At 37.8% G+C, this 144,179-nt stretch overlaps 1 long non-coding RNA gene across 1 annotated transcript; it reads right to left on the bottom strand.

Moving 5' to 3' along the window:
- Nucleotides 1-41,702: 41,702 nt before the first annotated feature.
- LOC116658304 lies at nucleotides 41,703-108,120 on the bottom strand. Its single transcript, XR_004313634.1, has 2 exons — nucleotides 107,734-108,120; nucleotides 41,703-42,241 (listed from the first exon to the last, which is right to left on the bottom strand). It is a non-coding gene; the product is annotated as an uncharacterized LOC116658304 (long non-coding RNA).
- Between the last annotated feature and the right edge of the window lie 36,059 nt (nucleotides 108,121-144,179).

Genomic DNA, 144,179 nt, shown 5'->3' with positions numbered 1-144,179 from the left:
TAGATTCTACTTTTTCATGCAAAATGTAGCAAAGAATTTATAGCCATCTATGACCTACCAGAGCTGTGATATTAGATCTTGAATTTAAATCAATGTTTTTAATGGATTTTAAACAGAGCTGTGAAGTTTCGCTTCACTGCATTGAAACCTCTTATCTTAAAAGGTAAGAAACTAAATCCCAGTATACATGCCAGTCTTAGGAGGGAAGATGGCTGCAGATTAAATAAAATACACAATTTTGAAAATAGATGGGATTTCAGCCAAGATTTACCATACTTAGAACCACGGTAACTTAGGAATGGAATTTGTTAGGTTCATACCTTGAGGAAATTAATAATCATATAGTGAGTAGCCCTTTTTGACAAGATTCATTATATGAAAACAATGAATCTAACTAAAATATTTGCAAAGCTTTCCATAAAGAATTTTGTAAAATCTAGAACCAAGCATAGGCTTATGTTTTAACTATAGACATTATTGAGTATATGCTTGAAGGTGTCTTTTTTTAAAGTATGTTTTGCTGAATTAGCAGTACTGGAATCTTTCTGTTCCTATAATTTCCCAGGTCTCTGTTCACAAAGCCAATCTCTGTAGGAGCAGCGTCCTCGCAGGTTGACTTTGGGGTTGACCCTATTTGCAGCTTTTAGAGGAAGTCACAGCCTGTCCTCTGCTGCCCCTGTATCATACAGGAGTGTCCTCAAAATCTGTGTGCTTACTTGGATGGCAATGAATTCCAGAGGCTTGTGTGTTTGCTGCAGCACTCCCCAAAGCACAATTTGAACAGAGATAACTGCCCCAGAGTCAGCAGATGGAGTAGGAAATGACTGCGCTGGTAGCCTGGGGACACTTCTACCCATTACCGATTTTCTCTGACTGTTGAATTAACACAAGAGCAGCTCTCCCTTCATAGGTCCCAAGGTGGAGGTCTAGATTTTCCTATTCACTCCCATGCTCTAGTCTCAGAAGGCCAGCAATGAAACCACCAGCCAAATGGTAAATGAGACGTACTGAGCTCTGAGCTCAAGGTCAAGGTTTTATCTCAAAACCAATTTGATTATAGACCCTCCTGCATGTTCCCATTCAGTGCTTTTCTCCCCTATTTTAGAGCCTCCCTTCACCCTCGGTATCTGTCCTGTTCCAGCCTCATTTACCAGCTAGTGTTCTCACACACCAGTCTGACACATCACGAGAATGTTCTGAAGTTTCTCTTGCCTCTAAACAGTCCCCTCACCAATCTAATTAAAATCACTACTGTATTAATAATTCTAAAGGAAGATTAAAGTTTTAAAGAGAGGGAAACACTCCAGCCTGGTACTTTGGGTCCTAATTCATAAAGTCACGCTCCACGTCTCAGGTCACTCCACCATCATCACTTCGCCCTTCCTGTTTCCACTTTCTGGCCGGCTCCCCTTCCGCTAACGTGAAGACTCATCTAAAAAGCCATCTTCAGGAGGCCATCCCTCATTCCCCACCTAAGGTGATGACTTCTGCCTTCTCTGGAAGCCCATCATGAATTATTTATACATTCCTTATATCAATTTTTTTTAATTTTAATAATTTTTTATTTAATCTGGTATATACAAAACAGTATAATTTTAATTTCAATATGCAAACGATTGAGACATTTTACATTCACTGTTTTTTCATTCTAAATCTTTGAAATCCAGTGTGTGTTTTATACACGTAGGTGTGCATCAATTTGGACTCATGCCCAATCGCCACATATGGCCAGTAACTACCATATTGGACAATGCAGCTTTACACTGAGATACTGCGACTCATGTAAACACGTCAGCTTAAAGAACTTCTTTTTCTTTTGCCTTTGAGGTGAAATTCTGAAAGTCCTTTCTCCAGTCAGAAAATTTAATGTTGTATAGCGAGTATTTTTGTTTGTCTTGTAGTACACATATTTTTGAGTTACTCTCTCCTTTTTCACTGCTGCATGCACTGCTGCATGCTCTTTGAACAGTTTGTTTTAAAGTGACATTTTCTCTTGCTAGATAGTTTTATTTGAAAAGTAAAGTAACCAGTGTGCTCAGCGAAGCGTACAAATAGAACAAAATGATATAAAGTGAAATTTAAATGCCACTCTGGCACCTCCACAGAAGTCACAACAGTCAAGTTTCTTGTTTATACATCCAAGAAATTGTACTATAGACACAAATGTATGTTTTCATCTTTACGTGCATATCCTTTTTAAAAACATACTTGTAAGAATAGGTACTCTTCTATGCCATGGGGTTGTTCTTTTCTAATTAACAATTTATAATTTATAAAATTTGTTTTCACACCAGCACATATTGATTCATTTAATTATATTCAACAGATGTATATGCCATTGTATAAATGTACTATAAATTATTTAAATACTACCTGTTAACTGCATTTTAGTTGTTTCCTGTCTTCAGTCATTAGTTATAACAAAACAATGAAAGTAGTTTTACACATATTTATGTGCATATGTGAGTACACTTGTAATGAAATTCCCCAGAAGGGGTATTCGTAGACAAACACATGTTGTCAGATTGCCCGCCAAAGAAAGTGAGTCAATTTAAAGATCCATAATTCCTTATCCATACATTAAAAATACAAAGAGTTTGGCCCAAAACCATTTGAAGGAAAAGCCTGACCAACACAAATAAGCTATTTATGTTCTTTATGTTGTCCTCTTATTCTTGCTACACATTTGTTTAACACTGTTGGATAACTAGACCAGGAAAAGTTTCTAATCCAGGAAAACAGTTTGTGGTTAACTTGTTACACAGCCAGCGGAAACTCATACAGCCTAAGGAATAAGCAAAGGTAAGGTAATTCAGTGGTTATGAGCACAGGCTATAAAATGAGAGCTAAGATCCATCCCTAGCATTCCTAGCTTAGCATTTGTATGACCTCAGATAACAACTTTTATCCTCAGTTTCTTCATCTGTAAATAGGCATACAATACTTACAGTCAGTGATTGTTATGAGAATAAGTATATATTTATAAGAATGTGTATTATATATTTAACACAATGCTTGACATGTTATAAGTATTCAAGTAATTGCTTCAGTGGATATAATACAGAGAAGAGCCTTTGGGGATTTTGTTTTTTGAATCTTGAATATTCAGTCATCTAGGTTAAACCATTTCTACAAGATGAGTGGGCAGATCTAAGAGTGATTATGCATTTGCAGAAATTATTTTTCTTCTGAAATTTGGAGATTTCCTCCAACATTCTATTAACATTCTATTTTCCTTGTTTATTATATCTCCCAAATTTAAAGTACTCCAAAATTGAGATCTGGTGAATACCACTAAGTGAATGATCAGAAGTTGCACCACGAAAGTCTTGATAAAAATGGCTTTATGATGAATTGGGACATTATTCACCCCCAAAGACATGTGTCGTGTCTAAGAAAATGGATATTTCGGCACTCAAATTTTATTTCTTTACTCTGGGCCTGGTTTATCTGATGACAGAGTGAACTGAAGTCTGGTTCATATGTGAGAGGTTAGTGGTCAGTGTCAAGGACTTGGATGGTCTTGAATGCCATGCTAAAGAAGTTAGCCTTTACCTTGGAAATGATTCTAAGTAATTAAAGAATTTTAAGAGGAAGATGATAGAATAGCACATGTGGTAGACTGCAAAAATGGGCACAGAACTTAAATGCTTCTCCTACGGCTGTGTAACATATCTTTCTTTCTGCTCCAACTCTGAGGCTGTCTATGTAACTTTTGGGGGCAATGGAACGTTGGAAATACTGACATAAGCAAAGTCCTGAAAAAAGTTTGCACACTGAAGCTCTGCATGTTTTGCTGTTCCTCAAAACCATTACCCCACATCAAAAAGCCCACACCAGACAAGAGGATGATGAAAAACCACATGGAAAAGAAACTAGCTTTCCCAGCTGAGGCCCTTCTAAACCAACCGCACCCCAGCCAACATTACACACAATTTAAGTGTGAGCCCAGCAAAGTCCAGCCTGTATTACCAAGACACAGACAATCTCTCTCCTTAAGCAACTACATAAGGGTCTTTTATTTAAAATGTATATATTACCTTATAGATGTATTGACTTCTCTAGAATATTTTTCTCAACCCAAATTATTTTGAGGGGTAAGAAGGATTTTTTTTTAAACATCTATATTGAACCATATAATATCTTCTGTAGCTAAAGGGAAAATATCCAAGTATATTTATCTTCTCATGTGTAAGTTTCGGCACTCACAAGTTTTGAAATACCGCTGTGTGATTAATGCTTTCTTATTTCTCTCTCTCTCTTTTTTAACTGAAGTGCCTGCAGTTACAATGCATAGATTTCTGGTGGACAGCACAATGTCCCTGTCATGCACATACATACATATATTTGTTTTCATATTTTCCTTTTTATTAAATGTTATTACAAGATACTGAATATAGTTCCCTGTGCTATACAGAAGAAATTTGTTTTTTTAAATCTATTTTTATATGTAGTGGCTAACATTTGCAAATCTCAAACTCCCAAATTTATCCCTTCCCACCCTCTTTCCCTGGTAACCATAAGATTGTTTACTATGTCTGCAAGTCTGTTTCTGTTTTCTAGATGAGTTCATTAGGGTCCTCTTTTTTTCTTCTTTTTTAAGATTCCCGTATGAGCGATATCATATGGCATTTTTCTTTCTCTTTCTGGCTTACTCCACTTAGAATGACCATCTCTAGGTCCATGCATGTTGCTGCAAATAGCATTATTTTATTCTTTTTTATGGCTGAGTAGTATTCCATTGCATACCACAGCTTTTTATTACATCTGCAGTTACTTCCTTCACTGAAGTCTTGAACCCCTCAAAGTCATCCACGATGGTTGGAATCAACTTCTTCCAAACTCCTGTTAATGTTGATATTTTGACCTCCTCCCATGAATCACAGATATTCCTAATGACATCTAGAATGGTGAATCCTTTCCAGAAGTTTTTCAATTTACTATACCCAGATCCACAAGAAGAATCACTATCTGTGGCAGCTATAGCCTTACAAAATTTATTTCTTCAATCATAAGACTTGAAAGTCAAAATTACCTGCACTCCAGTGTTCATAGCAGCACTATTTACAATAGCCAAGACATGGAAACAGCCTAAATGTCCATCAACAGATGACTGGATAAACGAGATGTGGTATATTTATACAATGGAATACTATTCAGCCATAAAAGGAGAACATAACGCCATTTGCAGCAACATAGATGCCCCTGGGGAATGTCATTCTAGGTGAAGTAAGCCAGAAAAAGAAAGAAAAATACCATATGAGATTGCTCATATGTGGAATCTAAAAAAAAGAGAAAGAAAGAAGAAAGAAAGAAAGAAAGAAAGAAAGAAAGAAGAGAAAGAAAGAAAGAGAAAGAAAGAAAGAAAGAGAAAGAAAGAAAGAAAGAGAAAGAAAGAAAGAAAAATACAAAACAGAAACAGACTCATAGACATAGAATACAAACTAGTGGTTGCCAGGGGGGAGGGGGGGGTGGAAGGGACAGACTGGGAGTTTGAAATTTGTAGATACTGACAGGCATATGTAGAATAGATAAACAAGATTATACTGTACAGCAGAGGGAAATATATACAAGATCTTGTAGCTCACGGTGAAAAAGAATGTGACAATGACTATATGTATGTTCATGTATAACTGAAAAATTGTACTCTACACTGGAAATTGACATAACATTGTACCCTGACTATAACTCAAAAAAAAAAAAAAAGTCAAAATTACTTCTTGATCCCTGGGCTGCAGAAAGAATGTCATGTTAACAGACATGAAAATGACATTAATCTCATTGTCCATCTCCATTAGGGCTCTTGGCTGACCAAGTACATTGTCAATGAGCAATAATATCTCAATAATGGACTTAAAATTTTCAGTAAACCATGTTGTCAACAGATGTGCTTTCATCCAGGCTTTATTGCTCCATTTATGGAACACAGGCAGAGTAGATTTAGCCTAATTCTTAAGGGCCCTAGGGTTTGGGGAATGTTAAATGAGCATTGGTTTCAACTTGAAGTCACCTGCTGCATTAGCCCCTCAGAAGAGAGTCAGCTTGTGCTTTGAATATTTGGAGACAGGCATTTACTTCTCTCTAGCTATGAAAGTTCTAGATGGCATCTCCTTCCATTATAAGGCTGTTCCGTTTACATTAAAAACCTGCTATTTACCGTACCTACCTTTATCAATTATCTCTAGATCTTCTGAGTAACTTGCTGCAGCTTCTCCATCAGCACTGGCTGCTTCACCTCGCACTTTGATGTTATGGAGATGGCTTCTTTCCTTAAACCTCATGACTCAACCTCTGCTGGCTTCACACTTTTCTTCTGCAGTGCCCTCACCTCTCTCAGCCTTTATAGATTTGAAGAGAGTTAGGTCCTGGCTCTGGACTAGACTTTCATTTAAGGAAATGTTGTGGCTGGTTTCGTCTCCTATACAGACCACTCGAACTTTCTCCATATCAGCAATAAAGCTGTTTCAATTTCTCATCATTCATGTGTTCACTGGAGTAGCATTTAATTTCCTCCCAGAAATCTTCCTTTGCATTCACGATCTAGCTAACTGTTTGGCACAAGAACCCTAGATCTTGGCCTATCTCAGCTTCTGACATGCCTTCCTCACTAGGCTTAATCATTTCTAGCTTTTAATTTAAAGTGAGAGACATTCAACTCTTCCTTTCAGTAGAACACTTAGAAGCCATTGCAGGGTTATTAATTGGCCTAATTTCAATAGTGTTGTGTCTCAGAGAATAGGGAGGTCTGAGGAGAGGATAGAGAGACAGGGAAATGGCTGTTCTGTAGAGCAGTCAGAACACACAGAACATTTATCAGTTAAGTTCCTTGCCTTCTATGGGCATGGTTTGTGACACCCCAAAACAGCTACAATAGTAACATCAAAGATCACTGATAACAGATCACCATCACAAAGATAATAACAAAAAAGTTTGAAATATTGTAAGAATTGCCAAAACGTGACACAGAGACACAAAAGGAGCAAACACTGCTGGAAAAATGGCCCTGGTAGATTTGCTTAACCCAGAATTGTCACAGACCTCCAATTTGTAAAGGAAAAAAAAAAAATGCAGTATCTGGGAAGCATAATTACGTGAAGTGCAATAAAATGAGGTCTGCCTGCACCTTATGCTGTTTTACTTTTCTCAGTCTTGGTTAATGCTCTCCCAGGTGCCTAAATTTCTCTGCCCTCCTTCCTATTAAACTGCCATCATGAGGCTTAGATAACACCCCCCGCCTTTTTTTTTTTTTTGGCTTCCATAGCAGTAAGTTCTCCAGTCTTCCTTTCAGTGCCTCTACTTTGGAACTCTTCACATTGGATTGTATTATTTCCTTCTTTCTTGTTGTAGATTTACCTACCCATGGAACTAAGAAATAAAGACTAATTTTGATGACTGTTAAATAACTTAGTGTTTTCACAAAGAAAACAAAAAATTAACATCACTGTTTCTCAACATTTTCCAAAGAACCGTGGGAGACATAAAAGTTAAGTGAAGCAGTAATTTTAAAGACGTATGTAAATTATTCACCTAAAATATATCAAGCAGAATCAGGAAGACACCTAGTCTCTATTTGAATCAAACTCTCAGAGTTCATCCAAGCAAAACCAGGTTCTCCAAAATAGCTCTGAACCAACACTAAGCCAAAAATAGGAACCTTTTTATTTAAGTAGCCTGAAACTTATCGAGGGCTGAAAGTACTTAACCACGTAAAGAATTCAATGTGGTGCCATCTTGGATGATCTGTCCCAATATGCTGGCAAGAGGACTCTTAGAAATTCATTTTGTAGCTACTTAATGCTCTGACATTTTCTATTTTGCTTTTGAAAAACACTGAGGTTGTTTTTTCTTTTTCCTCTTCAGAACTAAAGAAGTGTGAAATGCAAGTTTGGAGAATTGCTGAGAACAGCCCGATAGCCCTGCCAAATGAACATCTTGGGGAATATAACTTCTGTTCATTAGAGCAAGGCTTGCTGTGAGGGAGTCTGCTCACCTGCGGAAGTGGGGGAGGGTGTTAGGCAGACAGATGTTAGTGCTTCTTAAAGTGGCAAACTCAACAGCCAAGTTTAAGGGCTGGAGCATTAGCTAAAGAATGGCCTTGAAGGGCGATGAACTTGTTGACCTATTTTCGAGTTTTTTTGATGCTCCTAAGGTATTAGCCTTTTTTTGGTGAGATGAAATGGGAAAAAAATTGGTCATGTCTAGTATTTTTCCATAAATGTAAGACAGCAAACGTGGTTGTTCAATTACTTTTCTCCTTGTCTTTTATGTTTACAACTTTATCTCTTTTGAAACTACGTTAGCGTATTTAGTAGAGGGGTCTTCCTTGGAACTTCACCCTCATGGGGACTGGAAGGTTTAGCGTTGTCGAGCATTTGAGAATGACCTTCAATGACAAAGTTAGAGGTACGAGTCCCTGTGTTTTAGGGGTGATCTTGCCTGAGGAAAAGAAAATATTTCAAGTCACTGTACTTCAAGTTTTCTTGTAATAGTCTCCCATCAATAACTTTCAAAAATCCAGAGTCCCACTATGATGTTTATTCATTCATTCCAACAATGTTGGTTTTTTTTTTTTAATTTTTATTGAATCTACCCTAAAAATAGGCAATGTTCTAAGCACTGAGAATACATTTACTGGGTAAAGAGGGGAAGAGGCTAGAGAGAAAAAGAAACATAAAATATAACGTTATTATACAGTTCAACAGGAGGTGATAAATATGAAACGAAAAAATAAGGGAATTTGGAAAAGCTATGGGAGAGGTTGCAGTTGTAAACAGGATGGGTGGCCCGGGTAGGACTTATGAGAAGGTGATCTGTGAGAAAAGATGTGAAGAAGAAAGGTGGTAAGTCCTGTGGGCTTCTGGAGGAAAGGCATTCCAAGCGGAGAACAGAAGTGCCAAGCTCCGAGCTTGGAGTGATTCTAACAAGCACAAGAAGCAGAGACTAGAGCAGAGTGAGCAATTCAAGAACTGCAGTACATTACGTCAAGGTATAGCACCATTGCTGGGATTTCGCATTTACCCTGAAAGAAATGGGGTGCCATTATAGGTGTTTGAGGAGGGGCATGATGTAATCTGACACACATCTTAATCGGAAGCCTGGAAAATAAACTCGATGGAGACAAGGGTGGGATTGGGAAGACCACATGAGAATCTGTCACAATAATTGATGTCAGAGATCATGGTGCTTGGAACCAGGGTAGGAGTGATGGAGGTGGTGATTAGTCAGTGGCTCTGGATGTATTTTGAAGGTAGAGTTAATGGCTAATGAAGAGAGTTTAACATGTGGGCAAAAGACAGGAAGGCTTTTGGCTTGAGCTACTGGAGGATGGAGTTGCTAGTAACTCATATAGAAAGTTGTAAGTAAAGCAAGAACAAGGAATAAGATTACAAGGTTTTGTTTTAAACACAGTAGGTTTGAGATGTCTAGATGTCTCCAGACTTTCTATTAGAAACCGGTGGAGATGTCATCAAGCAGGCAGTTGCATAAAGAAGCACGGATTCACAAGAAAAGTCAAGGCTGGTGAAATAAAGTTGTAACTCATCAGCAAGAGCAGAAATTTACAGAGATTAAATGAGTCCCTGAAGGCTTTGTAACTGCAAACAGAAGAGAAGTGGTCTGAGGACTGAATCCTCAGGTCTTCCAATCTTAACAGAGCCTGAGGACATGTATCAGCAAGATAGGAAGAAAATGAAGAGAATGTGGCCATTTGGAACCCACGTAACAAATAAATTTCTTGATGGAAGGAATAACCAAATGTGTCAAATGCTGCTTTTAAGCCAAAAAAATGAGGGCTGAAAATTGACTCAGATTTAGCAGTGGGAAACTCACTGGTGATCTGGAATAACAAAAAAACTCACATTACTGTGCAAGTTATTTATATGTTTACAGGTGTTCTTTCATGTTAAGTACAAAAATACACAGTAGTACTTTGGGGAAGATATTTTATTGCTATGACTAATTACTGAATAATCTTGCATTTCAATCAGGCTATTGATGTATCCTGTGTTGGAGAGGATAAAAATAGTATGGACTTGGCACAATTAAAGAAAGATACAGGCTTGAATCTTCACTCTTGAATTTATTAGTTCAGTTAAAGAATCAAATTATTTAACCACCTAGAGACCCAGTTCTAAGTATGAATGAAAATAGTAATACCCAGTTTCTGGGGAGGGGGCTGTATTAGATGTATATACCATTTGAAGATCTAGCATTAAGATTATTTTGAGCAGCTTATCATCCAAAATGGAAGACTGAACATACACATTTATCATCTATTCCTCCTGGGAATTCGTTACAATGACAGTAAAAGAATAAAAAGGGGTACATGGTCAACAACAACAGCAGAAAAGAACAGGAGCTACAAAGTAGCAGGTGAGAGGTTTCAGCATCTTTTTGGAAGGACTGAAAGCAGGTGGAGGAGCAGAGACTGATGCAGCAGGGCAGAAGGAGCCGCAGCCTAGAAGTGTGCGGTGAGGGTCCCTGTGCCAGGGAATTAAAGTGCTTTACCTCATTAATCCTAAACACAGTCACACAAATAGTACTAGAACCCCCATTACACTGATAAGGAAACTGAGGTTAAGGCAAGGTAAGATATATTACAATGATCCACACCACTTATTGGGTCAAGATTTGATTTCTTTCCTCCCTTAATTTCACCCGTTGATAATGTCCAAAGTCCCAGTAAATATGACACACCCACAAACACTATGTGTCTATTAGGCTATGAGACTTTTAACTGTTCATCTATTTTTTAATACAATTTTGTCATCCTACGAAGTCTTAAATCTTTGAATGTCCTACCCGTCTGAATCTCTTTCCAATCTCTACCTGAGTGAAAATTCAAATAGGGTCAACCACTTTCTTTCAAATTCATTTTTTTTAGATCTATGTATGGATAAACAGAGACAGGTGGATAGGGATTTAGAGATATAGACAGGTGATATAAATATATCTAGAAAAATGCAGATTATGCTACCAAAAGATCCCTTTGACCTGCTACAGTATAAATAGAAAGAGTTGAACAAAAACATATAAAACTAGAGAAGGGTAAATGACAAGTTAGAGCATCACCAAGAGCAATGAAGGAATTGAGAAATGTCCGAGGAATGTTAAATAAGGGATACGGTGTTTAGGGATCAAGATGCAACTGAGTGAGGCAAATTAGTCTTGAATAATAATGTGAGTGATGATCAGTTTAACGTCCTAGAGGAAAACAGTGTAGGCATAAGACTGGCTGCTCGTGAAAAGCAACTCCTGGATCACATAAGGCACAAATTTCTCTTGACTGCAAGATTCTAGAAATTTCCAGCATCTTGAAACACATCAACTCCCTGTGTCCAAGCATCTATTTTTATTGAATGTCTGCTCTCATGGTAGTAACCCTAAGGCTATTAAGTATTCTCTGACAGTTAAAGAAGAGTATCAAATCACTAATTTTACAGTGAAACTCTAAACCAATTATTCCATTTAAATAAAAAGTGTGTACACTTTCTATGCTGACATTTATTTATGAAGAAAAGAGCAGAGGGAAAGAGAAAACAGTTATTGTAGTTCAAATCTTATGGATAACTAGAGTATGTTAGAAAGACTATAATAAAGGATTTAAAAATTCAACTTTCCAGCATATTCAGACATAACGAGTTTTGGGACACAGATGTATAGATTCAGATACCAGAAAGATGTTTAATTAAAATGAACTGGGTATATGTTTAATCACCCCTTATTTCTTTCAAAAACGGCTCTCCCTTCCTTTTCTTTTCTTTTCTTTTTCTTTCAATTGTCAAGTTGTAATTTCCTAGATCCACTCTTTACTATGGGGAGCTTTCAGAAAACCTGAGAGCTGAATGTTCTAAGGCATATGCTGTTCATCAAATTATGCAAGTTGCTGAGTGCCCCTTCTGTCCACCAAGGCTCTCAGACTCCATTACACGTTGGGAGCCACTGGTTTAGTGGTGGTAGAGATGGTGGTAGTGGTCATGGCAGACATACTAACACCCGTTCTCATTTGCTACAAGCCGAGCCGGACACTGTTCTAAACACTTAACGTTTCTTAATTCATTTAGCCCTTGCCAACAACCCTCTGATATGGGAGCTATATTATTATTTCTATCTGAAGCAGACAGATAAATTTGTCCAGGTTCACATCACTTGTTAGTGAAGGAACTGAGTTTCAAATCCTGGTTCTCAAGATCCTAATCTCTTCTGCTTTAAAGGAAAAAAAATATATATATATTTTACATTTGGAATATGAATTGTTATAAATTTATTTTGAAGATATATTTTAGACATCCAAGTGGGGCTGAATTCTACAAGTAATTATGCTTTGTAGGGGCATTCTCAATAGAAAAAATATTTGTAATGATCCACAAATTACTATTTATTTTTTTCTGACCATTGGCATATCTTTATAAGACAGCTGGTGTGATAAAGAGGGAAAGTCTTGAGTTTTATAACCTGGTAAGGCTCATGGGGGGTCACCTTGACTTTATTAATATAATCTGCAGACAATTCTTCAATTTGTATTTATGACAAATTATGCTAGCATTCTGGGGACTGAATAATTCCTTTTTTTCCTAGAACAAGTCTTAGATGTTAATAGAAAAAATATTTTTCACCACATTATTTGATTCTATTTGCTAAGATTTTATTTATTCTGCTTTTATAGTAATATTTTTTATTATGAACTTAGATGACCTTATCAGATTTTGGTATTAAATATATTCTGACTTTATAAATGATAGAAAACCTTTCTTTTTTTTTCTGTAATGAAAATATATGTTCTTTAAAATTAGATAGAACTCATGTATGATCATTCTGATTCTAGTGTTTCTTTTTTCTTTTATAATAGAGACCTTTAATCATCTTTATAGTCTCTAATAAGATAACTGAATTTTCAGGTTTGCTACTTGTTCTATGGTAATATCATGGAAATTCACATTTTTGCTAGAAAATCATTCTTTTTTTAGTGTTTCAAATTTGTTGCCACAGAGCTGCAAATTCTAATATAATAAAATTATAAATTCATGAGGATTCCCAAAATTATTTTATGTAATCCTTAATTTATCTACAACCAAATGGGTTATTTTTATTATTGTAAAATGATTTAAAGTTCATATAGAAAAATTGTCCAACAAAAGCCCAGGAAATGTGTAAAAATGAAGACTGTATGTGTGAACCTGATTACCTGCTACAAAAACAAACTTTAAAGCAGTAAGAATTAAACTGATACAGTATTAGCCTAGAAAAAGAGGGGGAAAATTCAGCAAAAGAGATTCGGGGAATAGATCACAATGTGTATGAGACAGCAATCTATGTTAAGGATGGCATTTTAATTTAGTCGGGAAAGGAACAATTATTATTATGACACAACTGGCTGTGTGGACCAAAGAAGACAGAGTCAGACTCTGTATCAGGTAGAAATGTGTTTGGACATGAGCAACAGGAACAGCTCGTGTAGGTGTTTTATCTGAATCACGTAGCAAAAAGTCTACAAGTCAGTGGTACAAGATGAAGTAGATGCTTTAGGATGGCATAAGAAACCAGTCTCCTTCTAGCTTTCTGTTCTTCCAGGTGTGCAAAGGAATTTCACATGAGTATATTCATGGTTGCAAAATGACTACTGCAACTCCAGCCACCCAGGCATGCTAAGAAGGAAAGGCACACACACAAAAAGGGCTTTCCCCTGGTTCGGTATTTCCATTTTTGTAAAGAAAGCTCTGCCTTCCTAGGAGATTGTGCCTTTACCTCTTTGGTCTGAACTTGATTTTTCTGGCTTCAAAGAATGCTTGCAGAAAGATGCTACATTGATCATTCCAGCCACTTTTATAAAAATAGTCCTCGAAGAAAAGTTGAGCAAGGAAGTTGAATAAAAAAACTTGTAGACTCTGAAATTACCACAAATTTATCTCAGGCATGAAATAATATATTCCAGATATATTAAATACTTAAATGCAAACTATAGAAAGCTACAGGAAATCCAAGGGACTGAATGAACCATCTAGATGTGAAGGAGACATCCTAAATCAAAATTTAAAACAAGAGGCTAAGAAAGAAAATAGAATCCCATCATATTCAACAATCTTTAAAATATTTTACTTGGTAAAAATATAACATTGAGTTGTTTAAAGTATATTTGAAAAAATTATAATGAAAATGAAGGTCAAGAATCTAACATTCATACACTCAAAAAGCACCCTAACCAACCAAAATAAATGAAGAAACCATTGAGAAGTGAGAAAGAAACACACATTCAAATCTTAAAAAAGTTTAAAATGTCTTCCCTTCACCACACTTAGTTACCAGCTTAATTTTCTTCCTGTCTCCTTCCTTCATCTCTTAATGAAGCTGTCTTGAATAAATTTGTGCATGCTGTTTACATTTGCTCCCTTCTGACTCTGAATTCCACTCACCCAATGTAGTTTCCAGACCACTTCACCAAGTAAACTGCTCTTTCAAAGATAACCAATGACCCACTAGAGGCTTAATCCAATGAACTATGTTAGTTATTCATTTTCTTCACTTTGTTGAACACTATTAATCATGCTCTTCTTCCCAACATTCTCTCCCCATCTTTTTAACTTTTTATTTGAGCTAATTATAGATTCACAGGAAGTTGCGGACACAGTACACAGAGTTCCTTGTGCACTTGACTCAGCGTCTCTGAATGGTAACATCTCACTTAACTGTGGCATGTCAAAATCAGGATATTGACCCTGGAATGATACTATTAAACAGTCGACAGACCTTACTCAGTTTTTATATGCTTCAAATGTGTGTGTACATATGTGTAGTTTTATGCAATTTTATGCAGTGTACCATCTCTAGGAGCCACAGCCACAAGGAAGATACAGAATTGTTCCACCACTACACAGAATTCCTCCATGCCAGCATCCCACCCGCATCCCTATCGTTTCACATTCCTATGGTTTCTATTATGACACCACATTTTCTTGGTTTTCTCCTCCCTTGTGGCTTATCATCCTTAAACATTCATGTTTCTCATAGGTGTCCCCTAAGCTCTCTTCCCTTATACTCCACATCAGGACTTCTTAGGCAGGAATGGCCTCCTCTTGGGGTCAGGCTTCTAAAACAAATTCACAGCATCTATACATGGCATTCTCTCTGCCTGAAACACTCTTAGGATTCACCTCCTTTTCCTGACCACTCACCACTTTATTTCTCAGGAGACTTTTTCACCTTCTGCCCATAATCTCATTAGACCTTGCACTTGTTATAGTAAGACTCATAATAGGCTATTTTAATTACTTAACTGTGCAACTTCCCTGGTAACAGATTTAGCTCGTAAGGGCAGGGGACATTTCCATCATATTTTCTGTTGCATTCTCAGCATTTAGCTGTACTTGGCTCATATTAGTCACTCAATAATGTCTGTTAAATGAAGTCTCATAATTTAATGAACTCACGAACTGATCTGACCTGGTTGCTGGTCTGACCTCAAGTGGCAAGGCTTTTGCCTTCAGGACCTCTGTCCTAGTTTCCACAACCTATTCTAGGGCCTCAAATCTTGGCTTATCACGCAGCAGACTGATGGAAAAAGAACAAGGTGTGATTTTAAAAGGACTGCTTGTACTGTAGGAAAACTTTAACCAGAAAAATAGTGGGAAATTTCTGATGGATCGGGTTTCCACTGAGAGCATGAAAATTCCCCCTACTCAACCAATTCTGTCTGAATATGGCTAATTTTAGTTAGGAAAGAAATCTTTATCAAAGTGGAGGGCATGAGGATATATTCTACTATAAATGAGCAAAGACGGGTTAATGTACTACTTCCTGATAAATCTTTTGTCTGTTTTCTGGAGATTATCTCTGACTTAAGGCCAAGTTAACTATTCAGGAGAAGCTAAATTTTGCAACATGCAAGGGAGGCTTTCTAGCTTAGATTCTATTTTCAAAGTTTGGCAAGAAGTAATTTATGTGCTGTTTTGTTAAGCTTATCAAAAGGATTTCAAATTCTCAAATGTATTTCCACTTGTTTTTCCCAAATCCCAATAAACCTTTCCATGACTGTCATTTTTCTTCCTATTTACATAGCCTCTCTGTTCCTCCCCTATCCAATTGCAATGGTCATTCCTTCATTTCCCAAATTGCACTTCTGTCTACAGTCCTACGGGTACCCAGGTCTTCACTTTCTCATTACTCCTGTCCATCTATAATCCTGCCTGCTCTGTGTACACCTGCCATACATTTCTCTCTCGTATTCCTTTCCTGTTAACCATCTGAGATTTTCTTTCCAGTACTGTGAGCCAATCTGACAACAAGGAATCAGAGAAATATAGATGGGGGAAAGGACATAAAATACATCGTATTTAGTGTAACATTTCTATATACCTCACTCCCATCCTTAATTGCTTTGCGATGCTCATAATAATTTCAAGTGGAATGAAAAGTTTTGTTATTGTTTGTGGTTCTTTTATTTTTTCCTTTTTCTTTTTTTTAAATTTTATTCTGTTTTAACTTTAAAAAGTACCAATACTTCTGAAAGAGTTAAGTATATGACTTCTCTTCCCCCAGCACATTTCAAGAAGGCATTCATGCTACAAACTGTGGTCTTACAACATCACTTTACAGTTGACCAAAATGTTTATGGCCTGTTAACAAAAGACATAAGGAGTGGAGATTTAAAGAACAGAGATATTGACATGTAGTGGTCTTTAATACTTAACCATTTACTGGGTTAACTCTATGCCCCTTACACAGCAGTATTTTTTCAAATATATAGTGTTAATCTGAGAAAATATTGCTACTTAGAAAACAAAGACTATCAGGGAAGGTATTGCAAATATAATAACTTTAGAATAATTCTATGGATCATAGGATGACATTATATAAAAAGAAGATACTAAGATGATTTTTAATCCATTTTTCAAAGCCAAATGTTTTAAAATCTGAACATATTTAAACAATTTTTCTCAAAAAATTCATTTTGTAAATCCATTAAACACAAATGAAAGTTACAATGAGAGGTTTTTGAGAAGCAGGATGTGTCAGGTCCATGGTCTAGTTGGAGATTCTCCTTTAAATGAACTAAATGAAAAGAAATGGAAGAGTGACATTTTATTTATTTTTATTGCACAAATCTTTATAACAAACTTGAAGTCTATGAGGAATAATAAAAACTGAAACATGGAAAATATACTTATGATGAAAGGTGCAACATTGCTAAAGGAAATGATTTTCTTGGCTTCCTACACTGTAAGCAACAGTTTTTCCATCATAGACCCATATTTTTAATATTCCCAAATTCTCTTGCCTTTGTACGTTTGACCCACATCCCCCCGTTTCCTCCAACTCCCTGCCCTGGGTAAACACTGCTCTGCTCTGTGCATCAATGTATTTGACTCTTTTTTGATTCTGCATGTCAGTGAGATCATGTGGTTCTTTCTCTTTCTGTGTCTGGCTTATTTCCTGTAACATAATGTCCTCTATCACCTTCTGTAGTATCATTATCAATACCCAACACTTATTTTCTAGTTTATCAAATAAAAAGACAAATAAAATACAAATGGAGAAATTAAGTCAGCCAGCTTAGCTCCCTTGATCTACTGAGTTTGGCAGGTGATGGGGGTATTGGGAGGACCACTCTAGTCAGATCAGTCAACTGACTCCATTGATCGTGTCTGGTTCTTCCTGAATGTTCTTTATCTGGGCAAATAGCTGTTATACATACAAAGATGTTCCTGATGTTATGTTACAATTCTGTTGGGTTTCACTCTTGATATAAGGCCAGTGAAAGTCACAAAAAAAGTCAAACAAGTACTGTGGTCCCTTAGATGTCCCCATCTCCACCAAATATAGAAGGATCCTTCACACCTGAAGGAGAAACAGATGGCTTCTCTTTGCCTCTCCAGGTGTGTAAGTGCACTCTCCTCTTGCAGGGAGAACAGAATTTAGACCAGTGGAGGAAAAGAGGAATGTGTTGTGAGCATCTCTCTATTCCTGCCAGTGTATTTCCTTTTATTTTGTAAGCACACTCTTGGATTCCTTCTCTCTCCACCTGCACTTTCTCCTCCAAACCAGATTCTTCACGAGGGGCCCTATCACAATCAAATGTTGCCTTGTTCTCACAGAGCTTCCTCTTCATTAGGGATGGGGCTTTTCCTTATTGAACCTGCTGAGTGTTCTGGACTATGCTTTGGGGGGAGGAACAAAGTTGAAGTACGGTAAATAGATGCTTTCAATATTTCTGTTCAAAAAACGGATTTGTTGGGACTTCCAAGAAATGTGGAAAAGGTTTTGAAAGTGAGAGATTAAAGAAACACAGAGGGAAAATTTCCTAGCAAACTCTGTTTCATTACATAATTTTTGCAAAGACACAGATACCTCACTTTTCCCCCCCTTTCTTCTCCCTCTTAATTTTACTGTTTTGACCAGCTACTTTCCTGCCATTTTCACAAAATAAAGAGATCACGAGAGCGTTCCTGGTGTGTGGATGATGATCTGTTTCTCAATCTGGTGCTCAGTTCAGTTTGTGAAGTCTTTGGGATCTGTGTATTTATATCTGCAATTTTTAATGTGAATATTATTCTCCACTAATTAAAGAAAATAATGTGTCCTCCATACTAGGAAGGCATATTTTATTATGTTCAAAAATAGAGATAAAGTTGGCTTATTGGAAAGTGTATGGATTATTGAGAATTCTTTATATGAAAGCAATACTCAAAGTCCTCTTGCATTTGTAAACCTGGACACACAGTTTTACCCAAGGAAGTGCTGGATGCTTCAGGAGTCGTGAAGAGGATTTTGAAAGCAGTAACTCAACAATGTCAGACTGTCAAAAAAAGAAACTCTCCTTGCACTGTTTGCTATGATTTTGACATAAATTGGTATCTGTTAAGACGGTCACATTTGATATTTGCAAATGTAGTGTAACAGCATTCAAAGGTGCTCATAAGTTTCAGCATTAGGGCTTCATTTACCCAGTAAAATGAAAGTGATTTTTAAATCAGTTTACAGCTTATACAAAGTGCTTTTATGGTATTATTCAGCAGTCCCAAAGTGTCCTTTCACGTCCACGGAGGAACCTAACGTAATTTGGGGACAATAATTATTATTCACCATCAGTTTTTACCTCTTCGCTTGCTTTGGTAATCTTAGAGACACTTGAGAACATTTGATATCTCAGTTGTACTTAAAAATCAATTTTTACTTACTTGCATGCAAATTGAAATCATTTCATTTAACTAGATCCAAATTTATTCTCTTTGGTAGTTATGCATCCACTTTTAGGAGAGATAATAACTATGTTTTTAGAGTACCATTATTTTTATTCAGACATAGCTGTGCAGTTGCATAACTGTTTCATTTCTTCCTCATCGAAATTTAGGGGTACCATGTTTTTTTCCCACACTTTATGTAAGTAAAGAACTACTGCTGGCAGTGTGTTTATAGACAATGATGAATACCAAAACAGCTTTCAGAAGTCTTAAAGTTACAAATTGATTTAAAATAAATATTAGGCTTAAAAAAGGAATAAACATTTCTTTCAGTTAAGATTTGGCTTCCAATCTCAAGTCTGTGCTTGAACATTGGATTTAGAACTCAAGAATCTACTATGGTTGGACTTAGTTCATCTTTGAAAACAGGTGGCAATAAGAGATAATGATGACAATAACTCACCTCTGTATAGCAGTTTATTGATTTGGAGGCTGAGTGTCAGAAAGCTAAGTAATTTATCCACAATCATAAATTTAGCATATAGCCACACTGGGGCTAAAGTACAAATTTCAGAATTGTTTGTTTAGTATTCTTTCCACTATACCCAGACTCCATTTTCAAGACAAATTGGCCAAAATATTTGTTCTAATTTAACTTGGATGAAAAAGAGAAAAGTGCAAGTCAGGGATAGTTTGCCTAAAGAGAAGTTGTACAACTAACAAGAAGTCAGTTTGCAGGATCTCTATGTAATAGCTAGCAATAAAAGAACTGTAGACTTTTTGATGGCCATTCTGACTGGTGTGAGGTGGTACCTCATTATAATTTTGATTTGCATTTCTCCAATAATTAGCAATGTTGAACATCTTTTCACATGCCTGTTGGCCATCTGTATGTCTTTGCAGGAATGTCTACTTAGGTCTTCTGCCTATTTTTTGATTGGGGTGTATGTCTGTTTGATATTGAGCTGTTTAAGCTATTTGTGTATTTTACAAATTAAGCCCTTGTCAGTTGCATCGGTTGCAAATATTTTCTCCCAATCCCTGGGTTGTCTTTTTGTTTTGGTTTTGGTTTTCTTTGCTGTGCAAAAGCTTTTGAGTTTAATTAGGTCCCATTTGTTTATTTTTGCATTTTTTTCTCATTACTCTAGGAGACAGATCCAAAAAATTATTGCTGCAATTTATGTCAAGGAGTATTCTGCTTAAGTTTTCCTCTAGGATTTTTATAGGACCTAATCTTATATTTTGATCTTTAATCTATTTTGATTTTATTTTTGTATATGGTGTTAGAGAATGTTCTAAGTCCATTCTTTTGCATGTAGTTGTCCAGTTTTCCCAGCACTGCTTATTGAAGAGACTGTCTTTTCTCCATTGTGTATTATTGCCTCCTTTGTCGTAGATTAATTGACCATAAGTGCGTGGGTTTATTTCTGAGGTTCCCATCCTATTCCATTGATCTATGTGTCTGTTTCTGTGCCAGTACTATGCTGTTTTGATTACTGTAGATTCGGAGTATACTCTGAAGAGAGTCTGTGGAGAAAAGAGAACCCTCCTGCACATTTGACGGGAATGTAAATTAGTGCAGCTACTATAGAGAACAGTATGGAGAATCCTTAAAAAACTAAAAACAGAGTTACCATATGATCCAGCAATCCCGCTCTTGGGCATGTATCCAGAAAAGATGAAAACTCTAAATTGAAAGGATACATGCACCCTAATGTTCATATCAGCACTATTTACAATAGCCAAGACATGGAAGCAACTGAAATGTCCACGGACAGATGACTGGATAAAGAAGATGTGAATATTATTCAGCCGTAAAAAGAGTAAAATAATGCCATTCATACAACATGAATGGACCTAGGGATTATCATACTAAGTGAAGTCAGACAAAGACAGACATCATATGATATCACTTCTATATGGAATCTAAAAATATGGTACAAATGAACTTATTTACAAACCAGAAATAGATTCACAGACACAGAAAACAAACTTATGGTTACCAAAGGGGAAAGGAGGTGGAGGGATAAATTTTGTTTGGATTTGGTTAGGTTTAGATCAGATGATTTTCTTATCTAATGTAGCCCTGGTTTAGCACTTAAAATCATTCAGGGTTTGTTTTTCTTTTTGGAGGGGGGCTTTAGGGGAGAGACAGTAATTTATATGCATTGCTGAGAATTCTCTTTCTCAGAAGAGCTCCTGTTTTCAGTTTCTGTAGCTCTAGTTCGCACAAACTTGTAGAAACCCTGAATCTACGATCTGATCAGGTTCAGAAGTGGCATGGGGGCTCTGGTTACTGGTTTTGTTCTCTAGGCACCAAGAAGTCTAAATTTGGCTTAAGTCACAGCCATCCTGGCTTCTGAAGGAGAGCACCCTCGAGGTTCAATAGACCCAAAGGTTTTCTGTTCATTTGACAACATTAGTCATCTATCCCCTTTGCTACAGACACAAATTATTTTACAGTAGAACTACTTCATGCCCATTCTTGGGTACAGAGTTTTTAAAAACAATCTAAAAATTCTTAATAGTGTACCCACTGAGATGGGAAGCCCCATGAAAATACCAGCAGGACCCACAGGCAGGGCCACTACTTTCCCACTGGCACCATCCGGTTCCCTGGTCTGGCAGTATTCTCTCACTTTCGTGCTTCTGTAAAACAGCTTGCTTCTAGGAAAGCGAAACTTACCCTTAAGATTCTATTGGTTCTCAAAACTTACTCCTGATTGGTCCATTTGTAACACCTCATTTGCATGTGGCGTGAACCTATCTCACCTATCTCACTTCTGATTGGTCCATTTGTTACATCGACCCTGCGTGTGATGTTGCAAAATGTTGCAAAGTCTTGACTGGTAGCCTATAAAAGCCTGTGTAAACCTACAAATGGGGTTCAGAGCTTGGAGTGTTAACTCCTCTGGGCCCGCCGGCATAATAAACCTGAGTTCTCCAACTCTCCGAGTGCTGCTTGGTCTCTCGCTAGGATCCAGGAAGCTGTAACATTCTGCTGTAACACTTTGCTGTAACACTACCTATACTTAATTTGCAAAGGCACAAAACTGACAGTGTTTACTCAGGAACTGGACATCAGCTTTAAATCCTTGAAACTTCCTTAATTTACCCAGTGTAGAATGACTGTCTCCTGTTTTCATAGAATACCCATCCTTCTGTTCAAAATAGAAGGCTATAGCAAGGGTGAGACTGAGGTTAGAGTAACAGGGGTCTGCTGAGTGTCCTTTGAGTGCTGTTTCAATTTATTAGACCCCCCCCTTTTAATAATAAATTAACAATTCATCTAACAATATGTTTCTATGTATATTATATATTCTACACAAAAGCCTAGTTTTAGGGATTTTTATGGGTTGCCCATAACTGAAAATGTAAATGAGACTGAAATGGTAGGATGTATTTAATCAATAAAGTTCAAAATTAATAAATTACTTCAGGGAGAACTGTTTTAAACTTAAGTCCAATGTTTTGAGTGAGCTGCTTAAAGAAATCTGCCAGCTTAATGCAAGGTATCTTCCAAATCAAAAGAAGAAAGCCATGACCTGTGTATGATTCATAACTGGTATTTGGTTTATTCATGGCCTCCAAGTGAAGAAACTCCATTACTGCAATTATTGATAAACAGATAATGAAGCTATGTAATACCATTTAGATTTCTCAAGGTAAGAATTCAAAATCCTTGGAATAAGTTTAATTATTTTTAATACAGGGGAATGGTGACGAACGTTTTTTAATAAAACTATATTTCACCATGAACCTTGAATTTAAGAGTCACTCTTCCATTTTTGAAGTTTTCTACTTACAAAATTGGTACTTCCCAGTTTTTCACTGCTATCATGGCTATGACTTCATGGATTTGAGTCTACATTATCACTCAGGTATATGTAAAAATTGAGGCCCTTCACTTAAATAAACTTCTGGCAAAATTCTATTTTCACTGTCCTGTGAATGCTAGTAAGCTAATAACATGTTTTAACAGTTTCATCACAAGGGAAGTAATTACACTTGGAAATTTTAATCACGCCAGATGGAATTGGCACTCTTAGCTATGTAACATTATAGAAGTTTTGGAATCAGTTGCTCTTGTTCATAAGAGTTTAATTATTCTGTATTACAGAATCTGTGTTAAGTGTTACACTTTTCCCAGTCTAAAACTCTGCCTCTCACATCTGTCCTCTATTTTATGGTAATTCGATTGAATCTCGAAATCGTGTGTCTTAGCAACCACCTCATAAAGGCGTTAACACCTGACATGAAGCAATTTGAAAACTTCCTTAGGCACACTTTCAAGCAAATAAGAGCAGCAACAGAGAATATAAATGGAGGGTAAAACAAGAGGTAAGACCCTGGAGACAAAGGATGATGTGGCTTAGGAATACAAGATGATGAAGAGGCCTTTGACGGAAAGATGGTAGGCAATGCTATTAAAGATCAAATTTTGATTATCTCCAAATTTTGCCTAAGATAACTTCTTTTGACATTATACAGCGCTTCTTGATTGATAGATTCAAACTGTATTACATGATTAGCAAGTTTTTAAAGTGCAGAATTGTCTTGATTCTCTAAGAATGTATTCCATGACAATATTCTAATTCACAGTACTAGTTTCAAGGGGCTGAAGTTGTTCCCATATTTCTGAACAATATTTACACAATTGCTGAGCTTCCCTTGTTAAAAAGTGGTGTACTTAGGAGATGGACTTTTTAAGTACCTCATGAATTTTAAGATAAAAAGTGACGTGACAAATTAAAACTGGTTTTGGTGTGGGCTATGGGCTATGGGCTATCATTACTTATCAATAAAAGGACCAGACACGTCACACTATAGGCAGGGATGTATATGTGCTTTGGAAACATAGAACGTTGTCTCCCTTAGAAAGGTAGGTATGAACTGGAGACCTCAATTCTTAGGAAAAAAAAAAGTAGGGAGAGTTGTATTCTTAAACTATGAGAATTGTGTTCTTCCATCTCTTGGATGAGATAATCACTGGGGAAGAAGGAGCTCTAGAAACTCGGACAGATGGGAAATGAAGCTGAGCAAGTTTCCTGGAAATGATTTTTTCTCATAGGAAGTGACTTCACCAGAAACCAGAGAGCTATAACCCCAGAACTCAAGAATCAAGGCAGGGTGTGAAAGTGTGGAGACCTGGATGTGCAGTCAGCATGGAGGGCGTGGGCATCCGTCCTCAGGACTGTGCAGAAGTGAACATGTCGGTAATAAACACAGCAAGAGTGAATTGATGGCACCCTGTTCTTTTATGTCTGGCTTCGGGAGAGTAATGTTTGGACAGGAATGTAAACCCCTGTTTATTGGGTTTCTTGGAAAATATATAACGTGTATAAGAAGGGGGTGTTGGTATTTGAATATCACTATCTCTGTTAAGTATCTCCCACCCTCCTCTCTTAACCTGTTGATTCACATCATCTCTTCAAAATTCTCCCTCACCTTACGGATTTCATGTCTTTCATTTTAGGTCCCTGAACCATCTTTTCTTTATAACAGAGATAGATAAATAAACCAGTGAATTTTTATGTTTATTGGAGATTTCAGATAACTAAGAAGCAAAAATATTTATAAATCCTTCTGTTACTACAAATACATTAAAAACCACCAATCCAAAAACTAACAAGGTAGTATTTGATTCTGTTTTTAAAGAGACATAATGTCAAATATTTTCTTCTATTTATCCTCTTTCTAATTTGACTAACCATTGTCCTCTACTTGGATATCTTTTCAGGCTAGCCTCATTCAGTAGACATCACCTCTAGATAAGAGTAGTTTACAGAGGATGTCGTGAAGACTCTCATGATATGACACTAAGAACTTGATACTATTCCTACGTAGACCCGGTAAAACCCCACTACATTGGGCATGCCATCTCTGGAGTGGCATTTCATAATCTTTCCACCATCTGATCCTGAGAAATGGCTTCCTACATTTTATCACAAACTGCTGCAGCCTCAACTCTGTTAAGGGATGCAATTAAAGCATACCACTATGATTCAGAGTTCTTCGGCAAGCTAACAAGAAACAAAGTTCTTGACACTGTCAGGAGGTAATGTCAAGGCAAGAGATGGATGGTTCCAGGACCCCTGGACCACACCCACTTAAAAAGAGAGATTACTTTTTAATCTTACAAAATTGTGGTCTGATTATGTGGAAATGAAGAATCTAAGAGACCATTCTGCAGATGTATAACAATTCACATGCATTGTGTTTAAGGAGCCTGAGCATGGACTACGAAAAGGACTTTAGACTTTGTTTTCCCATCTGAGGTCTCTGTACGATTATGTGTATTATTCCGTATCCTGTAAGGAGAACCGGATGGCTAAGTTTGATAGAGACGGCAAAAGCCAAGTAACAAAGGAAGGGGTTATTCCATTATCAGCAGCTGTGTAGCTCTGGGATTAGGGGCTGAACCTCTCAATTTAGAGAGCGCTAATCTGGCATCACCAGTTTACATATTACTAAAGTGCGTGTTTTGATCCATGCCAAGCTGAGAACAGAAGTGGTTTTACGCCCTGAGAAAGCACGTCTTCTTTCCTTTTCTTACTAGCCTTTGGTCGCAAATTGCCCTGACTTAGGTGTCTACTCCAGATCCTATTGGAACCTGGTTGTGAAACTTATCTTCCACCAGAGTGAGTCTTCAGAAAAACAAAACAAAACAAAACAAAACAAACCCCAAAACACTTAATAAGACATCATCTCTCATTATAAACAAAATATTCAAAATCATTTTTCTGGTTTGAATATGAGTTTTTTCTTTTTTAACCAGTATATTCTTAAATCTTATTTTAACTAATTCCACTAAGTATTTGCAAGTTGGAAAACTGAGGGTTTTTTTAATGCCATAATGATGAATTATTAAGTTTTCATATTCTCCGGAAACCCAGTTTTAACTGCTTTATCTGGTCTTGAACTTTTATTATGTTGTACCTTAAAAAGTTTGAAGGAGTCCAGCAAGTTGCTGGTCCCAGTCTTGGCAACGGTTATTGCTGCACTGATCTCAATGTCCTTCAGCCTCTACGGCCAAAGAATTATGCAATCAATTTGATACCATCCTTTGGCCCTAACGGCATGCAAGGAGATGCTCTGAGTATACTGCTCCTTAGCACTTAAGGTTGGTCAAGTTAATAACCGCTCTCATGCCCGGTTCTGCGTGACCTGACTTAGTGTCACTAGCAGTGCCAATCAGTGAAGAGAAAACTGGAATCTAGAATCACGTTATTGAAGTCTGGCAATGCTATGAGGAGTGTAGCTAGATCTTCTTACAATATGCACATTTCCCCCAACAGTTTTTGCTGTCTTAGGTGTCCATTTGCTAGTGACTTCTTTGTCTGCATAAAAAGCTGGGATATGGACAAAAAGTCATCACTCTTTAGACACACCTACAAATTTTTAGAGTGAACTTGACTGGTCCTTTTGAGGAAAGTGTTAAAACGTCTGCCAGATTTCTACACCTTATCCTGACTATACTGTAAATTAGTTCTACAGTCTGACCTCCTCTTCCAATTTTTTTCTTCTTTTTCTATTATCTTTAAATTAAGACCGTGTCTTAATACCTTCTCTGCCTCCAAAATCCTACAATTTTATGACTGGCTATAAAAAATCAACACTTCAGATGAGCTATTTTTGATAAAATAAGGCTGTTAAAAATATAGGCATATTCAACATATTTTAAATTTATCAACATAACTGTTCTAGTGTCAATCAACTTCAAGAATATCAGAGACCAAAACAGTGCCTTTTTATGCTTACTATCACGTAACTCCTCCTCTCTGTATTAAGGCAACTTTTGAATGTGTATTAGTCAAGGTTCTTCGGTTTCAAGTAGCAGAAATCTACTCTGTCTAGTTTAGGTCGCAGGGGGATTTAGGGCAGAGAAGCATCTCCAGGGCACAGTGGTAGGGGTTGCATGTGGCTCCTGGAAAGGAGCTGAACCAGGGCCTGGACAGACATCAGGGCATGTGTGGCAGTCCGTGTTCTGCCTACAGCTCTCAGCTCAAAGAGCTCTTTTTCAGAAGAGCTTTGCTTTTCCCAGCTTCCTCCAACCTAACTAGTTTCCTCCTGTTGCAATTCCTCATTTCAAGTGGATTCGCTTTCTTGGTACTTAAGAGAACGTCTTTTACATATTTACTAAATGGTTGTATGTACTTTTTTTTCTGTTGTGTCTGTCTCACTGTGAACTTAAGCTCTCGGGCATGGGCCATAACTATTAGGTTTATTGATGTTCCCCAAGCAGCTAGCACAATGCCATGTAAAGCAGGTTCTCAGTAAGTGGCCTTTAAATGACTAAAGCCATATGGTCCCTTTCGTCTTTTACTACCCTCTGCACTGTCTGCTTCATTCTTTTCTCCACATATAGGCCTGCTTCCCTGTTTCTCCATGCACATGGGTGTCATTCTGACCATTGGTCATTTACTTATGAATCCTAGTGCTATATACCACCCTTAAGGTCATCACTGTATAATAACAGGATGTAAGGGGTGGAAGTGCCCTATCTGGCGTCATATAACTAACAAATAACTAATTAAAATTAAAAAGGTCTCAGGGCACAGTAAGAGGAGATGCCAAGATTACAGTATAAGCTCCCCTCCCCCAGGTACAAGTGTAGTCTTCAAGCAGGGAGGACAGGATCGCCTGGTCTCTCCTGAGCATAAAGAACACTGACTCAGATCAAGCAAAAGACTTTGGTTCTGATGACACGCTGTCTCTTAAGGAATCCAGGCTGGGAAATCATGGGAAACTGGATCATCACTGAGTTACAGGGGCTCTTAGACGGGCTTGAGTTGATCTCTTTCTCCTAAGATAGGAATCTCCCATAATAGGAACAGATGCCTGAAATATTCTTGGTTAAAAAATAAGGTAATTTTATAAGAAAGTCACAGTATCGGAAGACATCCAATGAGGAGGACAAACTGATGTTCTAGAAAAAAATGTTACATCGTTGGAAGTTGGAAACCCTGAATCTTAACACTTGCTCTGCCGTTGATTAGCTGTGTGATGATGTGCACGGAGGGCGTCAGGGAGGAGGGAGCTTAGCTATGAGTCTTGCACACGGATGATGATGGCCCTCCTTTTTAACCTTACAATGTTGTTAGGAGGACCAAACATCATAATGTATATAAAATAATTCAGAAAACATTTATCCTTGAAGTGAGAATAAAAATAAGCCCAACCGTGTTGTAAAATGGCTACCATATTTTCCAGAAAGACGCTTAGAGAAGATATTTGGCACAACGATCTAAAAAATATGATTCACTTCTGAGTCGTGAAAGCTGCTATATCATTGACGGCAGAGACAAGGTTGTAACAATCATTGGCTTGAGATGCCCCCCTAACAACATTAGGACTGAGCCTAGAAACGCTTTCAACACGATGTATTTTTATTGCTTCCCATCTTTGTAGTGTTGCTGTTTTTTCAATAAATTAAAGGAATTTATGAAATCTTCAAAAAAAAATATAAGAAACCATAGTTGAGTACCATGCAGCCACCATCCAAATTATATTAATGTTTACATTTTCACACATTTGCTTAAACGCTTAGCATTTCTAAGGATATAAAAATACAGAAAAAGCCTCCCTCCTTTCTCATGGACAACTATGCCCTTGAAGTTGATGTGTACCTTTCCATTTCATGATGAGAGTTTTCCTAAAAAGGGATGTGCCCATGAAAATCATTTTATATTTTTTGTAGTATTTTGTGTGATTTTTCAAAAAATGTATGTGAAGATTTGCAAAGCAATTATCTGTTGGCAACTCAGATATTTTCAACCGGCTACACTCTCTCCTGTTCACAGCTGCTCAGGAACCTGGGAAACCTGCTTCTCAGAATTCTCACCAGCATTGTTGTGGGTTAGATGCTTTCTGTCAGAGGACTTACGAGATTGCATTACAGTAACAATTTTAATTCCTTACTAGATCAGAAAGATTAATGTGGAAATGTTAGGTATGGAGATAGGTATGATCAGGTTATAAAAGAGACCCTAGAGTTTTCAGATCATATAGGACTTTTGTGGTTTTTAAATATGGTCTAGCCTGTGTGGCAGATGGCAAATTGCAAGCACCTTTGTCTCAGGTCAGACTCTGTGAATGTTCCAGCTCTGTCATCTCCTGTGAATTCTAAACCTTCTTGTGTGTGTGTGTGTGTGTGTGTGTGTGTGTGTGTGTGTGTGTGTGTGTGTGTGTGGATACTTTGCTAATCACATACGTTCTACACAAACTGTATAGGAAGGGTCTGTGAAAGGGATGGAGACAGTTCGTGTAAGAAGTGTGCCCCATCTTTTTATCAAGTATCAATGTTTGAGTCCATTCCAACCCTTCCCATTATCCACTCTTGTAAGAACAGAAAGTCTAAGAACTTCTACGCAGTTATGGAGAGGCTTAGAGTCCCCAAAATCATGTGAACGTCACCCATCCCTGCTTCATTACAAAGGAGAAAAAAACTCAAATGAGCTTCATTAATGATCCTGAGTCTTTTGTCAAATTTAGATGCTGCAGTATTTTAGACATTTTCAGTTTGGGCCCATTAAGGTAAGGATGTAAATGTATCGAATTAAAAACAGTAACTCGAAGCAACTCTATAATTAAAGATGCTTCAAAGTATAATCAGAGAATCTCAAAATTAAATCTAGTAAGTTATTTGGGCTTTTATATAATTCCTTAATTTGTTCAATTTAACTTTGTTTTGGTAGGGTTAAATGTAAATGCTTTTCTGCTGCAAACATTGTAATTTCAATTTGCTATATGCTTCAAAGGCTTAATTTTTCTGACCCTCATTCGTCGAAAAGTTTGATTAAAGTTTCACAGCTGATTCTGAACAAAGTACAAAAATAGTGGACTCAGAAAATTTTGAATCTCAGTAGTACACCTAGGCTGATTTGCAAGTAGCACTTCGAAGGCTCACATATTTCTAGAATCTACTTGTTGATGGGCAGAAAAAGTAAAAACCTTATATAAATGTTGCTTTCAATATAAGCCTTCACAAAAATACTTTGTGGTTTAATTATTATGTTTACATCTAACATAATTTAAAATCTTGACAACTCTTTTTATTTCCATTGGTGGGGTAATATATTTTGTTTGAGTATAACTATGAATTATATCTGCATCGTAAACAAAGTACATTCCTGTTTCCTGGGTTTCTTGTTTTAGTTAGAACACTATTTTGACCACAAAATTATGCCACAGCAAAGTTTGTACTCATTACTGAAAAAATTTTTTCTTCCATGTTGAAAGTCTAGCGAATTTAAATATAAATTTATATATGATAGCTCTCATGATGACGCCAGCTATTTCAGTTTGGGTAATTCAATTAGCAATTACTAAAACATTTTGGGAATTAACTGACCGAGCATATGATGACTCTGATACAGAGTTGATAACATTTTCCTGTTTGTGAAACTATTATTTCTGTGAACGAACTTGTTAACAGCCATTGCTTCATTTTTCCTACATGTAGAACAATTTTATTCAAAAAGTAGCAAAATTTGGCTCGTTCATTTGATATGGTCTAAATGAGAAGAATTGCTCCAAGAGTGCGGTATAAATGCATCTTTCACTGTCCCACATCTAACATTGTCATCTCTGAACACAATGTTCTTACAAATCACGCCTAACTTTTGAAATAGATGCTAATTCTGTGTCAGTGGATTAGTGTCTTCTGGTTTTCATAAAGTCAGTAAAATGATGGTACTCACAGTGAAGAGGAAATGTTGACCGCCTTTTGTACAAGACATACACGGATCATCTATTTTCTTGAAAAGAAATTCAGTGCACAAGTTCTCTTGAAATATGCACTTCTATTTTTTAAACCTGGGAGTACTTTAGGGGTGGGGAATCACTTCTATTAATATCTTCAGAACCAAAACCACGCTAATGGGTGTTACCCTCTTTTCCTAGAAGGTTCCTCGCCCTACACTTCTCAGCGTAACTGTCATACATCCAGATGTCCTGCCTCTCGCTCACTTTCTAACAGAGACTGCCCTTGGTGAGCCAAAGATGATTTTCAGGTACTCAGGTACTCCTTGTGCTGGATGAGAAAGACAAAACCAAACAAGTCAATTTCTAACGAGGTACCTGGACAAAAAGCACAGATGTTACAACTGGAGCCTCAGAACGGAACTCAGTGTATAAAGCTATGTCTGCTTCCTGCTATTTCCTTATTCACTGCTTCTTAATAATTAATTCATGTTCATTCTAGCTCACGTAGATCTGCTTCTCCTGCCTCTTTGTTTACTGTACAAGTTCAACAAGAGCCCATCTTTAAAATATACACAGAGTGTGAAAGAAACATAACTTTGTGCTGATGCAGGCACACATTTGCCAAGAGTACCTTCTGCCTCTGGCACAGAAGGTCATTTTACTTTAAACAAATGAGTTTTTGTTTGACAAAAGAGAAGCAAATGATCATAAATCAAATCAGCGTGGGGAAAAAAAAATTATGCTTCGTCTGAACTATAACAAGCTCTGGGGCCAAATCTAAGCACCAGTAGGGCTTTCCAACACTCAGGGTGAGTCACTTAAAAAATGAGAGCTTTGGGCCCCAGCAAGAAGGAAAGTAACCTAACAAGTTGGAAAAGAATCTCAGAGGAGGGTGAAGAGGCAAAGCAGTCAAGGGCAGTCCTATTAGAGCGGTTTTTTAAAAAGATACACTAAGAGAATATAGACAGTACCGAGAGTGGGGCAAGGCTCTAATTGGGTCTCTGCACCAAATACTTACAATTACCCAAAGAAGAGGCAGACGCCCTCAATGACATGACAGCCTCTAGTGAGAGGACCCGGTCTACGGAAGTCTGAGAAGGAAGATAAGCCTACAAAGGGCACATAAGTAGTCACTAGAAAAAGCCAGAAAAAGGAGAGAGCGCTGTTTCACGGAAGGCGTAGGAAGGTAGTGTTTCAAGGAGATGGAAGTTGTCGGTAACGTTGAGTGCTGCTATGATGTAAAGGAAGATGAGGGCAAAAAAAAGAGTCCATTAGATCTAGCAAAATGGAGGTCAAAGTTATTTTGGTGAGACCCAAATAAAGCACATGACTTTGGGGGGGGTGGGGATAGAATAATTTGGATTCAAAACTCAGATTTTTCCCTTAGTCTCCCAAGTTTATTTACACAATGAAGGACTTAAGGAAAATAGCTAGCAAGTGTTGAGAAAATTCATTCTGTGATCATTACTTACTTTTTTTTTTTAATCCAAGGGTAATGATCTTTTGTTTCCTATTTCCATGATTTTGAATTGGCACCTTTCTCATCCATTGTTTTGACAGAAAAAAAAAAGACAAATTCAACAAAGTACCCTACTTTAAAAGCTTGTTTTTGCTTTGGATACTAGTGCCTTATAAGAGAAGCATCTCTACTTATAAATAGTTGAGGTTCTGCAAGGGCTAATTCTAGGTCCACTATTTAAGGTGACACTATACACAAATTTCCACCAAAAGCATCTGTGGGTGGTGGACAGAGATAATTATCTTTCGCTCTGTAAGCTTAGCTTTGTCTGTGTCTATTATATTTCATAAGCTGAAAGTTTATAAATAAAACATTTTTATATAACCAAAAATCATGTACTAAACATTTTTTTCCCTAATTAAGCAATTATTCTTTCCTATGATTTATTAAAAGCACACAAACAACAGCAACAACCACCCCCACATTCTTCCATCTTACTTCATATTATTGAAGAGGAGCTCGGCTCTCCACAGTGAGACTTCCAAGTTATGGCTCTTACATCATCACTTTCAAAGGGGTAACAGATGCTTTCCCTGGTTAGACTGTGGCTTAAGGAACTCAGCTCTGCCCCTCGGTTCTTTCATCTGTTCCTTCCCATCCAGACAGCATCTTTAAGGCATGACTTGATCAGATGCTCAAACAATGAGGTTTTTCTTTGATTCCTGGGTCTACTCCTTTCTACGTTGGCTTTATCTCAGACGGAGAAACCTGTTCTGTGCAAGATAACTACAGTACCTCCCAACCTTGTCTTTCCAGTTTCAAATTCTATGGGAAATCAATTCCAACAAAAGCTTGATTTCATCTCATCGGCTCTGATTGGTCTAAGTGCCAAGTCTAAGTCAACCACTGTAGCTAAAGAAAATATACAAATAGCCCTAGGCTTGGGTCATTTCATGCCAGATCCCTGGAATGGCAGTGGAAAACCCAACCAAAAACTCATGAATTGAACACAGGGGGTGGGAGAGGTGAATCTCCAAATTATTATTATTGGAAGTTGAATGAATGGATGGTCAACCAAAAACCAACAAAGGTCTTCCACATATCCTTTGAAGTTGCACAGATACTTCTTAATAGACACTTCTATTAAGTACTTTTTCATCAAAGGGGCAGACTGGATTCACGTGTAATAATCTGGGTCTCTGAATATAAATATTAGGACTACAATAAAAGCACCAACCACAGTTATCATTTATCAAGCAACTGCTATTTACCAGTTAATGTTCCAGTCCCTCTGCTTTCATTGTCCCATTTTGTCTCAAAGTATAAAATCATTCTCATACATGATGAGACTAAAATTCAGAGACCCTAAAGATCATGTCTGAGGTTTCATAACTTAATAGAAGATACACATTTTGCATGTAAACCTGTTTGACTACATTCTGGGTGTTTAGAATATATCATATACATTGGCTTTTAAGTGTTTATACTTGAAGAAAATGACCTTTGGAGGAAATATCAAAGACTAATTTACAGGGCAGGATGGTTCCTAGCATAAGAGATGATCTGCACTGTAAAAATCACATTTTTTTTCATTTCCTACTTTTTATAATGAAGATTTCTTTTTCCTTCTCAAAAGAAAAAAAGTCCAGATTATATGCTGAAAGTGGAAATGCTGTTTTAAAACAAAAATACCAAAATTCTAACAAGATTTTTAAATCTAGAGGAATGCTCTTTTTAAAACAAGAGTCTATGGATAAAGAAGCTGTGGTATATTTATACAGTGGAATAGCACTCAGTAATAAAAAGGAGTAAGATAATGCCATTTGCAGCAACATGGATGGACCTGGAAATCATCACTCTAAGTGAAATATGCCAGAAAGAGAAAGAAAAATACCATATGATATCACTCATATGTGGAATCTAAAAAAAAAAAAAAAAAGAAAAAAGAGAAAAGAAGACACTGATGAACTCATCTACAAAAAAGAAATAGACTTGCAGACATAGTAAATGATCTTACGGTTACTGGGGGAAAGGAGGTGGGAAGGGATAAATTTGGGAGTTTGAGATTTGTAAATGTTAACCACTATATGTAAAAATAAATAAAAACCAAATTACTTCTGTATAGCACAGGGAACTATATTTAACATCCTGTAATGACCCTTAATGAAAAAGAATATGAGAACAAACACATGTATGTGTACGTATGACTGGGACATTATGCTGTGCACCAGAAACTGACACATTATAACAGACTATACTTCAATTAAAAAAAGTTATTGGAGAAAGTAGAAAACAAACAAACAAACAAACAATAAAACAAGAAAGTCAATCATGTGTTTGACTCTCTGAATTTTTGCTAACAACGGAGTTGTATTTCCCTCTCTTAAGCATCCCAGGTGCTTCCTCTTGATTCACAACTTACTCACAGTCCACTGGTTTCAGCCTTCAGAATGTAAAAGTTCCAGTGTATAAAATTATGTTTGCCAACACAGAGGAAATAACATTTAACCAACTGTTCTGGGTATTGCGTTGTACTAAGGATTTTACATGGGGTTTCTTTGAACATAAGCCCACTGAAGGCACGCTTAATTATAGCTTGTAACTCAAGCTTTAATGCCAGCCTGTACATTTAAAAATCCTTGACTTTTAGTCCCTTTCACAGAATTTCTAGAGTGAAAATCCCTTCCTTCTCTCAGAATAATCAGGTAAATTTATACAATTATCCCATGATCTTTAAACTTTTCTAGTATCTTTGGTACTAATATTCACTACATCTGATGTTGGCCCAAGATGGTACCACATCAATGACCTATTTGATCCTTAAGCAGAAACTACCTTAGCAACACATACTGACCTATGTAGACGTTGTTCCTATAGACGAATATAGATATTAAGATTTGTCTGTAGCAAAATTCTTCTAAGTATAACTCCATGGAAATAGATGCTCAAACCATTACAGAAAAATGGATTCAGAACTGATGGCCTTTATCAGGAAATATTTTATCCAGATTGGCCAACTAACCATTGCCAAAGTTAGATCTTCATACTGACCTATGCAGACTTTCTGTTCTAAGCAGAATGGGCTTTTGGCTGCCACTGCACATACCTATTCTGTTTTGGTTTTGGGTCTCAACTCAAATTATTCTTTCTCCTCTCCCTCTTATCTTGATTAATTGCTGGTCAAAACACTACTCCTGGAAACCAGATAGCCTTCAGATACCCTCAGCTATTAATGTGATCATTTGAACACAATTAGAGGTCACTAAACAGTTGTTGGTTAACTGTAGTAAGAGCTACGCTTGTAGTTATGAAAGTAGGTACTTTTTTAATAAGTCTAGGGCTTGGTGATCTAAGAATTCAAGAGAAGGCAAATAAAGATGTGGCAGATAATAGAGTATAATATTTTACTGAGTTCTAAATGCCAGGCACTTTGGTGGGCTTCAGGTTAAAAAACAAAGTGAAAGAAAACGGTCATTGCCCCCAGGAAACATAATCTAGGTATGGAAAAGGAATATCTATCAGATAATCTCATAAATTATCACAAAAATATATTATAACACAGTCAACACCATTCTGTACAATAGTTAGGAGAACAGAGCTTTTTTTTTTTTCCAGCCTTAGCATGTGTGTGTTTGTGTGACTGGTCATGGAGGAAGCTTCTCTGGAGAAGAGACAACTGAGATGACACAGGAAGGATGAAGAATTAATTAGGTAAAGAGAAAGGAGGGTACCTTGGACAGACAGAATGGCTTGAGCAAAGGCCCTGAGGTAGACATAAGCATGAGGTTGTAGAAGGGTAATGAGCCATAGAATTTAGGGGAAGTTATGAAAGATGTTACAGAAGACAATTTATATGAGGTCTTTTTGTCATGTTGAAGAGTTTTCTTCTTATCCAAAGAGTAACAGGATACAAAGAAAGGATTATCATCAAGGGTATGACAAAATAAGATCTACCTTTTAAAATAATTATTCTATATGCTATAGAGAGAATGAACTCGACCAGCCAAGATAGTGGGGGTTTCCTGGCATCCTGGAAGGATGCTGCAGATAACTTGAATTACAGGGGTGGTGACGAAGAAGCTGAGAAGGATTTGAAGAATACCTATGAGGTAACATCTACAGGACTTGGTGATGGATTTGATATAGGGATAAGGCAGAATGATGCCAAAGATAACTGTGTCTTACCTTTCAGTTGAATTAAAAGTCATGGAATTCACTGAAAAAGAATACTGGAACAGAAGTTCTGTTGTTGTTGTTGTTTTGTTTTGGGTTTTGTTGTTTGTTCTCTTTTTAATTTCATTATGAAAGAGCTTGAGGTCATTTGTTTAGCTGTTAAAAGTTAGAGTTTGAGGAGCTTTTGAGACAGCCCAGAGCAGATTTTGAATGGACAGAAACGCATGCCTGCAGCACTGAGGGGAGACAGAATGTGGGAGAGATGGGACCAGATAAAACCGCAGGCATGGATGCAACCATTGGGACAGAGTACCATTTTTCCCTAATCATTACACATGTTAAAAATTATTCTGTCAAATTGTCCTATTTTAGAGCTTTTTACATTAGTTACATTTGATACAGGACAATACAGAATGGTTGTAAGATGTGACGGTGACTTCAGGAAAACAGAGGACATCTGTAAGACTGGGATCATTAAAATTCTGTTCCTCAAAAGATATTTTGGAATTTGTTGCATTTGTAAAGGCATTTTTAAATGCTCATACCAAATATTACAAAGGGGCTGAGAGAAGCTAAATGTCTGAAATCACTCAAAGCTGGACTGGAAACAGCATAGAGATTATATTGTAACAGTGACAGGTGACTAACTGTTTTTCCCCATCTAATTGTTATCCACCCCCTCACAAAGGTTTCTCCTTTACAGCCAAGGAGGGGATAGATTTCTGCAAGCCCATATAGAAAGAAACTGGAAAAAAACAAAAACAAAACACCCCGGACAGTCCTTGGCTCAGAAGGAAAAAAAGAACAGCAACAAAGATAACAAAAAAACTTTACCATCTTGTCATTAGTTGCAGCCCCTGTGTCTTGGATACGCCTGATTGCAGCCAGAGACTTGAAGGCCAGCCTGTCAACATGCTATGTTTTCACGGCAACCTCAATACTTTAATGGCTGTATTTTTGTGTTTTATTATTTTATTGATCTCTAGGGAGAATGTATGGTGAGAAGTCGGTGTCGTTTCTTCTGATATGGAAACTAGCCAAGGACTCCAGTTGCAGAAATAAGTTCCAACCTCCTCGATCATCCTGACTCACCTGGCAAATGTTGATTTCTTAACAACAACAAAAATCACTATTGTATGGTGCACCAAGAGTGAACTTTCCAAGCTTTAGATTTTTTTTTCAGTAGTTCTTTTTTAAACTTCACCAGAAAAAAACCTCTTACAGTAGGAAAGCAAAAATTATCAATTTTTTTGCTTCAGTGTGGGTAGGGCATTTATATAACAGAGACTCCTGGGTGTGTCTCAATGCAAAAATAAAGGTCGATCTGTCAGTGATGGGTGCCTCTCACAACCTCGCCCTGCTTTCTAATGCTGTTCTATTTCATAGTGACCCACCTCTAAGAGCCTCACGCTGTCCTGTAACCACCTGACACGAACCTAAGAGCTTATTCTCCACCCTCTTCCCAGGAAGCACAAAATCCCACCCAACAAATGAAACAAATTTAGACTGAGTTTCTGTATCTTACTGGAAATTTCTTTCAATATGGTCAACGGGTTGGCCTTTGAGTTCCTCGACCTCCTCACCTTCTAAGGGCTTTTCTTTTGTCTCAGCTCAGCCACGTACTACTATTACCATATCTTTGGTCTTGTCACCATGAAAACCACTTCTGATGTCTCAGATTCAAGGGTCCAGCTGTTGGAAAACCGCCTCTTTCCTTCCAGCTCACTCAAATGCATACTCCTGTTTCAGCAGTTCTTCATCTTCAAAGATCTCAAGTTTATTGACTCTACCTCCACGTGTCCTCACCCCCTACATCGTTTAGAGCCATTATTATAAACCTTCCTTCAAAATATCTCTAACTCCATTCTTCTCTGTTCTCTCCAATTTACTCATTGGGAACACATCTACCCTTGGTGAACATAAGGGTCACCTACTTTGCAGTGGCACTCAAGCAACTAAAATTGTTAAAATGTACACACATGTTTACACACACACACACACACACACACACAGAGTTACTCATGCTTCTCAAGTTTACTTCTCAATTTCCAAAGTGAAACTCTTCTAGCCACATTCCACCCCAAGACTCTTGTCTCCTACTTCGTCAGGAAGATAGAAGCAATCAAATAAGTAATTCCCTTGTATTATCAGTGCCCTTTTGTGCCCTGAATTTCTGTCCCTCTCTTGTTAGAATGAAGTGCCCCCAATCCTCTCAAGCAGACACTCTGGCCCTTTTCCTCACTGGTTTGCTCTCATCTTCTCTAGAAATTCTCTTCATCGATGCCGCCCTCTTTCTTCTGAGTCACATCGTCCTCTCTTCTGAATTATGCCTAATTACGTACCAACATTCTCGTATCTTCCACTTAAAACTCCCTCTGCCCTCACCATCCCCTTTAGCAACAATTTTTAGCATGAAGTGTCAAAATGAAACGTTCATGTTACCTGACCTCACGTTACCCTTCTCTTGGTGGCGTCGGCATCGTTTCTTCCTCCTTCTGGAAAGTGTCCCTTCTCCCGGCAACCTTCCCTCTGCTGATGTCCTCCGCCCTCACTTCCACGTGACTGCCACTACCTCTTCCTTGCTGGTTCTACCTTCTAAGCTTGACGTCTAAATATGAAAACTTTCTAACATTGCTGTTCCATGCTTCTGTGTTATTTATATATCCAAGCTCTCTTAAGTAACATAATTCAATTCCGTGACCTTATCGATATATGATGACTCCCAGTTTGTAATCTTCGGTCATGAGATGCCCCTGCAGTTCTGTATCCAGATAGGTTTTGCCGCCATCACATCTCCAGCTGGATGTCTAGCAAACATACCCAACTTACTGCCCAAACTGCAAACCATCCAACCCAGCAGTATAATCATCTGGACCCCTGAACGCGCTTCATATCTTGTCACCCTGAGCCCATTCTTACCACATCAGAATTAAATGCTCAGCTTCTGAGGCCCTTGTCCAACTTTTTGCGTAATGTTATTTCATATTTGAGCTACATTATCCAAATTGTCTACCAACTGTTCATATTATCTGTTTAAAAGGAAGCCTTCATCATGCTTTCCAATATCTAAAAAGAGTCTTGCTCAAGAAAATCATTACTAAAGATGCTAAAACAGAAGTAAGGTGTGCAGCTTTTCCCCACTGCTCTTCTACCAGAATTTGTTTCTTTTTGAAATTGATGCCACTGAAATTTTAGGGAAAAGTGAAACTTCACTATAACTTTTTAAAATTAAAGTAAAATGAATTTAAGGGCATTTATATTTCCACAGTAGCATGGGGTAGAGGGGGAGAAATACGGGAAACTGTGGAATCATTGTCGTTTTTCTAATTCACATAATCTGCTTTCTACCATCCGAGAGACAAACCACACAGCCATCTACACAGGAAGAGTTTAACACAAAAAGGTGAGTTATGATAAGATGTAAAGAGACCTCTAACACATACCCACTGCTGAGAGTGAGTAACCAAGGAAGAACAAAATGCAAAAGTGGGCCCCGTTCCTGAGGGGAGGTTCAGATCTCATTGGAGAACAACCCACTGAAGGGAGAGAACACCACTGGGCCGTCCAGGCTATAGGTGACACACAGTCACCTGACAAACAGAAAGAGATCCTCCAGGCACAGGTGAGCCACAGCCTATGAGCAGGGAAATCAGCATGTGGAGCGGGTCAGAGCACCGCTGTGGGCAGGAGGTCCAGGTCTGTGAGTTCACCAGGAGAACACGCATCCCCTCCTGTGGGCGTTCCTGGGGCAGATCATCACAGACTGTCCTTGCATCCACAACACTGACCAATGGTGCAGCCTCTAAAAAGACCAAGAGAAGCCCGCTCTTCCTGCAGCGTCCCTCCAGCGCCTCATACTGAGGAAGCTCAGCACTGCACTGGATGCAGCATGCTTAAAGGAGCTCCGTACCAGTCAGTGTGGTAAAGCATGAAGTGAGGGTGATGCTGGAGTAGGAAGCAGTACATTTATAACCAGCACACCATCTTCCTGTGAGCACTTATACGTGTCTATAGAAACTTACTTACAAAATTTGCAGACGCTTCAGATCCATGTGGTATGCCCCTGTGTGTCAAAAGCTATTGTTTTACAAGCATTTTCTAAAAATTTCAATCCAGAACAAGAAATTGGATAAGAAGAAAAGTTCCGGGGCTAACAGACCTGGATTTGGACCCTGGCTCTGCCACTTCCCAGTCCTGTAACATTTTAAGCATGGGGTTCCTATTCTGTAAAACAGAGTTAGTAGTACCTTCATCCTAAGATGTTTATGGTGATTCTAGCATTAATGCAGCACTGATCCATAGGAAGAGCTCAAGAAATGAGGTGCTAACAGCATAATGGTCAAGGCGCCTCATGCTATGAGACCTCAATTAATAACTGCCAACATGAGTCACATACTCTCATCGGTTGTAATCTGTCAAATGGGAAACGTTAACCTTTCATTGTAACAAAAAGGAATTTATAGATCTTTATTCCATCTTAACTGCAAAACCATTACCATTTGCATAAACTCTCCTTTCCCTTTGACTTTTTTTTCATAAAATTCCATTTCCCGATGTTTTAAACTGAAAAAGCATAGCCTTGTAAGATATAGTCTCACTTTCCATCAGAAATAAAAACTACAGTGTATCTTGGATTATTTGCAATGGCCATTGATGAGACATTATGGAAGCCCAGTGGCATCTTACAGAGCGCAGGAGCACCCAGAAGGGCATGCGTGTTTGATGCACTGTGTGAATGCGGAGTATAAGTCCTACTGGAAATGGCAAAACTTTGAGTGTAGAAATCTTACCATTTATATTTCCCATTTGCGTGGGAATGGGTAGCCGGAGAAATTTTGGCAGGGGGATTGGTAAGAAAGTGTATGACATAAGGAGCTTATTCAAGGGAAAGGGGAAGAGGCTAATAGGGGAGAAGAAATACTATTCCCATTCATTCTCCAGTACTGTCCACAGATGGCCACAGTAGGAGAAAGTAAATAAACAGATACTCATACTGACATAAAGACTAATTTTAAAGGTCTCCAATATTAAAAAAAATCTAGAAATCTGAAATATGAAATCTCACTTGCATAAAAATTTAATATCATTTCTGTTGTCATTAAGCTCCTAAAGGTTACAAGGACTCCAAGCAAACATGGCTGCCTCTCCCACGCTGCCAAATTCTTACACCAAAAGTAGAAACTGACTTTCCATTTGCTGCTCCTTGATCATTTTTTATTTTTAATACAGTTTTTTTTTTTTTTATTGCAGAGTTATCAGAGAAGTTGCAAAGACAATACAGAGAGCGACACGATCTCTGGTCCTGATTGATTCCGCCCGACACTTCCCTGGAGGCTTAAGGTGAATGTATCACTTCAGTCTTGAATAATATGGTCCTCTACTTAGAATGACCTTTAAAGGTAATAACCACCCCAACATTCTGTTGGTTTCTCTGTGGTATTTGTTCTGCACAGAAGCCATAAAAAAAGGAGAAAATGGGGCCTTTTCAAGATCCAGTCAGTTTAATAGGCCTTATTCATGGGAGAGGTTTTGTGAGCAGGTTGCAGAATCAGACACTGCTCTTCTGCCGTATGCTTCCTGAGCACTCCATCCCCCCATTCTTTCTCCAGTTGCCCTTTCCTGGCCCAAAAGGCTTATCCCTGGAAACCGAAGCTCCAGAACTCACATGACACTGCCTGTCCTTCCCGTTCTCCTTGATTCCAGAAAGACACTGCGACTCCATCCTGATGAACTGTTGGGGGAGAGAGAAGGGGAGTGGTGAGCACGGTATAAAAAATAGGTGTTGAGAAGAATGTCTGTAACATAGTCAAACCAGCAATACATCATCTGACCCAACAGCTACTGAGTCCCACCTTTTCCCTGAGCTGCTGCTGTCAGGGGACTTCCGGGTGGGAAAGGCTTGAAGAGCAGCTGCTTCAAGATGACCCCAGGTGGTGGTTCTAGCAGACTTCAGGGAAAGCAGCCAAAGCTCAGTTCTGTGTCTGCACTTCTGGCCTGGCTAGAGTCCTGCAGAGATGACATTATTTGGGGTTCTGTGCTGGTCTTTGGAAGCTCTGGAGCTCGATGGGAAACAGATGGTGGCGAAGGATGTTCAGGTGTGTTTGCAACTACAGGAAGTTCAAGTTGCTGTCCAATGAAAAAAATGTCACAACCCTTGTCATCCTGAGAAGGGACTCCCACCTCTGTGCACTTGATAAATAACTGGGAAGTTGACCACCTATTAGAAGGTGCACTAGATCAGGAGCAAAGGAAGCTAATCCACCACTTAATTCTCTGAAATCTCTGAACAGGTGGAGAGAGCAGATGGCTGAGAGGAGTCGGGGGTTCCTGCATCACCCCAGACTACAAATACCTGCTGATTCCATCTTATGATTAAGAAGTTAGCAAACCTATTTCTTAAAGATGAAGGAAAAACCTCTGGATATACTGGACCACCGAACATCAAGCCTCAGTGTACATGACTGTAAAGAGATCATTTTGTTCACCCATATTATTGTGGAATCAGAGGCTCACTTATACTGTGTCATTTCAACCACCAGTTCGCTGCAGGCCTCTCCTGGTGTGATTGACACACGGATTATAATTTCATTGTTTAAACATTATTTTTAAATGTTGCAAGGTTTCTAACTGCATGCTTCATGCTTAATCCTTTTTCTGATGTTCAACTGAAGAAACAGTGATCATCTGCAGTCAGGAAGTGGCTGCATTAGAGGTATGGTAATTCATCCTTTCCGAGGCATTGTCCAGGATTGATTTAAACACTAGTTATTTCACCATGTATAGTGGCGTTTGTCACAATCTCCCCACCAAAGCCGCTTTGTTAGTCACCACGCCCCCACGGAACAGAGAGGCAGGGAGCAATGGGTCAGGCTGAAGCTTCCCCTGAGGATGACCTGACGTGCTAAGGGGATTCAATGCAATGGCTCTGATGTTCTGAGGAGCGGACAATAGAAGGGGAGATGAGAAACCCAACAGGGAAGGGTAGGTGGGAGCTGTTCATGGGAGAAAAGAATGAAGCCACAAGGGTGTTCTCTGGGACTGGAAAATGGTGAGAGTGGGAGTAACACCTGCAACTCAGCCCCAGTTCATACTTAGTGCAAACTGTTTGTGCAAAACCTATTCCTTGTCCCCACCTATGGAATTCAGAAACAAAAGGATTAAGGTGAAAAAAATACAAGTAAATACAGGAAAATAACTGATTTTAAAAAGCATATCAAAATTTAAAATAATAATAATAGCACAGATTTTTTTAAAGCAGTCAACAGAAAACAACTTAACGTTCTAAGAGGTTTATCACTAAAAAATAATTTTAAGAAGGACTAAGACTTACAGCATGAAGATATGTTAGAAGAATGGGCATTATCGTTTTGAAACATTGTTAACCACGAAGACGTCCCAGGATAAAGCACAGAACCTGGAGAGAGTAGGAGGTTCGTGAAATGGGAACAGTTGTGTACAGTAAAGCAGAGTCCAGCCTTTTTTCTGAGGAAGATCTGACCCTGGCCTCAAAGTAGTTGCTATGGCAACAAATGCTCTAGAAACCAAACTGAAAAAGAAAAAACAATAATTTCTGGTACTTATTTCCTCCCATCAAAAAAGAAAGAAAGAAAAAGTACTATTGAGCCTTTCAGAAGAAAGAGAAAAGGAAGAAGGGGCAAAATTTTAAAGTGGCAAGAATTTTTCTTGTTCTCTACCTCCAGCAAAACATACACTTGTCCTTCCCCGGAGCATTCTTCTTAACAGAAAAGCAGGCTCTGCAGAAGGACGCTCACGTTTCGAGCCCTTCATGCCTGGCCAGACAGTCCCATGATTCTAAAAGCAGAGGAGTGTATGTATCATAGCAGGGGGAGTCGTAGGGTCTGCAAGCAAGCTTCCAGAATTAGGTTAAAGAAATCTAGAATTTTATCTCACTAATTTTTCGATTTCTTCTTTGTCGTAGCAATTGCTGTGCAGCTTGTGAAGTTGTTGTGAGGTCCAGCCTCCTGCGACCTTTATGATGCTGGGGCTGGGGCTGTGTACAGCCCAGTTCTGCCTTCACAGCAGGGTCTCTACGTCAGGCTGTGCCAAGACGGGGAGCTGAAGGGTAGTCTGCGAGGATGGAGGAGGGGCTGGTTCCTACTTGATCTGCAGCTCTGCAGCATCGCTTCCTCCCCTAGGCAACTTGACTTTGCCCCGTAGCAGCAGCTGACTCCACTTTTCTACCTTCCAACATCCATTCTATGGATCCATTCTGTGGATGTTGGTTCTACCAGCCATCACTTTGACCCCACAGAGAGCTCAGCATCGGTCAAGCAGCCAACCTGCCTCTGAAGTTTGGGTCCAACCCCACTGGACATCTTCTCTGAGCACAGAGACCCAACACTAGTCAGCCAGGACCCTTCTTCGTGGGTCTGAGTTTCGGCTCCATGAGGTGTTTGCTCCAAGTTTCTGTATCACGACAACCCCAGCCCAGGCTCATTCGTTCCACCCACCTTAGAGGGTCACCTGCCGTGATTGACTCAGCAACACCACGGTGGTTCCCTTTCAGCCATTTCCCTTCCCCAGTATCTGGCTTAACGGTTCTTTGTTCAGAACTATCTCTGTTAAAATAATCCAAGCCAAGTTTGCCTTAACATTTTCCTGAATATAAAACCCATCTAAACATGAGAACAGGTTGTCGGTTTTCAAATAATTTTGAAATCTTTTTTTTTAGCAGAGAACAGGGAGTTGGACCAGATTTCAATGAGCTAGCTCAACTACTTGGTTGGCTGCAGAGAAAAACTTAGAAAAGCACTTTGCACAGACTAGAATGCTGAAGTGTGCAGGGACTCACTGGGGGTTCAGGAAGAGTAGGCTCTTGTCACTAGTCTAGGGTTTTCTACCGTGTCTATCGTGATGGCTCCCCGTGAGACTTTCCATTTACCAATATACATTCAGTTGATACCACTAAGTTGTGTTCCTTCCCCGCCCCACAACCTCATTCTGGAAGTCTCTTTTCAGTAGGGAGGTGGGTTCACTATGCATGGTGTTCATTTCCTCTGCCTCAAACTTCTAAGCACTAATCAATTCCATATAATTAAATTTAAGTGTCAGTTTGGTGCCTCCTCATTAACCATATTAAATTAACTGTCTTTGCTATACACTGCAAACGGATAACTTGAACTTATATTTATATTTACGTATATGGGCTTTCAGCGTTATTCCACATACTTTGCTTAATTTCAAAATAATAGTGAAAGAAAGATTGGAAGTGTTGTTTTTTTTTTTTCCCCCAGAGCCCTACCGGAGAGGATACCGAGATAGTGATTGGCTAACTAGCTTGAGAATTCAATACAGCTGCCAAGGATGGATATAAGTCAGGAGCTATCAGATCACAGAAGGTTGGGAGAGGCCATGGACCACAATGAGATCACCCAGAACAGTGTTTTTTCATGTTTTTATATGGAGCTCATTGTCGGCCGTTAAAGCAATGCCTTCCACGGAGAGGTGAGGACAGGAAGCATGTTTGTAGAGTGTGAAAGTCAGTGAAATGTAAGAATACAGAAGCAGGGAGTCAGGAAACACTTGATAAATTTTATTTTGATGGAGACAAGAGCTGTAAATAGAAGCCTTATTTGTTTTGTTTTGTTATTTTTCCCTCTCTTTTTTAGGACCTTAAAGATTCAATAAATGCTAACGGAAGAGAGCAAGGAGAAACAGGGACGGACCTATAAGAGAGTTAAGAGGTAGTTGATAAAGTAAGGTTCTTTAGAATGAAAGAGAAGATTCATTCATTCACTCGTTTACCTAATCATTCATTTACCCAACTGAAGCTTACTGAATGCCTCCTGGGTGCCCCACTGAAAAGGCTGAACTTGAGTTGGAGAAAGTACCTTCCTCTACTGTAAGAGGAGGAGAGATGGGTATTAAGAAATCAGTGTTGAGTTTGGAAGGTACATGCATTTTATTCATCCTTTCATCCCAGTCTAAGTGCCTTTCCTCATTGTTGTCTACAGAATTAAACTGTTCCGTAATGATACCTTGGTAGGGAAACTCAAGGAGATATAGAAGGGGCTATGCGACAGCCTTCGATCCAAGAACGAAGTAGGTTATTCTAACATTGTATGAAATCAGATACATTATATACGCAGAGCTTACAAAGCATGAAAATTTGTCCTAGATTGCATAACCCATGTAAACACTGCAATCAGTAATAAACTTTTTTGCAGTGTCATAATATAGAAACTTAAGGCTACAAAAATTTTCATTTTTACCAAGTAGTCCTGTAACAGCACTCCAAATAGACAGTCAATATATATCTTTATTAGCTTTAGTTCTCAGATTCAGAGCAAACTTGTCTTATAATAGGCTTCTATTTATATTAAAATTCCTAGGAGAAACAATTAAGAGAAAGCACTTGTTTTGCATAATTGATGCTTTATAGGTATCTAGGAACGTTGTGCAATTAGACCCTAGGGGATCCATCAGCGATCCATCTGGAACATAAAACTCTGCATACTGCTATGGTTTGTGTTTCTTTGACTAAAGCAGCAAGCGTAACATTTAAAAAAAAATCTTTTGTAGAAAGCATTTAATATTCTCTGAGCGTCTTGTGGTCACATGCACACACAAGATGCACGCAAAGCAGGACCAGAATTGACCACAGTCTCTTCTATGGTATGACAAAGGGAACAGAGGCTTTTTCTCTCCTGTGAGGAGGAATCACAGAATTATAAAACAAAATGATCCATCTTAGGAGACCATCAAAAATCATTTCCTGTTGGGAATGGGCTGTGACCTCCACTGGGTTTGCCACGAATAAACCGCCTTGCCCACAGGTCTTGGGAACTAATTTAAAACTCAGCTCTGACTACTCTGTTATTCTCCTGTGATTTCTCCTACTCCACATACCTACGTCTCTTATTTACTACACGATCCCTTGACTGAAGAAACCTTCTATTCCTTTTATTCAAACTTTTACGGTAAACAATTTATTAAATACTTATATCATTAAGTGCCTAGCACAGGGACATAGATTAATTTATAGTCAGTACATCTTTTTTTAAATAAGTGCAGTCAGGTTTTTCAAATGCTTCTGTTTTGTACAAAATGAACAACATGGCTTTGAGCAAAATATCAGGTTCTCTACAAAACAGCTACAAATTTAAAAGGAAACATCAGGTTTTAAAGAATATAGAGCCGAGATCAAGGTTCATCAGGCAGAAAAAAATATGGAGATTTTATGCAGACTTGTGTCATCAGCTGTGGTGCTTTTCTTTATCTTTATGGTCGATAATGAAGTTCTAAAAGAAGCAGAAGAGGAGAGGGGAAACTTGAAACAGCAAATATGACCTTTTCTCTTATTAATTCAAAGCAGGAAATATCAGGTCTCCTTTGTTGGAAAGGACAATCAAAGGCCACGTGTAGATTACTTTTAAAGAACCATCTGAAACAAGTAGCCCCAAGTCCTGTAAAAAAAAAAAAATTGGGTCATGGACCCACTCTAAGACATATTCTTTGTAAATAAGAAGAACTACAGTAAGTTAGGATTATCAGGAAGTCTCATTCTATATAGGAGGAGACTGGGGAAGGCAATTTGTTTGAAAAGCTGGGAGAGGAACTTGTTTTGAACCTACATTTTCACAGCAGATGTGCTGTTTTCACTAAGCTTACAGATTAAAATTTAGTGGTTTGGTGTGGGAAGAGGTGATGGAAATTATGTTCAAGAAGAAATTCACCCCCAACCCACTCCTTGGTTTTGACACTGTTGAAATCTTATGGAAACTCACAGATGCAGTCGTTCAATATAAGTAAGATTTCTAATAGCACAGAGGAGCTTATAAAGCATTGCGATTTTTCCTACATTACACAACCTGTTTAAATACCAAGTTAATGACCGCACTGAGATTAGTTTAGAAGAAAATATTTATTTACTTTAAAATGACAAAAGAGAGCTCTGCATCTCATTTTTTTCCACCTATTTAACCACGATCACGGAAAAGAGAAATCAACTACAATTGTAAAGCCACAGTCCAGGCTTAACTTGGTTTCAACTTAAAGCAAGTTCTTTGTGGAGTAGTGACTACGGAGCAGACTCATAGCCCTGGCTTTACATCTAAGTCACTTGGGACATGAGAGCAATGCAGGTGTCCATCAACAGATGAATGGATAGGAAGAGGCAATCTATGTGTACAATGGGATATTATTCATCCATTAAATAAAAAGCATGAAAATTTGCCATTTGGAACAACATGGGTAGACTTGGAGGGTATTATGCTAAATGAAATAAGTCAGACAAAGAAATACAAATACTGTAAGGTATCACTTATATGTGGAATCTAAAAAATACAGCGAACTAGTGAACATAGCAAAAAAGAAGCAGACCTACAGATACAGAGAACAAACGAATGGTCACCAGAAGGGAGAAGGAAAGGGGTGGGAGGCAGTATCGAGGTAGGAGATTGAAGAGGTACAAACCGTTAGATGTAAATAAGCTACAAGGGTGTATTGCACAACATGGGGAATACAGCCAATATTATCATAACTGCAAATGAAGTATGAGCTTTAAAAATTGTGGATCATTATATTGTATACCTGTAACTTATATAATATTGTACAATATTATGTTCCTTAAAAAATAAATAAAATAAAAAATAAAGTCACTTGGGAAAATATCTTAAAAAGTTTAATGTCTAGATCCACCCATAAAGATCCTGATTTAATTAGTTGGTGGTGGGGGGGCAGGATTCCATTTTCAAAAGTTTTCGGGGGACTCTGATCTGCCATCAGGGTTGAAAAGGGCTGTCAAAGAGTATTACCCTCAGAGCCCTGAAAGTGAATACTGAGTATATTTTGGAATATGAAGTGGATTACATAATCCTATTCTGTCAGCTAAGAAAAAACGTTCAAGAATTCATTTTAACAATTAGGAATTTAGGACATGTAGAGGCATAAGTCAATATAAATCATGGAGAAAATTGAAGACATTTAATCTAATAGCTTACTCATCTTTCAAATATTTTTGCTACAAAGTCTTTATAAAAACATCTCCAGATATCTAAATGAAAAGCTAATGATTTTTTGATACATCAAGGTAAGTTTCAACAAGTAAGCCACCCGTTCTTGACTCTAAAGGGAAGATGTTAGTCAGATGACCTTCATCTCATACAAGTTAAGTGTTGGAGACAGGATTTGAACCTAGATTCATCTGGTTCCAAAATTATGTTATAGCATTCTTATTAGCTTCCAAATTTTTCCTATTTATTTGTCAGGTAACTCTCTGTATAGATACCAGAATTATCTTTTGTTAAAAAGAAAAGGGGGGGCGGAGTAAGAATCTAATTTTCTTTCATTTTGAACCCTTCCATTTCATTGCTGAAGGATGAAGTTTCACTTTTGCAAGATGAAAAAGTTTTGGAGATCTGTTTCACCGTAATGTGAATATTCTTAACATTACTGACCATTGACACTTAAAAATGATTAACATGGTAAACTTGATGTTACATAATTTTTATCACAATGAAAACCAAAAAATAAAGAACTAAATAAATAATTATGAGCTTTTTAAAAAGGTTAAATCTATGTGCTTTATTATGACATAAAAACTTTTTCTGATATAACCCCAGTATGGCTCTGTAGTTTGGTGGTGTTCTGTGTACAATGCTCTTGTGACAGAAAAATGCCCACTCTTCTGTTTAAGAAAAAAAAAAAACACATTTTCCTGTTTTATCCTTTTGTGTGTGTGTGTTTGTGTGAATCACTTTGCTGTACACCTGAAACACTGTAAATCAACCATACTTCAAATTTTTTAAAAAAGGAATAATTTAACCTTGATTGATCTTTATTTAATCACATCTACACTGTTCCTTTTGCCATTTAAAGTGATGCATTTCCTGGTGCCCAGGAGTAGAACATGCACATTTTGGGGGCAGTATTCTGCTCACCAGACTTATGGTGACTTTTATGTAAAGATTTCTATTTATATGACCTTTCAGCCCAGTTATTACTCTTTGCCACCAGCTGGGTCATCTGTCTACTGCATCGCTACCCTTTTTATAGAACTTCAGCTTTTCTGGTCATGAAGGATTTATAACACACTGTTTCCTATTGCTTCCCAGTGTTTCCTCCCAGCTCAGAGGTGAGTTCTGGATTGAGTTCCTCTTGGACAATTGTTCACAGGACAATACTGACACGTGCTGTCTGTGAAATCCCCTCTGATCCTAGTAACTTAACCTCTAACTCATTCCCTTGTCTCTTCTTCTTTATGTATTTCTGAGGTATTACTGCGGATTGACTTGAGTCAAATATTTGCTTTACTACTAACACTCTGTGGTTTTCTCCGGATTTCATCTGTAAAATGTGGATAACATTGCCTACTTTGTCTGGCAGCCTGTGGATTAAACAGACCAGAAACACATATTATCTCATACACAGTAGATACTCCATAAATATTAGTATCCTTGTCTCTCCTCATTTATGTTCATCCGTTTTTAGACAGGAGTCAGGTTAACCCATAATTCATTTCAATGTTTCCTTGCTTCTGCTTTATTCAAGTGCATATTTAATTCTTAAATAATATACCTGAAGTCACTGTCAGCAAATAGCCAATCTGCAATATGTCGGTATGATGCATATTCAATAATCTATACAGAATGTTTGCTGCTAGGAAGAACTCCTTATTACATCTCCCCCAAAACATATTGAAATAGAAATTGGAAATTTGAAAATCATTATTTTCAGGGCTTCCTCAGCAGCTCCCTCTGTTATTTTATTGTTCTCTAAATTCTTCTCAGTGGGAAATCCCCTGTGCCACTTAATAGAAATAGGACTTTTTTTTTCCCAGTCTGTAGCCAGGGTCCCTACTGAGAATTAAAGTTCATGCCTCTAGCTAACTAGTTTAACTAGGAAATCCTCTCTGCCTGCCTACTTTGTTTTCTAACTTCCTCGGCCAGTGCATCTCACCTCACCTGTTTTCCTCCCTTTGACTACCTACAGGAGGTAAATGTAGTCTGACGGAAAGGTGTGCGCTAGATGGAACCTTTCCCTGATGGTTTATCATGGTCCCACTATGTACTAGCCATGGCCCTAAACGTGTAGCATTTCAAAACCCGGCTTCCAGAGCCAATAGGAGCACCCCAGATAGACTCCGACAGGTCAGTACGGTAACACCATGGGAGCCCTAGAGAGTAGAATTATTGTGGCCTGGGAGAGGGAGGTTGGAGAATGATCAGGACACTGCTGGAGACTCAAGCAGATTGATACAATGATTAGCCTGTCAATGGGAAACTGAAAACATGAAGTAGGGTTAGCCTGAAGCACTAAGAGTAGAGGGCAGGAGACAGACGGGGATGGCCGAGAGACACAGCCCTCTTCCCTCTGACAAGCCTGTGCTCCTCCTTGTTACTGGGCTGCACCCACAACTGAGTGTGTTGTGTACTCAAGCCCATTTGTGCACGAGTAACGTCCAACAGAACTTTCTATCACGACTCATGATGTTTTGCAAGCAAGAGAGAACGGAATGCTAATACTGCCTGAGAAGTCAACCATAGATATAATATATGGACTACATCAATACTGATGTTTCAGAGTTTAAATTACCTTTCTGATCTCTGTTGACTTTGAAACCTGATGCTTGGATCATTGTACTTTTTTTTATGCCATCAAGATAATTTTTATTGAATGGTGTGCTGGTACTCATAGTACTAAACAAAGTAATATTTTCATTCTCATTTTTAATTGAAGTGTACTCAGTTTAGAAGGTTAGTTTCAGGTATACAGCAAAGCGATTCAGTTATACATATGCATACATACATATATATTTTCTCAGTTTCTTTTTCACCATGGCTCATTACAAGAAATTGAATATAGTTCCCTGTGTTATACAGTAGGTCGTTGTTGTTTACCTGTTTTATATATAGTAATGTGTATCTGTTGATGCAGCTGAAAATTTGCAACTTTAAATGGCTGACTTTGGAACATATGTCTTCTAATGTGATTTATCTTCTTTAGATTCCAAATGGCATTACCAACTATCAGTGTAATGAAGCTATCCTCTCCTAGAAAGGAAGGCATTATTTTAGTTTGACTTAATTAATGGTTTATCATTTCTTCCTACAGCTTTTTTTTTTGCATAAAGTATGTTTCTTTCATACTGAAAACACAAAGAAACCATGTCAGTATCCACCAGAGAAATCAATAGAAATAAGACTTTTATCTCATCAAGGATAAATCTTGCCATTCCCCTATAGGGTCTCAGGATGACTCACCCAATCTCCTTGGAGTCATTCAGTTTCTGCCCTACAGCTATGAATGCTAATATTTTCAAGCTTCCCCTCTATGGACTTAGAGTAGCTACATCTTGGTGGCTGTCAGATGACAAGGGCAGACCTCAGTAGGACGTTGACCTTGATTATGGTTTCACTAATGTCAGTCATTTGATTTCCTCATGGTCCTTCCTCTGCTGTATGCCTGTTTCTTCTTTTGTCATCCACTTGGCCTTAGCTAAGGTGCATCACATGTGTAATGAAATTGGATTTTAGGTTTACTGACATCATAAAAATGTCTTTGTTTTTCACACAGCATTCAGTTGTTTCTCTTTTCAAACTCCTAAAAAAATACAAGCCATTGATTTCTTTCCAACATGCAAAGGTAAAGCAGAATTCTAATTTCATTCATGGAATTAGCTACCCTTTGAAACACTTGCCATGCACACATGATGGGAGAAGATTTTTTTTTGTACATTTTCTGATCAATAGTAAAATCTGCATTTTCTGTGCCAAGAGCAGAGGTCTCTATGATAATCAGAGTTCTCTAGAGAAACAGAAGCAATAGAATGTACATGTGTGTATATATACATCTCAATAGATAGACAGACAGAACAGTAGATGACTAGGACTAGGACTATCTCTATCCATCTGTCTGTCTATCTATTCAGAGAGAGAGAAGTTATAAGGAATTGGCTCACACAATCATGGAGGCTGGCAAATCCCCAAATATTCCATCAGCAAGTTGGAGACCCAAGGCAGCTGGTGAGGTAGTTCCAGTCTGAATGCCAGCAAGCTCAACACCCAGGAAGAGTCAATGTTTCAGTTTGAGCCAAAGACAGGAAAAAACCTGATGTCTGGGCTCAAGGCAGTCAGGCAGGATGAGTTCCCTCCTACTCATGGGAGAGTCAGCCTTTTTGTTTTATTCAGGCCTTCAACTGATTGGATAAAGCCCACCCACAGTAGGGTGTGCAATCTGCTTTACCCAGACTACCAACTCACATGTTAATCTCAACCAAAAACACCTTCATAGACACTCTCATCCAGAATAATATCTGATCAAATGTCTGAGTACCTTGGCCCATGCAGTTGACATATAAAATTACCATCACAGTCTCCTATTACAGTGGACCAATCTGGAAGCAAAAAAATCACCATCTCGACTATGAAATCTTGTGCACATCACTTCCTCACTCAGCCTCCAATTTTAGGCAGCAATGTGAAACAATTATGCCAAACTGAGTATGTACAGTGAGTAACTCCTACTCTCATGGCAGACGATACCCCTCTTTACCCTCACAGCTCTGAACAGTTTTTACCATATTCCAAAGGAAAAGACTTAGAGTCAGAGAGGTTAAGTACATTTTGATAATTTCTAAAATCCATTGAAACTCTGGAATTCTCTGCTCCCAAGCTGGAAGCTAAGGAAAAGGAAAAGTGATTTGGAGGCTAGCACAAAACCCTCACATGCAGAGGGATCACAAGAACATACTATCATTTCCAGTCTCCTTCTCATGATAATCTGCAAGGAGAGTGAGTGAAGGCTTTTGTAAGTCTCCCTTGTTAATTTTTTCCCTAAATATACAAAATGGAGAAGCTCCTTTAGAAAAAGAGCACGATGATTCCATTATTGCTTTTCACTAGTTCCACAGTGTAATTCAATTCATCTTTCTCAAGAGCTGTGTTTACAGTCACCCTGAGCAATATAAAGCAATCATACTTAAGAATTATGAACCTGACATGATATTAATGAACAAGTTGCAGGTAGGCATAGAGGTTTCAGTCTCATTATCTGTAATCCATTTTATCTACTGTCTGCTCTCATATGCTCCTCTTTCTGGCTTCTATAAACATACTACCCATAATCATCAGAAGATAGACAGAATTACTGCACATGGATGGCTTCATGTCCTTATTCATATCACAGTGAAGCCTCAGCAGTCTCTCCAAACAAGCTCTCCACTTAGCTCTGAGTAACTTCAAAATGCATACCTAACAAGTTATTCGCAGATTACCCATAAAACCACCACTTGACCCAGAAACTGAAATAAAATATACAACCTTTCTTAACAAATATATATATAACAAGTGCTTACATGAAAAATAGAATGCCAATGTTTCAAGAAATAGTGGTCCAAAAGCCCATTCTATTGCCCTACTATCCTAAAGTTGTCTAGAATCTGACCACTTCTCATAAATTTTATTGTAACCATCATCATCCAAGATCTCCTGAGAGGAGTATAGCCGAAATCTTCTAACTACTCTTCCCCTTTTCATCCTTACTTCCTTAGCCAATTTGCAGAACAGCAACTAGTGTGATGCTTTTACGTTATCAGGGAAATCACGCTACTCATCTCAAAAGCTGCCAGTGGTTACCCTCTTTCACTCCCCAATGGGTGGGTCTCAACGAGACCTGCTGCCCGATGACATCTCCAAACTCGTATGCTATCCCATAGCCACGTTTTCTCTACGTAACCACTTTGCTCACCTTGCCTTTCTTTGAACACAACTGGCATACTTCCACATCCAGGACTAAGACCTCTGTGTGTAAAATGAGGGCGTGTGTATGTGAACAGTGATCTCTAAGTTCAGCACCAGCTACAACGTGTGATAAACTTTTTAGCTAAAATCTCATTTCTCCCATTAATTAATTAGAAACATCTGATACTCAATTTGTTTTGGAGATGGCAAAAGCTAGATTTCTGTTTTCTTTTTTCATTTATTTTCTCTGATTTTTTTCACTAGGCTGTTTCCATTCTTAGGTTTTGTCTTTGTTTCATTTTGTTTTGAATTTACTTCACATCTTTTACCACTGTTGCCTTTATATAGAAAATTCAGCAGATCAACCTTAGGTGGAGAAAGTAAATAGCCAGTTACCCTTGGGAAAAGATTGAATGGGCTGCTAAAAAAAAAAAAAAGCCTTTCTTTTCTATAACTCTGGGTCCTTTTATATCACACGGAAAGCTTGGCTCCCCAGGCTAAGAAAAATGTTCACATTTTAATGTAAAACTTTCAGAGTAATTCAGGCTTATTAGCGTAATCTTGCAGCCCCACTGCAGATGGCCTGGATGCTGGAGGAGTCTGGCAGGGAAGGTGAGGGAAGGACACACACTGAATGGCTACCAAACTTACGGCTCTGTGCAGAGCTGCTTTATACCTCCAGCCCTAATCATCCCCTGGGGGGCCAGGCTTTCTAGTGAGCAGAAGAAAAACTCAAGGCTAAAGAAAAACTACATTCTGAAATACCCCGCTCATGAGACAGAAAACATGGTTAAGAATTCATGAACTCAGCTCTTCTGGTGGTTGTTAAATACTGCTGCAGTTGCCAGGCACAGGCAGTAATGATTTGTACGGAAAAAGAGGGAGAGGGTGTTTATGATGCCTTCCTGTCGGGATCAACATTTCATTTGGTATTATTAAAGACTTGGGGAAAAAATGCTTCAGTATGATTTAGAATTCAGGATATTTTCGTTCTTTTATTTTCACACACTCATGATACTTGCATATTCATTTATGAAATCTCCATTGCACACCTATTTTGCACCAGGAACTGTGCTTACAGCAGCAACATGGCACATATCGTTCCTGCCCTCGGGAGCTTACTATCAATGTGGGATACAAACAAACAAACAGAGAGTTAATTTGTAGCATAGTGAGTTCATAGCCAAATGAAGCTTCTTAACAACGTGGGGAAGAGAGTTTCAGTGGAATAACAAGTTGGAAGTCAGATGGCCATGGGACAAGTATTGAACGGTGGTGAGACAGTAGAAATCAAAAGTGTATGCTCGTCTCTCTTTTGAGAGATTTGACTACAAAGGGAAAATAAAAAATGAGGCCATGCCTGGAAATTCCTTTTGGTGGTATCAGGGAGAATGTTAAGTTTTTATTGTGGATGGAAGGTATAGCAGCGAGATAAGAATCCACAAAGTGAGGTCTCGAGGAGTGTCCTGAGGAGGATTGGAAAAAGATGGGCTACATGTTCTGGGGGTGGGGAGTGGCCCTGGCGCAAAGCAGAAGTTTCTCTTCCAGTATAACTGGATGAGTACGTATGCCCACTATTTTTAAAGTTTAAGGACAGGAAGTGTGCGACTTAATGATTTCTATTTTCCTTGTGATGGATGATATGAGCACGTCTGCCAATGACAAAATGGAGCAGGACCCTGCAGGGCCTTCCCAGGGACAGCCCCCACCCCTGTGTCCCCCACCTCTTGTCTGCAGAAAACCTTTAGCCTCTTAGACCTTCTGAGAGCTCCAAAGAGCAAACTTAATTGGAGAAGTGAGAAAAGGCAGAAACAAAGGAAAGGAGTCAAACGTGAACCGGGGTTATAATTCATCCTGGGACTAGCCTAAAGAGAATGTCTGCTGACACCTGCTTTAGTCTGATCTAGTGTATGTGCGTTATCACAATATAATTTTAACAGCGCCCCCTTTCATTCTTACCTGTAGCCCCAGTTTGGATAATAAGTCACCCTACTTCAATCTCAGTCAAGTCCCTCTATTCTGTTCACATTGTTGTTCTAACTGTTCTGGGTTCTATGTAGAGTGTCCAACATCCTCGCATTCCTGGGACGGAGTTTATTCCTGGGACGCAGGACTTCGAGGTCTAAGTTCTGGGTAGTCTCAGGCAAGCTGGGACAACCGATTTCCCTGTTTCCACAGCCATCAATGTTTGAGTAATGCTGACTTCTCTTAGGCCCAAAGAGTTTCTTTCCTTTCCTTTTTTTTTTTTTTTTTTTTTAACATTTCCCTTGTAACTTCCATTTTTGAGGACAATACTGCTGTCCCTTTCTCTACCTCAGTATCCACAGCCTTTCATGGTTTCTCATGTTGATATTTGGACTTTAAAATCTCTTGGTCATCTCAGACAACAACTAAACTAACATAACTAACACAAAGTTATGTATAATTACTTTGAATTCTCAGAAAAATCGGTAACACTTTTCCCCCGTAAGAATCTCAGAGAATTGACGAAATGATTCACTGCAAGTACATCTTTTTCAGTCGCTTACTCATCTATTATCACCGAAAGCTATTATCTTCCATTCATAACCTCTTTGCATCATATTTTAACAAACGCCATTTACAAAAATGTGCAAATTAATTGAGTGGGTGAGATTGGTTCATTACATATGTTGCAGCGATAAGACTTTGAGGTGATAAGTAGAATTAACAAGAGAATTCCAATCAAGGTGCTGATATACTATCATTTCTGTGCATTTATCATCATTAACCATTCAAAATAACTCAAGGTTTAATATCTCTAGTTTTCATGAACTCAAGTGATGCAGTTCAGACGATACAGTTCAGAGCGCAACAGTTTCTCTTTCGTTTGTTAACTGAGGCCCCATGAGTGTCATTGAAGTCACCGTGATTTCCAACTGCTTTACTGGCATAGAAAAACTTAACTGATCAGCCTGAATTTTGTAAACATATCCAGGGAATGCATGAAAGTATTCTCAGTGGAGAAGTGAAATATGGAAGAACAAAAGATGTTGTAGTTATATTGACTTAATTAATGTTTAATTGTAAGGATAATTCAGGAATTTCCTCCTTTTTAATAAATATGAGTGCTGTTTTCCAAAGATGTTTCAACCAAGTGTCAAGAACGAATTTCTGAGTGGCTATCAATGCCTGATAATCCGCTTGGGAAACCTGCAAGAGAAATAACTCTTGGCTAAAATTCAAGAGTAAGACAACTCCCCATTGGGAGTAAACAGCCACTTCCTTCCGTGGGGCTCCTCACTCACTGGGTGCCAGGAGCTGCTCTGTCTTTGGGACCCTGTACATACTCAGTGGCCACAGCTGATACTAAAGGCAGGCGGTAGGTTAGGTGGTGAGTGAGCTGTGGACAAAGCCACGTGGGCGACTGACCAGTAGCCAAACTGGCTGGGAGTGTAACAGACTGAAGGTCAGGGTCCTGGTGTGGCTCCCCTAGGAAAGGTTGACAGTAGCTTTGCTCTTAGGAGCAAAGACAAGATCAAACTCCAGGGTATCAGCTTTCTTAGAAGGACACGGGGAACGTTCAGTGTCTGAGTAAGGTCTAAGCTTGAGGTTCAAGGTGAGCAGATAAGATGAACAGAAATGGAGGCTGATGGCTAAAATGCAAGGCTGTCTGAGGGTTTTAGCAGGCCTGGGGGAACACGCAGAGAGAAATGTTCAGACTGGCAGCCTATCTGGCCCTGGCCCACGAACGGCCTTTTCATGCCACTGTTCTTCTCCAGCAGTAAACTGCCTTCACTTTGGCCCCTTTTTGGGGGGAAACACACCAATTTTGTTGGTGCAGAGTTTTTCTAGAAAAATACCAATGTCTGGGCCTCAGTCTCCAGAGATACTGGTTTCATTGAGAATCCCGGGTGCAGGTAGAGGTCCTCGGCAGAGTGAGGCTAAATGCTTAGGAGGCAGTAATAATAGGACTGGGGTGCTGGTTATTTGGAAGAAATTTCTTAGTGGATAACACAACCCTAACTACTATTTTTTTGGCAAAGATAAACTATTAGGTAGAAAGTTAAAACCTTGCTGCAATTGAGGATCTCTTTTTATGTTACCTTGATATCAAGAGTAATGAAAAATGGAAAGCCAGGTTGGGAACAGTTCGGATACTCACAAATCTGTTTATTTGGAAGATGGGAAAGTACTCTGGGACACTGTGCAATGTGAATCCTCTGTGGGTTTCCCAGCACACTTTGCACGTGTGACCGAGCCTGAGCTGGGTGATATTTTATAATTTTAGACATAAAGTTACTCTTTCATGCTTGTGTGTCCATTTCTTTAAAACATCTGGTCCAAGAACCCATGTGAAGCAGACCACAATTTGAGTGAAAACTTAGATTTGGCGCACAAGGGTGCGAGGAGCTGGAGGGGAGATATTTCTGGAGCTTAAGAAGGACCAGTGTCACGATGTGTGGGAAACAGGCTGTATGCATTAGCTGTGACTAATAGTACTACCTCATTACTACAGCTTGCTTTCTTCCTAAATATTTCATTTTTACAATGAGAAAATTTTGTGGCTAATAGTTTTAAAGATAGATTCTATTTTGTAAGTATGACATAAATATATGGATATATAGATGGGTACCTGTATCCATGCACTCAAACAGGAGGTGGAGTTGGTTACCCCCAATTTTTTGACATAATGTGCAGGGTTTTTCTTGATATGGCCTCTCTCACTTCATCCTTGACCACACTGTCCTCCCTTCTCTACAACCATTCTTCCCAGCCTTATCCTTTCTGCCCTACGTCTTTGGTCAGAGCCTGTTTCATGGGCAGTAATCTGTTTTGGACAGGCCCCCATGCTCACGAGGGTCCCCCACATGGTTAAGACTATGATAAAAAAGATAAGAGATAAATGTGGGTGAGGATGAGGAGAGAAGGGAAGTTTGTACATTACTGGTGGGAATGTAAACTGGTACAGACACTGTGGAAAACAGCATGGAGGTTCCTCAAAAAATTAAAAATTACAAAAAAACTATCATTTGATCAAGTAATCTCACTTCTGGGTGTATGTCCAAAGGAAACAAGGTCGTTATATACAAGAGATAGCTTTACTCCCATGTTCATTGTAGCATCATTCACAATAGCCAAGGAATGGAAACAATCTTCATGTCTGTCAACAGATGAATATACATAAAGAAAATGCGAGATACATATATGTGTGTGTGTATATATATATATAATGTATAAAGATACATGTAACTATATATACATATATATTATTCAGCCTTAAAAAAGAAGGAAAAACCTGCCACTTGCAAAAACATAAATGCACCTGGAGGGCATCATGCCAAGTGAAACACAGAGAAGACAAATACTGCATGAAATTTCTTATATGTGGAATCTAAAAAAACCCCCAAAACCCAAAAAACCAAAAAACAAACCGAAAAAGCACCACAACACAAAAAACAAGCTCATAGATAACAGAGATCAGCTTCGTGGTTGGCATAGGCAGGTGGGGGTGCACAAGGAGAGATTATTGAAGTGCTACAAACCTTCAGCTATAAGATGAATAAGGTCTGAGAAGCTAATGTGTAACATGATAACATGGTGACTACAGTTGATAATATTATACTGTGGAATCGAAACTTGCTAAGAGATTGAGTACTGTTGAATTAAATTAAATTTCCCTCCTAAACCATGAACTTAGGAGTTTTCAGAGGTCAGAGAGTGTGAATGCTTCACCTATTACATTCCTGATTTCTGCCAATTTATTTTATCATACGATTAATGTAGAAAATTCTTAGAGAACGGAAGACTCATGGCAAAGTCCATTAAGAGAAATAGGAAAAATCATTTTGCTAGAACATGGAACAGACAACAAAAAGAAAGAGCGTTCCACAGAGAAGTATAAGTATTTTGTTGACTAGAAATTTAGACAACGCTAAGAAAAAAATGAGACCTCTCTCTTCAAGTGTATGTGGAGTGATGGAATATAAGCTCCAGGCAGACGTTTCCCACGCAGGAAGAAAAATGAGAGCAAATCATAGACATGATAGAACAAGACATCAAAATATTAGAATGCTTGCAATTTGGCAAGAATTCAGGGCATGACATGCTTCATCAGTTTTGAGGATTTCGCCCCTTGACAACTATATTTGGGAATTCTATGAAGTCACCGAGGCCTGAGAGTTTAGGGTGAGGCAGAGTAGGCAAACAAACAAACAGCCTGAACACCTAGTTGGGATTTGTTCTTTTATTTATATTTTTTCTCCAGTGTTGGGAGATGGAGTGGAGATAAATTTACAAAAGAAAATAAATTAGATCTATCATCCGCCATGACCTTTTTTTGAAGAAGACCAGGAAGCGGCAGCAGCAGCAGCAGCATACAGATTTATATTCTAGATCACCACGCGGTGGAAAGAGCAGATGGGCCCGAAGTCTGAAGCTAGAAGATCCAGATCTGGCTTTTTCTAGCAGCTACCTCTGTGCTATTTGGAAAATAAATTTAACTCTCTGGGTTCTGATCCCCTCATCTGAAAAAAAAATGAGGGCTCATGTGAGCCATCAAATTCTGTACAAGTTGAAAAGATGATATAAACAAGAAAAATAAAGTTGTCAAAAAGGATCTTCTTTTCTTGAGTTGGTACAGAAGCCCTGGAGGCCAAGATCTATCCAAAAAGACATGCTGTGATTTCTTCTTTCACATCTATCTAAACTAGAGTCCACTGATAAAATCTAGTTTTACATGCATGCCTACAACCACTGAATGATAGCTGGTTGTAATTCTTCAGCCAAATAATCAGTTTCTTTTATCCTTTCCTTAAGTTGTATGAGAACACTTAAAATCAGTGTTAATATTTTAAATGATTAATCTACATTAATTGTAGTGTCTTCATGGTATGCTCCCGGGCACACCTGCACCAGAAATTTCTGAATTGCTTGTTAAAATGCAGACCTCTCGACACCAATGTACACTTGTTGAACCTCTGAGGGCAGGTCCAGGAATCATTGTATTTTAACTAACTTCTGGGGATTTCTTTTAAACCCTAAAAGTTTGGTTCTACATGGACATGTAATATTTCTCTCACAAGAAATCATTGTTTTTAGAGTCTACTCAACTTGAGAAAGCTTCAGGAGACAGAATGTATGGGAAGAGGGTGATAATTTACCCTAGAAGTGAATATGGAAGATCAGAGTCTCATGTTTCAAAAGTCATAACAAGGGCCTTCCTTAAAAACTAAAACTTTTTAAGTTTGGTTGGGAAAGTGTCTGGGAAAGCTGTGAGAGACACTCAGTCAATTTAATGTCTATAGACTAATGCTCCTAGCCTGGTGTACCTCCAAGGAAAAATAAAAAGAGAGAATAGCTGGATAAAATACAACCATAGACAATATTTTTAAAAATAAATATAATAGGATTCATTTTTGATCTACATTCTCAAATCTTACAAAAAATTTTTTTTACAATGGCCATGACATTGCACTGAGAAACTCATTCATGAAAGTCATGCTCAATAATAAAACGTATGAAATGTGTTGTTATGTCAAGTCCCTGGCTGTGAGTTTGTGGCTTCTGGCCCCAGGTGTCTCACTTAACCATCCTGGCTCTCAGGTTCCCTCCCTTGTAAAATGAATAATCTCAGCTCAGTGATCTCTGTTCCATTAAAGGATTTTTGCTTCTACTCTTTCTCTTCCTTGCTCAGCTCCTTTCTGAACAATCATCTGAGAAATATTAGGTGAGTCAGAGGAAGGCAAACATCCATGAGGACACAAGTACACACATTAATATAGTACAAACTGGATGCAGAATGGAATACTTACATCCTTCTAAAGTTCCTTTCCACAAAAATATCTATTTATTGATTACAGGAAAATAAATGAGTAGCTTTATATGGGAGAAGCCTGGCCAGCACCTCCTTAATGAAGCTATCAAAGCGAACAACATCCATAATGAGACAAATCAACATGTGAGCACCTGAGCGGAGGCAGGGGATGGGCCACAGCATCAATCCTGCAACAGTGCCTGCCAAAGGTGTATCATTTGAATCTAATCACGAGGACACAACAGACAAAATTGAGGGGCATTTTACAAATTATTGGCCTGTAATGTTCAAAAGTGTCAAAACCAATGAAGGCACAGAAAGACTGAAGCACTGCTTCAGACTAAAGAACACTAAATGCAATCTTTGAGCTCAAGCTGTATCTTTTGCTATAAAAGATATGGTTGAGACAATTGGTGAAACTTGAAACAATTTGAAGGTGAGATGATAGTCATTAACTACAAATTTTTAAAAAAACCACCTGACACCAAGTGAAACAAAACCAAATCTTCCCCCAAATAATTATTGTAAGATTCTAATTCATCCTATCCTATTGATATTTCTTTTTTAAAATAAATTATCATGCAATTAATATAATTTATTTTGCTCTTCCTTAACTCTGAGTTACATAAATGTCACCAGGCCTTGACACAGTGTCTGGAATATTAGCTGAGTATAAATACCAGTTGCGTTAATAAATGCAAAAGATTTAAAAGGGCTCTGCCTGAGTTAGAATGATAGCTGAAAACAACAGGTGTTGGGTAATCACACATTCTAAAAACACACCCATGCAGGACTTGCTAAAAGGGGGCCCAAAACCTTTTGTAAAACTGTAGTCAATGCACCCCAAACAATCAATGAAAGAAATGCAAAGGCTTCAAAGAGTATTTAGTGAGAAAGAAAATTCCTACAAAAAATCTTTCTGGGTGTTAGGGGTCCTGGTCCTGAATCAGGTAGGGAGATTCAGTGGAAAGGACAAGCTTATAACTTGAAGAAAATTTTGATTTATCTTGGGTTGGATTGTTAATAAATTAAAATGGCACTCTTTTAAAATAAGAATAGTGAAAAAAATCTATGATTCTCATTTGAAATTCCCAGAGGCAGGGAAGGGAAGAGAGATCTTTTTCTATTTGAAAAATAATGTTATTGAAACTGAGCAGGACCATGCAGGGCCTTCCTAGAGACAAACGACCTCCCCATGTTTTCTGCCTCTTGTTTGGAGAAAAGCTTTAGCCTCCTAGGCCTTTTCCAAATGCCAAAGAGCAAATCTAATCAGATAAGTGAGAAAATGCAGAAACAAAGGAAAATAGTCAAGCAAGACAAAATAATAACAGTTTAGTCATAAAAAAAAGTCAAGGACTTTTATTTCCTCCTCAAGGACTACAGATAATATCCTGAGCCATATCCTTGGGTTGTTTCGCAGAGACTAAAATCCCCACCAGGTGGAGAAAGTTAACCACACGCTGACCATGAACATGCATACCCTAGATGGGCTGGAACCAGAAGGTTGATGGCTGAGATTCTCAAAATATCACCCTGTTTCCTCACCACCAAACAGTCAGAGAATTGTGCATGGGATGATGATAACGTGCCTTGAGACCCTCTCCCTCACATTGCTTTTAAAAACCCTTCCCTGAATGCCATCAGGGAATTTGAGTCTTTGGAGCATGAGCTGCTCATTCTTATTGCTTGGTGACCTGCAATAAATGCTGTACTTTCCTTCACCACAACCGTGTCTGTAGATTAGCTTTGCTGCATGCTGGGTGAACAGAGCCAAGTCTGGTTCAGTAACATAAAGAAAGATAATATCTATTCCCTATTTTCACCTCAATCAACCTAGTACAATAAACTGGTTACAGTAACTAAACAACTAATTAGTGAAAGCACCTGCTAATTGAATGACACCATTGCATAGCTCAAATTGGACCTGATGCTGAGCACAGAGATATAATGCTAACATCAACATCTGTTTTTAAAACAACCTGCTGTGTTTTACTGTTACTCTTAGATTTGTTTGGCTACTTTATAGAAATAAAAATTGAAATAATTTATTGAATACACACCCATATGTTTATGGCTTTTTATTTCATAATGTATTATTTATAAGTATAGAGATAGAGGCAGGACCACTATGCCTTTGAACCTTAAAGCTGAAGTGGAGACTCAAATAACCATTTCATCTTAATGAAGCAGAATTCAAGGACAGTGTTCTTTACCAAAAAGAAATGGTCAGTTCCTGAGATCTATGTTGTTGGGAACATGTGTGCTTGAAGAATTCTCATCTTTATGAGAAAAAGAAACTGGAGAGTCAAGTTTGTGAGTAAATCTAAGAAAGTCTTTATGTTATTTACAACCATGGAAATGAAAATAAATGGAATATCAATAATAACTCATAAATCTGACTGAGTACTAATAGTTACAACTAACTTCCAGTAAATACAATTAATTTCTTAGGTTGATAGAAAAATATTAGGCTGTATTTTAGACAGCTTTAATGACAATGGCTTCCTGACAATTTTTGATACCATCTCACAATTCCCACTGCTACCCCAGAGATATAATATATGAACTTAATTAGATAAAATACTGGATCAGCTTGATTTTTCCTATTGAGTTTACTATAGTTGTCTTTCTCAGAACCTTTCTGATTTCAAAAATTGCCTATGCTTAAAACTGTAATAACCTCAACCCAGTACATGTGAAGACAGAGCAGACCATTCTCATCTGACATTATCAGCCCCTCAACACCTACTTGCAACAAATGTTAATTGGAATTGTAAGGGAGCAAAAATAATTTTCCTTCAAATCTAGGTTCTTAACTGAGACCCCCCTCATAAGACAGATTACAGGAGCAAAAGAAACATAAGTTTAATAATATGTATGTCTCCTGCATACAAGGAAGACAGATACCCTAGAAAACTGAGTAACTGTGAAGTGGCCCAAGCCACCACCTTAAATATCATCTTCAGCTGAAGACAAAGAAAGATGTTGGGGGTAAGGGAGGGGAAGCCAGTTATAGGAGGTTACCAGGAAAAGCCCAGTCAACAAGGGTAGGGTTGTTATTTGGATTTAAGTCAGTGCCTTTGTTGCCAGAGAACAGGTTCTTGCCTTGCACAGTAAAGAATTCAAGAGTGAGGCATAGTAAAGTGAAAGCAAGTTTATTTAGGGAGATGCACACTCCATAGATAGAACGTGGCCTGTCTCAGAAGGCGAGAGAGAGAGTGGGGTGAAGTGTGGTGGTGTTAGTTTTTATGGGCTTGGTAATTTCATATGCTAACAAGTAGGAGGATTATTCCAACTATTTTGGGGAAGGGGTAAGATTTTCAGAATTTGGGCCCCCACCTACATTTTTACCTTTTATGTTCAGCCTAAGAACTGTCATGGCACCTGTAGGTGTGTCACAAGGCTCAATGTCTACTGAAAATCGGCTCTTCCACCATCTTGGTTCTAACCAGTTTGTCCTGTCCTCAGTTAATGTGTCATTCCTCCAATGGTTGTGCCCTGCCCTCTCCCCTCCTGTCTCACCTTCTCCATTGATAAGGGTTTCCAGAGATTTGTTCATTCCTCTCTTCCTAGTACAGAGAGGGAGACACCCTTACAGATGGAGATTTTCCTGATAAACACAATTATTTATTACATAAGTATAACTTTTACTAGATTTTCAAAGCTTTTCTTAAAAATAATCAGCATAAAACAATTCTAATGCCAAGGAAGCATATTTTGGGGTGACAGATTCCACTAAAGTACACACTGGGGAAGTCTGTACTCCTAATCTCTCATTTTCTTTACTCCTACATCTATGTCTCTAACATTCAATTCCATCTTTTTTATAATGTTACAAAAAAAAAAAAAAAAAAAAAAAAAAGCTCCAAATAGAGTCATTTCCCCCAGAACAGCAAACCAAGACTTAAATGGTTTCCACCTCTTCCAGGAATGTAGACTTCAAACAGACAATTTGAAATACCTGGGTCAGCACTAGTGAAGTAATCTGCATAAGACCCCTGCCATTCCCTTCTCCTCCCAAAATGGCTTGGCTTGAAACAATTCTTTCTTTTCTTTTGCTAATAATGTCCTTGCCCCACCTTCTCTCTGCTTATAAAGACCTTTCATTTTGTACAACCCCTTGGAGGGCCTTTCTGGTTTCTAGAAGGGATGTTCCCTGATACATGAATCAACTAATGAAGCCAATGAGATCTTCAAATTTATTTTTGTTAGATTTCTGTTTTTTTAAACAGTTAAATCTGACATGAGGAATTCAAGATTCATACAGGGCTAAAATAAAATATAAGTCCTGAGGAATAGGCATGTAAAAAAGTAAATTGGTGTAGCCCAGATTAAGGAAGGGATTATTTTATTTCCAAAGAATCCTATCACAAAACAAAATGCCTTCCCTGATGACTTCTTCTATGAAGTTTCAAGCATGAATGTACTACAGTGCCCTGAGGAAAAAGTGCTACATTACGTATTCCTCCAGAGAGGAAGGGAAGGAATTTAAATTCTTCCTCAGTAACCCACAGTGCATATTTTTACAAGGACTTAGATTAATTCAGGCTGTTTCTTTTCTGCAGGTTGGAAAAGAGGTAAAATATCATTTTAACAATATATTTATAGCTAAAAATACCTACTTTCAAAATACTAGAGATAAGACCTTTTCTTTGCCTGTAAAATGTTAACATTTTAAAAAGGACATGAATAAATATAAACAGAAAATACATTCTAATAGCAGCAGCCTTTTGTTAGAAACTGAGTTTTTCCAAAATGATGATCAAATTTGTGTCAAAACCATTTTTGAATGTTAAATATAGCTAAAGTAAGGCAACACCATTAAAAATCAGGTTCGTATGTTTGAGAATCTCATTTAACTAAAATGTATAAATTATACTTACAACATTTTAAGATCACTTTCTTACATACTTGTTTGGAGGCATATTTAAAAAGGAACACTTAAACTCAGATCCAATTTTTTTTTTTTAATCCTTAAACTTTCCTTTGTTCAGTTGTTGAAATCTTTGCAACTCAGCTCATTTTAAATAAAGGATAAAATATATAAGCCCAAATTTTAAAGTGTTGTCTATCATTACTTTTCTTATCCTTTTGATCATGAAATTAGTTTGCAATTTACTAATCCATTTCACCAATATCTACCATGACAATAATAATTAGTTTTTTTAGGTCTTACCGTGTGCTAAGGATTTCTTTGTTTTACATGTACCAATATATTCATTCCTTATAGAAATCTTAGGAGGTAGTTGTTAATATCACCCTTCTTTTAAAGAGAAGAAAAGTGTGGCTGAAAGATACCATTTCATCAAAGATCACACAACTACCAAATGAAAGAGCAAGGCTTTGAGCCCAAGCAGCCTGGTTTCAGATGGGTTTTTATCATAATCATAAGGTTGATGTCACATAATAACACCTAAAATCATTGCCTGACTCTCTTCTATAACATAAGTATTCTGAAAATCATGGAATTTTATCTGATCCTGACAATATTTTGAATTCTTTTTAAAATGTAGTCCTATTGAGCCAGAGCAATTTTCTATAGATCAATATGCCTGGTGTTTCCAAAATTACATTGGCCTAGAAATTGCAAAATTCTTCTGCTATGAAAAATCTAATAAAGCTTGATAAAATAACTCAAAATTCTCTCTCAAATAACTAGATATGCTTGCAGAAAATAAAGGAAAGAGCTCAAGCTGGATGTCGTCAAGGATTGAAGTTAGCACTGGAAATGAAAGTTAATCTGGGAACACAGGTAGATTACACACCACCTACACCTTTAAGATCAAGAAGTTGAACAAATACTTACAGCAATGGCTACAACAGAAAAAGACAACCCATAGAGGCAAACAGTAACACTAGTGAAGTATCACAATTAACTTGGCTTTGGCACTAAGTAGAGACCTTTTGTAAATAAGACCTTCATTGAGACTGTGTGGTCAAAGCTGGCCTTCAATTATTTTGTGGTCTGAATCTACCATATGTATTCAATTCAACAAACATAGGGCAAGAATTGCAATTTATATTGAACACAGATCTATTTACATGCAATCCAAAAGTCTCTCTGGAAAGAAATATACCCAATGCACAATGTCAACAAATATGAACTCTCAAAAAAAAAAAAAAAATCATGCCAAACACAAAGGAAAACAAGCTACAACAAGTGAGAATAAAAACAAATAAGAATATCAGAATTATAAAAAATTTAGATAATGAAAAAGTTTCTTAAAGGAGATAAGCTTAATAAATTTAAGGAAATAAGAAAGAATTGGAAATATATTAGACTACCAGAAAATAGAAAGGAAATTAGATATATTTAATAAAGAATTAGAGAGAAGTTATAGAAAAAAATATAATTAAAATTAACAATTTAATAAGGTGTTAAACAATGGTTTGACAGAGCTGAAGAGAGTTGGTGAATGGGAGAAAGATCAGAATAAATAACACAAAATGCAGCAGAGATTAAAGAAATAAAAAGTATGAAGGAAAATGTAAGAGACATGGAGGATAGGGAGAGCAGATCCAAAATATGTTTTATGTGGATACCAGGACAAAATAACTAAACATATGTATGCAATATTTAGAGAGGTAACACCTGAGAGTTTTCTAGTATCGAGTAATGTAATGAATGATAACATTTGGAAGACAAAAAATCCAAACAACATAAAGTAGAAGAATTCTTCTCTAAATGAATCATGGTGAAATCCCAAATTTATAAGAATTTAACAGCAGCCATTAGAAAAAAATTAACAAAGGCATGATGATTCAAATGACAAATTCTAAAGAGAAATAATAAAACAGTAAAGAATAAAATATACCTTCAAAATTCAGAGAGAAAATGTGCCTAATTTTATTTTATTACTCAGGAAATCTATTTTCAAGAATCAAAGCAAGTAAAGACATTATCAGACAAAAATGTTCATAAAGAGCTTCTGAATGACTTAATAGAAGAAGAAAAAATACTTCCAGAAAGAATACCTGAAATGGAAGTGATGCTGGTGAGCAAAGAGAATAATCATGCATGTATGTCTGAAGATAAATTGACGGTGTAAGAAAATAATAGTAATGAGTTTTGGCTTATAACAAGGCTGAATTAAAATAGCAGACCACAACTACCTGAAATGTTTCAAGTCTCCAGGCTCCTGAATGTCATTCCCTCCCATTCCCTAAGTCCTTTTTCTTCTTTCAGAAATTCTAGCTCTAGTTTTCTGCCTGTCAATTTGTTTCAGCCTCAGAGAAACAAGGGCATACTAGAGTTGCAGCCACCCTATCTCCTTATATTACTCCAGTGGTATGCAAAAAGTTGACCTTATTAAATATTCATGTAAATGTTGATGGTAACTACCAAAAGAATATAAATTCTCAAATGCAGCACAGAGAAAAATGCAAGCGCTTTAGAAAAAACAAACCACACAAGAAAAATTCAAAATTAAAAAACAAATCACTCCGAGGGAAGAGTAAAACATGACAAATAGACCAGTGCAAAATGAAAATGTCAAAACTAATTTGTCAGTAATTTCAATAGATGTCCCACATAATACAAAATAATGATGCCTTTAACAAGACCTCGTCTCCCTCCCTCAGTCTCTCTCAGGTACACACACACTCTCTGCCACAATTATTGTTAATGAGATGTAAGGAGTGTGGTAAGTGCCCTTGAAGGGAGAAGATGGGTTTTTCATTTTTTTCTCTTCTTTCTAGTTGAAAGGAGAATATGACGGTTGGAGCTTGAGCAGATGTTTTGAACCATGCATGTAGAAGCAGTACGTTGAGGATGACAAGGCAACAAGATAGAAGGTGTCTGGTTCCCTCACAACATGGCGCCCCAGACCAGCCCGGGGTTGCCTCCCTTCAGATTCTGTTTTTATAGGTTGTGATCTGCCTTTGGGAAAGAGGCCTGCACTCTTCTGGGAAGTGTGCTCAAGGCCATTTGAACAGGGAATACCACCATCCCAATGACCCAGAACCTGGTCTAGCAAGGGGTATCACTCCTGGTGGACTTGGCCCCTTGCCTAGAAGAAAAACACTGCTAGGGGAAATCCAGAGCTGGCCCTCTAAAGAAGAGGGTCCCTGGACAAAATTATGATATGTGCGCCCCAGAGGATCTCACATAGTCGTGATGAAGGATAAATGAGATAATGTAAGGGGAGTCCACAGCTCAATACCCAATTCAGAGGAAACACTCAATGACAATAACAAGAAGTAACAATGGGGTGCCAGGCACTGTGCAGGGTATAGAGCCCAGACTGACTCCTGAATGCTGCTCCCATGACTGGAGTCCTTTCCCCTCATCTTCCAGTGCTGCTTGCTCTAGCTTTCCTCCTGACAACACGTGTGCTATTGCTCAAGCATAGGAGAGAACCGCTTCAGCCTCTGTAAGGAATGCAACCTCTCGTAGGACAACACGATAGTGAAACTGCAGGAAATGTTCACCTGTGCGAGGCATTTATCCTACTCCAGACTGAAGCTCCTCTATGCTAGAGTCCCACAGCTCCTCAAAACCAATGAATGAGAATCAATTCTTGATTCAGCTCTAGACTTCCAGGAATGATTAACTACAGTAAAATATGAGGACCAACAATGAAAAAAAAAGTCTATGAAGGTTGGTCCTCAAATTCAATCAGGGACAAATCCTCAGGCTAAACCCTTAGATCCAACTGGAACTTTTTTGAAATTGCAATTTCTGAAGGATGGCTCTTGCCAGTTGCTTTTAAATCCAGTCAGCCAGCTAATTAAATTTCCAGTCCCTAAAATGTTTCCAATAAACAGAATCCAAAATAATAATGCACTTTTATATTTCCTCAGCAATTTACAGCAAAACACATTTACAACCATCTCTCATGGCCAACAATGGTTTTATAAGTTCTGACTAATATCTTCATGCAACAATAACCCACTGAAATTATTTTATCACTTGTAGTGTTTTTGCAGGGATTTATAGGTACTGTGAAAGAGATGTCTTAATAGAATTTTCCACCGACAAACGTTTCTCAATCTTCTTGAAGGAGGAGTATTGTAGATAGGAGCTAATTTCATCCAACTTTTGAGAAATAATCAATTCTTACCAAATGGGAGCTAATTCCATCTAACTTTTGATAAATAATCAACTCTTGTCTGTATAATCTCTATAACTATTGCAGCACTTACTAGAATTGAAAGAAATACTCAGGGACTCAATTCTTGGTGAAATTTGAAGTCAACAAAGGAAGTGATATCTTCTTTCTGGAAGCCATTTCAGCTCACTGGAAATGTCATAAATTCCCCATAGTTAGAGCTCCAAAGAGTGCACGATTGCAATGGATGGCACGTGGGATGCCTCACTAGAGTAACAAAAAATGATTAAAACTAGCAACTCAATGTTGGGAATAGGGCTGGAGACCTACTGTCTTCCAGATTCTTGGAATGTTAGAACTGGAGACCACCATGAGGATCCCTCATCCAATGTCAACTCCAATGACACATCAGAACCATCTGAAGAGCTCCAGGAACATCTCAGACCAGTTAAATTCAAACACCTGGGAATGGTGATTAAACACTGGCATATGTTTAAAGTCTTCCATATGATTCTAATGTGCAGCCAAGTTAATATTTGATTGTCTTTTAGCCAAATCCCCCAATTTACAGAAGAGGAGTTACTAATTCTAGGGATCAGTGGGTGGTAACAGGTTCATTCTCTTCCTCTTTTCTGTCACTTAGCTAATGGCTCTGTGTCCCGCAATTCAAAGTTCTCAGTCAGCTCAATACATCTGCATCCTGAAGGGGCAACTTTTAGGATCTTCTCAGATGCCACTACATACATCACTTCACATTTTTGCTAAGTGTGAGGTCAGGTTTGTGAGAACCACATTACAAGTCAGCATGCACAGATTTAGAACATGAGGAGATCCGTGCATTAAATAGGAAGTTATTCTAAGGAGCCTCTAAAGTCCTTTTCCAGTCTGTCTTTGTTTAATTTTTATTTTAAGATTCAGCTCCTTTCAGCGTGGGCTGAGACAGACCACAATTTAGCGATGAGAGAAACCTCAGTCTTCCCATTACCCTTGGAAGGATGGATTCAGCTCTTGCTCATCTTATAAATTAACATACATGTATTGTGTGCTTTTAGTGGACAAATCATATCATGATTGGGTTTAATCCCTACACTAAAAGAGCATTTAATATCACTGAGTATATAAAACAAATTAAAGTAAGTTAACTGGACTGTTTTAAACTTATTGTAGGTGCTTGAGAGATTGAGTTGATGATTGATTACAGCTATTGCTTTTATAATAGCCCACTATTTAACGATCCAGGTAATTAAAGAAATGTAAATTGAATTGTGACATTAGACTCTTTACTCCCCGGACCCAACACGTTTCAATTTCTAGCTCCTCTTGACTGGTAGTCTGCTTTCTGGATCATTCTATCTGGACATGATGAAACAAAATATTAAAGCAATTTTCTTGCATTCTGCTCCACCACCACTTCTCCTGTTAGTTTACCATAGTGTCAAGTTGGGGAAATGAAACAAAATGTGGATTTCATGTATTGAGCCTGCTTTTCCCTCTGACAAGGACAGTAGATTTCCCAAAGGAAAAGAGCCTCTTGATTCATTCTAGAATTCTATCAGAGAGACCTATCACTGTTTCGTGGCCAGCAGTCCACAGTCACCTTCCTATTCTTTTCAGTGGGAAACACACACTGTCAAGTAGGGATCCCATAAGAACATTTATGCTGCTCTGGGATGGTCTCGGCATCACCATGGCTGTTCTACAAACGAGTATGAGAATTTTGACATGATGATTCCGTAGCAGTTCTGCCAATATCTACAGAGAAATTATCATAGTGACTGTTAGAAAATGCCTCAGGAAGGCTCGAAGCCAGGGCTTGCTTTCTGGGGTCGGGAATGCAAGACAGAAGATACTTCCAGAAACTCATCTTGGAAAACTGATCTTTGATTCAGCCTCACAGTTATAGATGTGCTGGGTTGTAAACAGATAGTTGCACCCTAAGGGCAGGTAGGTGTCTTGCCAATTTCCGTAACAGTTAGCAGCCACCAGGGTAGAATATTCAGAACACTTAACGACAAAGGGAATTTCTCAAACAACCTTGAAATCCGAACTCCCAAACAACTAAGAAGCATCTTTGAAAGCACTTGAAATCCAGAAGTTATCTAAAGGGAAAAATTCTGTAGGGTCCCACTTAGAGCCATGTTCAGACAAGTGTATATATTCTGCATTTGCATCTGTGGTCTCTGTTGATGACTTTCTATCAACAGTTTATGGCCCTTTTGAAGATTGTGAAACACATAAATTACAGAAAAGTTAATTCACTTCAGAAACTAATTTCCTTTCCTGAAAATTACATGAATCACTACACCTTCATTTGTTTGCTATTCAGCAATCATTTATTTAGACCCATTTGTTTAGTCCTAGATTTGCAAGCTGCATACCTTTGCTTGATTAACCTTTCTTCGTAAAACACTTTTTTTTTCATTTTGTTACTTAAAACATTTCTATTTACTACAGGTAACAGCCAAATTCAACTTGGAATTCAACACCAATTCGTCTGGATCAGCATTTCTAATTGTAAGTCTTGTCTTCATGCTTCATGAACACATTTCCTCATTAATCCAACTTGCTCTGTTCATTACTCTATTCATACGTTCGTCATTGTCATTGCTCTTTGAAATGCCAAGCTCTTTTTCATCCACTATCCCATCCCGCTTCCTCCCTCAGTGGCAGGTCTGAGACCCACCTTCTCTACAGTGTTTATTTGACTAGCCAACCAATTCTTTGAATTTCTAAGGCACATATTATCTATTTTACTGTTTTGACATTGGTACAGTTTAATTGGGAAACATTCCACAGTACAAAGCATCCTACCATGTGACGGTAATTCTGTGATCCAGACTCTAAGTGCGGTAGAAGTGTCGAGAGGAGGAAGATCAATGAAGATGTTTGTGTTCCCATTTGTTTCAAGCACAGATTAAAGCAGATGTTTCTAGATGTAAAATCCACTGCTTCTTTGGACGTGGAAGTTGTGCCAAGGACATTTTTGGCAAGAAGCAGAGAAGTGATGAGTTTCCGGTGAGTCTTTCTAACCCCCCCTTACTGGAGTCAGAAGTGAAAGGCAGCAGCTGTTTATCATGCTTTATTGAGACTGCAAATTTCATCATCTAAATGTTGAACTGATTAGTTCAAAACATGGCACTGAGCACGTTTTCTGGAAACTGATGAATATACAAATAGGATTTCAGAGGAGGTTATACTCCTCAGAGTAAAGGAAGAGAAATTTTATTGTCTACCAATATATAGCTAACTAGGTCTTATACAGATGTAGATATTGAAGACATTACTAATGCCTGAGAGTACCATAACCGTTGACCTCCCTACCTCCCTCCCATAAACCATTGCTTTTCAAATAGTAACGTGCACACAAATCATCTGAGGATCTTGATAAAAATGCAGATTCTAACTGAGAAGTCCTGAGAAGAGCCTAGATTCTGCACTTCCAGTAGCAGGTGATGCAGACCACACTTTGAGTAACAAGACCCTAAACCACTTTTCTTCCACTGACATGGAGCCCACATTCTTCACCTCTCACTAACCTGAGAGCAACTCTGCAGTAGCCAGGACGGTGCCGCCACATGTCAAGGTCAAAGAGGTGTGTTTCTATAACACAAAATCACCGTCAATGCATTTTCTGGGGAACTGGTATTATAGATAATGGACATGCGTAGTTGAACAATGTAGTCCATTTTATTTATTCTTTCAACATTGAATGTTATCTGTGTGAGGCATAAAACAAAGATAAATAAAATTATGATGCTAGTTTATTTCACCTGCTAGGTTGTATCCTCAAGAATCCACAGCATTGCAGAGGTGTATGAACACCAAGATACTAAAAATTTCTTCAGTAAAATAATGAGTAACATACTTCATCGACATCATTAATGGATTAATAGGGAATCAGTCACTGACACCAGGAATAAGACCTGCCCCTTCCCCTCAAAGGAAAAGAAAAGAAAAACCTGGAAAAGAAATGTAAAGAATATTGGTAATAATTGCAATTGTAATGAAAAAAATTTCCTCATCAGAAAAATCCTGGAAACCCTAGGCCCGCCAGTTTTTTCCTTATCCTTGCAAATTTTTAGTGCTGCTCATTCATTCATTCATTTATTCTCTGGTTCAACCAACATTGGCTACATGCCAAATATTTTTCTGTGTTCTGGAAAGATCATGGTGAATGAGACAAGATCTCTGACTATATAGGGCTTATGCAGCATTGAAAATGATAAAAAGTATATAACAAATGACTAAAGAAATAGACAAGAAAATATCTGAGTGGTGAACAGGGTCTATGTTAAGAAGAATCACAAGCATAAAGGGCAGATCTGTGGCTCCTTAGAGATTTACGACCAGCACTAAAGGCTACCTGTGCAAACGTACTCAGCTCTGTTTCATAGGCTCCTACAGCCTTGCTCCTTGAGGGCCCGTTTCACACTTCCCGCCAGACTCACTTCGGAAATCTGGCTGTCACGTTGGTCCCTACTCTGACTCGGTATGTCATGCAGGAGGCATGGTACCCGATCGTACTAGTTTAGCTCACTCCATGCACCACACTGTCTTTTAAGTATCTGGATATCCCACTAGGCCTGCCCATTGTCTTTCCTAACCATGTCTCTCCTTTGGCCGTTAAAAGTGACTCACGTTATAGCAAAACTGGAAATACGATGGTTAAGTTGGAGACTGGCTACATCTTAAATAGATGTGTAGAGTGTTTTTTTTTTTTCCACTTTTTAAATTGAAATATAGCCAGTTTACAATGTTGTGTCAATTTCTGGTGTACAGCACAATGCTTCAGTCATACATGAATATATGTATACTCGTTTTCATATTCTTTTTCACCGTAAGCTACGACAAGATATCGAATATGGTTCCCTGTGACCTATAGTATAAACTTTTTCATTTTAATATACCACTCTATACACTTTCTTATTCTCTTGAACATAATTCAGAAAATCAAAACCATTTATATGTGAACTTTCTATTCACAAAGGACATTTGAGTATTTTTCTAAAATTTGTTTTAAATTCGTGGATTTGTAATTAAGTGATGGACAAAATGGAGATGTCCATTCCATCAAGGGAGCTGCTCATCTATTTCAAATTCATATATAAACATCAGAGAATGAAGCTCTGAAATTAAACAAGATTTTCCCATAAAAATATTCACTAATTCACTTTAGATTTTTTAAAATTCAACAACAATGGTCCATACCACAGACCAAAAGCTTGCTTTTTTTCTTTTTTCCATTTAAAGTTTTTATTGTTTGACTTATACTTGAATGGACAAGTGGAAAAGAACCCAGGATATGTAACTTATGTGAGTAATTTAGAGATTAAGCTTATCTGTACAGAATGTCATTAGTTTTATTAGCTTTAAATTAGTTTATATGTAAATTTATTCTCTAATATCTACAGTAAATGTGACTCTAGCATGAGCAATAAATAATAGTGCCTACCTCAAAGATAGACTCAAGTAAGTTCATTTATTTTCCATTTAATAACTGTGCCCTGAGCGCTGATTACACATCGGCACTGAGATAGACTGTCTCGCAGGACTCTATAAACTTGAGTGAGGCTTTTATAAACGAATCGAGTTTCTATACTAGCCAATTGACTAGCCAATATCTTCCCTAACTCTTGACCTTTCAGACAGGTATTATTCAAGGTTTGCCAACTAGGAAACAGAAATTCAGGAAAATTGGGATGCTTGCCCACATTCATATGGCTCGTAAATGTCAGAAGTTCCCTTGTGTTGGTCTGAACCCACGTTTTTCTCTTCCCAAGACCCCTGCTCTTTTTCCTTCACTCCACAACCCCATGCACTTTCATCTGTGTGACTATTTTCTGCATCAGCAGAAGCAGCGATGTGATTATCATCCTAACTGCCCTCTGCACTGAACCTTGCAGTTTCAAACTGGGTCCTCCCAATAACCCTGGAAGAGTTGGGAGAGTGTAGTTCCTGCACTGGATATTAAGTCTCTTCATCAAACTGACTTTATTGAAGTTTAATAACCTACTGCCTCCTGTCAGCCTCTTGCTTCTTGAAGCCAAGGACCATGTCTTACTTAATTTTGTATCCTTCCACCTAGAATAATGCTAGGCACACAAAGGGCTCTGTAAGATGAACTGAAATAAATGTTATCGAAGTGATGTCCTCATCCACATTCCCAATTATAATGCAAAGTTATAATAAAAGCTTACATGTTATGTGTCATATTTTCCTGTGTAAGAAATTTAAATTTAGTCTGACACAGACTTCCATCAAAATGAGTAAAATAAAATTAACAGCTTCGTGTTTGACGGATTGGGGCTCAGATATGATGCTATATTGACAAAGCTTTGAAAACTGCGGAGTGTTTCCAAATATGAAGTCCTGTCATGATCTCTGAAAGATACAGTATACGATCCTGTCAAAGATCGCTTCGCTTTGCTTTCAGACATTCCAACTTTATGATCTGTCACATGTTTTCTGCACTAGGCTGTCTTCTGTTGTACTCTGAAGATAACCCTTTAATTTTTGACCTCAGAACAATCTGCCATAATGGCAAATCTTTTAGAAATCAATTAAATTCGAGTAAATCAGAAGGCAGAAATGATGGTAACCAAATGAAGAAAAGGAAAGATTAAATTATGCCATAAATTATAAACAGACTGGTGTGCTGTTCTTCTCTTCTGGAGAAAATGTCCACCCTCATTACTAAATTCTAGCACACTTACCACTCATGCTTACCTTCCATGGCAACTTGCCTTCTTCGTGCTACTGAAAATTATTTATCTCCTCTGTAGAATTCCGTAATATCTTTTCTCAACAACCAACTGTCTCAGGGAATAGAAGAGTTATAGCTCCTTCACACCGTTAACATTTCATTTCTTTTTCATTAGTAAGATTAAACCCACAGTATCAGTCAGGGTTCTTAGTTGCAAGCAAGGAAAACAAATTACAGCTGATTTAAGCAGGAGAAAAATTTCTTCAAAGGGTATTAGGTAGTTCATAAATTACCCGGAAGGGTAGGTCATATCTGGGGATACTCAGACAGTAAGAATGTTCAAAATTATGCTGCAGAACTCACCTCAAGGAGAGAATTCTGCAGCAAATGCCTCCACTTATACAACCAATGCCACTAGCATGGGACAAAGGATACTGTCACGAGCACTGTTGCCACCACTGGCCCCACAACTCAATTTCCCTCTCTGCTAGAATCTTCTTTTCTGGTTCTACCTTCCTGAGAGTGTACTGCATCTGGCTGGCTGAGCCTTAAGCCATGCATTTATACTATGGCTGCAAAGAAAGCCAGGAAAGCAAGTGTCTAGTTTTTATGCCTGACTGTCACCAAGAGCCACTGGGGACCAGAGGCTGGACTGCCATAAAGACGAATACGTACTGCAACTTTATAGATGGCTTCCTCCGTTACAAAGCAACTAAAAGAGATTTGGGTTCTCAAAGAGGGACTTTCTATGATGGAAATCATGACCTGAAATCCTAAGCATTTATTACAACAAACATAAATCAATATGTAATACCTTTCATAGAATGTTGTATTGGCATACCAGAAAATTTCCTCTTTTTTAACATAACAGTTTTTGTCAGAATATTAATAATCATTACATGTTAAAAGGATTCTTGGGTCAAATGTTAAGTTAAACAATTTGGGAAATGCTAGATTAAACAAGTTTCTTTTTTGAAATTTATTGCAGATCTTTAATATACCCGCATGGCAGTGTCTGAGTATGACAGAAAGCTACAGTGCATAGAGTTTTGCAAAGCTGATTGGCCCCAAATTCCCATCCTTCTCTTCTCCTTCTCTCTTTGTTTTCCTTCTTTCTCTCCATTTTTATTTATTTTTCCTCTATTGTTTGTTTTTTCCTTCATTTCTTCTTTCTTTCCTCTCTTTTTTAATATGATATCTGCCTAGACTGGTGATTTATCGAATACCTTTGATAAACATTATTAATATTTTAGGTTATTGCAGTTTACCTGCTTCTTTCTGCAAGAATTGATAACCTTATATTAACAAGTCTGCCTCAATGCTGTCTCTCCGATAATCAACTTCCACATAATTGCTTGTCAAGGAACTGGAAACATGGGGTTAGAGGGGCAATCTTCATCACAATGTCCTTATCAGAATTACGTAAGCTTGATCCACGTGAAAGTGCTGTGTTTGTAGGTCAAAAACTGTCTGAGATTAGCAAATATATATTCATCCTGATACTGTATCGATCATGAACAAGAACAGTAATTCATACTTATAAAACAATTTATAGTTTTCAAGGCACTAAAATAACATCTGAGGTCTAATCACTTAAACCTAAAGTTTTATCCACTTTGATAGAAGCAGTCTGGAAAAGAGATAAAGCTGATGAGGCTGAATGCATGTATTATGGAATCAAACAGAACAGCCTCATTACTTAATTCTCCCAAATATTTTGACAGAGGAAATGACTGCAAAAAAAAAAAAAAAAAAAAAAAAAAAAAGAAGAAAGAAAGAAAGGAAAAGAAAAGAAAAGAAAAGAAAAGAAACGAAACGAAACGAAACGAAACGAAACGAAACGAAACGAAACTCGATCTGTCAGAATGTCTGCCTATTTGGGTACCTCTGTCTTCTCATTAGTTTATTCACCAATAAATATTTGCATACCTACTTCGTGACAACTCGACTGCAAGCTGCTCACAATCTACCAGAGGAGGCATTATATTGTATCCTTGCCATCTTCCTGTTCACTCGCTATGAGAGAGGAACACCTATCGCTAAATTCCTGAGAGAGGAAAAGAGCCAGACTAGTTCTCTTCTCTCATCCATTATTGAATTTTATATTGTGAGAATATTGTTAGGCTTAAGTATTGCTACTGTGAATGATACTGTTCTTAATTGCATTTTCTAAAGATTTGTTTCTGATCAAGAAGTCCACTGGAATTTTTTAATCAAATACTTAGATGCATTGTAAAGTTATATTTTGTTCTAATGGTAAAGCAATGACTGTTTTTGCTTTTGGGTAGAAAAATTTTGCTCCCAGAAAATAATGATTATGTTGTCTGTTCCTTTCAAGTCCTTATAACTCATATATTGCCATTGCTGGAATGGTAGGAACTTCAGAGAAGTATTGTGAAATAGTACATTGTAAGCATTTTTATCCTGTTCTTAATATTTCTGGAAATGTCTCTGCTGCTTCATAATTCAATTAAAGTCTGCAGTGCTCTTTCATTGGTGAGCAAGTACCATACTATGCGTTCTACCAACAATATTTGTCTCTATCTCACCATGGAAATTGCTTGTATTTTTATTTTAATCTTCCATAAATCAACTGTTCAAAGATTTAGCACTTTGCCTAACACTAAGTTATTGCCTTCTCTAGTCCCCACATCCCTCCTGCACCCTTCTTAACTGTTTTCATATTCCTTTCTTTTGCTTATAGCAATATATTTCTGCAATGTATTTCCACAGTTCATTGTTAGCATTGCTCAGTTAAAATTTTATTCCATATTTTATTGCTTCTACTTTTCAACCATTTTGGGTTTTGTCCTATTTAGTTACATTTTCCCACATAAGAAATAGGGGCTTGAGAGTCGAGAATTAGGATTCTGGTCTCAGGGTCTGGCCATCAAGGTCTCAGATGCAGTTTTTTTAAAAAAATAGTATTTGTATAGTATCTATAAATAATGCATATTGAATGAACAATAGAACCCAACTAAGTTATTAGCATATGTTAATAATTATTGAAGCTGGGTTATGAATTCAGAAGAATTCATTACATTATACACATTGCTTTTATGTATGTTTGGATTTTTATAATAGAAATGATTAACAATTGAAAAAAGTAAAGGGTTCTGCTATTCAGTTTGGGTAGGATGATGAAGAAAAGTAACACTGTTAAAGGAATTCTGAAATTCTGTTGGGACATGTCTTTCCCCTATTTTTCTGTTCTAGGATAAATGTGATGTTGTTCCTCCTTTTCATCCTGGAAGATCAATAATTAACTTACACTCTTTCCTGATTCTCGAAGTAAGTGCTCATTCACCATATTTCTCAAAGAATAATATATGTTCAATTATTTCTTCCAAAGACAATAAAATCTTTTAAGTGCCTTAGCCTGTTCATTCCCTAACTACATTTTATTTTCTCCCAGATAGAGAAATACACAGGAAAGTCATAACACGCTGTGCACATGACTATCATTAAAATTTTAATAATTTAACATTCTTTTTGGATATATATTTTGAACATATGTCCAAATATATATTTTAATATATTATTTTTTATGTCTAGGGTTTTAACACAGAACATGGAATATCAAAGACACTCAGTATTGGCCTTAGTGTGCAACAGGTTGATTTTTCTTCAAAAGCCTTTAAAATACTGAAAATTCCAAGATGTATATCAAAGTTCCCATACAAACATAGATTACTACTTACAGTTTAAAACTAAATTACCAATATGACAATGTGCAAACATTCAATTAAGTTATCTGGAACTATGGTTCATAGAGCCCCAGATATCTAGGATACTTGGAAACACTGGGATATTCAAAATATGAAGACAAATCAAATATTTTTAAAGGGAAAAATAATGGAAAATATTAATTGGACAGTGTTGAACATGGTTGTGATACCACTATTGGAATAAAGCATAATAGTAGATTTAATCAAAATTTAACTTGAAGATTGTGAGTACATAAAGTCATTCTAAATTAAGTTCATGGTCATCACAAAAGAAGAGTCTTCTATAAAAAGAAATGTACAATATAAGGGTTTTTAATTAACAATGTAGACATACTCGTTAATATAAAACAGACAGCTTTTCATATGAATTAGCCATGTAGGATTATTCATGAAAATATGAGTTAAGAAATGTAAAAATATTTCTAAAGTATAAATATAGTGATTCAGTAATTTGGTATTTCATATTTTCCTGATGTTTTCTTCATTAGCTTCTTCATTACCAATATCGATAAGGAATACAGCACTGGGGGAAGAAAAGACCTTTGAGAACTATTTGCAAACTAGCCTTGAACATTGTTAAGATAAAAATTAGTAAAAAATTCAAGTTACAACTAATTACCTGGCCCTGCTGGTGAGACTTTATTACACTATTTGTTATCTGGAAATAAGTATTAACAAATTCCCTCCATTTAAGAATAAAGTGCACAGAAATAAATGGAGAGATTTTGTGCTCTTATAAAATACTCTGGGTAGACGAGTCTTCACTTACAGGTTTCTCTCAGGAAAAGCCCCAGGTGATAGTTTATTAGAGGAGTAGGGAGTGAGTGATTAAAATTTAACTTTAAACAATCTTAATTATGAGGATACAAGGTAGCTTTACATTCCCAAATCCCCTAATTATCAAAATAATCTGATGCAGCAATTTTTAAAAAAGCAATACCCCAGAATCCCTCCCAAGACCTTCCGATTTGGCAGACTTCGGATAAGACCCAAGAATTCCTATAATTAGCCCAGATAAGAGAATTTTTAGATTTGGTTAAATGTAGGAAAGAAGAGAAGTGATTTAGAAAAGTTACATGTTTATAAAAGGGAGCCCCAATCCATGTTCATAGCAGCATTATTCACAATAGCCAAAAGATGGAAGCAACCCAAGTGTCCACTGATGGATGACTGGACAAATAAAATGTGGTATATGCATACAATAAAATATATTCAGCCTTAAGGAGAAAGGAAATTCTGACACATGCTGAAACATGAATGAACCTTGTGGACGTTACATTAAAAGAAATGAACCAGTCACAAAAAGACAAATTCTGTATAATTTCACTTATATGAGATACTCTAGGTATCTCATATAAGTCAAATTCACAGAAACAAAAAGTAAAATGGTGGTTGCCAGGGGCTGGGGTGGGTGGAAAATGGGGAATCTGTTTAATGGATATAGAATTTAAGTTTTACAAGATGAAAATGTTCTGGAGATTGGCTGTACAACAACATGGATGTATTAACAGTGCTGAACTCTACATGAAAAAAAAAAAACGGTTAAGATGGTAAATTTTATATTATGTGCATTTTACTACAATTTAAAACATTTAAAAAGGGAATTCCAGTGGTCAAAACACAGTTTTCTGATTCACACTTTCGCTGCAGAACATCACTGTGAAAATATGATATTCCCTCTATGACAACCAGTTGTTATCACAGCCAAATTGAAAGAAATTCTATTTTAATTGTAAAGACAGCCTATCTCTCTCCCGGCAGCAGTCCCCAAGGGCGTTGTCCTATTTTAGGGCTCATCCACCAAAGGCAAGCTGTTAGTGCAGGTCAGTTTAATAAGACTTTGGATCAAATATGCATAATTAGAGGGAAATTCTCTGATGTGAATGATCAAAAAGAGCCTCAGAGTGCACACAAAGTGACAGTATAAAAATGCATGAATAGACTTGTGTTTAGTATTAACTTTATCCAACATTGCATGTCATAGATTTCTTTCCTCAGATTAAAAAATGAAGCCCTGAACCCAGGTATTGACTCATTCTCGAGATCCAGCAGCATCTTACAGGAAAAGCGTTGTCCTGTAATTTATCAGTACCTCTCTGGGAGCTCCCAGCATATTTATAGCCTGGTGATTCATAGTTCCCAAGCTTGGAGTCTGCGCTGGGTAGTCAGTTTATTCATTAGACTGTGTCACACTACCCCAGATGAACTAAACTGAGTTATCAGCATATGAAGCAAAATGAGAGAGAAGGTAATCCCTGGAAACTCATCACACATAATCCTGGGCATAAAACATCCACGGAAATTGCTACCTTGATGATTGAAAATTTCACATCAAACGAAAATATTAAATTATTTCAACTATAAGAACAGAAAGAGAAGTCACATGGGTGTGAATGTTGGCTGTGTGTGTAGCGATGCACTTGTGCAATTAATAAGCCATAAAAATGCATGTGACAGTTTTCATAACATGACATGGATCGAAGGTTTTTATTTAATTTAGTTTACTTACTTATACATAAAATTGAGAAAATATTTTCAGGAAGTTTGTTTTTAATCCCCAGAAGTCCGGGAAAATAAAATAAAAATGAATGATTACTCTTAATTTCTGCACTCTGAACTTTTCAGAGCACTATTAGTTCAATTTAATAAACCTTTATTTGCCTATATATAAAGTACTGGCTGCATAAATAAGTAATGTTAATTTTCTCTCCCCAAGGATTTTGTCATTTATTAGAAGAAGCGGCATACCTGAACCCATCAAACTTGGCTGTATATTAAAATTGCCTGGGAGAGGAAAAAAAAAAAAAGTAGATGCCTAGTTCCTAATCCTAGAAGTCTGTACTTAGTTTACCTGAGTTTGGGCCTAATACTGGTATTTTTTAAAATTCCCCAGATGACGCTAATATGCAGAATAAAATAAGCAGTTCTCAGCAAAGCCTGGTTCAAAATAGGATGCTCTGAGATCAACGTGACTGATTAAATATACTCAGCTTTTGCCCTTCCTAATATTTTTAGGAAATGACAGAAAACATATACCTCAAAAACAGCAGTGCTGAAAAAAAGATAAAAAGGGATGACATGGGAAGACCAGACTTCTACTGGAAGTTCTAGAAAGCAAACAGAATCATTTTATTGGCAGTAACAGAGTGGAGGAAATCACAGCCCAAAACAGAGCAGAGAGAACCAGAGTCAGAGCAGTTTTCCCTAGGCTGTCTCAGAAAAGCTCCCAGGTTGGAGTCTAAGAGATAGAAGGAATAGGATGTAAAGCAGAGATAACAGTTACATTTTTTTATTTCCTCAAATGCATCCAGAACAACACAAGTTGTGCTCCCCTGTTTCCCGATGGATGGAGAGGATGAAGTCTCCCGATTAAAGCATAAGGGATTTAGAGGTGTCCTGCTGGGAGTGTCAGCCACTGAGACACCAGAACTGCACTTCAGTTTACTCTGCACCGCCCTGTCATGTGCATGGGGGGTGTGAACAAACAGACCAGCAAAAGCAGGTAGCTCTAGATGAAGGAAAGAAACCAAAATATTCTCCGTACAGAGTAAACCCCCTCCTTATTTTAGCAAATAAAGGAATCTCCAAACTATCTGCTCACTTACCCTACTTGGAAGCAAAGCTGTTGGCATGAGCAATCCACTCACCATAATAACCAGTTGGCTGTTGCACTGAAGGGAGATACCTGTAGAGGAAAATGACCCACAAAAGCTCTAAAGACTCCTACAACTCCTACAAATATCCCATCAACCTGGTCCTCAATTCATCACTATGAATGGAAACTTAAGTTTATCAGACAAATGCGGGGAGCCACCTCATAACCTGAGGGCTGAAAGCAAAGACAAAAGGCCTAAAAACCCTAAAGTGCTGGAAGCAAGGCTCTGGGAATGATCAAAGAGACATTCCCTGTCCCGCCACCCCGAGAGTTAATAAAGATATATGGCCACCAGATGTTTTTCTTTAAGATGTTCTGCTTCAGAGAGGTTAAGGAATTTAGGTAAGTAGGATCTAGTTTATGGCCGGAGTGATAAGGATCTTAAAAGCTATAGTTAAAATGTTTTGCTAAAAATTGTAAACCTTAAAGATTGAGACATTTGTCTTTTACAACTGGACATGTAGTAAATCAATAAAAGTAGAGATAGTATATAAGTAGCTTGAAAAATAAAGCGGGCGGCGACTTTTAGCCTAGCTGTCTTGCAGGCTTGAAGTGCATCCCTCTCGACCCCACTCTTTGTCTTGTCTCTTTCTTTCTCAGTCTCTCAGCCACGCCATCAGGACCTGTTGACTCGCCGGCTGGCCCCGGCAGACAAAGAGGGAAAACTAGTAGCATAAACAGAAGGACCAAAATCGTAAACCAAACAAATCATCTTGAGAGAAAGTTTATCTAGATAATAAGAGAATTTCCAGAAGATTTCTTTGGTATATATGGGGCTATTTGAAAAGAATAGGAACAAGTTGCTATGAATATAAATGTCCCATGAAGAAAAGATGACTGGCCATCTTGAGCAGACACCACCACCAGGCCACTGCTCCGCCAGAGCCCCCGCCCCAGCACTGGAATTGCCACAAAGTGAGATAGGAGGAAACCGAGAGAAAAACGAGAGAAGCCTACTGGATGCTTTGTACATGAAAAGCAAGCTCCTTGGTTTTGAGACTGTAGTGAACTTTAATCAAAATCATTGGCTAATATTTAGAAGTATTTCTGAAAAATTCTATTTCTGCATGTCAGTGGATCTCCACTCAGCATCCCCTCTAGACCATAGCAAATGCTGAGGATTACCTGAGAAACGCCTTTGAGGCCCTGAGTTCCTGTAGAAACGCTACAGCTGGCTCTTCCTTTTTCCTGGAGAAACTTGTTTCTCTTGCTTTCTTTTGCACCACCTCCCTAGTTTCCCTTCTATTTACATCCACTCCTTCCCAGTCTCTTTTCCTACCGCACGTTCTTGGGTATACCACAAACCCCTACCTGCTTGCACTAGAATCCAAGAATTATCCCAGATTCCTCTCCTTCGATCACCATCAATATCTGATCAGTTAGCAAATTACGGCAAGTCTGCATTCATAACCTTCACCTCCCCTGCTTCCCTGCTTTCTCTGCGACTGTCATAAACCAGACCACCACCATCTATTGCTGGATCCTCCTGAGAGCCTTTTATCTGGTTTCCTTGCTTCCATTCTTATGCTTCTAAAACCTTTCCCAAAAAGCAGCCAGAGTAATTTTGTAAAATCTGAATTAGATCATGTAGCTCCCTATGCCTGCATTTATGCATATCAAATAAGAAAAATATTGGGTTTCGTATTTGACTACTGGTTTTCCTCGTATGTCTGATGAACTATAGCTTCCCGTTCATAGTTCTGAATCAAAGACCAGATTGATAAACATTGGTAGGAGTCATGCGTTTTCCTATTGATTTTGTTCAGTTTTCTCTACAGGTATTTTCCATTGCATTTAAAGAAAACCATTTCACAGTGTGCTAGTATATCAAATCATCACCTTGCAGCTTTAAAAACAAGTTTTTATTCGTCAATCCTACCTCAATAAAGCCGGGAAAAAAAGAACAAAACATAAAATAAAAACCATTGAGTTATACTTTTTAAATGGGCAGACTGTATCTCAGTAAAGACATTAGTCAATTATATCTCAATAAAGCTGCTACTGAAAAATAAACAAAATCAGAAGTCAAATAAATGCACACACAAATAGAAACATGTGTACGACCACACTCCTTGCTTTGGTTTACAATATCTCGGAATATCTGACCTCACCTCATCCCACTCAGCTGCTTCTTTCTTAGGCTGCAGATACAGTGAGAATTCAGCAAGCTCTTTCCAACCCTAAAATCTCTGTGCTAGCTATTTTTTATGCTTAAAACATTATCGCCCTCAACTTCTCATCCCTGGTCTCCTCTGATCATTTACATCCCAGCTTAAATGTTTGCATTCACCTCAGAAAGACATTTTCTGACTAATTATTAATTTAAAAATGTCACACGGTTATTATGCACTACATCACAAGAGTTGAATTCTTGTCTCAGGGCAGGTAATTTTCTAATTTTTCTTCTTGTGTTTTGTTAGTGTATCCCCTCCTCTAGTCATCATTGCATGCAGAATAGGTGGCAGGTTGGAGGTGCGAATTCAATAAACTAACGAAAGTAAGGAAAAAAATATTGAACCATGTAGAGTGTTGTCTTTAATCAGTTCTGTAACATTGTCAGTGATTATCTCATTAAATGTTGTTTCTTCCTACCCTCTGCCCCACTCTTTGAGAACTGCAATGAAATGTACCTTTGACTCTATGACTATATGCTTTATTTATATTTCTTTCTGTATTTTCAATTTTTTATGTCTTTCTATGCTGCCTTCTGGATTTCTAAAAAAAACAAAGAGATTCTAGTAAGTTCAAGCAGGGCCTGGATTTTGATACCTGTGCCCATTTTCCAAACGTGTAATCAGTTTTGTAATTTAGTTTCCTCTCTGAGCAAAACCGAAGTAAGGCGCTCAGCTTATACATCTGCGTTCTGGCTATCTCTTATCTAAGATTTGGCCTGGTAATTTCTTACTAACTTGTCAATTTTTATAACATAACTTTTAAGATTTTTTTTCCCAGCATTGGGCTTGTTCTCAATGGAATGTATTTTTCTAAAAATTATATTGTACTATGGCTGGAAATACTAGTATTGTTTAGTGTATTGTTTGACACATAATAGGGCCTTGACTAATTGTTGCATGAAGAAAGAAAGAAAGAAAGAAAGAAAGAAAGAAAGAAAGAAAGAAAGAAAGAAAGAAAGAAAGAAAGAAAGAAAGAAAGAAAGAAAGAAAGAAAGAAAGAGAAAGAAAGAGAGAAAGAAAGAGAAAGAAAGACAGAAAGAAAGAGAAAGAAAGACAGAAAGAAAGAGAAAGAAAGTGAAGAAAGAGAAAGAAAGTGAGAAAGAAAGAACATGGTGAAGCCCTTGTAGGTGATGTGAAGAAGTTTGGAATTTATGTTACAGATGAAGAGAAGTCATATAGTTCGGTCTGCTTCTTTGTTTTGCTTTGTTTTTAACATAGGGCATAACATTCATAATTTTACACATGTGCTTGTGGAGGAAATCAAATGGAAGCCTTAAATATCAACTGAGTACTTACTTCTCTAGGTGTTTTTCATTTAGCCATGGCTTGCCTATTGAAGTGGATTAAATCGACTGTTAATCAGCTGAAGAATAATAATGGTATTAAGCACATGTATTGAAGGAGCATCATGCTAAGCACAGTGGGGGAAACATAAGAGATTAAAATAGAGATCCTAACCTTGAGGCATTTGCTGTCTTATAAAGGAAACAAGATATCAAATATTCTTTTAATGAAGTCTATTTTTTCCCCATCAATCAGAGTTTAAGTTGTGCATATGTCATTGTTTCTTTTGGTTCATTTTCAAGAATAAATATGATAAATAATGAAAATGTAATTAATGCTAACACATAATAGTGTTTGTGAAAAAACATAGTTTTGAGATCCTCAAAAATGTTGATAATAAATACTTGATAAGATAAATACTAAATAGTATTGTTTGACTCTCTGGCTACTTCATATATGAAAAGAATGCTAGGATTTATAACTCAGATAAATATTGAAGGTTAACCTAAGTTGAGTCTTTCAAGGACTATCAAAATCATAAGGATCGTTGTTAAAAGAACAGTGGTTTTAACACACACTTTGGTAGCCCCAGTTATTCATAGCACATACTATTCAATTTAATTGATTTGAACTGAACCATCTGCTGTCTAATTGCCTCATAGCCAGTGGGATTTATGTAAGTAAATGAATATCAGAGATAGGAAGAATACTAATGTGAAGTTTATGTTTCATTTAAAATGTCCACTTGTTCACCCACAAAAATTAGACATATTAAAATTTAAGCATATGAAAAAGAGCCTACTTTTAAGATTTCCACTGCTTACCAAGATGGAGCAACATGGAAAAGGTTTATCCTCCTGCCCCAAACATCAATAAAACAGACAAAATACACAAAACCAAGGTGTTCAAGATACTGGATATCAGGCCATAAACTCAAAAATATTTTATCTTGATAAAGTTTGTTTTCACAACACCAACCAAAAAAAAAACCCCTTATGTCTAAGTTTTATGTCTGTTACAGAAAATTCAAAGTCCCCAAAATAAGAAATGAGTGTATACATTTTCATTCTGTATCTCAGACCATCAAGCAATACATAAAAATATTATATTTCTTCATGTTTTAATAATTTGATTTGATATATTGAGATCACATGATATAACTGAGAAAGCCCTAGGCTAAAACTGAGGATCCCTGCTCTGGACTCCAGTGCTGCCTATTACTGGGTATATGATTTTGACCAAAGCCACTGAGCCTCTCTATGCCTCAGTCTTCACATTTACTAATGGAGATTATAGTACAAACCCAGTTGATCATTGTAACATTCAAATAACCTAATAATGTTGAATTCCCTTCCCTAGAACTTAAAGCACTATACAAATATAGACACATGGCTATATTATCAATATTATTTTTAAAAGTAGATTTTGGCTCTGCTTACAGCTTGTGCAGGGAGTCCATGTTTCCTGCAATAGAAGAGTTGACTTATGCTATAAGATCATCCAAAATTCAGACAGTGTTTAACCTTGATATTAACTTATATACATATCAGTGAAAAAGATGAGAGATTATGGGAAAAAATTTAAACGGTGGTACTTTAGCCACTAAAAAATATAATATATTGGATAACGTCATCAAATAAAAAGAAAATATATCCACTGTTTTGATTCTAGATGATACTTTTTTCTACTGATATATCTTAGTTTAATGTCTTTCATTGGAACTGAGGCAGATTGATTTTTATTTATCCCAATATATATTTATAAATAAGTCTATTTAAAACTAGTAAATAAATGCTTCAATAAGGCACCATTTTTCAGTTTTTTTTAAATAATTTCTTTGCTCATGTATCCTTAAATACATGTTAATTTTGCTATATACAAACTTTTTTTTCTCTGTTTGTATTTTGCATTAAAATGAATAACCAACTATGGCAAACCTACTGGAGAAAGCAAAGCGATCTAAATAATGAACTGTGATCATGAATAATTTTATGGGGAAAACATTCTGCTCCCTTGTTGCAAGCTAACCTGGGTCACTCCTTTAGGACTTCAGTAAAATAAAATAAAAACTATGGGAATTTAATCTGTAAAATAAAGGGGAAAGGAAATAAACTTAGTTTTATAGATGTACCCAGTTTTAAAGAAAATGGGACATATACTGTGAGAGATTGAAAAGTCAAGGGGGAAAAGAGTTATTTGGCTAAGTAAAATTGTACATAAAAAGTGCAAATGGAAGACTTCTACAAAAATTTTAACAGCTTCCTGACAGTGTGATTAAATAGATAATGAAGTAATGCCCCTAGAGAAAAATCTAAGTGAGGTATTACTTAGGAAATGTAAAACCTAGTTTGGACAAATAATTAGATGCAAATGGATTGGACAAATTCCATGGTCACTGGCAAGAACTTGGCTTTCTGAAGGCTCTCAGATGGCAAGAGCTTTTCAGTGAGTGACTGTCAGCTGCAAGCTTGCTTTGTTGATAGATCAACATTTGCTCTTGGGATGGATGTTAATATAAATCCATTATTTTCCTTCTAGAAGGGTAAGTCTTTCTCCTATGTTGTGTTTTTACCAAAGAAAAGTGACTCCCTAACCGCTTCCAGCACCAATGAATGTTTACTTTTCTGTCTAGCATTAAGAAATAACCATTCTTTTCACGCCTAAGTGAGTTTCCTGATTTCAAGTTGTTCTCATTTGTCTGAATCCTGACATAGTTTTAAAAGATGGACTGTGACTATAAACAATCCCAATTAAAGAGCAATCACTTTTCAGCTAGTTTTCCAAGACTGATTTTCTATTACAATATCCAGGCCATATTTCAATCATAAATGCAATGAAGTTATCATTCAAAATTGCAATGAATGAGACAACCACTCCAAACTAAGGACACCTAATAGTTCCTAACATTAGGACTGCAAGTTTCCAAACTATAGAAGAAAGCCAAGATTATTTTAACCCATGAAAAACTAACGTATCTCCTTGAACTTTTATTTTTCTCCTAGATAGCCGCCTTCTTTTCATCCATTCAAAATATATAATGTGGTCATGGCAGTGTTTTAAGGCAAGGTTTGGACTGATGAAATTACATACTTGACCATTTCACAGATAGACCTTACAATCAACTTTAGGAGATTTTTACAAGAGAAAACTCAAATTACGCATGGTCAATTGGCATGGAAAAAAAAACCATGAAAATTCTAATTCTGATGGCCAAAAAGATGGAACAGAAGGTAACATTGCTGGGTTTTTTAAATTTTAGAGAAAATAGAAAGAAGCAGGAGACAGGCCATTCGGGGGAAGATTTATGGAAGAGGTGAGACTTCCTATTCCTCTTTCTAGACGGTATCTCAAAGTACCTGGTCTTTTCATGTAACTTGAATTCCTCAGAGCATGAACAGATCTCTTTCATAACATTGACAGATTCCCAGAACAAGCATTCCAAGAGCAAACAGTCCAAGAGGCTTAGGGATAAGTTGCAAGATTTTTTTATGACCTAACCTTCAAAGTCGCATGTCATCTTCCCATATCCTATTGGCCAGACAAGTCACTCAGCCCAACCGAGATTCAAATGGAAAAGAGGAAAGGGCTCCACCTCCTCACAGGGCTATGTGCCTCCAAGGAGAGAAGGACTTGATGGTGCCCATCCTGAAGACATGCTTCCAGAGACATGGAGCAGTCCTAATATAAATAATTATTAAAGCTCATTAATCCATCATCATCTAATCTACCTAAATTTTGAAGTATTTATATCACAAGCATGTAAATGAAGTAATGGGAAACAGTATATACTCCCTAAATTTCCTAGAAATGATGTGAGCCAAAATGAGCAGACATTTCTGTCAGCAGGCAGAAAAAGTCTCTGTTTTGATTGAAAGATATAGAAAAGAAGTTGGGAGAGATAGATTGATTTGGTTGGAAAATGCATACCAGGATGAATGAGTTTGATCCTGAGATATTATCCTTCAATACATCATCTAGTGTTTGAATCTCCAGTCTGACCAATAAGATACACTGGGTAGGATTTTCCCACTATTCATTGACTGAAAAAGCTCCGTGAATATCTAGTATGAAGTTTGAGTGAAATCGAATAATCAGTAAGGTAGGCCACCACCCTCAAAGACATGCAAACACGATCTGGCAACCATTTACCTAAGTCCTTCTGCAATGCACAACTAATACTCAGGCAAGACCAAGCCCGGCTCCATTCCCAGTGAGAGCAGGCTGGCACATATCAGACAGGATGACTGGGGGACGAATTCAAAGAAAGATGACTTTCAACCCAGACCCCAAACATTTACTCTGCTGCATGCACACACATGCGCGCGCGCGCACGCACGCGCACACCACACACACACACACACACTCATCCCATCTTCGTTCTAATAAATATCTCTGAGACCGGGCAGTAAAGGGGTGGTGATTTTCTATTTCAGCTCCTTGGAAGATGTTCATTCACACACAATGGAAGTGGGATACGTCAAAGAAAAATTGCAACAGAAAATTTAAACAGGCAAAGGAAACTTTATTCAAGACTACTGCAATAGAAGAGATTGAACTCAACTCCCTGAAACAAAAAGTGGGGGGATGTTTAAGCCCTGGGATGAGCTAGGGGGAAAGTACTGGAGGCTGTTAGTAGGGAGGTTGATTAATGTGATGAGGTCATCTGTGTCTGCTGAGTGTTCCTCATGGAAGTTCAGCCCCTACCCTCTCACAGAGACTGGGAGAAAGGGGCCCTGTCTTTCTTGATAATCACATTTCCAAGGGATGGCTCCATCCTTGAGGAAGATATTCCTGGCTTATACAACTGGGAAGTCGTTGGGAGAAGATTTATAACTTCAAAGAAACAGAAAGAACTTAAATTTAAAAATTTTCTACAGGAAATGTATTGAGAAAAAGATCAGTGGCTTACAGTCTTAAAGAAATCTGTTGAAAGTTTACTCAGTCTGGGGGCACACTTAGGCCATCTTTGTTCTATATATATATATGTACATGTATGTGTATATATGTATACACATACACACACACACTCAAAGCTGGGATACGTTATCTAGGTAGCCACACATACCTGGAAAGTGATTCTAGTAACCTGTACAAAGTGTACAATCTAAAATATAAATCTGGTGGCCCAGCAAGAATTTTAAGCTGCCTAACGGACTGGGACGCACCCCTAAGCTTCAATTTCTCCCTCCAGACAAATTAGAACAAAAGTAATCGTTACGGTGATGCCCTGCACAGAAGGAAGTCCAGTCTCTACCCAGATTTATCCAAGCTTAAAAGAAAGCCCCAAAGCATTAATTTTGCAACAGGTAGAGGATACTGGATCCAGCAATCTTATATGCTTTCTTAAAACTAATTTACAGCCTTCAAATTACATCTTAGGTAGGCCATGCCCCTTTAGGCACTTGGTTGCATCTAAGATTCTGTAAAACAGCATCCCCTCACAGAGGAGTTGTCAGGCTCACAAGCCTCTGAAAATTGGCCCTAAGGAGTTACACAGTGATTCCAAAAAATGCTGTCTATGTGTTTTACCATTTCTGAAACACTTTTCTTGTAAATCACAAAGAGCAGAGCATTGCTGGCATTTTCTATGGAGCAGAAATCCCCTGCCAGACCTGGCATAATACATAGGAAAAAAAAAAAAAAGGAGCCAAAAAATCCAGGTACTGGCCATCTAAAATTCTCCATAAAACATAGTGCAAAAAATAAACAAACTTACGTAAGCTATGTATAGCACGGTCCAAACAAAAGGCAATATTTTCAAGCATTTCAGGAAATTTCTAAGTTCTTTACCCTGATTCCTTCCTGATATTTGAATTTTTACAAATATGCATTTGCAGATTTTAGTTAAGACTCTGATCTCAGTAAAAATGCAAATATCTCAAGGAAAAGTTCGAATTTACAATTATAATATACTGACCCTTCAGTATACTGAAGGCACAGAGTGTGAATAATGATTTTGAAAAAGAAAGCCCCAACTGACCCATGACCAACGTAAAGTTATCGTGAGAAATACAACTTGATTGTTTTAAGCAACTCAGATTTGGAGGTGGTTTATTATGGTAGCGTAACATAGCCTACACTGATAGATATAGACATTAATTAGTTTATAAAAATAGGAAAAAAAAACCAAAAAATTAAATTCGAAGAAAAAATAGAAGAAATTAAATTTCAACAAGAAGTTGTAAAAAATATAATAGAAAATAATAATTTATATTGGTACGTAATAGTTAAAAGTTCTGGTTCTCAGAAAGACTAATAAAATTGAGAAGACACTGATTAACAGAGGGGACAGTGTGAAATAATCAATATAATGAAGGAAAAATGTGACCTCGCAGCAAACTACACATATTTTAAAAGTGGAGATAACGTGATAACCATATACATAGAAGCCTGTTTGCTTTATGGCAAAGTAACACTGAAGAATGGCTCAAAGCGAAAGGAAAGTCTCTTTGACAAAAGGCACTAGGTCCACTGGATATTGTAAACTGCAAAAACCATTACAAATTCTTTCCTTCTGCTAGGAAGGAGGGTCTATCTCCACATCACCCCCCTAATTGTGGCTTGGCCATGCTGTCATATTTGGTCCATGGGACAACAGGAAATATGGCAGCCACACAGACTGAAAAGTGTTTGTACAGTGGAGCTTGTCCTCTTTTGCTGACCTTGGGAATTCTGAGACCACCATGATGTAAAGAACCCTGGCTTAGCCTGCTGGATAATGAAAACCAAGTGACTCAGCCAGTCAACCACCAGAACGCGATCATACACATGTTACCAGGGGCCATTCAGTATGTCTGGTGTTGGTTCCCTTCACAAGGGGCAAGTATAAGATGTTATAAGAGATACTAACTTGACTTCATGGCCGGTATTAATGGGCTTGGGGAAAATGTCTCTCTTTTTATGAAAAACATCCATTTTATGTCATACTTTTAGGAAAAAAAATGACTTAATTCTTTCCTGAGTGAATAGAGATTTAAGTAATTATTGTTCAGTGCTGCCTACGCACATTTTTCTACTCAAAATTTTGAATATTCTTTTTCCCTTATGACTTTTCTCAATGTCACTGGCTTTCCACTTTATTGTACTCTAAGAGTCTGGATTCTACCCATATACAATTTTATTTTCTTAGGGATTTCTTATTTCAAATACTATTCAGATCATACCAGAAGAATGTTTCTTTCCTTTGTTAATAATAGATGTACCAGTATGAAAACAAGCATAAAATATCAATCAGAGAAATCTGAATGCATTTGGGTTTTTTGAGTGGCTGGAAAATGATGGGGTAAATTATGTGCAAGGGGTAAATTACTGGAAGACAAAAACATTTAGACATTGCAATTGACTCTGATGAGAACTTGTTTATTGTTGATTGAACTTCACTAGATTCCAGGTTGTCATGGACTGTAGAAATCTGACTTGGGGTTATATATGGATATGTGTGTCTGTAGTTTCTGTTCATGTGGCAAAACCAATAGAAAGACCTTCATAGTCTGTATAGTCAAGTGACAACACTTTAAGAGGCATTTAATGGTGTTACCAATTCTAACATTTGACAAGCACTTTAGTCATTTCTTTGTCAAATAAAAATAGAGAAGAAAGTTGCAAGGAAAGTTGATTATAAGCATGCAAAATATGTAGAATTACCAAAAAGCAAGGAATGGAAGTTTCCTGGAAGTCTTAAGATTGTTTTCAAAGAAGCCATAAATGCTTGTTGGGTACCCTTAAGAGATAATTCAATGCCGTATTAAGAAGAAATTTATTAAAGAGTTGTCTAAATATTAAATGAGCTGCCTCGACAAGTAGTGAGCTCCTCATTAGCAAAAAAAATTTATGTCTAAGCTTGACAAGCATTTGGCAGGGGTGATTTTTAAGATTCTTTACAATACATACATATTCAGAGTGTCTACTAAATAAATCAAATTTTCTGTCTATCTTTTAGTCCCAAAGCCAACATGTCAGTTGAGTAGAACAAATTGTTAAAGTTAAAACAACTAAAGAAAAATTTACTCCTCCACTGGGTCATGGAAAGAAGCTAATCCATCAAGGGTCACTATGGACAGGAAGGTGAAGGTGGTTTTATAGGCAGGTGTGCCTTTGTGGGGGTCTTCATGACCACAGAGGGGAAGGGAGATCTGGGGAGACCCCAGGGCTGTGAAGGGCTTGTGGCTGAAGCAACAAACTCAGCTCTATTGGATCAGGTGGGACGTATGAACACGAGGGTGGAAGCAACACATCAAGAACTATTGGAGGAAACAGGATAATTCTGCCTTGAGGGGTAGGTAAAATTAGGTCAAGGGGAAGGAAAGACATTTTCGATGAAAGTCTAACTCCAAAAAGGACTCCTCCTCTGAATGAATTTCCTCATTTTGCTGTAATACCGAAAGCGTGTCTCTGCTTCGCGTTGTTTTGATATGGTCATGTTGGCGCGCATCCAGGGACATCACAGTGTTGATGAAGGATGCTGAGCTTGGGCCAAAATTCAGGCCCACACAGTCCACCGATGCTCTATTAGGAAAAACCCTTGCACAGCAGAGGCAGGGTAATTATACAGGTTGGGTGAATTGCTTAAAAACAGAGCAGTGCCAAGGACACTTAAGTGGATTGCCCAATCTATACCCCTGCGGTGTAGTCACATATTTTTTCTTCACTGCTCTGAGAACATAACAAGCCACAGTGGGCAGAGACAGAAAGAAAACAGCAGAGTAACTGAGTAGGTACACGAACTGATGGCAGAAATATTCTGAGGTATAAATTCAGGAGATGAAAGCATGGACCTAAAACAAGATTCAATTGCCATAGTCAGTGCCAGTGCTTATCTCTGGGGGAAATCTCCGCGTTCAGCCTGAACCAAACTTCAACTACACTAACATTTACAGCCAGCTCTAACAGATATAATACCTGTGTAGAAAACTCGAATTTATTCCAATGTGATTGATACATTAAGAAACAATTTGAGGACAAAGTAGATTTGCTTTTGCTTCTGTGTGATTCCATCCAGGGGGAACACCAGGGATATGTGGAAAACTGCACCTAGCTGAACGGAGCCCTGCAGGGATACACAAGTGCATGCACCTCCATCATCTACCAGCCACCCCAGCTCATTTCCTGAGTTGTGTGACACTAACCACATCCATCCACATCTGGGATTACAACTTTCCCTCCGGTTCCAGATAACCCTTCTCCTATCACTTCACAGTAACTAAAGCTGTACCCCTTTTGATGCCTACTTCTACAAGAGAATTTCAGGGTTTTTTTTTTTTCCAAGGAAAAGTGCCATATTTCATTGCACCATTTATGTATTTCTTAGCGATTTCATATGTGCAAAAGTGTGCAACTCTTTCATTTGTCTCCTAGCATCTGTCTCACATGTCACTGACTAAAGTTTCGAGTGTGGTGCCCCTGTCCCATTTTTCTTGTAAACCCTGTGGCTTTTATTGTGTTAATTTGTATATAGTGACGATTTTTAGCAACACATGTCACCTCAGAGCAGAACTGATTGTACCCTGGAAATCCTTTGTCTAACATTGGAGGTGACATTATGTAAATTAGATAGAGAGCAACAACTAAGTGTCTCAGAGGACACTGATCCAACCTGATTGCTGCCTTGTAGTGGACCAAAAAAAAAAAGGTCAGAAAACAAAAAGCATCCAAGGAAAGAGGAAGGAAGGAAAGGAGACAGGGAGGAGAGAGGAATAAAAGAAAAATACATTGATCATAATTTCCCCATCAGCAATCACGTAACGCTGTTAGATTACTGTCGTCTTTGAATGAATTTGTTCCATACTCTCCCTCCATCATCCCCCATCTAAATCACATTTTCTTTCAAAAATAAAGTTACTGCATGGATTTAATTGTCCTTTACTTCCCACCTTAGCCTGACCCCAGAAGAAGAGCTACTTAAGGTTGCTCTTGACTACTCAGAAGTAGTACCTGAAAAGCGCCTGAGATAGATCCACCTTTCCTTAAATCTGGACTTGGGGGAACTTTACCAGATTAAACCAGATGTTAATGCTGGTTGAGACTCCAGGTGCATTCAGAAAAGCTTGTAGACTCTCAGCTATACACCCAGATACAACTGAACCTCATTTTTCTCAGATTCCATGTTTGTGAGTGTGCCTGCTAGCCGAAATGTATTTGTAAGGCAAAAATCAATACCTGCAGTGATTTCAGAATCATTCACAGATATGCACAGAGCTGAGAAAAATCTGAGTTACTTAAAGGATATGGTCCCAGCTGAGGTCAAACAAGGTGACGCTCTGCCTTCTTATTCTGGCCCTCATGCCATAAACAAATGTTCTTTTCATGATCTATTTCATGCCATGTTTGTTTTTTCTTTTTCCCCAGTGGTTTAAAATGGCCCTGAAGTGTAGTGCTGAAGTGTTGTCTAGGGTTTCTAAGCATGAGAAGGCTGGGATGTGCCTTACAGTCTAAGATGCATTAGACAAGTTTCAATTAGTGTCATGCTATTGGCCACGAGTTCAAGGTTAATGAATCAACAATATATGTTAAATAAAGTGTCTTTAAACAGACACTCTTTTCTATTTTTTAATTTTAAAAAAATTTTAAAATATATCTTTATTGAAGTCCAGTCAGTTTACAATGTTGTGTCAATTTCTGGTGTACAGCACAATACTTCAGTCACATAGGAGCATACATACATTTGTTCTCATATTCTTCTTCACCATAGGTTACTACAAGATATTGAATACGGTTCTCTGTGCTATACAGTATAAACTTGGTGTTTAGCTATCTTATATATAGTAGTTAGTATCTGCAAATCTCAAACTCCCAATTTATCCCTTCCCAACCCCTCCCCCCATAACCATAAGTTTGTCTTCTATGTCTGTGAGTCTGTTTTATAAATAAGTTTGTTTGTCTTTTTTTTTTTTTTTTTTTAAGATTCCACATATAAGTGACATCATGTGGTATCTTTCTGTTTCTGGCTTACTTCACTTAGAATGATGATCTCCAGGTTCATCCATGTTGCTGCAAATGGCCTTATTTTATTATTTCTATGGCACTCTTATAAAGCAAGGTTATGTAGTGATTGACTAAACTGTGACAAAAGGCTTGTGGGAACCTAACCCTGCTTTCTCCTAGGAGCACCGTATTCCTTTATTTAGGGTTCCCAGAAACTTTATGGAACATTACCACCAGGAATAATAAGAATTCCCTGTACTATAAATACATTACGGTAATTGCCTTTTATCTGTCAATAATTCTGCATGCCCTTGTCTTTTCTAGAGATTTGGCACAGGATCTGCACTGAGGTAGAACTTCTTAACTTTGATGTTTCAGACAAAGGCCATGTTGGGTGGTGGTTAATGCTGATAAAAACTGACAGCTGAATGAAGCCTTATTCAATAATTAAGGCATAATGGGGCCCCTACAGTAACTCTTCTGCTTTAAGACCTGGGTGTTGACCTGGATTACTTTTGCTTCTCATGGTAGTAGATAGATTGGTAGAAATTTTGGAGGCTTTGTTTTCTCAAACTTCACAGTAAATATTGTTCATTTGCAATGCAAATGAAAAAGAAATATGATAAAAAAGACAATGTTTTAAAGCTATTATTAGAATTCATCATAATGAAAGATGTAAAAAATGCTAATCTTGCCATGTAAATATATTAAGAGAGAATGACCAGGGTGAGTAATTGACAGACAAATTACTGGCTGCTTTTTCTGTGTTCTTTCCTTTTCCTGAGCTCCTTCTTCATTTTGAAGGAGATAATCAAGGCATTCAAGATTCCTTGCCAAAGAAGAGCATAGTGTTTCAGGACTGAAATCCATTCTGCACTGTAGAGCTCAGGACACCTGATATTTAACATGTTTGAAAGTTATCATGAAAAGAACACCATGCAAATTGTTAGTGAATCCCTACTGTGGACAGCCCCACCAACACATGTCATAGAACTTTGAGTATGATCATCCAGGGGAAGAAGAATTACAAGTGATATCTGTGTAGCTATAACTACATTAGGCATGTGAATGCTCACATAATCTAACTCAAGTAACCAGCCACTGTTTTCTTAGTGATTTATCTTACTACCTAATCTTCACAGACAGACACACACACACTCATAAGAAAACATTCCATTATTATATCTATTAAACTTCAACTGTAAAAACTAAAATACATCAGATTATATTTAAATTATTCTTCCCATTTTATGGATAAGAAAATTAATGTTTCTGTTTACGAAGTCACCTGCCAAAGGATACAAGACTAGGTTACAATGGAAGTGGATTTTAAGCCATTTTTTTCCCTCCAGATTTCTAGCCTTCTATGTGAGCAGTATCTGTAAACTAATCTTAATGGCTCTGAAGTAATTTAAAGCCATAATAATGACAACACAATATTTTTCATGCATTATAAACTAGAAAATGTTTCCAAAACCTCACTTATATGCTATAGTTTGCATTTTCAAAGATAATTATTTTGTTGGCTAAGACGTGATTTTCAATGGGTCTAGTCTTCCACGTAAAGCAAGCAATTATATCATTAAATATGACTTCCTGGAACTCATCTAATTTACCTCATGGAATTAGAATAAAAGCATTTGGCAACTGTAATTTGTTTATTTTTAAGGTGGTGGGAAATTAAACTCTGTTTTGATAGAATAATATTTTCAAAAACAGTAATTTCTAGAAGATGATGATCTTGGTTAGTAACATTTAGAAATGTTTGCTTTGATACTCCTTAGCCAATGTCTCTAAAATGAGGTAGTTTACAAAATGGCTGCTCTGAGATAAAACAAAGGAATGACATTTTGGCCAGCTATGACTGTTCACTGAACTCTTAAATCGTGATCCCTTAGGGTTAGAGAAGCACAAATAAATAGAATGCTGACTGTGCAATGTGCAAAAATATTAGAAGTTTACACGAGAATTCTTAAATACATCAGAAATTTTTTTTTGAATTCTAGTTTTAATGAAGCTGCACCATCTGTCTGCCAATACCTAGAATAAGCAGAAGGCATTAAGGGAACTATTAAGTTGCTGCCCTGTGGTGCTAAATTGAAGAGTGTATATGACATCCCATACCATAATACTTTTTTATTGATTTGTTTCCATAATCCCAGATGTTTGTTTTTTTAATCATAGCCTCGAAATGTAACAATCCAATAATACAAAGCCCTGTGCTAGGTTCTTGAATTATGAGTTCATAAATTGATGAGTGCAAGAAAAGTTGAGCTATTAAGGCTAAAAACATTCTTTAACTCATAGGGTTGTTATAAAGATTAAATGAATTAATTGTAAAGTATAAAAAGAGCTCTTGGAAGATAGGAAGCACCACTGTTTAATGAATTAATTAATATGTTGTTTATTATATGCATATCTTCATAACAAGCACCTAAATATTTTAAAACAGTAACAGTATAATGGGGAAAATGTATATAAACAATTAATTATATTTATGAATTCTAATATTACTTATTAAAATTTTATCTAGCTGAAAAATAAACAAACCACATAATATATTTGAATAACACATTTAATAAAGTGCATCAAGTTTATACATAGGGAAACATACACCTCTCCCTAAAGAACTTTCCCACTCTTCTCAAGTACACGTGGACCATCTCAAACATGAGCTTTGTAATGGGATCTTATCTATTATATTAGAAGGCACATACTGTCTACATGTCTTATGACTGGTGATGTTGATCACTTGGTGGTGGTGGTGTCTGCCACTTTTCTTCACTGTAAAGTTAGTATTTTTTTCCCTCTTTTTACCACATATACTTTGGAAGCAAATCACTAAGTCCAGCCCACACATAAGGAGGTGGAATATGGTTTACCTCTTGGTGAGCAGAATTCTATTATTTGGGCTTCTGTGAGGCCTCTTTTACTGATTTATGCAATCTTTTTCTGTATCAGTATGGACTCATGCAGTTTTATTTTGCACTCTGGATGTACTCTAATGCCACATTATTTTGTTTGCACAAATTGCTCCAGGTTTGACCACTGGGAGCTTTTTTTTCCCAGATCAACTCTTGGTCCCTTTGGCGTGTCCCTTCATCTTTTGAGCACTTTCTCGCTTTCTGCAATTACCAGATGCTCTAGACTCATCTCATATTTTCTCTACTCTAGCCCTGGAATCAGCCATTTCTTTGAGAAGCCTGAAGCATTGTTAGACACAATGCTGTTTAGAAATGAAGATCTAGACACCGTTGGGACCCAGGGTGGGCCACCCCAAAACAGGGTTCAATGTCATATTGATTATTTTGAATTAAAGTTGCTTAAAAACAGCCAATGCCGGAGGAACACTCTGACCCTCCTCTCTGTCTCTTTGAGAGCAGGAAATTAATCTCTCATGTGAAAGGTGCCTTTCATGTGCCAGGAGACAGATAGACATCCTTTATCACCAGAAATCAGGAATTCAGGGTTGAAAAGCCTATACCATAAAGCCTAGTTACTTCTTTACTAATTTACTACCCAAGCCCAAACTTAAATTCCTGCCAAGTACCCAAAGCCTAAGTTTCTTTGAACTGTCAATTCCTCCCAAATGTATTGGGTTTTTTTTTTTTTTTTGTCTAAGAAAGTATAAAATTTGCCTGCTTTGGCCACCTCTTAGGTCCCATTTCAATAACACTATTGTGCACATGAATTAAAATGTGCTTCTTTTTCTCCTGTGAATCTGTCATGTCAATGTTATTATTAATTCAGCTACAAAAGCTCAAGGTGGGTAGAGGGGGAAATCTCCCTCTTTCCAACAATACAAAGGGTGCTTGTTTCTACTTGAATGTCACTGCTCCCAGGCCTTTTAGGCAGTCAGAACTACAGGACGTTTGTGTGCTTACTAAACACTTTATACACACCTTCATAATTATATCTGTATCAATGTCTGAATCATTCTCCAGTCATTCAACATACACCAGCCGTTTTTTCTTTCGGACGTTCCCAGTACACATGACAAGTAGGCTCAGAATTTTTAATCTGTATTCCCTGCCCAGCGCCCATGAATAAGAAGTTTACTAACTAGAGTAGAGATTATGTATAGTTTGTCTTTTGCTTGACCGTGTCCTGTTAAATTATCTTCTTCCAAATTTACTTTTGACCTGCATCATTTTTGTCTTCTGACTTTCCTGGGCATAATTCAAATTACCTTGATGCAAATGAAGCTAAACAAGAGCTTTCAAAAGTATATTCTGCTGTGTTACCTTGTTTTCCAAGAAATAGTCTATTCTCAAAGAGATGGCATTTAATGGCATTTTCTGTCTTGTTAATTTTACAGGTTTTGAACCATTCACAGTTTTTATCAAGCTGAGACCTTAGGTGACTATTTCTTCACTCATGCAAGTACAGAACAGTCAAGAATGATTTCCGTTAAAAGCAGGCAGTTTAAAACATTCTCTGACGTAAATTGTAGCGGTATTTTCTTAAGTCGTTCTCCCAAGGCAACAGAAATAAAAACAAAAATAAACAAATGGGACCTAATCAAACTTACAAGCTTTTGCACAATGAAGGAAACCATAAACAAAATGAAAAGACAACCTACAGAACGGGAGAAAATATTTGCAAACTATGTAACTGACAAGAAATTAATTTCAAAAATATACAAACATCTTATACAACTCAATAACAACAACAACAACAACAGAAACCTCACAAACAACTCAATCAAAAAATGGGCAGAAGACCTAAACAGACTTTTCTCCAAAGAAGACATGAGAAGATGCTCAACGTCACTAATTACTAGAGTGAGACGCAAATCAAAACTGCAATGTGCTACCACCTCACATCAGACAGGATGGACATCATTAGAAAGTCCACAAATAATAAAAGCTGGAGAGGGTGTGGAGAAAAGGGAACGCTCCTACACTGCTGGTGGGAAAGTAAATTAGTGCAGCCACTATGAAGAACAGTATGGAAGTTCCTTAAATGAATAAAAATAGAGTTGCCATATGATCCAGCCATCCCACTCCTGGGCATATAGCTGGAGAAAACTCTAATTCAAAAAGACACCTGCACCCCAATGTTCATAACAGCATGATTTACAATAGCCAAGACATGGAAGAAACCTAAATATTCATTAACAGATGAATGATTAAAGAAGATGTGCTGTGTATATATATTTATACACACACACACACACAATGGAATACTACTCAGCCATATAAAACAATAAAATAATGTCATTTCCAGCAACACAGATGGACCTAGAGATTATTATAATAAGTGAAGTAAGTCAGACAGAGAAAGACAAATATATGACACTACTATATGTGGAATCTAAAAAAGTGATACAAATGAACTTATTTACAAAACAGAAAGAGATTCACATAGAAAGACATAGAAAGAGACAGAAAACAAACTTATGTTTACCTAAGGGGAAAGGTAGGGAGGATAAATTAGAAATTTGGGATTACCAGATACAAATTACTAAATGTAAAATTGATAAACAATGAGTTTCTACTGTAGAGCACAGGGAACTATACCCAATACCTTGTAATAAACTATAATGAAAAAGAATATGAAAAAGAATACATATATATGTGTGTGTGTGTGTGTAACTGAATCACTATGCTGTACACCAGAAACTAACACAACATTGTAAATCAACCATACTTCAATAAAAAAATAAATAAAATAAAATAAAATAAAAAGTAGAGCATAGCTTAAGGTGAATGGCAGAAAACGATTCTCTCGGAGTGAGCGTTTTCCATCTCTGTTCCAGCTCTCTAAATGCTGAAATACTAACAAGAGCCACTGATCTTATTATCAAAGATCTTATCTTTAACACGTAAATTCTCCTGGAAACAAGTCCAAGAGGCCTCAGAAGGACCCAACAGGCCAAGTGCTATGAGATGTGTTTTGTTTTAGGAGTTTCCACAGAATTTTTGAACTACCTAACAGGTTTAAATTGAATTAAAATTAATTGAAGCAAATGTTTATATCTTAGCTGTGTAACCATTTTAAGGTTGCTCTTTAGATAGATGTGAATCGAATTAAAATACAGTCTGAAAATTAGCAACAGAAAATTAAGTCAGAGTGTTAAACTGGAATGTTGGTGACTGATTACCAGGAATAAGAGAAAGAAAATGAGGGCAGGGAAGTGGGGTTTGCCAAGTGAGTGTCTTCGTTTATTCAAGTTTTTATTTCTATCAGTAACGTTTTAAATCCCCATCATGCATGACGTTTATATTTATCACTGCTTCTTCCTAAGTAATTTAAAATGTGTTGAAATTAGAAAAGGTATGATTTTTTAAAATTTCCCTTCATACTATTTTTTCTTAATTTTATTCTAAGTCTGCCTATTTACCAAGGGTCTTGTCTTGTGCAGTCATCCAAGTTATCTCAAACTTTCCTTGTCTTTGCTCTATTTGACTACTTCCTTAGTTGTAGAAAACTGGTAAGAATGCAAAAACACACACACACATTCACAAATGAATTGCATCCCGTAGAATGTCATTGATTATTGCCCTGTACACAGATTAGCTTTGAATTCATTTGTAAACTTATGTCAGCATTCCTTATGTACTTCTTTGAATTCTCCAGTTGTAACCTCTTACAAATTTCCTCATTAATTAAAATCTTTGACATACGTTTATTTTACAAATATAGAATGTTCATGATTTTCCTTTTTTTTTAAAAAATTCCTTAACAAAAGTAACATACAAAAATAGCAAACACCTCAGCCAGCTTTCCCCATATACAATCTCCCATTTCCTAGAAAACCAATACTCCTTTCTTGCAAAACTAAACACACTATTATCATAGGATCCAGCAGTTGTGTTCCTTGGTATTTACCTAAAGGGGCTAAAAACATATGTCCATACAACAACCTGGGCGCAGATATTTATAGCAGCTTTATTCATAATTGTTAAAACTTGACCGCAACCAAGATGTTTTTCAGTAGATGAATGGATAAATCTAAACTGTGATACATCCAGACAGAGGAATATTATTTAGCTGAAAAGAAAGGAACTATCAAATCACAAAAAGACATGGAGGAACCTTATGTGCATTTATTAAATGAAAGAAGCCAACCTAAAAAGGCTAAGTACTGCATGATTGTGATTCTACGACATTCTGAGAAAGGCAGAAATACGGAGACAGTAAAAAGATTAGTGGCTGCCGGGGCTGGGGGAAGGGCGGGATGACTAAGGAGAGCACAGAGGATTTTTAGGGCAGTGAAAACGTGACCTACCCTTTCCAGTCGGGCCTCGACAAAGGTCCTCCTGCCTGGTGTCACTTGCGCCAATAGGAGAAGACCAAGTTCGCTTCAGAAGCAAAGGAAAGCGTTATTCTTTGTTCCGAGGATGGAGAGGTGCCAGCCTGAGCGGTAGAACGCTGCTCTCCTGGACAGGCTGCTGCTGCCCTGTGGGGTTCTCGTCTGCAGGGCGGGGCGTGTGTTCTCGCGAGTGCAGCGCGCGGCTGCGCAGCTCACGCCCCAGATCCCAGCGCCGGGCACAACCTCTCTGCGCGCAGCCCGCCGCCGCCATCTTGGACTGTGGGGCGTGCGCAGCGCCTCAGCACACGGCCTGGCCCACCGCGCGCGGAGGCGTGGCACAGCCACTGGGCACCAGGAACCCGGCCTGAACCGCCGGGGACAAGGCCTCCGCCCACCCGCAGCTCCCTGTCAGCGGGTGAAACTAGATTGAGCACAACAGAAAAGGAAAAAAAAAAGGTTAGACTTCATTTTATTACCCAGATTCTATTTCTCAGGAATTATTAATGGGCTTTGCCGGTGACAAAAATACCCTGTATGTTATTATAATGGTAGATACGTGTCATTATACATTTATCCAGACCCATAGGCTGTACAACACCAAGAATGAACCCTCATGTCAACGGTTGACGTTGGTTGATAGTGATGCGTTAATGTCGCATAGCTGAGACAATATGTACCCCTCTGGTGGGAGATGCTGGTGATGCGGGGGTGCACGTGGCTGCAGAGTACACAGGAAATCTCTGTACCTTCCTCTTACTTTGCTGTGAACCTAAAACTGCTCTGAAAGTAAAGCCAGTCTTTTAAAACAATCAACACTGACTCCCTCCTCCTCCCCCAAAGGATACAGCAGACCGATGCTGCTGACTGCTTTTCTCGCCACTATATTATAAATAACTTACTTCCACTCTATGTCTTTTATAAAATATGTTTTAGGTGCATCGACCTCTTAGTACAGTTTTCTAGCATCACCTGTGGTCCTCGCTCTGATGTCAACTTTAATTTCTTATGTACGATTCCCCTTGCTGTTTCCACGGGCTCACTCCTCATTCAATAGGTTTTTAAACTAAACACCACTTCTACAGAGTTCCCTGTGGAACATGCCTACTTCATCTCCCCTATGTTACTTTCTCTCTCATTTCTTTCTAAAGGTACTGCCTCACTCTTACAAGTTAGAAGTGGCAGAGGGTTGTTTACAACAGCAGCTGCTAAATGGAAGTGCTGCTTTTGTTGTCAGTGTTGTCATCTGTCCCCCACACAGATGCTAAGTTGCAGGAGAGCAAGGCCCCTTCAAATGAGCAAATGCCTCCTTAGTAAGAGGAAATCAGATGCGTGAGACTCAGCCCTTGCCTTTAATAATTTCACTGTCTAATGGAAGGCATAGACATGTAAAATCCTTATAAATTTTATATTTCAATTGTTCAGGATTCTATAGGATTCTTTTTTAAGAGCCCAGGCATCTTTAGCAATAAAGCAAATGAAAAGCATTTGTAGTAAAACTAAATGCTACCTACATTGTCATGGTAAGCACGTACGGGGAAAAAAAAAGTTTTTCAGGCACCTCCTATGGGTAAGGTACCTCGATAGGCAGCTGAGATCCTGAAGTCCTACGGATGTACAAAATCCCATTAAGGAAGCATAAGGAATATACGTAAAGCATTTTTAATAAAAGAGTAACACCAGTGCAAAGCATCCTTTGCCAAGGGCCACATGAGAGAGGAAATAATAAACGTCCTTTGAGTTGGAGGTTGAGAGACATCACTCTTACAGGGACAAAAAAAGATGTGTTTCACAGAGTAAATTGTGCTTAAGTTGGAGCCTTTATAATATGATTTAGGTGAGTGAGGCAAGGAGAAAGGGCAGCCTAGAATCTGTCTGACATGTTCAGGCCACAACTAGTGGATGGTTTGTCTGGCTGAAGCAGACGCAGGAGTCTCTTTCTGGAGGCTCCGTCCAGCCTGACTGAATCACAGGGAGGTTGTACCAACAGCTGTGCTTGCGCTGGGGACCGAGCAAAAGGAAGTGTGAAATGAGTAACATGATGGAATGTGTTATCCTCACAGAATTTTTACCAAGAACATCGATTTTTCTACCAGATTAGCATTTACTTTATTTATAGAGACTTTCCAAGTATGTTGTTCTTCCAATGGTAACTTGCTTAGTGCTCTCCTCGTGACATAACATTGGTTCTACAGAATCCTGTGGTGTTTTCTCTGTTTTTTTTTTTAAATAACCACATGTTCTAAATGTGCATCTTTGTCAAACTTTGCAACAGTTATTTCATACAGATGTTTAATACTTTAAGACCTTAGTCTACCTGTGTGGCTTGTCCTTCCAGCTAAGTCCTTTGTCTCCTTAAGCCTGCTAAGATCATAAAGCCATTACTCTACTTACATTATAACAGGTAGTCTGTATCAAGAAATAGCTCGTGCCTAATGTGAGCGTTCCCAATGGGGTTATTTCAATCTCAGATTATATTTGCTCCAAGGAAAGCACACAATGAATCACAATGAAGAGGTTAGGGGAATGCATCAATGAGTGAAAACAGCACAGACTGTCTTCCAAGTATGCACACGTAGGGAGAAGCCTGTCATTACGGATCACCGTTGTATAGAACACGTGGGGACAATTTAGTCCATCTTTATTATTAGCACTACATAGCAAACCAACATTTCCAACAAGAACTTTTAAATCATGTCCCTTATTCCTGCAGTATTAGGGTCACTGAGGCCAGGATCACCTTCCTTCAATTATGGACATTCCCTTGTCCCTTGGTTTTCAGCTTTGGGCACAGAAAATTGCGGAAGGCAGAAAGCAGGCTTTGTTGTTTCCTCTTGCCTCAGGGGCCAGGAATAGTATTTTAATTCAGTTAAAAATTGTACTTATTTGTAATGTACAGTAGAGATTCCTTACTTGCTGCAGAACGTTCAGTCCGGTCAATGTAAAGCTCCTCTCGATGTCCCCCACACCCTCTGAGGCTGCAAGCCTGCTCTTCTCCTGTCTTTTCACTGCTCATCCAGTTGCCCAAGCAGAACACTAAGAATTATTTCTAATTCCTTCCTCTTGTTTCTTCCCCAAATCACCCAAATAAAATTGGTCACCAGGTCCTAACAATTCTCCCTCCTCTGTATCTCTGGCTTCTGCTCCTTTCTCTCAGGTCATGCCGAGATTATTGTAATAATAATTATAAGAAACTGCTTCTAGTCACTTTCTCTCCATCATATCTCCTAAATCTTCCTGTTGTTCAGCTGTTGGATGGAGCTGCTAACATTCCTTCTGTCCCTCCTCCTTCCTCACTGTACCGCAGGTCCCGATGGGAGTCATGTTTATTAACGTTGTTTCCCAATGCTCCAGACATCTGTGTTAATTATAGGAACAAACAGAAAATGTTTTCTTCAAAACTCCCATTGTTTAATCTCATTTTGATCCAAACCCCTTCCTTTTGAAACCCATCCAAATCAAGCATCTAAACACGACACAAAAAGACATCAATCCTTAATGGCAGAGATAACTACAAAAATGCATTTGATAGAGTCCTCCCTACTTTTTAACCTACAAAACAAAAGGAAAAAGTCAAAATAATGAATCCAATTCTGTTCTTAAGTTAGGAACGTTTGAAATCTCATACGATAACTACAAATAAAAGGAGCCAGAAAAATGTCATTTTAAAAAAATTTATTTCAAATCAAAGTTGATAACAGAAATAAAACACCTTTGTAGCTTTTGGGACCAATGAAGGTTTTTCTGAATAAAAATGGGGGAGTATTATTCATGCTCCAGTAGTATTAAATAAAGGCACAGTTTGGATGATGTGGGTAAATTGTGGGAAAGACATGGATCAAACCTGCTTCCTTGCTGAAAATCACAGAGAAAAAGTAAGTTCTGTGACCAAACAACATTGCTTTTCTAGCATCCAAAATAAAATGACTCAGCTCCAGAGGCAAGTATATTTTAAAAGGAGTGCACGCCATGGATAACTGTGCAGACACAAATATAAATAAACACCAAAGAAAATTTACCGAGCCACTGGGAATCACCTTAACTCATCTTCTCACCTGAAGATGGAGAAATAAATCTAATCATTAAAAGCGTCTCACCCAGAACAAGGCGAGTCCCTATTGGAAAGAGGCTGTCCCAAGCAGATTAGGGATTTCGTTAAAAAAAATAAAATCCTAAGTGGAAAATCTCCAACCAAAGAGGAGATGGTAAATTTAACATAACTTTTTTTCTCAGTGATTAAAAGACCAAGCAGACAAAAAAGGTATATTGTAAACACTGCTATTAATAAAGTTGACCTAATGAAGTAATTCTCTAAATCTAGGTTGTACTTGAATTACAGAAGGATTTCATTTAAAAAGATAGAGGCCACGTCCAACAAGACCTGCGTCATTAGGATTGATGTGGGTATGACTTGTGTATTTCGATGCTGATCCTGAGATGTGCTGATCTAATAATTACATACCTAAATACATATTATACCAAAAAGAATGCACTTTATAATCAAATGCCTATGAAACAAAAATCAACCAAAATAATCACAAAAAAACCCTCAATGAAAAACAAAAGTAGTGAGCATATTTGCCCAGAAAGCAATATAATCCTGGAAAATAAATAACAAAAGTATCATGTGAACTTAAAAACTAAAAACAAACAAATAAAACCTCTTCTGAATAATTCTTGGGCCCGTGATGAAATCAGTATCACCAATCTAAATTTTTAAATTTCATTGAGATATGATTCTAATGCCATACAATGCACTGATTTAAAGGGTACAGTGTGTTCTTTTTCAGTATATTTATAGGGTTATGCAACCATTTCCACTTTCTAATTTTAAAATATGTTCCTCTCCCGTAAGAGAAATCTATAACCATTATCCTTCACTTTCCTTTTTTCCCAGGCCCCACCCCACACTCTCTGCCCTCAACCACTGGCAACAATGAACAGACTCTATGTCTCTATAGTCTTTGAATTATGGACATTTTGTATAAATGGAATCATACAGTATACAGTTGCTTGTGACTGTTTTCTTTACCTTAGAATAATATTTTCAAGATTTGTCCATGTTGTAGGATTTATCATTACTCAGTTTCTTTTTTATTGCTGAATAATATTCTTTGGTACAGATAGATCACATTTTGTTTATCCATTCATGAGCTGATAGACATTTGGGTTGTTTCCATTTTTGTTTATTATGAGTAATGCTGCTATAATAATTCATGTATGAGGTTTTGTGTGGACATATGCATTCATTTCTCTTGTGTGTATACCTAGGGGTGAAATTGCTGTCATATGATAACTCTATTTTTTACCTTTTAAGGGACCACTCATATGGTTCTGTAATGTAGTTACAACACAGTAAATTTCAACCAGCAGTGTATGAAGGTTCCAATTTTTTAACATCCTTGCCAACTCTTGTTGTTGTCTAACTTTCATTATAGGTATCTTAATGGGTGTGAAGTTGTATTTCACTGTGGTTCTGATTCACGCTTCCCAAATGTTTATGTTATTGAGCATCTTTTCATGTGTTTATTGGCCGTTTGCAGTTCTTCTTTGTAGAGATGTCTAATACATAGCCTTTGCCCGGTTTTAATTGAGCTATTTTTCATTTTATTGTTAAGTTGAAAGGGTTCTTTATATATTGTGGATACAAATCCCACAAGATACATGATTTGCGAATACATTCTCCTAACGTGTGATTTGTCTTTTCACTTTCTTGATGACATCATCGAGCACGTAAGGTTTTAACTTTGATGGGTTTCCTGTTTATTTATTTTCTAACGTGGTTTAACCCTTTGGTGTCACATTCAGGAAACTATTGCCTAATCCTAAAGACACAAAGATTTACTCCTATGTTTTTCCTGAGAGCTTGTAGCTTTAGCTCTTAACGTTTAAGTCTCTGATCCATTTAGAGTTAATTTTTGCACATGCTGTGAAGTCAAATTTCATTAATTTGCATGTGGGTATCAGTTGTCCCAACACCATTTGTTGAAGAATCTATTCATTCCCCCATTGAACAGTCTTGGTACCCTTGTTAAAAATCACTTGACCGTAAATGTAAAGATTTATTTCCAAACTCTCAATTTTCTTCCATTGCTCTATATGCTATATCCTGTCATATTTATGAAGGAGTATCACACTATTTTGTTTACTTTAATTTTGTAATAACTTTGCTCTCATGAAGTAGGAGGCTTACAATTTATTTTTCTTTGTCAAGATTATTTTAGCTTTTCTGAGCCCCTTGCACTTTCATATAAATTTTAGAATTAGTTTACCAATTTTTGCAAAATGCCAGCAGGGATATTGATAGAGCTCTTGATGAATCTGTAGATTGAATTTTGGAACTATTGTCATTTTAACAATATTGAGTCTTCCAATCCATGAACGTGAAATTTTTTCCACTTATTTAGATCTTTAAGTTTTTAACAATATTTTGTAGGGTACAAGTTATGCACTTCTTTTGGTGAATTTTATCTAAGTATTTTATTACTTTGGATGCTATTTTAAATGAGATTGCTTACTTAATTTTCAAATTTTTAATTGCTAGTGTATTTTTTGTGTGCATTAATCTTATATTCTAAAGCCCTTTATTAGTTTTAAAAAAGTTGTATTTGTTTTGTGGATTTCTTAGGAATTTCTATATGGAAGGTAATGCTATCTGCAAAATGGAAAATAGTTTCATTTCTCCTGTTCCAATCTAAATGTGTTTTGTTTCCTTTTCTTGCCTGATTGCTCTGGCTAGCACCTTCACTACAGTGTTAAATAGAAGTGTTAAGAGTGCATGTCTTTGTCTTGTCTGCTTTTTAGAAAAGTATTTGGCCTTTCCCCTTTAAATCTGATATTAACTATGGGATATTCATAGATGCCCTTTATCAGGTTGAGGAAGTCCCCTTCTATTCCTAGTTTGCCCAGTGTTTTTAATCATGAAAAGATGGTAAAGTTTGTTAAATGTCAAGTCTATTGAGATGGTCATATGATACTCAATTTTCGGATGTAAAACCAAGCTTGCATTCTTTGGATAAATTTCTACCTGGTTCTTTTTAATAATTTTTAATTTCTTTATTGATATTATCATATCCTCCTTTCATTCTTCAAGCATGATTTTCTTACCTCTTCGAACATAGTTATAATGGCTGCTTTGGCGTTTTTGTCTGCTAAGCTCACCATCTGGGCACTTTCAAAAGCAGTTTCTATTGTCTGATTTTGTTATTGTTGTTGGCCTAACCTGCTTCTTTTTCTTTTATCTTTTTTTGCATGCTTTATAGGGTTTTGCTGATAGCTGGATATTTCAGATATATATTGCAGCAACTCTCTGTATGCTCCCCCTCTTTCCGGGGATTATTGTTGCTGTTGATTTCCTGGTCATTTATTTCTTTGTTTGTTTGGTGAGTGGGCTGAACAACTTCTGCAAGTGCTTCCCCACAGTGCGCAGCATTAGACGTACCTGCACAAATGTTTCCACCTGAGTTTTTGTCTTGTAGCCTGGCTCCCTAGAAGTCACCCCTAGGTCTACATAAGTCACCTATTTTTCAAACGTGGCACCCAAACCCTCTTCACCCGTTAGTTTTGTACCTTTTACTATTGGTTGTGTGTGTGACATGCCTGGGAAGCTGCTATCACAGTTTGGATTTTTTTGCCCCAGGTTCAACTAGGAAATAGTAGCTCGGAGGACCCCCAATTTTATTGTTCCTGAGAGGGCACAGCCTTGGGCATGTGCAGTCTTCCAGACTGCCAGGGGTGAGTGTAAGTTCATCTTAAAGCCTGGCTTCCTAAGAGATGTTCCTGAGTCAGAGCACCTTATTGCCAGTCAGGGTTGGGGTGGAGATGATGCTCCAGCCCCTGCGTCAGTGAAACTTCCCTACGTTAATGGGTCTGTCTGTGGCTTGGGGAATGGTTTAAAGTCTGCCCACATCCTGGTGGGATTGCCCTTGGTGGACGCAGCCTGGCACATGGCACAGCCTTCCCAGCCCCGACAGCTGATCGTGAGCTGAGGGCTGTCTTGTCCCTCTCTTTCCCGGGTTCTCTCTGTCAAACTTCCGTCTACTCTGACACTGTCATTGTACCATCAAGCTCCTCTTAGTTGCTTGCCACCAACACCTGTACTATTTTCAACAGTAGTCCCTAGGCATGGAGGGCTCTACTTGCTGCCTCAGAGCAGTCTCTCAGGCAGGGGGACTCTTTGTCCTTGTATCCTGCCTTTCCCACTGAGCACAGCCCTTGTTCCTTTGCACCTTAGCTGTGGGCAGGGACTCACTTTTCTGGAAGGAGCACTCTCACTCAATGGGCACAAAGGCTGGGGTGGGGGATGGGGGCAGCTCTTGTTTTCTTGACTCGCATTTTCTAGTGCAGACCCTCTGATCTGTCAACTAGAGCAGGGGCAGTGGGGGCCCCAGTGATCTTGGCCTCCCTCCCACACTTTGGGCAGAGCTTTTGCCCTACAAGTGGGTCCTGGATAGAAGGGAGACCCAGACCTCTTAGATGCACCTGCTTAGAATGGAATTTCTGCAACATGAGGCTGGAGTGGGTGACGAGGAGCACCAGAAGCCTGCCTGCCTCAGTATGAAATCTTAACTTCTGCGCGGGAGTGATGGGGAGAGTGAGCCTTTGTCTTCTTGGCTGCAGATGCCTCGGGTGGAGCTTCTGTAACAGGTAGCTGGAAAAAAAAAAATATGTAGCTGGAGGCTGGGTGGTGCTCGTGAAGTAGAGCAAAGCCTCAAATGCTGCAGACACACTCTTCTCTTACAGAGATGCAGCAGATTCCCTGAGGCAATGTTTCTGCATTTTTGTATCCCTAGGACAATCTCCATTGTCTTTTTTTTCCATAATTTTTACCGGTTAAAACTGGTTAAAGTTAAACAGCTAAAGTTATTTTGCTGGAGAAGGAGTTTACTGAGCTCCTTACTCCATCATTCATGAGATTCTGGCCCATAAAAGTATTGTTTAACAAAACCAATGCATTTAAGCCAAAGTTTTGTTCAAAGGAAGAACTTCTGACAAATACAGAAGTTATATTTATCGATATCTAACTAATCAACCTGTGGGGTTAACCAATGCTCCCCATTTTCTCTGTGAAAACTGCTGAATGATATCTACTGCACACTGAATGCTCAAAGCTCGTCTGATTTGTTCGCCCTTTCACTTTTGCTCACAGTTTTAAGCTGTATGCTTGTCAAGAATCAGCACTTAGGGCTAAAAGTGCTTCTTATTTTAATAACATAATTTGTAAAAAGAGAATTGTTTATCTTAAAGCTCAGTTTGCAAAATCACAATATAGACAAGTTTTTAAAAAAAAAATGCACTCTATTTTGGTGTTGGCAAGACAACTCTAAAAGAAAGCTTAATTTTGTAGGTGAAACCCTGATAAGGAAGAACAGACGTACACAATCCTAAAGAACCTCCTCACTAAGGTGCTTACTAAATACAAAGGAAGCATAGTGAGTTTACGGAGGAGAACAGGTGGCCACCACATACAGAATGATGGGGTAAAATGACATCGTCAGCAGCCAGATGGATGAACGAAGAAGAGTGCTACATAATTTATGTAGAATTCCTCTCAAAAATGCATGACCTGAATATAGTCATGAGGAAACTTCAGACAGATCCAAACTGGAGAAAAAGCTACAAAAGAATTGACCTGTCCTCATCAAAGAAAAGCAGATAAATGAAAACTTAAGAAAGACACACAGCCGTTAAATGCAAGGCATGATTCTGGATTAGACCTTGGACCAAGAAAAACAAAAATGATTGTAAAGGATATTATTTGGTCAATTGACAAAACTGGAATATGGACTGTAAGATAGTACTATTATGGCAACGTTAAATTTCCTGAATTTGATAGCTGAGTTATCATTATGGGAGAGAATGTTCTTGCTCTTAGAAAATACACATTCAGATATTTAGGGGAAAAGGTGGTATGCTATATGCAACCCTCAAAAATTAAAAAAAATACATACAGAGTAAGAATGAAAGCAAGCCAGAGAGAATGAATGGTCTTACTCCTCAGTTTGTATCAACTTCAACACATTATCCTTTGTGCTTCCAATACCATGAAATAGCTCAGAGTCCTTTTAATGGTAAGTTTTTTGCTGGCACCTAGGACATCATTATCCTTTTCATTACATCTACCTTCCTCATTTATGTTGATAAGTTTCCCTTGACAAAATGCCTCTGGCTACAGGTGTAAGAGTCTCTTGAATGGCAAAAGCACCAACACGCCTCAGTCAGCAATTCCGTGTATATATTGAAACCATTCCTTCTGTAACTCTGTATAACTGCATAGAATTTATGTTTGAATTGAATTCCACTTGCAGAAACTTTTTGTTCTTCTGCTGCACTTTTGTCTTTGTCGGTCAGTTACCTCTCTTGATTATCCAGGTTTTTAAAGTGTCACATGCGTGTATCAGTGGGAGAGAAGGAGGCAACGTGGGTACACCTGTGCTGTTTGTATGTAAACTGAATTGCAGATGTGTAGCCGCCAATCACTGGGAGGCTTTGACAGAAGTGATATGATTGGTCACTGATTGTAATGTGCATGTTACTTATTTAGTGAGTTGTAGATCGAAGAGCCAACAGCAAATGTGTAGTTTATGTAAGTTCTCCTAATTAATATATCATGGTAACTGAAATTTGAACCTTTTTATTGGAAAATTGGTATTGTTTAAATTGTGGTAACTGAAATTTGTGCATATAAGCAAAGTAAATATATATATATATTCCCTTTACATATATATATGTAACTCCACATGTTAGCCAAATTTTCTGATTTAAGAACTAAATATTATTGATGATTATTTTCACTATGAAGACTTCTGAAGTGTTTTCATTAGTATTCAAAAATAGCTTGTCCCCCCCCAAATATACACATATACACACATAAAGCAGAAGGAAGTCATTAAAGATAAAATGTATCTAAAATTTTAGGAAAAAAAATCTGTATCTATCAATACTCCAGCTTAAATACTTTGAGAAAGCCTTTATCTATTTCATCCAGAAAAATGAGCTAACACTGTTCTACCCTCCACCAAATAATGTTACTTTGGGATAAAACTGATTGAGTTTTTCAGAAGTATAAGTAAGATTTAAAATATAATCAAACAAGGAATATAATTGAAGGAATGGAGACTGCCTAAAGATTTCTTTCTGGATCTTACTGAGGCCAGAGCATACAGGCAGCAAACTGTTACCTTACTTTTTGAGGACATTTGACTTAACAAAACACAAGAACTTTGTAAAGTGCTTTTCGCTTAGATTTGGTTTCTGAGCTGCTTGGGTTAAGAATGATCACTTTAGGCAAGGCCATAAATAAAATCACTTTATAAAGACCAAAGACCAAGGGAACAAAGCTTACTGCTTATCTTGCTTTGCTCGCCTTCAGACGGCCAGTCAGAGTCAGCTTTTCACGGTTTTTTTGGAGATTCCAGTCTCTGGCATCACCAGTTACCTGATAATTGCATCTAAAAACAAATGTGCTGATCTCTATACACCGCAAAGAATCTCTACGATATTTTATTTGTCAGAATTTGAATTCTGTATGTTTTCTGGATCTTAGATGTTTGCCCTTTCAAGGTCAAGTCTGTCGTTGCAGCACCCCCGGGACCTACCCAAGGTTCCTGTAATAGGCAAACTATTCATCCTCATTCAACAGCGACAGAATGTCTTTGGAAAAAATTTCATCAGCCTAATGGAAAGCACCCACATGGCACTGGTAATCTATCTTCCTGAGAAACCTCAGAAGAAAGCTCCTGTGCTTATAAATCCCAATTGTGGCAAAAGGTGATGCAACATTTACTTATCAGCCTGTTCCAGTGTCTTTTAGCCACAAAATAAGCTCCCTTCTTAAAAGGTCTTCTAAAATTAGACTGAGCGAAATAAAACCCGTTTTTTAACTGGATTTGGGTATTTTGTTCCCTGGAAAGAATAACACATTAGCAGAAAGCATCTTATACAGGAAAGGCTTTATCACCCACTGTGGAAGAAAGTATGGGGCCATTAATTCATTCAACAATTTTATTTTTTAAATGCCTGTGATGCGAATCCCTAAGAGGATAATATCAGAGCTGGAGCTGAAAATGGGAAACTGAAGCAATTACCCCTGAAGAAAGGTGTAGGCTTTGGTTCTTAATCATTTTGATCAATAGTTGGGTCAATTATGGCAAAGATTCTACAAATGAAAGAGCTGAGCAGGCATTGTTCACAGTCTGAATAAATATGTTACATTCCAATGCACTGCTTTCTTTTTGTGTCCTGTATCTAGCGTTCACTGAGAGTAACTAAACAAAAAGTACTTCAGAACGTATGGTACAGAACGTATTAATCTAGCCACTCTCTGTATAATTTCTGACTCACTGGACTTCAAGATTACAATTACAATTAAGGGAGGAATTTGTGGTATTCACTTGGTTATAAAAAGAAAGCTCCATATTTCACAACGGTAATGACCACTGACACAGGACACCTAGGAATGGAAGTTTTGATGGGGGAGGTGGCATGGCTATTGAGGATGACCCATGTCTGGGAAAGATACAGCTACTATCAGAACACGTCTTTAGAAATATGGGCACTTATGCAGAGAAAGTAAGTGAAGAGTGGAGAGAGCAAGAAAAATGCAATGCTTCAAATAACATCTTCAGTTGTTTCATAGCTGCCTGTGAGATTAATGCTGATAAAAAGCATACACTAAATGGAAGAACTTCCAATAAAGGGCTTGTAAGACTCTCTCTGACTAGATTTAATAATGCATGTCACCTGATCAGAGATGGAGAAAATGGAGCACTGGAAATTCCCAGTACCATTTCAACATAAAACACAAGCAAAAATCATACTTTAACATTCATAAATATTTCACAGAAGAAATATAAGCTTCTCTTTGTACAGTCCTTTTATAATAACCTATAAATGTTGTGTAACAGCCTGAAAATAATACATCAAGTATATATGATGAAATACATGCATTTAACCATGTGACTTTAAATTAGATCAGAACATCTCTGCTTTAGGAAATTAAGCCCCTCTGAAATCCTATTGACTTATTCTCTGGTGATATATTTGCTTGTATAATCTTTGTAAGAGAAAACTTCAGCCAGCTTTGAGTGACATGAGTCCAATTTCTAAGACAGAAACATCACAGCATCCCCACAAACATGCAAATTGCTTTTTTTTTTTCGAGGCACACATAATAGTTCAGATAAAATGAGAACTAAAATTATAAATCATAAAATATAAGACACTCAGGCACCACATTAAACTTTCAATTTAATCAGTCTCATGGGTCATTTAACATCATTTCAAATGAAAAGCTTCAGGTAGAGGGCAACACAAACGTTTCCCCTTTCTCAGTTGTGATTCTTATTATTTAAAGCTTTAAAAATAATTTTTGTTACTTTTAAGTAGGGACTATAATGAATGACTAGATACCCAAATTAGAGCCAAGCCTACAATTACCTTCATTATTCCACAGCCTCTTTTTTGTGACATTGCTTGGAAAAGTAGAATTCCAGGCACGTGCCACTTGGATGGAAAAAAGTTTTAGCAAGTAACATGATATTTCTAATTCCTCGAATAATACTTCTTCCTTCATAATATCACTTTCATTTGTCACAGTTTCTCTTCCTATTTGACCTCTCTAATTATTATAAGTATAGTAATTTTATAATCTCTGTTAGATTGCTTTATTTTATTTCATTTTGGGATGTCAATTTTCCTCTTTATAACATCTGCTGGCAGTTCTTTATGGTCATTCATTTTCTAATTCAATTTATGTTTTGATATATGACTCTAATTTTCACTTTTTTCTTCTATAGAAGATAAGTGAGCCCTGGTTTGTGAATATCTTCTTGAAGAAGCATTTTGGATTATTTTGGTGGCGGGGGTGGGTTCAGAGATTTTTACAAGCGCTAGATCTGTTTGTATAATTTATTCTCAGCTTGAAGTTAACATTCCACTTAAGTAATGTAAATTTAGACCCAATATGCATGTGTGATACATTTTTTTCAAAAATATTTTCCCACAATGCCTAGAGGATACTCAACTAAGTCTTTAACAGTGGGTAGAATTAGATGAAACAATGAACAAAGTTTCTCTAATCGTGTCTTCACAGACTGAACAGTCCTTTGCAGTCCCAGCTTTCAGGAGATATCTCAAATCTAGAAATACACTTCGGTTCTGAGTTCCCCTATTGAAAAAGTAAAGCTCGAGCTTCAATATTTAGGGGTACCATCAGGAAAAATGTCACAATACCAAACCTGGTCTGGGAAAGCTCTTCATCTACACCTTACAAAGACACAATGGACTGCCTGCCCGCTTAAGGAGCCCCAGCAAAAAGCAGTGGGGGAGCCCAACAACATCAGATAAACCATGAGGACAAAAATAATACCTCAAAAGCCCTGAAAATATAACTCTCATTAAAACCACAGCCCACAAAGTCAGGCCAGTTACTGCTACTTCATGATGAACCTAAGCTGGGTGACTTCTTGCTTAAATAAAACATTTATATTGGACCCAGAGTTTCCAACCATAAGAGAAAAAATGTTCAGTATACAATAAAAAAATTAGCCATTGTACCAAAAAACAAGAAAATCACAACATGAATGTCAAAAGACAATCCGCAGATGCCAACCCAGGGATGCATCAAATGTTGAAATTATCTGAGAAGAGTTTTAAAGCACTCGTCATAAAAATGTTTTAACAAACAATCACAAGTTCTTTTGAAACAAATTAAAACACGGACAGTCTCAACAAAGAAACGGAAGTTATTAAAAAGAATGAAATGGAAATGATAGGACTGAAAATACAATAAAGAAAAAAAAAACCTTGCTGGGTAGATAGGTGCAATAATGGAGTGAAGAGGGCAGGGATCTAATCAACAGAAATGAAGACAAGTCACTAGAATTTAACCAATGTAAGAAGCAGAGAAAATAGACTGAAGAAAATTTACCAAGGCTTCAGTTTTCTGTGGGACATCAGTAAAAGATCCAACATTCATATAATAAATCAAATCCCAGAAGGAGAGTGTTGGTTTGCAAACTGACACTTGTACACAGAGGTTTTGTTGCCAAAGGAATTTGTAAATAAAGTTTTATCAGAACACCATCATGCTTTTCCATTCCTTTACAAGCTTTTGCATTAGAGCAGTAGAGTTGAACAGAAAAAAAAGATATGATAAAAAGAGAGTTTTGTAAAAGGGGAGAAAAAAAGGTTTGAAAACAGTGTATAATAAATAATTGAAGAGCAAGTTGAAGCAGAATAGCAATCGGGTTGAGACGTCTCTTAAAAACCAGATTTTTGGCGTCTTTGTCTTTGAAGAAGGTGATGTTCTGTTGGAGTTCCGCAGGTGCTCTGGTTGGCTGAATGGGTCCGTGGATGTGAGTCTTTGTGTATCTGTGGGAGAGGGTGAGCTGCGAGCGTCCTACTACTCCGCCATCTTGGCCTCGTCTCTCTGCTACAATCATTATTAAGAGTAACATTTATTCTGGTGTAATGCAATAATAAGTAGACTTCCACCTATGAATTATTTCAGTTCCTCTGTCCAAAAACATAAGTAAATAAACCTGAATCTGTTCAAGCCTCTGTATCTATCAAGTTTACAGGAAATAAATGGGATAGAGGAAAACTTCATGCAATACCATGAGGCTGACATCAGCAAACTACAGAATGATGTGAATTTAATATGACAGTTGACTGTTGTCTTCAATAAAGAATTGGCATTTTAAAGAGAAGAGGGGAACTATTATGAGTTAAGGAGTATATAATCCATATTCAATATATGGACTTGCTAATTATTACATTCTTATGTAATTAGAAACTATGAAGACAAACTATGAAGACATTTTTGAGAGCAACAGGAAATATTGATTATAGATTGGCTATCAAATGAATGCAAAGAATTATTCTTAATTGTACTGGATTTAAAATATAAATAAATATTATTAAACATCCTTTATCTGTTCGAAGCACAGCATTTGTGAGTGAAAGGATATGATATCTGGAATATTCTTTTAAATGCCACGGTAAACAAAAAACAGAGAGGTAATAACTGAACCATAGGTGACAAAGTGTTGATAATTGGTGTAACTGGCTAAGTCTAAGTTCATTGTACCATTCTCCATTTTCATGTGTATTTGAGGGTTTCCATTTTTAAAGAACTAAAAACAGGTTGGGGGGAGGGCAGTAAATCATATTCTATGCAACCTGGAAGTACAGCTGGGAAAAAGGAAAAAAACAAAACAAAACTTTACCCACTTTCCAGTTTTGTATAGCTTTGAAAACTTGGATATTCAGTAGTGCACCAAGTGTGTATTGAGTATAGATATCTTGCTAATAGTTTAGTTGAAATAGTTAAACTGAAATAATTCAACTGAAAGATTGAAAGACTAGCATGTTTTAAAGCCATGATATTACCACAGGGACACAGAAGCCTCTATTCCAATATGTTTCATCCACACACAGCAGTGAGCCAGCTCAATGGTACTAAATATGTTAAACCTAGGAGCCTTTTAACTCTTGTTTTTTTTTTTTGGTCAGGGCGAGGTAATTAGGTTTATTTATTTATTTTTAGAGGAGGGACTAGGGATTGAACTCAGGACCCCATGCATGCCAATCATGTGCTCTCCCACTTGAGCTATATCCTCCCCCTTAACTCTTAAAAATTGTAGAGAACGCCAAAGATTTTTTTTTAAATGTGTGGTGCATTTATGCTTATTCTATGTTAAAAATTAAAACTAAAAAAAATTTACAATATTTATTTAAAATTAACAATGACAAATCCATTACATGTTAACATAAAGGACCTATTTTTATGAAAAATCGCTGTATTGTTTAAAAAATTGGTGAGAAGAGTGGCCTTGCTTTACATTTTTTTCAAGTTTTCCTGCTGTCTGGCTTACCTGACAGTGAGTGGTCTCTTGTACTGGCCACTGCATTCAATCTGTTGCAGTGTATTGTTCTGTGTAAAGTAGATAAAAATTCAGCTTCACACAGACGTGTTGCTGGAAAAGGGAAGATAATTTAAATAGCTTTTTCAGATAGTGGCTATTCTTCTTTGATACCACTCCAAAACTACACAGGCCAGTTTCTTAAAGATCAGCTGCAGGGTAAAATCAATCAACTTTTTCTACTGAGTTATATTAAAATCCATTTGTCTCTCTTGCACTTGGAATGTTCTTTTACTGATGCCTAATTTTGTCATCACTCATTTGTAAAATATTGGTTCACTAAATTACACAGTTCTTCAAATGTTGACACATTTCACTTTGTGGCATTAAATTTCACGTTTGTTAATATCATCACCAGTCTCTTCAGAAACCGTTCAAGTGTTAGAAGGTTGCCAAGCTCACAGCAGCAGATTCGAGCATTCCAAAAATTCTAATTTTTACTTGAAATCACAAGTTTTATCACTGGCAACAAACACTGTCATTTGTTTTCCTTGAAATGACAGACTTTCCTGTTTGTTTTCAAGTAAATGTCTGCCAAGTACCCATGTGTGAATAATCACTGCTTGCGTGTCACTTTTTCCTTCAAGTAAAATGGTGCTTCATGAAAAAAAGCAGCTCGCTCAACGCAGAATTCAGACTCTCACAAGCATTTATGTCAGAGACAAGCATCATTCTCGGGGATATGGCAGGGGTGATGTATGCTCACTTCCCATTTCACCAAATGGAATATTAAAAATAACATCTACTCAAAGGTTGAAATGGAATAAAATCAATAATTTTTAATACTTCATGAAGGGCATTGTTAAGTGTCCCTGGTGCTGTTATGACTGTGAGGGCATGGCAGTGAAGAATATAATGACTGCTGGTACAACTTAGTGACTCTGCCTTGATTCTTGCCCAAGTGCCAACGGTTTTACTGCCCATTTGTACAAAAGTCAGCGCAATGACAAAGGCCAATAATGTTTATGAGAATAGTTTTGACCTGGTGGATTCCTGAAATAGTCTCAGAGATCTCCAGGGTCTTCAGACTGAGCTTTTGAGAACCACTAGTCAATTGCGAACATATTTTTTTCAGTTCCCTCACACATACGATACAAACGCTAACAATTTTAATACAGGGAATTCATAGAAATGAGTGGGTAGGATTCCAAGGCCAGCAGTGGTCAACAACTGCCTCAGTCAGGCCAGGAAGTTCTTATGAACAAGTTTCTGGAGGAAACTCTGCTACCTGTCTAAAATTTTGATTTACTCAAAAGAAAGCAGAGACAATACTGAATTTTCCCTTCTAGGCATTGGGAAACTTTCAGAAAAAAAAATAGCACTAAATTACTAAAATTATTTTTGGATGATTATATAGTCACATGCAGCTGTAACGTATAATACGGAGAGGGATCATGTGTACACTTTACCCAGTTGCTGCTCATGGTAACATCTACAAAACTATTAATGCAATATCACAACCAGAGCACTGACATTGATAGTCAAGATACAGAACATTTTCATCACCACGGGATTATACGTGTTACCCTCTTATAGCCGTGTGGATTTCCATCCCCCTTCTTAATTCCTGGCAACCACTAATCTGCTCCTCATTTCTATAAATTTGTCCTTTGAAGAATTTTATATACATTGAATCATACACTACGTAAACTTTTGAAACTGGCTTTTGTACTCAGCATAATTCTCTGGAGATTCGTCCAGGCTGTTGCATGTGTCAGTAGTTGATTCTCTTTCATTATTGAATAGTGTAATCCACAGTTTGGGTGTACCAGTTTAACTCATCAGTTGAAAGATGTTTGAGTTGTCTGCAGTTTTAGGCTACTAAGGAAAAAAGTTGACCTTCAAGTACAAGGTTCTTTTGAACATAAGTCTTCTGAGACAAGTGCCCAGCACTGCGATTGCTGGGTGGTATAGGAGTTGCATGTTCAGTTTTTTGTTTGTTTGTTTGCTTTTTTAAGAAACTGCCAAACTGTTTTCCAGAATGGCTTTACTCTTTACATTCCTACCAGCAGTATATAAATGATTCCATGTCTCTGCATCCTCTCCAGTATTTGGTGATATAATTTTTCATTTTAGCCCTGCTGATTGGTGTCAGTGTTATCACATTGTGGTTTTAACTTACAAATTGAGACATTTTAAATTTACAAATATTAGATCATTTGGTAGAGTCCCACAGGTCCCCTCCAAGGCACAGTTTATTTATCTGGTCTATTTCTCATTGTTGTTAAAATTGGACAATTTCTATTATTTTGTCTTATAATTTACCGATTCTTTCCTCTGTCCCCTCCATTCTGCGGCTGAGCCCATCTACTGAATTTTTTATTTCCAATTGTTTTTCTCATTTGTTTATCTTTGATACTTTCTGTTCTTTACTGGGAATTTCTATTTCTTTTCTTCGTTTTTCTTTTTTGTTTTTTCATTTCTATCAATCATTTTCATAAGTACTTGCTGAACCATTTCATCATGGCTGCTTTCGGATCTTTGCCAGATAATTCCAACATCTCTGTCTTCTTGGTGTTGGCATCAATTGATTGTCTTTTTTCATACAGTTTGAGAGCTTCTTGTTTCTAGGTTTGACCCGTGATTTTGCATTATAATCTGGACATTTTTGTATTATATTATGAGACATTCGATGTTATTTAAACCATCCCTTTTAGCTGGTGTTCTGTGGCACTTCTCTGACAGGGGAAAGGGGCTACTGCCTGTTCACTGCCCGGTGGAGGCAGAAAACCATGATCCCTCTTGGCTTCCGTTGAAAACTGAGGGGAAGGGCTCCTTGTTAACTGCTCAGAGGGAGTGGAATATCTAGCAATCTAGGTGATCACCCGCAACACCCCAATGTGATGACCTCCTTACTCCTGGGCAGTGGTAAGAACCCGGATTCTTCAGTGGACCTCTGGCACCAGCCCAGCGGGAGGTGAAAGGGTATCTCATTACTGCCAGATGGAGTGGAAGTCCAGCTCCCCACAAGGCTTGTACTGACACTGCGGTTCGGGGTGCCTTGTCACAGGCCAGCAGAGCTGAAAGTCCCAGCTCTGTACTTACACAGTGTAACATGTTCAAACCCGTTGCATTGCCTCCGCTGGCTATTACTTACCCTCAGTACAAGTGCCTGCCTTGTATTGACTTGAACTTCGCATTGATACAATTTCCTTAAAGGCATTACTTCTTTTATCTACTCAATACTTATGAACAGTAACCTTTTCCTCTTCCTTCTCGAAAGAACACTTAATCTTTCTTCCTGCTGACTTGAACCATTTTTCTTATGGACTTATTCGGAAAAAAAGGATTTTAGAAGGTAAGCTATCGAGGAAAACATGGTGATTGAATACCCCTCCTCACGACTTAGAACCTATGTGGAATCCATTTTAATTAATTCAGTGCTTGATTGCTTTTTTAGGATTTGATTATGCTTCGCTGACAAAGAAATTTTAAAAATCATTTATGACTAAGATCATGCATTTTTATCGAACATTGAAAATAGAGTAGGTGCAGACTCTCTTTCTTTGTGGCTCAGAGACAATGCAGACAACTGCACACATAGCTGGATGCAACAGAAAAATAAGGATGGTGTTGAAGAGGGGACGCTCTGAGAGCTAGTATTTTAAGTCATTTGGGGGCATAGTTGGGCCATCAGTCCTAAAAGGTAAAACAGTAGACCATACTGTCTGGAAGTATGCCAATCCAACATCAGTCATTGATTCCTTAATGAAATAATGTATCAGGAAAACAAGGGACACATATCTCTTGATACAGCAGACCAAGGAAGGAGAATGCTGAGTCAGTGCACCATCTGAGAATGTCTGCACATCCTAAGAGCTTGATGACAACATCAGACAGCAGCTGCAGAGAGAGGACACAGATGACAGGGAGAGGAGCCATAGGAGATGCTGTAAAGGGAGGGATAGAGCTTTGCTGCACAGTTTTATAACAGCACGCATTGGTGGGACCTTGGACAAAGCCTTTCACATCTCAACTTTTCTGCACACCATTTCCCTCCTCTGCTAAGTGATGAGCATGACTGGGTAATTTAAGATCCCGGACAGTCCTGTGTGCCTGGTTTCAGTCTCACACCAAACCTGCATAGAATAACTGAATGTGTTTAAATAACAAATGGGCTTAATTATTGTTTATGACAGGAAAAGTAGGAATGGGAAATTCCATTAAACTTAACTCTAGTTTAAACTTGATTATCACATTAATGCCTTGATCAAAGGCATTTCCATTCAGAAGTGTCTCCTTTGAGTAAAATGTAAAATTAAACATTCTTTAAAAGGCAAAATCTAATATGAAGTCAAGAAAATAGTCACTCCCTTGATTAAATGTATCCACTGAAGATAATTTATAAATCTGCTTATTCTTCCTTAGTGAATCAGGCCTAAACTGAAATAATACACGTGCGGTGAAAGCTTGGACAAAGGGCTTGCCTGCCAGAGGAAATTAAATGCAGGAAAACCTCTACTTCCAGCAACCTCTGTCTGGAGAAACTCTTCATTTTAGGCAGCTGTCTCCTTACTGTAGGGCTGCAGGAGCTCCTTTAGTTTCTTGGACAAGAGTAAAGAGAAAAAAATTATTTAACTTTTGAATTACTGAAAATATTACAGCATAAATGAGAAAAAAAGCAAACCAAACTTCCCACAGCAACATATTTTCAAATAAGATATTACACCCAATTGTTAATAATGTTGAGTTTGATTATTTGAAGTCTGAAATTATTTTTACACACTGCCTTCACAAAGAGCTTTCTTAATTTTCTGTTAGAGTATGAAGGCTAAGAGTCTAACTTTAAAAAGGTAGAAAGGGTGATGTCTAAGATATATAGTTGAATCTGAAATCATATCATGAAAGCACTGTCCTAGTCATTATTTGGCTAGTATTTGAAAAGTGCTTTCATATACAGTAAATAATTTTCATCCCCCCCCCAAAAAAACCACTAAAAACAAACATGTCATAGGTAAGGAAACTGAGAATTAGATAATTTGTTTGACTTGCTTACGTTTAACAACTAGTAAGTGATGGAAACAGGATTCAAAAGTAGGACCAAGATAGCATGGAAAGTAAAGGGACTGGAAGGGAAAATGTGTGACAAAGTATAAAATTGTGTTATGTCTTCTCTGGTCATTTATACTCTTCCCATTACACACCTTTGATCCGATTACTCTTTTGGGCAAGTTAAGTTTCATAGATATAATCTTCAGGGACTCCTAGAAAGTCCTGGTGCCTCCCTGCCTGCAGCTACAGAGTTGCATTCCATCTCTTTGTTGAATTACAGTTACTTTCTTTTCTTAGGTTTGAGATTTTTATCCCACCTTGAATGCATATATCTTTGAGAAGTCCAGCATTTGCAGTTTTATCAGGCTTCACTTCAAGGTGGCATAGAGGGGAGCTCTGAGAGCGGTGTTTGATGAGGACAGGAAGTAAGGGAAAGAGGTTACTGAGAGCACAAAGTAGGAATCAGTGAAGGGGTATCTGTCCACTAAGAGGGAAATGACAAGATACAGAACAGGGATGCCGTGACCTCTGAATATCACCTGCATCAAAACCATGCCTAGAATCTTTCAGCGTCCTTTCAGTGCTCAGTGTAGGAAAAGAGAATACAAGCAAAAGCAGAGGGAGATATGAGAACTTCAGGGCTGCAGCATTTTAGATTTTTGGGGTTAGTTTTCTTTTGTTTACCATAGAGGTGCCAAAAGATGAAGGCACTTTCCCTGCAGTGAGTCACTAATTTCGTTTAAGTGTTTAAAAGTCGGCAAGAAAGATCTCATTCTGCCTAGGGTAGATATGGTCCCAGTTACTGTTGCCTGTTGGAACTCCTTACTGCTTGTCAGGCACGGTACTAAATGCCTTATGTATATGGACATACGCAGCCACGTTGACACTCTGTGAAGCGGGTTATTCATAGTCTCCATTTTATACATGAGGAACCTTTACCCAAAGACGTGAAGTCCTTGCCATGGCCATTGAATTATTAGATGTTGGAGGCATAATTTGAGCCCAGATCTTTAAAACTCCAGCGCCTTAGGGAATTACCACTGCCTTTAGCACTTCCTTTGGGGGAGTGGGGGTAATCCATACCGTCAATAATAATTACAGCTTATATAAGGCCAGTGTTCATTATATGTCAAACACTGTACATGCATTTCTCTTAATTATTGCCACAATTTTATGAGTTAGGAATTATAATTCCATTGTAATAGTATTATGCCATTTTACTGATGAGGAAATGGGGGCAGAGGAAGAGAAAAAAATTATGGTGGAAGATAAATTCTAATCCAAACAGTTGTGTTAATTCCAAAAGTTGTGTTCCTACCACTGGAGTTGGTATGTTGGTTCAACAGAGGTGTCTACATCGGGTGCTGCTATGAAGATACTCTTTCGGGAAGACCTGCATGCAACTGATAAGGTTCCAATTTGTACTACTATTTATAAAATTGTTTATGTAGACTATCAAAATTGTGACGCCCTTAGAAAAACTGGTCAGAAGGGAAATTTGACCACGTCTACATAAAGAACATTTCAGAAATTTAGATAACACCAAAAGGGGCCGCCTTTTCTCAAGTGTTCTTCCCCATCCCTGACGTTTCCCTGAGCTGCTTGCGTTTTTATAATTAGAAGTAAAAGCTTACTTTTAAGAATCAGTTTTTCATCTGAGCGTGGGAATTTTTTTAATTGGCTGATCCTTCTGAAAATTACATGCAGCTCTCTTCCAGGGTTAAAAATCTTAGGCATCTTTTGTAGTAGTCCTCATCAGGGGTGCCTCTCAACTGGATTCCCTGAGGGACCCCTTCCCCTCTGCCCTTCTTCTCCCTTCTACCAGGTCTCTTCATTATCCCTTGTTCTATAGCCAGATGTCAAGTGATCATTTATTCTGCCAGGCTGTCCTGCCCTAAATCACCCCCGATAAACCTCTCCTCACTCCTTTTCTCTATAATTTTACTGCTCTTTGCTATAATTTTTCCAAGGACAGGGATGTTAAGTCCCCTCAACCAAGATACTGTTCATCAGACTGCTGTTACTGGTGTCCTTATCAAGAGGAATCCATTTATTATGTAATAGTGACACCATTTCAGTCCAAATACAGAGGAAACCTTTCTCACCACGCTGGAGTGTGTGTATTAATTATCAAGAAGCAGATGAGTTACCCAAATGCAGGCTAGTTCTAACTCTAGTTCCTAAATGAATCCACATACCCGTATAAATGTGTAACAGCTTTTAACAAAATAAAGACAAAAAAACAAGACTTTACAAAAGGATCAATGATTTTTTAAAAATTGGTTAGGTGACATTTTTTTTTTCTTTTGCTAGAACACAATAGCTCAGCAGGGCCATAGTGCTGTTTGAATGAAGTTTGAATTCATGACTCCCTAAAATATGATTTTAAAGCAAAATACACAAGAAAGTGAAGGTAAGAGTCTAGCAGTTTTGTCCCCTTTGTGCTTTAATGTAATCATCTTTACCTCCTCTGTTTGCCATAGATATGATTACTTCCCTATGAGCCAGAAAAGAAAGGCAATTATTCTAAAAGTACCGGTGAAAAGTAAGATCATGCGTTTTAGTGGGAAACTATAAAAATGCTTTGCTATTTGCAGAAAGTGTGGACTGAAACTCTTGCATGAACTAATCTATCATTGGCATATAGGGGAAAGTGAATGGGTATTGAGACCATTATACAGTTGGGGGTAAATTATGTAACTTCTGTGAGTCAGATTCCTTATCTGTAAAATGAGAATAATTAGATTTATCTTGAACTATGGCTGTGACAGTAAGTTCCACCACGTGTAAGACATCTGATACATTATAAAGCATCCTGAATCAGTTCTCATTGGTCGTCTGCTTGGCTGAAGCATTGTTTAACAGACATTTCAATGCTTATCACCGTAAAAGGCAGGAAATACATTGCAGCAACTAACTTTAAAGATAAACCATATGTTCTGAAATGACTTTAAGAATTTGTTTCCCTAAGTTCCCAGCCTTAACCACTTTGAATAAGCCTGCAAGGTCGTTGGGGAGTGGCTGCATTTTGTGAGTTTAGGAACCAGTTGTCCTCCCAGAGGCCCTGTAATTTTACGAGCAGAGTCATTGAGCTCCTAATTGAAAGTCATTTGGAAAAATTCAATTTGATATTTAAAGAGAAGTCGTTAAATGCAAATATTAATGACTCTCATGAAACCACTGATTTCAGTTTAGAGGCACTCACTGAAGCCCAACAAATTGGAAACTGAAAGGGAGGCCGTCAAAATTGATAAAGTGTCGTCTGCATTAGTAAACCTTTCAGCTGGAATTTGAAAAGCCCAGAACGGAAATTTATTTCATCAAGCAACTCTGAGTTGCTGTTTTTGTTTTTTGTTTTTTGTTTTTTGTTTTTTTAAATATTCTTCTGTTTAACTTCAGTTCAAGAAGTGTCCTGAAGATACGTCTATGTTGATGGAAAAACCATCCTGATCTATAGTGATTTATACGGATAGCCTGTAAACAAACACTTGGGTAGCTAAGTTCGCTTTGTTTGTAATTTGGAAAGAGTGCTGATCTGTCTTTGGCTTTTCTTACCTTAAAATTGTGAACATCTGTATAGCTTAATTTTTTTATCCCCAAAATGAAGAAATGAAAATAATTTTTAAGGCAACCAGAAAGGAACCTAACACAGGCATCGTTTTGAGTCCTTCTGTTGTTGGGGGCTTTATTTCATTTTCTTTAGCATATTATCCAACTGGTTTTCTAACACAAGGAGTGACTCCTTTAGCACTGCTGCCATACGTAGCTGGAGTTCATCTCAGCCACTGATATCTTTTTTCCCCCTCCAAGTGTTGACACTCACGTCTCCCAGCTCTGATGGTATCACTGAAAAAAATAAAAATGCACCTCCAGTCACTGCAGAGGCTCCTTTATGTGCTGTTCTGATTTATTCCTAACCAGGAGTGGAAATAGGTGTCATTTCCAGAGCCCAGTTGTTATTCTGTCTGGATCCTGGGACTCTTCCTTCTGCAGTGACATTGTTTGCCAGGCAAGCCTTTTGCAGGAGGTTTTTTGGTTTTCTGTTATTAATGTTGTCTTGAAGAGTGAGTCCATTCATGGCTGTGCTGGTTTTACAAAGATTCCGTGACGAAGAGAAGCAGTTAGCATGGCTGTTAGCCATTTAGTATGCGAGGGGGAAAAAAATACTGGAAGATGTGTTTTTAAAAAGGATACTGGAGCAAGGGTAATCCCCCGCCTTTGGTTTCCTGGAGAGGTCTGGGGAGAAAAGAAAATGTATCCAGAACACCACTGAGTCTGTGGATACATTTCTCATAGTTGGTAAGAGAGAACCAAATAGATACACGAGTAAAATTCCATTTTGAGTATGATTTTTAATGGTACAATTGGTCTCCATGTCAGGAGGTGATATGAATTTAAGTTCCTTATATATATATCACTCTGCAGCATAAGGCAGAAAATAATTTTTAAGAGGAAGGATACATATATGTGTGTGTATACACAAACACACACAGAGACACACACATATATATATATACACACACACACACACAGACACACACATCTCCTTGCTCTACCAGTTGAAAGAGCCTTTAAACAATGAGCCCAGGAGTAGTAAATCCACCTGGCACCTGAGATCGTGTTTTCTAATGCCATTCTCCAGTAAAAGGAACAGGGCTTCTTTGAGAAGTGACTGATCTTAGGACTAGGGCAGTGAATCCACAAAGGGAATCTGGAGTGTGTGGTAGTTTCAGAAAATAAGAAAGTGCAAAAAAAAAAAAAAAAAAAAAAAAGAAAAGGAAGCCAAAATGTAATGAGATATCTTTAAAGTAATTAAAGAACCACCATTTGTATCTCCTACAACATAGATCAATCTTAAAATCATCATGCTACATACTATATGATTCTGTACATATAAAAAGCACAGAACAGGTGAATCTACAGAAACAGAATGTAGATCAGTGGTTGCTTGGGGCTGGTGGAGAATTGGGGGTTAATGGGTGGTGACTACTTACAGATGCAGTGTTTCTAAATGTTCTAAACGGAAATGTTCTAAAATTGATTTGGGTGATAATTTCACAACTCTGAATATACGAAAATTGGCAAATATTATACTTTAAATGGGTGGATTATATGGCAAATGAATTGTGTCTCAATAAAGCTGTTTCCCAAATCAAATTGCTAGAAATAATTACTAATAATTATTGAAAGTTCAATGTGTGAGACATTTGCTGCTCTAATTCATATATATGTATATCTAGATATAGACACACATACATATGCATGCAAAAAATATGTGTGTATGTGTGTGTGTGTTTATATATGAATCAGGGCAGTGAGTGCTTAGAACATAAATAGAAATATATATATATACAATATACATGTTATTCATACATGTACACATGTATATGTGTACATGCATATATAAAAATCTCTAATAACTTACCGAACACTGTGAGAAAGTTGAATATTACTATCTCCACTTTACTAATGAGGAAACAGCGGTGTTAAGCAACCTTCTCAGGTTTCGGAGTCTGTAGGTAATGGGGGCTGGAGGTGGGTGAAGGCAGACCCCCCGATCCTGAGTCACCTTCTGGGCAAGCTCTCCGCATTGCCTCTGGCATGAGGAACCAGCACTGAGGTTTCTGGGGGGCTGCTGGACCCTTTCTCCCACGTCACAGCCCTTGTGCCACTGGAGACAAGGACACTATCTTGATGTGTTTCAAGAAAGGTCTGTCATGGTGACATAAAATTCTGTCAAAACTGTTTTCCTGATGGGGTACGTGGTTGCTTATTCTCTCCTCATCAATTTAAGTGTTAATCTCAAAGTGTTTTTATGCACAGAGGTCTGTGTTTTTAAGTTTATCTACTGCTAAGGAATCTTGAACTTCCTGATCACCGTCGGCGCTTTAAATTCATGGTGGATTTCACAGCCTCTGATGATGATACCATCAATGTAAAATTATAACTCTGTGTAGGGAATAATGTTCAGAAAGAAATGATGTAAACTAAAATGACAGAAAGATATATCTATGCAAATATTATTCGTAATGAGCACCAAGGCAAAAAAGAACATTATAAGTGGAGAAATACATTAAAAAATGAATGTATCCTTTTCATCTTTCGTGGGGTAACAGGAGCTGTTTTAAACAAAACAAAAAGCCATAAAAACATTAAAGGAATTTATCCTTATACATTTGTCTTGCTCTTAGAAAGAAATTAATATTCGGGGAACATATTATCACAGACACTTCTCTGCTATATAATAGTTGCAACTACATCTATGTAAAATTGAACACAGATGTGTATAGGGAGTGAAAGGAGGACTGTATTGAATGACATTATTAGTGTTTTTCTTATTTATTCCGATAAATCCCTCCAGTGCTAGTAAGGCAGTTTTCATAGAGCTCAAGGAAGTGACATGGAGAATCTGTTATGTGTAACTCATAAATAAGAAATAATATAAGGATTAGAATGTGAGACAGGGACAGCCCAGGTCCTGATGTAAGGGAATGATATAAAGGCAGAAAGATAGAAACAAGATTTCTTTCAGTTCTTGGACGTCTTTGATCCTAAAAGAAGCAGCTGCATCCAGTAGCATTTTCCACGGTATATATTTTCTTGTACCTTAAGTGTCTGTTGCATTCAGTGTGCCTCCTCATGACATTGCTTCTCTCTTCTTGGGCTTGTAGCAATCTCATTACTTGTCATATTCTCCATTAAGAGTAGGAGAGGACATCTACTGAAGAGCTACTGTGTGCCAGGCACTTGTAGAATGTTTCTAGAATGTATTACTTATGATCCTTCAAACAGCTCTGTGAGACCTATCAGCTTCCTCATTTGCAAAGACAAATCAAGAAAACTAAGGTACAGAAAGGCTGAGTCACCAGCCCAAGGTCTCATAGTGAGTTTCAGAGGTGAAATTTGGACTTAAATACGTGTAATTCAAAGTCCATGTCCTTTCCACTTTGCCTTCTGATCTCCTCAGGATAGGGACTTTGTCTCTCTCAAAGTGGAGCTCTATCTGGAGCTTCTGGAACAATCTCAGTGAATTTATGTTTAAGTGAAATGAATTAGGTGAGGTATTGTAGTGTCTTGTAAATATGGCTGGACCAGGAGTCAAGACCTTTGGGTTCTAGTCATGGCTCAATCACAGATGAACAGGAAAGGGTTTTTGAGTGAGTAACCTCACCTTCCTGTGCTTTCATACTTTGTTTCCTCAACTATAAAATGAAGATTCCATGATCATTTTAGTGAGAGCTCAGATTTGAGCACAAGGTGTAAAGATTTTTAACCCTCACTGTGGTACAAGCATCTCGTTTCTGTGTTATCCCTGTTCATAGAACGGTAGCCACAGAGAGTTTCCTGTAACAGTGTTAAGAGAAGGTCATAGGTTTTCAGTCCAGACTTTGGAACCCAAATAAGACCAATAATTCATTTCTTAGTAATAGGAACTTCCCAGTAATTCCCTTGAACGCTAACAGGAAACAGAGCATGTCAGTGTATCTAAAGCATCCTCCTGTTGCTTGGGGTGGCGGTGCAGTCTGTGTTAGCACATCCTTAACTATGTTTTTAAATTGGCTGTTTTTTTTATGGGATGTCACAAACGTATTTTCTTTGTTGTAGATCTCTTAGGAGCAGTAAGTGGCCTGTTGGTACTGTCCCTTTCTCTGACACTGAGCCGCTCTTGGGTTCCTGATATCCTATCTTCTAGGGTACAGTTTATCAGTCTGGGCTAGATGTTCCTTCCTTGGACAGCATTGCATGGAAAGCATGCGTGGAAACCACAGTAACTCACAAAAGAATACACTACCCCTTGCCATCTGCAGTTTAACTTTCTGAAGTCTCAGGTACCCATGGTCAAATGCTGTCCAAAAATATTAAGTGGAAAAATTCCAGAAATAAACAATTCATAAATTTTAAATTGCGTGCCATTCCAAGTAGTATGGTCAGATCTTATGCCGTCCTGCTCCCCAGCGTCAACCTGATGTCCAACCATCCACATGGTCATGACTCGGTGACCCAGAATCACCCAAAGCAGAAGACCCTCCTTCTGGTGCACAGCGTCAGTCGTAGCCTAACCCTCCGTCACGGTGCACACGTCGCTCGCCTCACTTCACCTCATTACACAATCATTTTACCATCTCACGTCATCACAAGGAGGGGAAGGGTGAGTGCAGGACAACAGGATATTTTGGGAGAGAAAGAGAGAGACCACATTTACATAACTTTTATTACAGTATGTTGTTATACGTGTTCTACTTTATTGTTGTTAATCTCTTACTCTGCCTAATTCATAAATTAAACTTTATCATGGGTGCGTATGTATAGAAAAAAATAGTATGTATAGGGTTTGGTACGTCCGCTGCTTCAGGCATCCTACTGGGGGTCTTGGAACATACTCCTCCGTGGGTGAGAGGGGAACCTACTGTATTGCTTTTCAAAGTGCTCCAGAAATTGAAGCTGCACTTCTTTGAAAGCCTCCCGGAGAATTTGCCCAAGAGCAGCATCTCTTTGCTGGCATTTCTCATTTCTGCTCTGATGTGGACTCCACTTATAATTACATGGTGGCTTTAAAATCCATTTTAGGAGGTATAGTGAGGCAGGATTAGACAGTTTATTAAAATATGCTTTTTTTTTTTTTCTGTAAGGTGTTCTGCTTTTCCCCATCCTAAGCCTTCACGCACTTGGATGTGATTTGAAAGTTGAAAATAGGTGAACTGGAAAATGAAACTGTTAACAAATCAGGGAGATGTTTTTCCTTGTACTAAATAGAAATTTCGTACATTAATTGCCAGGCATATGCTCACAACTCTGGCCCAACTATGTTGAAGTTAAATGACTTAAGGTTTCAGGACTTGAAATAGTCTCCAGATGACATTTGGTAGGTAAAGAGGGATCTCGGCTTCCTTGCACTGACTGGTTCACCTGGCAGAGTGGAGCTTTCCTTTGCTTCTTCCCGTTTTTCCTTTGTTATGATCCAAGGCAATGGCGAGCCTCCGAGAATTTTGACAGGACCCTGTTGCCAAAATCAGGAAATTGGGTCTGCTTGGCAGCTGACTATCCAGGGACTACATTTGTGCTGGCCATTGATTCCAGGTCCACACTGGAGCATTCTAGTTTTAATTCTCTATTTCCAGAATTACATGTTTCAAGCTGCTGTGATCGTATGATGTGTGTGTTGCTGTTGCTTAAATTACTATCATTTCATTCCAAACGGTTTGTTACCTTCACGTTGGGGAGTGAGTTCTCTCAAGCAAAGGCAAACTTAAATGAAAAACCCATTAACATCAGGCCATTTAGGCTTTCTTGACTCCTGCCTCTGTCCCCACCCCCGTGCCATGAGGGTCTAGGTTGAAGAATAAATGGGGAAACCAGGCCAGAATGAGATGTTCTGTTGTGACCTAGACACTTTATGCTTCCCCTGCCTGGATTCAAAGTAAATAAATTTGAACAACCAAGCCATCTAAATTAAACTCGGTTGTAGATAAATTGAGAAGTAGGTGTCCTCTCCTGTAGGGACTTTAGAGGATCCATTCTGTGGCTCCTTCATTTCTCTCTGAGGCAGGAAAGCTGACTTGAGGGCTAACAGCCTTGGTGGTGTGGCTGGACAAAGCCCACCACTGCCCGGCACGTGGAGGTTCAGAAGGGTGACCGGCAATGAAGGTTCTCATCAAGACCAATTTGCCACATCTCCAAAGTTACTTCAATACAAATCAGCCTTTCTGTCTCCATAATTAAGAGAATGTAATTTTCAATCAACGTGATTATTGGCTGCTTCCATACTAATTCTAGCTCTAATCTTCTTATAGATATTAGATTAATGCTTAGGACTGGAGAAATATTGGAATGGCTGGCTTCCAGTGTCAGAGAATTGTATAACACTGCCTTTATACAATTATGCCTCCGTGGATATGTATAGGTTATTTGTAACTACCCTTTCTACTCTGATTTTATATGTGAAAACTCTGAAATTCCTGCTAGCTAGGTAGAATTTCTCAAAGTCGCATAATTTCTTGGTGAGTAGAAAGGACCACAGTGCACATTACCTAACCTTCATGCTTTCATTCCCCCAGTTTTCCTGTGGTATCTGTAATATTAAATGCATGCAAATTCTACTCCACACTGCTGCTTTGTGAGCTTACCCTAGCTTCTCCATGCAACAGCCTATGTACTGAGATCTCTACCAGTAAGGGTGGGCACCCAATTCTATCAAATAGGAGAAAGATTTGTGACTCGTTTACAGTTAAAGTTACAACCTACTCCAATAGACAAATCCATTTTTCTGCTGCGGCATTATCAGCATGAGCCCTGGGTAGGGATTCATCCCATTGCAGGGCCTGCCTATCAAAGCAGAAGGTGATGTTTCCTGTGATACCTACGGCCAGGACAGAAACCATGCCCCAGTCTCTGTTAGGGTGTCAGCACGCAGGAGGAGGCAGCACTTGATAGTGGGTTTTCAAACAGAATTAAGATGAATCACAAATGAACTATATATAGCAGGCTGGGATTGCCAATATAGTTCTGCAAACTATTGAATGAGGAAGTAAAAGACATTGACAAGAGGGATTTTTTTAAAAACTGGGTAAAGGAGGAGTTAAGGACATTACCTAAAACTTGTCATTTAATAAAGAAAATCACAGAGCATGACAATTCATGTAATGCTATAAAAAAAGGTTTAGTTTTGAATCAGTGAAGCTGACTTAATCAATGAAATTATCTCTGCTAACCTTTCTTACAATATTTGAAATCATGGTGCCACTCCATTGAATTTAATTGAACAAATGTTTATTGAAGCCCTACTATGTCCCCGCCACTGCACCAGATGCTGAAATTCTACCACTGAACAAGGCTGACACAATTCTCCTCCTCATGGAGCTTACAGTTTAGCAAAACTATGACCCAGAGAGATCAGCTTCATCCTGCCAACACCCAAATATCAGATTTGTTAACACAGCAAAAAGCAGACAATGACTGTGTAACATCTTGAATGATCTAGAAGCATCAACATTGTTCCAAGTTCAGCTGTCAGTTCAGGTCTCTTTAACTTGTACTGCTGTACTGAGTTCAAATTTGCTTATGTTTTGCAACAGAAATCTATAATTTCCCAGTCAACCACAAATGTGTAGAATGTTTTAAAATGCAAAATATATACACCACTTTTGTCAGACTGAAAACAGAAAGAATGTTTATACTGTAGTCTACAAGACTGGTGACCTTTCTTATTCCAGAGTGAAATGTTTGGTCAAACAGTTGCCTGCTGTGATTACAGTGGCAGACACATCCCTCAGGCTTGTGGAAAGAAAGAGCAGGTTGCCGCTTGTAGCCATTATCAACAGCCTGCTGCACAAGAAAAGAAAACTGAATAAAGCCAGCCAGTCTGCCCTCGGAGATGGAAGAGAATACACTTTGAATGAGGGAGGTATTGTCTGCCCAAAACCTATAACCTGAGCTGACTATGCATCCATTAATCTGGGACCTCACAAGCCGTAGAGTCAATGGCTTCTGCAAAAGCAAATGCCTGAGCACAACCAGGACTGTGTGTCCTCAGCCTTTTTCTGGCTCCATCAAAATTCACTGCTGGACATAGGAGTTAGCCTGAGGGTAGGGAGGGGCCAAAGCAGGGGCACTACCTTCCCACATCCTGCCCACTATTAAATTGAGATGCACAGACAAACTAGAAAGATACTTCAAGTTTATAAATCATGTCTTCAGAAGAAAAGTCATTTCTCAAGAAGAGACTTGGAAAGCAGTCTATTTCTCACCCCCCTGTGACTCAGGCTGTAAAGGGTTGTCAAAACAGTTTGGTTCATCAGGCTGTACTATGCAAAGTGGTCATGGCACTCTCCTAGTGCATGCTAAACCAGCAGAATTAAGCAATTAATCTCTGAGAGTCCTTCAAACGGCATATTTTTCTAAAAGGAAAGAAGTAATATCGTCAGCTACATTTATGCTAAAAAGTTGGGGTAAATTAAGAGGAAGGAAATGATTTGAGAGCCGAACTGGCATCCTTCTAGCTTATCTTCATTTAATGGTTTAGCAAGTCCATGGGTTGGATCTTGCTTTCCAATTAAGTGTATTTATCAACGTGGAGCCATTTTCATTCCTCTAAAGATTAAAAATTGATGCCTTTGTTCAGTGGGCAATGATTACTCATTTCTCTCTACATTTATGTTAACTTCATTGCTTATAACTTCTCAGTTATAACAAAATTTTCCCATAAAGTTTTTATTTTATTTTCTCTGACTTCATTCATTACAGCCAATAAAAACAAAACCTTCATGGTCTGTAGTTGTGCTTTCTTTGTTTTTGTTTTTAGCTCAATCTTTGTGCAGTGACTTCCTTTTCTATATTGATGATATCAACCGTTTTTTAATTCAGTCCTACAGGTCTCTCTGTAATAGCTTCCACTATAGGTAGGATTGAAAGAGGACAAAAATCTACTGATGACACAGAAGAACAAATTTAGTCAACTAGTCAAATAAAGTGACTGATCTGAATACATCAGTGTTTCTAAACCTTTTTTTTAATTATTGCCCCCTGCCAAGGAGGTGTTTATTTTTTTTTTTCCAAATTCCCCCAATGAACTAGTAAGACAGATACACTGTGAATCTAACTATGTATTTGGGGCTTTTTGGAAGGACACAAACCATTGCAGTTGCTAACACTTTTCTGTCCCTCAAGAACCAATTTTTGCCCCCAAGGAACAGACGAAAAGAGTCTTCAGATATTTCCACCACAGTTTTGTACAAGAAATTTAATAATTTATTAAGTATCTGGTAGTGTAGACCAAAATGTTTACCTGTAGAGCAGAATTTCTTTGAAGTTTTATTTAAAGCTTCTTTTTATAGTTTCCATCCTAAGTCACAATATAGCCGCATTTTCTTGGTCTTACAGAACATTTCTCCAAAGCCTTTCATTAAAGTAGACCCACTGTGAGAATGTGTCATGGGTGCCCTGTGGTGGTGTGTATACATCTGCTGTAATACAGTGTAGCTTCCTTTATCACTGATATTCCCGTTCAAAAGTAGCAGCAGAAGGCCTGCGTGTTCTTGCACACTGCCTGTGGATGGCAAACATGACTCATGCTGATACAGTGCAACTCAACAGATAATAATAATTAAAAAAAAGATGACAACGTCTTTTTTTAGCTCCTAGTCCCTGCTTCCTGTCCCTTTTCCACCTAATTCCTGGCATCCTTCTTCAAAGAAAGAGAGGGAAAAAATAAGTTTCTCTTCTCAAAATATTGGGGCTACCAGTGAAGAAGGTTGCACAGGAAACATGAAACCAGAATGTGTTTGCTGGGATAGAGAGCCAGTGACATCTCTGAATGTATGTCTGCCTACCAGATCCCTTTCTCTCTGCCCGAAGTCTCTTCATTTCCAGGTGTTACTACAATAGTGAAGGATGTATGGTAGTCTCACAATATGTTGGTAAAGAATTCATAGATGGTCTCCACCCTTACTCCTGGAAATCTGATCTTGGGTTTGCCATATTACAGCACTGATCTCAAATGTCGTCAAGTTAATAAAAAGTAGAGTACTAGACAGATTGTCTTTTGAAGTCACACCAGTAATACATATCTACTAAAAGGAAATTAGGGGAGAGAACAGGAGTCACAGTAATAATGATACTATAAAAATTATGTCATCTTTTATCCGACTACCTAGAGATAACTGGTGTGACGTAACCTCCTTCCAAGTGGATAATAAATACTCTTTCAGACATTTTAAATTTTTGTTTGAATTATATTACACTTTACACCCGCTTGTTATGGACTAAGTGTGTCCCCCCCCCCCCCGCCCTGCAAATTCATATGTTGCAGCCCTAATTCCCCAATGTCACTCCTTTGGAGATAGGACCTTGAAAGAGGTGACAGAGATTAAAGAAGGGTGGGGCCCTCAGCGAATAGAATTGTCCTCATAAGAAAAGGAAGAGACACCAGGAACATACAGGTACAATAAAAAGGCCATGTTAGGACACAGCAAGAAAGCAGCATGTGCAAACCAGGAAGGTCCCACTGGAATCCAGCCCTGCTGGTACCTTGATTTTGGACTTCAAGCCTCCAGAACTATGTGGAAATAAGTTTCTGTTGTTTAAGCCATCCAGTCTGTGATATTCTGTTAGGGCAACCCGAGTGGACTAATAATACACTTATATAATGTTCTTTGGATCATTTATTCTTATACAACAAAATGTTTTTCTTTTAATAAACATGCCTCTACCATTACTTTGAATAGTGTGAACTCGTATTTATCTCAAATGAGGAGGCAAAGATGTGCCTGTCACATTCTAGAATTATTAAAAAAAAAGACCAGATTAAATAAAAGATTAGGTTTTATTTATTTATTAGGACTGGTTCTTCAATTTTATGATCATTAATGGTTGGCTTCTAGTTAGCACACTTTACACACCTATGTGTGCTTCATTAATTAGTTAACTGACCTGCTTTCTTACCATCCCTGCTTGGGTTATAACTAGAAAGAACACATCTGGTCTTCTGTCTTCTGCACAGTTGTCTTACAACTG

This window comes from Camelus ferus, chromosome 20 (genome assembly GCF_009834535.1).
Source record: "Camelus ferus isolate YT-003-E chromosome 20, BCGSAC_Cfer_1.0, whole genome shotgun sequence".
In the NCBI taxonomy this organism is placed as follows: Eukaryota; Metazoa; Chordata; class Mammalia; order Artiodactyla; family Camelidae; genus Camelus; species Camelus ferus.
This window is presented reverse-complemented; position numbering and strand designations above follow the sequence as displayed.